The 144,179-nt window shown below is 42.2% G+C and overlaps 5 protein-coding genes and 1 long non-coding RNA gene across 7 annotated transcripts in view; 1 reads left to right on the top strand and 5 right to left on the bottom strand.

Moving 5' to 3' along the window:
- Positions 1-41,880: 41,880 nt before the first annotated feature.
- gpx7 (glutathione peroxidase 7) lies at positions 41,881-47,537 on the bottom strand. The gene is made up of 3 exons (XM_069680262.1): positions 47,395-47,537; positions 43,221-43,482; positions 41,881-42,365 (listed from the first exon to the last, which is right to left on the bottom strand). Exons 1-3 carry the CDS (start codon positions 47,524-47,526, stop codon positions 42,202-42,204), a joined length of 558 nt encoding a protein of 185 aa, XP_069536363.1. The 5' UTR covers positions 47,527-47,537; the 3' UTR covers positions 41,881-42,201.
- Positions 47,538-49,338: 1,801 nt separating this feature from the next.
- Positions 49,339-68,625, top strand: tut4 (terminal uridylyl transferase 4). 2 transcript variants are annotated; one of them, XM_069679748.1, is made up of 31 exons: positions 49,339-49,452; positions 49,566-49,713; positions 52,594-53,156; positions 53,236-53,387; positions 55,037-55,153; positions 55,273-55,450; positions 55,585-55,673; positions 55,770-55,821; positions 56,182-56,251; positions 56,701-56,827; positions 57,062-57,181; positions 59,219-59,413; positions 59,556-59,730; positions 59,825-60,381; positions 60,644-60,794; positions 61,063-61,149; positions 61,679-61,782; positions 61,878-61,935; positions 62,033-62,136; positions 62,232-62,321; positions 62,505-62,618; positions 62,729-62,806; positions 62,922-63,099; positions 63,187-63,234; positions 63,489-63,571; positions 63,688-63,803; positions 65,471-65,625; positions 65,723-65,820; positions 66,125-66,692; positions 67,310-67,480; positions 67,572-68,625. In XM_069679748.1, exons 3-31 carry the CDS (start codon positions 52,673-52,675, stop codon positions 67,658-67,660), a joined length of 4,608 nt encoding a protein of 1,535 aa, XP_069535849.1. In that variant the 5' UTR covers positions 49,339-49,452; positions 49,566-49,713; positions 52,594-52,672; the 3' UTR covers positions 67,661-68,625. The 2 variants fall into 2 exon arrangements, with proteins under 2 accessions (XP_069535849.1, XP_069535848.1); XM_069679747.1 differs by having other exon boundaries at positions 49,339-49,713.
- A 15,028-nt stretch (positions 68,626-83,653) lies between these two features.
- On the bottom strand, positions 83,654-92,807 carry LOC138607849 (galactose-specific lectin nattectin-like). The gene is made up of 7 exons (XM_069680506.1): positions 92,780-92,807; positions 91,981-92,046; positions 91,556-91,574; positions 86,294-86,385; positions 86,027-86,161; positions 84,570-84,681; positions 83,654-83,877 (listed from the first exon to the last, which is right to left on the bottom strand). Exons 2-7 carry the CDS (start codon positions 92,044-92,046, stop codon positions 83,798-83,800), a joined length of 504 nt encoding a protein of 167 aa, XP_069536607.1. The 5' UTR covers positions 92,780-92,807; the 3' UTR covers positions 83,654-83,797.
- A 12,421-nt stretch (positions 92,808-105,228) lies between these two features.
- Positions 105,229-106,939, bottom strand: LOC138606852 (uncharacterized). Its single transcript, XR_011309377.1, has 3 exons — positions 106,816-106,939; positions 105,488-105,599; positions 105,229-105,297 (listed from the first exon to the last, which is right to left on the bottom strand). It is a non-coding gene; the product is annotated as an uncharacterized lncRNA (long non-coding RNA).
- A 19,206-nt stretch (positions 106,940-126,145) lies between these two features.
- LOC138606914 (galactose-specific lectin nattectin-like) lies at positions 126,146-128,160 on the bottom strand. Its single transcript, XM_069679389.1, has 4 exons — positions 128,083-128,160; positions 127,782-127,919; positions 126,502-126,613; positions 126,146-126,286 (listed from the first exon to the last, which is right to left on the bottom strand). Exons 1-4 carry the CDS (start codon positions 128,119-128,121, stop codon positions 126,207-126,209), a joined length of 369 nt encoding a protein of 122 aa, XP_069535490.1. The 5' UTR covers positions 128,122-128,160; the 3' UTR covers positions 126,146-126,206.
- A 7,125-nt stretch (positions 128,161-135,285) lies between these two features.
- LOC138608025 (macrophage mannose receptor 1-like) overlaps positions 135,286-144,179 on the bottom strand; it is a 12,843-nt gene continuing 3,949 nt past the window's right edge. Inside the window, exons 6-10 of the mRNA XM_069680680.1 lie at positions 143,169-143,280; positions 137,223-137,314; positions 136,922-137,059; positions 135,642-135,753; positions 135,286-135,426 (exon numbers count right to left, since the gene is read on the bottom strand). Of these exons, the coding sequence (XP_069536781.1) occupies positions 135,347-135,426; positions 135,642-135,753; positions 136,922-137,059; positions 137,223-137,314; positions 143,169-143,280 (534 nt within the window). The 3' untranslated portion in view covers positions 135,286-135,346. The remainder of the gene's footprint in view (positions 135,427-135,641; positions 135,754-136,921; positions 137,060-137,222; positions 137,315-143,168; positions 143,281-144,179) is intronic.

Here is a 144,179-nt window from a genome sequence, read left to right as displayed (position 1 = left end):
GCCCAAACAACAACAGGTGCTGCCCCAACAACAACAGCTGCTGCCCAAATTACAACAACAGTTTCCCTGGCAACAAGACCTGCTGCCCCTACAACAACTAAAACTGCTCATACAACAAGCACTGTTACCACAACAACAACAGGTGCTGCCCCAACAACTACTGCAGCCAAAGCAACAACAACGACTGGCCCTAAAACCACCACTGCTGTCCCAACAACAACAGCTGCAGCTCAAACAACATCAACGGCTTCCATGACAACAAGCTCTGACCATACTACAAGCTCTGCTACCCCAACAACAACAGGTGCTGCCTCAACAACAACAGCTGCTGCCCAAACTACAACAACAGTTTCCCTGGCAACAAGCACTGCTGCCCCTACAACAACTAAAACTGCCCATACAACGAGCACTACTGCCCCAACAACAAGCACTGCTGCCCCAACAACAACAGCTGCTCGAACAACAAATGCTGCAGCCCAAGCAACCACAGCTGCCCCCACAACAAGCACTGCTGGCACAGCAACAACAGCTGCTCCAACAACGACTATTACAGCCCAAGCAACAACAACGACTGGCCCTACAACCACCACTGCTGTCCCAACAACAACAGCTGTAGCCCAAAAAACAACAACTACTGCTGCCCTTACGACAAGCACTGCTGCCCCAACAACAACAGGTGCTGCACAAACCACAACAACAGTTTCTCTGGCAACAAGCACTGCTGCCCCAACAACAACTAAAACTGCCCATACAACAAGCACTGCTGCCCCAACAACAACAGCTGCTCCAACAACAACTGCTGCAGCCCAAGCAACCACAGCGGCCCCGACAACAAGCACTGCTGGCATAACAACAACAGCTGCTCCAACAACGACTATTACTGTCCCAACAACAACAGCTGCAGCCCAAAAAACATCAACAACTGCTGCCCTTACTACAAGCACTGCTGCACCTACAACAACAGGTGCAGCCCCAACAACAACAGCTGCTGCCCAAACTACAACAACAGTTTCCCTGGCAACGAGCTCTGCCCATACAACAAGCACTGCTGCCCCAAAAACAACAGCTGCTGGCCAAACTACAACAACAGTTTCCCTGGCAACAAGCACTGCTGCCCCTACAACAACTAAAACTGCCCATACAACGAGCACTGCTGCCCCAACAACAACAGCTGCCCCAACAACAAGCACTGCTGCCCCAACAACAACAGCTGCTCCAACAACAACTGCTGCAGCCCAAGCAACCACAGCTGCCCTGACAACAAGCACTGCTGGCACAACAACAACAGCTGCTCCAACAACTACTATTACAGCCCAAGCAACAACAACACCTGGCCCTACAACCACCACTACTGTCCCAACAACAACAGGTGCAGCCCCAACAACAACAGGTGCTACCCCACCAACAACAGGTGCTGCCCCAACAACAACAGGTGTTGCCCCAACAACTACTGCAACCCAAGAAACAACAACGACTGCCCCTACAACAAGCACTGCTGCCCAAACAACAACAGGTGCTGCCCCAACAACAACAGCTGCTTCCCCAACAACAACTTCTGCTGCCCTCACTACAAGCACTGCTGACCCAACAACAACAGGTGCAGCCCCAACAACAACAGCTGCTGCCCAAACTACAACAACAGCTTCCCTGGCAACAAGCACTGCTGCCCAAACAACAACAGGTGCTGCACAAACAACAACAGCTGCTTCCCCAACAACAACTTCTGCTGCCCTCACTACAAGCACTGCTGCCCAAACAACAACAGGTGCTGCCCCAACAACAACAACAGCTGCTTCCCCAACAACAACTTCTGCTGCCCATACAACAAGCACTGCTGCCCCAACAACAACAGGTGCAGCCCCAACAACAACAGCTGCTGCCCAAACTACAACAACAGCTTCCCTGGCAACAAGCACTGCTGCCCCTACAACAACTAAAACTGCCCATTCAACAAGCACTGCTGCCCCAACAACAACAGGCGCTGCCCCACCAACTACTGCAGCCCAAGCAACAACAACGGCTGCCCCTACAACAACTTCTGCTGCCCCAACAACTAATTTTGCAAACCAACCAACAACAACAACAACAACCCCTACAACAAGCACTGCTGGCCCAACAACAACAGCTGCTCCAACAACGACTATTACAGCCCAAGCAACAACAACGACTGGCCCTACAACCGCCACTGCTGTCCCAACAACAACAGCTACAGCCCAAACAACGTCAACGGCTTCCCTGACAAAAAGCTCTGCCCATACAACAAGCACTGCTGCCCAAACTACAACAACAGTTTCCCTGGAAACAAGCACTGCTGCCCCTACAACAACTAAAACTGCCCATACAAAAAGCACTACTGCCCCAACAACAACAGGCGTTGCCCCAACAACTACTGCAGCCCAAGCAACAACAACGGCTGCCCCTACAACAACTTCTGCTGCCCCAACAACTGATTTTGCAAACCAACCAACAACAACAACAACCCCTACAACAAGCAATGCTGGCCCAACAACAACAACAGGTGCAGCCCCAACAACAACAGCTGCTGCCCAAGCTACAACAACAGTTTCCCTGGCAACAAGCACTGCTGCCCCTACAACAACTAAAAGTGCCCATACAACAAGCACTGCTGCCCCTACAACAACTAAAACTGCCCATACAACAAGCACTGCTGCCCCAACAACAACAGCTGCTGCCCCAACAACAACAACTGCTGCCCTTACTACAAGCACTGCTGCCCCAAAAACAACAGGTGCAGCCCAAACAACAACAGCTGCTGCCCTTACTACAACAACAGTTTCCCTTGCAACAAGCACTGCTGCCCCTACAACAACTAAAACTGGCCATACAACAAGCACTGCTGCCCCAACAACAACTACTTCTGCCCCTACTACAAGCACTGCTGCCCCAACAACAACAGCTGCTGCCCAAACTACAACAACAGTTTCCCTGGCAACAAGCACTGCTGCCCCTACAACAACTAAAAGTGCCCATACAACAAACACTGCTGCCCCAACAACCACAGGTGCTGCCCCAACAACTACGGCAGCCCAAGCAACAACAACGGCTGCCCCTACAACAACCACTGCTGCCCCAACAACTAATTTTGCAAACAAACTAACAACAACAACTACCCCTACAATAAGCACTGCTGGCCAAACAACAACAGCTGCTCCAACAACGACTATTACAGCCCAAGCAACAACAACGACTGGCCCTACAACCGCCACTGCTGTCCCAACAACAACAGCTGCAGACCAAACAACATCAACGGCTTCTCTGACAACAAGCTCTGCCCATACAACAAGCACTGCTGCCCCAACAACAACTAAAACTGCCCATACAACGAGCACTGCTGCCCCAACAACAACAGCTGCCCCAACAACAAGCACTGCTGCCCCAACAACAACAGCTGCTCCAACAACGACTATTACAGCCCAAGCAACAACAACACCTGGCCCTACAACCACCACTACTGTCCCAACAACAACAGCTGCAGCCCAAAAAACAACAACAACTGCTGCCCTTACTACAAGAACTTCTGCCCCAACAACAACAGGTGCGGCCCCAACAACAACAGCTGTTGCCCAAACTACGACAACAGTTTCCCTGGCAACAAGCACTGCAGCCCCTACAACAACTAAAACTGCCCATACAACAAGCACTGATGCCCCAAAAACAACTACTGCTGCCCTTACGACAAGCACTGCTGCCCCAACAACAACAGGTGCAGCCCCAACAACAACAGCTGCTGCCCTGACAACAAGCTCTGCCCATACAACAAGCACTGCTGCCCCAACATCAACTACTGCTGCCCTTACTACAAGCACTGCTGCCCCAACAACAACAGGTGCAGCCCCAACAACAACAGCTGCTGCCCTGACAACAAGCTCTGCCCATACAACAAGCACTGTTGCCCCAACAACAACAGGTGCTGCCCCAACAACAAAAGGTTCTGCCCAAACAACAACTACTGCTGCCCTTACTACAAGCACTGCTACCCCAACAACAACAGCTGCTAACCAAACTACAACAACAGTTTCCCTGGCAACAAGCAATGCAGCCCCTACAACAACTAAAACTGCCCATACAACAAGCACTGCTTCCCCAACAACAACTACTGCTGCCCTTACTACAAGCATTGCTGCCCCAACAACAACAGGTGCAGCCCCAACAACAACAGCTGCTGCCCTGAGAACAAGCTCTGCCCATACAACAAGCACTGTTGCCCCAACAACAACAGGTGCTGCCCCAACAACAACAGGTTCTGCCCAAACAACAACTACTGCTGCCCTTACTACAAGCATTGCTACCCCAACAACAACTAAAACTGCCCTTACAATGAGCACTGCTGCCCATACAATGAGCACTGCGGCCCCAAAAGCAACAGCTGCCCCAACAACAACAGGTGCTCGAACAACAACTGCTGCAGCCCAAGCAACCACAGCTGCCCCGACAACAAGCACTGCTGGCACAACAACAACAGCTGCTCCAACAACGACTATTACAGCCCAAGCAACAACAACGACTGGCCCTACAGCCGCCACTGCTGTCCCAACAACAACAGCTGCTGCCCAGACAACATCAATGGCTTCCCTGACAACAAGCTCTGCCCATACAACAAGCACTGCTGCCCCAACAACAACAGCTGCTGCCCAAACTACAACAACAGTTTCCCTGGCAACAAGCACTGCTGCCCCTACAACAACAACAGCTGCCCCAACAACAAGCACTGCTGCCCCAACAACAACTGCTGCAGCCCAAGCAACCACAGCTGCCCCGACAACAAGCACTGCTGTCCCAACAACAACAGCTGCAGCCCAAACAACATCAACGGCTTCCCTGGCAACAAGCTCTGCCCATACAACAAGCACTGCTGCCCAAAAAACAACAGCTGCTGCCCAAACTACAACAACAGTTTCCCTGGCAACAAGCACTGCTGCCCCTACAGCAACAACAGCTGCCCCAACAACAAGCACTGCTGCCCCAACAACAACTGCTGCAGCCCAAGCAACCACAGCTGCCCCGACAACAAGCACTGCTGGCACAACAACAACAGCTGCTCCAACAACGACTATTACAGCACAAGCAACAACAACACCTGGCCCTACAACCACCACTACTGTCCCAACAACAACAGATGCAGCCCAAAAAACAACAACAACTGCTGCCCTTACTACAAGCACTGCTGCCCCAACAACAACAGGTGCATCCCCAACAACAGCTGCTGCCCAAACTACAACAACAGTTTCCCTGGCAACAAGCACTGCTGCCCCTACAACAACTAAAAATGCCCATACAAAAAGCACTGCTGGCCCAACAACAACAGGTGCTGCCCCAACAACAACAGCTGCTTCCCCAACAACAACTAAAACTGCCCATACAACAAGCACTGCTGCCCCAACAACAACAGGCGCTGCCCCACCAACTACTGCAGCCCAAGCAACAACAACGGCTGCCCCTACAACAACTTCTGCTGCCCCAACAACTAATTTTGCAAACCAACCAACAACAACAACAACCCCTACAACAAGCACTGCTGGCCCAACAACAACAGCTGCTCCAACAACGACTATTACAGCCCAAGCAACAACAACGACTGGCCCTACAACCGCCACTGCTGTCCCAACAACAACAGCTACAGCCCAAACAACGTCAACGGCTTCCCTGACAAAAAGCTCTGCCCATACAACAAGCACTGCTGCCCAAACTACAACAACAGTTTCCCTGGAAACAAGCACTGCTGCCCCTACAACAACTAAAACTGCCCATACAAAAAGCACTACTGCCCCAACAACAACAGGCGTTGCCCCAACAACTACTGCAGCCCAAGCAACAACAACGGCTGCCCCTACAACAACTTCTGCTGCCCCAACAACTGATTTTGCAAACCAACCAACAACAACAACAACCCCTACAACAAGCAATGCTGGCCCAACAACAACAACAGGTGCAGCCCCAACAACAACAGCTGCTGCCCAAGCTACAACAACAGTTTCCCTGGCAACAAGCACTGCTGCCCCTACAACAACTAAAAGTGCCCATACAACAAGCACTGCTGCCCCTACAACAACTAAAACTGCCCAAACAAAAAGCACTGCTGCCCCAACAACAACAGGTGCTGCCCCAACAACAACAGCTGCTTCCCCAACAACAACTACTGCTGCCCTTACTACAAGCACTGCTGCCCCAACAACAATAGGTGCAGCCCCAACAACAACTGCTGCAGCCCAAGCAACCACAGCTGCCCCGACAACAAGCACTGCTGTCCCAACAACAACAGCTGCAGCCCAAACAACATCAACGGCTTCCCTGGCAACAAGCTCTGCCCATACAACAAGCACTGCTGCCCAAAAAACAACAGCTGCTGCCCAAACTACAACAACAGTTTCCCTGGCAACAAGCACTGCTGCCCCTACAGCAACAACAGCTGCCCCAACAACAAGCACTGCTGCCCCAACAACAACTGCTGCAGCCCAAGCAACCACAGCTGCCCCGACAACAAGCACTGCTGGCACAACAACAACAGCTGCTCCAACAACGACTATTACAGCACAAGCAACAACAACACCTGGCCCTACAACCACCACTACTGTCCCAACAACAACAGATGCAGCCCAAAAAACAACAACAACTGCTGCCCTTACTACAAGCACTGCTGCCCCAACAACAACAGGTGCATCCCCAACAACAACAGCTGCTGCCCAAACTACAACAACAGTTTCCCTGGCACCAAGCACTGCTGCCCCTACAACAACTAAAAATGCCCATACAAAAAGCACTGCTGGCCCAACAACAACAGGTGCTGCCCCAACAACAACAGCTGCTTCCCCAACAACAACTACTGCTGCCCTTACTACAAGCACCGCTGCCCCAACAACAACAGGTGCAGCCCCAACAACAACAGCTGCTGCTGCCCAAACTACAACAACAGCTTCCCTGGCAACAAGCACTGCTGCCCCTACAACAACTAAAACTGCCCATACAACAAGCACTGCTGCCCCAACAACAACAGGCGCTGCCCCACCAACTCATGCAGCCCAAGCAACAACAACGGCTGCCCCTACAACAACTTCTGCTGCCCCAACAACTAATTTTGCAAACCAACCAACAACAACAACAACCCCTACAACAAGCACTGCTGGCCCAACAACAACAGCTGCTCCAACAACGACTATTACAGCCCAAGCAACAACAACGACTGGCCCTACAACCGCCACTGCTGTCCCAACAACAACAGCTACAGCCCAAACAACGTCAACGGCTTCCCTGACAAAAAGCTCTGCCCATACAACAAGCACTGCTGCCCAAACTACAACAACAGTTTCCCTGGAAACAAGCACTGCTGCCCCTACAACAACTAAAACTGCCCATACAAAAAGCACTACTGCCCCAACAACAACAGGCACTGCCCCAACAACTACTGCAGCCCAAGCAACAACAACGGCTGCCCCTACAACAACTTCTGCTGCCCCAACAACTGATTTTGCAAACCAACCAACAACAACAACAACCCCTACAACAAGCAATGCTGGCCCAACAACAACAACAGGTGCAGCCCCAACAACAACAGCTGCTGCCCAAGCTACAACAACAGTTTCCCTGGCAACAAGCACTGCTGCCCCTACAACAACTAAAAGTGCCCATACAACAAGCACTGCTGCCCATACAACAACTAAAACTGCCCAAACAAAAAGCACTGCTGCCCCAACAACAACAGGTGCTGCCCCAACAACAACAGCTGCTTCCCCAACAACAACTACTGCTGCCCTTACTACAAGCACTGCTGCCCCAACAACAATAGGTGCAGCCCCAACAACAACAGCTGCTGCCCAAACTACAACAACAGCTTCCCTGGCAACAAGCACTGCTGCCCCTACAACAACTAAATCTGCCCATACAACAAGCACTGCTGCCCCAACAACAACAGCTGCTGCCCCAACAACAACAACTGCTGCCCTTACTACAAGCACTGCTGCCCAAAAAACAACAGGTGCAGCCCAAACAACAACAGCTGCTGCCCTTACTACAACAACAGTTTCCCTTGCAACAAGCACTGCTGCCCCTACAACAACTAAAACTGGCCATACAACAAGCACTGCTGCCCCAACAACAACTACTTCTGCCCTTACTACAAGCACTGCTGCCCCAACAACAACAGCTGCTGCCCAAACTACAACAACAGTTTCCCTGGCAACAAGCACTGCTGCCCCTACAACAACTAAAAGTGCCCATACAACAAACACTGCTGCCCCAACAACCACAGGTGCTGCCCCAACAACTACGGCAGCCCAAGCAACAACAACGGCTGCCCCTACAACAACCACTGCTGCCCCAACAACTAATTTTGCAAACAAACTAACAACAACAACTACCCCTACAATAAGCACTGCTGGCCAAACAACAACATCTGCTCCAACAACGACTATTACAGCCCAAGCAACAACAACGACTGGCCCCACAACCGCCACTGCTGTCCCAACAACAACAGCTGCAGACCAAACAACATCAACGGCTTCTCTGACAACAAGCTCTGCCCATACAACAAGCACTGCTGCCCCAACAACAACTACTGCTGCCCTTACTACAAGCACTGCTACCCCAACAACAACAGCTGCTGCCCAAACTACAACAACAGTTTCCCTGGCAACAAGCAATGCTGCCCCTACAACAACTAAAACGGCCCATACAATGAGCACTGCTGCCCATACAATGAGCACAGCGGCCCCAACAACAACAGCTGCCACAACAACAACAGCTGCTCGAACAACAACTGCTGCAGCCCAAACAACCACAGCTGCCCCGACAACAAGCACTGCTGCCCCAACAACAACAGGTGCTGCCCCAACAACTACTGCAGCCCAAGCAACAACAACGACTGGCCCTACAACCACCACTGCTGTCCCAACAACAACAGATGCAGCCCAAACAACATCAACGGCTTCACTGACAACAAGCTCTGCCCATACAACAAGCACTGCTGCCCCAACAACAAGAGGTGCTGCCCCTACAACTACTGCAGTCCAAGCAACAACAAAGACTGGCCCTACAACCACCACTGCTGTCCCAACAACAACAGCTGCAGCCCAAACAACATCAACGGCTTCACTGACAACAAGCTCTGCCCATAGAACAAGCACTGCTGCCCCAACAACAACAGCTGCTGCCCCAACAACTACTGCAGCCCAAGCAACAACAACGACTGGCCCTACAACCACCACTGCTGTCCCAACAACAACAGCTGCAGCCCAAACAACATCAACGGCTTCCCTGACAACAAGCTCTGCCACTTCAACAAGCACTGCTGGCCCAACAACAACAGCTGCCCCAACAACGACTATTACAGCCCAAGCAACAACAACGACTGGCCCTACAACCGCCACTGCTGTCCCAACCACAACAGCTGCAGCCCAAACAACATCAACGGCTTCCCTGACAACAAGCTCTGCCCATAAAACAAGCACTGCTGCCCCAACAACAACAGCTGCTGCCCCAACAACTACTGCAGCCCAAGCAACAACAACGACTGGCCCTACAACCACCACTGCTGTCCCAACAACAACAGCTGCAGCCCAAACAACATCAACGGCTTCACTGACAACAAGCTCTGCCCCTACAACAAGCACTGCTGGCCCAACAACAACAGCTGCCCCAACAACGACTATTACAGCCCAAGCAACAACAACGACTGGCCCTACAACCGCCACTGCTGTCCCAACAACAACAGCTGCAGCCCAAACAACATCAACGGCTTCCCTGACAACAAGCTCTGCCCATACAACAAGCACTGCTGCCCCAACAACAGCTGCTGCCCAAACTACAACAACAGTTTCCCTGGCAACAAGCACTGCAGCCCCTACAACAACTAAAACTGCCCATACAACAAGCACTGATGCACCAAAAACAACTACTGCTGCCCTTACGACAAGCACTGCTGCCCCAACAACAACAGGTGAAGCCCCAACAACAACAGCTGCTGCCCTGACAACAAGCTCTGCCCATACAACAAGCACTGCTGCCCCAACAACAACTACTGCTGCCCTTACTACAAGCACTGCTGCCCCAACAACAACAGGTGCAGCCCCAACAACAACAGCTGCTGCCCTGACAACAACCTCTGCCCATACAACAAGCACTGTTGCCCCAACAACAACAGGTGCTGCCCCAACAACAACAGGTTCTGCCCAAACAACAACTACTGCTGCCCTTACTACAAGCACTGCTACCCCAACAACAACAGCTGCTGCCCAAACTACAACATCAGTTTCCCTGGCAACAAGCACTGCTGCCCCTACAACAACTAAAACTGCCCATACAATGAGCACTGCTGCCCATACAATGAGCACTGCGGCCCCAACAACAACAGCTGCCCCAACAACAACAGCTGCTCGAACAACAACTGTTGCAGCCCAAACAACCACAGCTGCCCCGACAACAAGCACTGCTGCCCCTACAACCACCACTGCTGTCCCAACAACAACAGCTGCAGCCCAAGCAACAACAACGACTGGCCCTACAATCACCACTGCTGTCCCAACAACAACAGCTGCAGCCCAAACAACATCAACGGCTTCCCTGACAACAAGCTCTGCCACTACATCAAGCACTGCTGGCCCAACAACAACAGCTGCCCCAACAACGACTATTACAGCCCAAGCAACAACAACGACTGGCCCTACAACCGCCACTGCTGTCCCAACAACAACAGCTGCAGCCCAAACAACATCAACGGCTTCCCTGACAACAAGCTCTGCCCATACAACAAGCACTGCTGCCCAAACAACAACAGCTGCTGCCCCAACAACTACTGCAGCCCAAGCAACAACAACGACTGGCCCTACAACCACCACTGCTGTCCCAACAACAACAGCTGCAGCCCAAACAACATCAACGGCTTCCCTGAACACAAGCTCTGCCACTACAACAAGCACTGCTGGCCCAACAACAACAGCTGCCCCAACAACGACTATTACAGCCCAAGCAACAACAACGACTGGCCCTACAACCGCCACTGCTGTCCCAACAACAACAGCTGCAGCCCAAACAACATCAACGGCTTCCCTGACAACAAGCTCTGCCCATACAACAAGCACTGCTGCCCCAACAACAGCTGCTGCCCAAACTACAACAACAGTTTCCCTGGCAACAAGCACTGCAGCCCCTACAACAACTAAAACTGCCCATACAACAAGCACTGCTGCCCCAACAACAACAGCTGCCCCAACAACAAGCACTGCTGCCCCAACAACAACAGCTGCTCCAACAACAAATGCTGCAACCCAAGCAACCACAGCTGCCCGGACAACAAGCACTGCTGGCACAACAACAACAGCTGCTCCAAAAACGACTATTACAGCCCAAGCAACAACAACACCTGGCCCTACAACCACCACTACTGTCCCAACAACAACAGCTGCAGCCCAAAAAACAACAACAACTGCTGCCCTTACTACAAGCACTGCTGCCCCAACAACAACAGGTGCGGCCCCAACAACAACAGCTGCTGCCCAAACTACGACAACAGTTTCCCTGGCAACAAGCACTGCAGCCCCTACAACAACTAAAACTGCCCATACAACAAGCACTGCTTCCCCAACAACAACTACTGCTGCCCTTACTACAAGCAATGCTGCCCCAACAACAACAGGTGCAGCCCCAACAACAACAGCTGCTGCCCTGACAACAAGCTCTGCCCGGACAACAAGCACTGTTGCCCCAACAACAACAGGTGCTGTCCCAACAACAACAGGTTCTGCCCAAACAACAACTACTGTTGCCCTTACTACAAGCACTGCGACCCCAACAACAACTAAAACTGCCCATACAATGAGCACTGCTGCCCATACAATGAGCACTGGGGCCCCAACAACAACAGCTGCTCCAACAACGACTATTACAGCCCAAGCAACAACAACGACTGGCCCTACAACCGCCACTGCTGTCCCAACAACAACAGCTGCAGACCAAACAACATCAACGGCTTCCCTGACAACAAGCTCTGCCCATACAACAAGCACTGCTGCCCCAACAACAACTAAAACTGCCCATACAACGAGCACTGCTGCCCCAACAACAACAGCTGCCCCAAAAACAAGCACTGCTGCCCCAACAACAACAGCTGCCCCAACAACAAGCACTGCTGCCCCAACAACAACAGCTGCTCCAACAACGACTATTACAGCCCAAGCAACAACAACTGGCCCTACAACCACCACTACTGTCCCAACAACAACAGCTGCAGCCCAAAAAACAACAACAACTGCTATTCTTACTACAGGCACTGCTGCCCCAACAACAACAGCTGTTGCCCAAACTACGAAAACAGTTTCCCTGGCAACAAGCACTGCAGCCCCTACAACAACTAAAACTGCCCATACAACAAGCACTGATGCCCCAAAAACAACTACTGCTGCCCCAACAACTACTGCAGCCCAAGCAACAACTACGAATGGCCCTACAACCACCACTGCTGTCCCAACAACAACAGCTGCAGCCCCAACAACAACAGCTGCTGACCTGACAACAAGCTCTGCCCATACAACCACCACTGCTGCCCCAACAACAACAGGTGCAGCCCCAACAACAACAGCTGCTGCCCAAACAGTTTCCCTGGCAACAAGCACTGCTGCCCCTACAACAACTAAAACTGCCCATACAACGAGCACTGCTGCCCCAACAACAACAGCTGCCCCAACAACAAGCACTGATGCCTCAACAACAACAGCTGCTCCAACAACAACTGCTGCAGCCCAAGCAACCACAGCTGCCCCGACAACAAGCACTGCTGGCACAACAACAACAGCTGCTCCAACAACGACTAAAACAGCCCAATCAACAACAACGACTGGCCCTACAACCACCACTGCTGTCTCAACAACAACAGCTGCAGCCCAAACAACATCAACGGCTTCCCTGACAACAAGCTCTGCCCAAACAACAAGCACTGCAGTCCCAACAACAACAGCTGGTGCCCACACCACAACAACAGTTTCCCTGGCAAAAAGCACTGCTGCCCCTACAACAACTAAATCTGCCCATACAACAAGCACTGCTGCCCCAACAACAACTACTGCCCCAACAACAAGCACTGCTGCCCCAACAACAACAGCTGCTCCAACAACAACTGCTGCAGCCCAAGCAACCACAGCTGCCCTGACAACAAGCACTGCTGGCACAACAACACCAGCTGCTCCAACAACGACTAAAACAGCGCAATCAACAACAACGACTGGCCCTACAACCACAACTGCTGTCCCAACAACAACAGCTGCTGCCCCAACAACAACTACTGCTGCCCTTACTACAAGCACTGCTGCCCCAACAACAACAAGTGCAGCCCCAAGAACAACAGCTGCTGCCCAAACTACAACAACAGTTTCCCTGGCAACAAGCACTGCTGCCCCTAAAACAACTAAAACTGCCCATACAACAAGCACTGCTGCCCCAACAACAACAGGTGCTGCCCCAACAACAACTACTGCTGCCCTGGCAACAAGCACTGCTGCCCCAACAACAACAGCTGCTGCCCAAACTACAACAACAGCTTCCCTGGCAACAAGCACTGCTGCCCATACAACAACTAAAACTGCCCATACAACAAGCACTGCTGCCCCAACAACAACAGATGCTGCCCCAACAACAACAGCTGCTGTCCCAACAACTACTTCAGCCCAAGCAACAACAACGACTGCCCCTCCAACAAGCACAGCTGCCCCACCAACAACAGCTGCAGCCCTTACTTCAAGTACTGCTGCCCCAACAACAACAACAACTGCAGCCCTTACTACAAGCACTGCTGCCCCAACAACAATTGCTCATACAACAACTATTACAGCCCAAGCAACAACAACAACAAGCCCTGCAACAAGCACTGCTGGCCCGACAACAAGCACTGCTGGCACAACAACAACTGAAACTGCCCATACAACAAGCACTGCTGCCCCAACAACAACAGGTGCTGCCCCAACAACAACTACTGCTGCCCTGGCAACAAGCACTGCTGCCCCAACAACAACAGCTGCTGCCCAAACTACAACAACAGCTTCCCTGGCAACAAGCACTGCTGCCCATACAACAACTAAAACTGCCCATACAACAAGCACTGCTGCCCCAACAACAACAGATGCTGCCCCAACAACGACAGCTGCTGTCCCAACAACTACTGAAGCCCAAGCAACAACAACGACTGCCCCTACAACAAGCACTGCTGCCCCAACAACAATTGCTCATACAACAACTATTACAGCCCAAGCAACAACAACAATAAGCCCTGCAACAAGCACTGCTGGCCCGACAACAAGCATTGCTGGCACAACAACAACTAAAACTGCCCATACAACAAGCACTGCTGCCCCAACAACAACAGCTGCTGTCCCAACAACAACTACTGCTGCCCTTACTACAAGCACTGCTGCCCCAACAACAACAGGTGCAGCCCCAACAACAACAGCTGCTGCCCAAACTACAACAACAGTTTCCCTGGCAACAAGCACTGCTGCCCCTACAAGAAGTGAAACTGCCCATACAACAAGCACTGCTGCCCCAACAACAACTACTGCTGCCCTTACTACAAGCACTGCTACCCCAACAACAACAGCTGCTGCCCCAACAACAAATACTGCTGCCCTTACTACAAGCACTGCTGCCCCAACAACAACAGCTGCTGCCCAAACTACAACAACAGCTTCCCTGGCAACAAGCACTGCTGCCCATACAACAACTAAAACTGCCCATACAACAAGCACTGCGGCCCCAACAACAACAGCTGCTGTCCCAACAACAACAGCTGCTGTCCCAACAACTACTGCAGCCCAAGCAACAACAACGACTGCCCCTACAACAAGCACAGCTGCCCCAACAACAACAGCTGATGCCCCAACAACAACAGCTGCTGTCCCAACAACTACTGCAGCCCAAGCAACAACAACGACTGCCCCTACAACAAGCACAGCTGCCCCACCAACAACAGGTGCAGCCCTTACTTCAAGTACTGCTGCCCCAACAACAATAACAGCTGCAGCCCTTACTACAAGCACTGCTGCCCCAACAACAGTTGCTCATACAACAACTATTACAGGCCAAGCAACAACAACGACTGGCCATACAACCACCACTGCTGTCCCAACAACAACAGCTGCAGCCCAAAAAACAACAACTACTGCTGCCCTTGCAACAAGCACTGCTGCCCCTACAACAACTAAAACTGCCCATACAACAAGCACTGCTGCCCCAACAACAACAACTACTGCTGCCCTTATTACAAGCACTGCTGCCCCAACAACAACAGGTGCAGCCCCAACAACAACAGCTGCTGCCCAAACTACAACAACAGCTTCCCTGGCAACAAGCACTGCTGCCCCTACAACAACTAAAACTGTCCATACAACAAGCACTGCTGCCCCAACAACTACAGGTGCTGCCCCAAAAACAACAGCTGCTGTCCCAACAACTACTGCAGCCCAAGCAACAACAACGACTGCCCCTACAACAAGCACAGCTGCCCCAACAACAACAGCTGCAGCCCTTACTTCAAGTACTGCTGCCCCAACAACAACAACAGCTGCAGCCCTTACTACAAGCACTGCTGCCCCAACAACAGTTGCTCATACAACAGCTATTACAGCCCAAGCAACAACAACAACAAGCCCTACAACCACAACGACTGGCCCTACAACCACCACTGCTGTCCCAACAACAACAGCTGCAGCCCAAAAAACAACAACTACTGCTGCCCTTGCAACAAGCACTGCTTCCCCTACAACAACTAAAACTGCCCATACAACAAGCACTGCGGCCCCAACAACAACAGCTGCTGTCCCAACAACAACAGCTGCTGTCCCAACAACTACTGCAGCCCAAGCAACAACAACGACTGCCCCTACAACAAGCACAGCTGCCCCAACAACAACAGCTGATGCCCCAACAACAACAGCTGCTGTCCCAACAACTACTGCAGCCCAAGCAACAACAACGACTGCCCCTACAACAAGCACAGCTGCCCCACCAACAACAGGTGCTGCCCTTACTTCAAGTACTGCTGCCCCAACAACAACAACAGCTGCAGCCCTTACTACAAGCACTGCTGCCCCAACAACAGTTGCTCATACAACAACTATTACAGCCCAAGCAACAACAACGACTGGCCATACAACCACCACTGCTGTCCCAACAACAACAGCTGCAGCCCAAAAAACAACAACTACTGCTGCCCTTGCAACAAGCACTGCTGCCCCTACAACAACTAAAACTGCCCATACAACAAGCACTGCTGCCCCAACAACAACAACTACTGCTGCCCTTACTACAAGCACTGCTGCCCCAACAACAACAGGTGCAGCCCCAACAACAACAGCTGCTGCCCAAACTACAACAACAGCTTCCCTGGCAACAAGCACTGCTGCCCCTACAACAACTAAAACTGTCCATACAACAAGCACTGCTGCCCCAACAACTACAGGTGCTGCCCCAACAACAACAGCTGCTGTCCCAACAACTACTGCAGCCCAAGCAACAACAACGACTGCCCCTACAACAAGCACAGCTGCCCCAACAACAACAGCTGCAGCCCTTACTTCAAGTACTGCTGCCCCAACAACAACAACAGCTGCAGCCCTTACTACAAGCACTGCTGCCCCAACAACAGTTGCTCATACAACAACTATTACAGCCCAAGCAACAACAACAACAAGCCCTACAACAAGCACTGCTGGCCCGACAACAAGCACTGCTGGCACAACAACAACAGCTGCTCCAACAACGACTATTACAGCCCAAGCAACAACAACGACTGGCCCTACAACCACCACTGCTGTCCCAACAACAACAGCTGCAGCCCAAAAAACAACAACTACTGCTGCCCTTGCAACAAGCACTGCTTCCCCTACAACAACTAAAACTGCCCATACAACAAGCACTGCTGCCCCAACAACAACAGCTGCTGCCCCAACAACAACTACTGCTGCCCTTACTACAAGCACTGCTGCCCCAACAACAACAGGTGCAGCCCCAACAACAACAGCTGCTGCCCAAACTACAACAACAGCTTCCCTGGCAACAAGCACTGCTGCCCCTACATCAACTAAAACTGCCCATACAACAAGCACTGCTGCCCCAACAACAACAGGTGCTGCCCCAACAACGAGCACTGCTGCCCCAACAACAACAGCTGCTCCAACAACAACAGCTGCAGCCCAAGCAACCACAGCTGCCCTGACAACAAGCACTGCTGGCACAACAACAACAGCATCTCCAACAAATACTATTACAGCCCAAGCAACAACAACACCTGGACCTACAACCACAACAACTGTCCCAACAACAACAGGTGCAGCCCCAACAACAACAGGTGCAGCCCCTACAACAACTACTGCTACCCCAACAACAACAGGTGCTGCCCCAACAACAACAGGTGCTGCCCCAACAACTACTGCAGCCCAAGCAACAACAACGACTGCCCCTACAACAAGCACTGCTGCCCCAACAACAAGAGGTGCTGCCCCAACAACAACAGCTGCTTCCCCAAAAACAACTTCTGCTGCCCTCACTACAAGCACTGCTGCCCCAACAACAACAGGTGCAGCCCCAACAACAACAGCTGCTGCCCAAACTACAACAACAGCTTCCCTGGCAACAAGCACTGCTGCCCCTACAACAACAAAAACTGCCCATACAACAAGCACTGCTGCCCCAACAACAACAGGTGCTGCCCCAACAACTACTGCAGCCCAAGCAACAACAACGGCTGCCCCTACAACAACCACTGCTGCCCCAACAACTAATTTTGGAAACCAACCAACAACAACAACTACCCCTACAATAAGCACCGCTGGCCCAACAACAACAGCTGCTCCAACAATGACTATTACAGCCCAATCAACAACAACGACTGGCCTTACAACCACCACTGCTGTCCCAACAACAACAGCTGCAGCCCAAACAACATCAACGGCTTCCCTGACAACAAGCTCTGCCCATACAACAAGCACTGCTGCCACAACAACAACAGCTGCTGCCCAAACTACAACAACAGTTTCCCTGGCAACAAGCACTGCTACCCCTACAACAACTAAAACTGCCCATACAATGAGCACTGCTGCCCCAACAACAACAGGCCTCGCCCCAACAACTAATGCAGCCCAAGCAACAACAACGGCTGCCCCTACAACAACCACTGTTGTCCCAACAACAACAGCTGCAGCCCAAACAACATCAATGGCTTCCCTGACAACAAGCTCTGCCCATACAACAAGCACTGCTCCCCCAACAACAACAGGTGCTTCCCCAACAACAACAGCTGCTTCCCCAACAACAACTTCTGCTGCCCTCACTACAAGAACTGCTGACCCAACAACAACAGGTGCAGCCCCAACAACAACAGCTGCTGCCCAAACTACAACAACAGCTTCCCTGGCAACAAGCACTGCTGCCCAAACAACAACAGGTGCTGCACAAACAACAACAGCTGCTTCCCCAACAACAACTTCTGCTGCCCTCACTACAAGCACTGCTGCCCAAAAAACAACAGGTGCTGCCCCAACAACAACAGCTGCTTCCCCAACAACAACTTCTGCTGCCCATACAACAAGCACTGCTGCCCCAACAACAACAGGTGCAGCCCCAACAACAACAGCTGCTGCCCAAACTACAACAACAGCTTCCCTGTCAACAAGCACTGCTGCCCCTACAACAACTAAAACTGCCCATACAACAAGCACTGCTGCACCAACAACAACAGGTGCTGCCCCAACAACTACTGCAGCCCAAACAACAACGGCTGCCCCTACAACAACCACTGCTGTCCCAACAACAACAGCTGCAGCCCAAACAACATCAACGGCTTCCCTGACAACAAGCTCTGCCCATACAACAAGCACTGCTGCCTCAACAACAACAGCTGCTGCCCAAACTACAACAACAGTTTCCCTGGCAACAAGCACTGCTGCCCCTACAACAACTAAAACTGCCCATACAACGAGCACTGCTGCCCCAACAACAACAGGCGCTGCCCCAACAACTAATGCAGCCCAAGCAACAACAACGGCTGCCCCTACAAACACCACTGCTGTCCCAACAACAACAGCTGCAGCCCAAACAACATCAAAGGCTTCCATTACAACAAGCTCTGCACATACAACAAGCACTGCTGCCCCAACAACAACAGGTGCTGCCCCAACAACAACAGCTGCTGCCCAAACTACGACAGCAGTTTCCCTGGCAACAAGCACTGCTGCCCCTACAACAACAGCTGGTGCCCCAACAACAACTACTGCTGCCGTTTCTACAAGCACTGCTGCCCCAACAACAACAGGTGAAGCCCCAAGAACAACAGCTGCTGCCCAAACTACAACAACAGTTTCCCTGGCAACAAGCACTGCTGCCCCTACAACAACTAAAACTGCTCATACAACAAGCACTGCTACCCCAACAACAACAGGTGCTGCCCCAACAACTACTGAAGCCAAAGCAACAACAACGACTGGCCCTAAAACCACCACTGCTGTTCCAACAACAACAGCTGCAGCTCAAACAACATCAACGGCTTCCATGACAACAAGCTCTGACCAAACTACAAGCGCTGCTACCCCAACAACAACAGGTGCTGCCTCAACAACAACAGCTGCTGCCCAAACTACAACAACAGTTTCCCTGGCAACAAGCACTGCTACCCCTACAACAACTAAAACTGCCCATACAATGAGCACTGCTGCCCCAACAACAACAGGCCTCGCCCCAACAACTAATGCAGCCCAAGCAACAAAAACGGCTGCCCCTACAACAACCACTGTTGTCCCAACAACAACAGCTGCAGCCCAAACAACATCAACGGCTTCCCTGACAACAAGCTCTGCCCATACAACAAGCACTGCTCCCCCAACAACAACAGGTGCTTCCCCAACAACAACAGCTGCTGCCCAAACTACGACAGCAGTTTCCCTGGCAACAAGCACTGCTGCCCCTACAACAACAGCTGCTGCCCAAAAAACAACTACTGCTGCCCTTTCTACAAGCACTTCTGCCCCAACAACAACAGGTGCAGCCCCAAGAACAACAGCTGCTGCCCAAACTACAACAACAGTTTCCCTGGCAACAAGCACTGCTGCCCCTACAACAACTAAAACTGCTCATACAACAAGCACTGTTACCACAACATCAACAGGTGCTGCCCCAACAACTACTGCAGCCAAAGCAACAACAACGACTGGCCCTAAAACCACCACTGCTGTCCCAACAACAACAGCTGCAGCTCAAACAACATCAACGGCTTCCATGACAACAAGCTCTGACCATACTACAAGCTCTGCTACCTCAACAACAACAGGTGCTGCCTCAACAACAACAGCTGCTGCCCAAACTACAACAACAGTTTCCCTGGCAACAAGCACTGCTGCCCCTACAACAACTAAAACTGCCCATACAACGAGCACTGCTGCCCCAACAACAAGCACTGCTGCCACAACAACAACAGCTGCTCGAACAACAAATGCTGCAGCCCAAGCAACCACAGCTGCCCCCACAACAAGCACTGCTGGCACAGCAACAACAGCTGCTCCAACAACAACTATTACAGCCCAAGCAACAACAACGACAGGCCCTACAACCACCACTGCTGTCCCAACAGCAACAGCTGTAGCCCAAAAAACAACAACTACTGCTGCCCTTACGACAAGCACTGCTGCCCCAACAACAACAGGTGCTGCACAAACCACAACAACAGTTTCTCTGGCAACAAGCACTGCTGCCCCAACAACAACAGGTGCTGCACAAACCACAAGCACTGCTGCCCCAACAACAACTAAAACTGCCCATACAACAAGCACTGCTGACCCAACAACAACAGCTGCTCCAACAACAACTGCTGCAGCCCCAGCAACCACAGCAGCCCCGACAACAAGCACTGCTGGCATAACAACAACAGCTGCTCCAACAACGACTATTACTGTCCCAACAACAACAGCTGCAGCCCAAAAAACAACAACAACTGCTGCCCTTACTACAAGCACTGCTGCCCCTACAACAACAGGTGCAGCCCCAACAACAACAGCTGCTGCCCAAACTACAACAACAGTTTCCCTGGCAACGAGCTCTGCCCATACAACAAGCACTGCTGCCCCAAAAACAACAGCTGCTGGCCAAACTACAACAACAGTTTCCCTGGCAACAAGCACTGCTGCCCCTACAACAACTAAAACTGCCCATACAACGAGCACTGCTGCCCCAACAACAACAGCTGCTCCAACAACAACTGCTGCAGCCCAAGCAACCACAGCTGCCCTGACAACAAGCACTGCTGGCACAACAACAACAGCTGCTCCAACAACTACTATTACAGCCCAAGCAACAACAACACCTGGCCCTACAACCACCACTACTGTCCCAACAACAACAGGTGCAGCCCCAACAACAACAGGTGCTACCCCACCAACAACAGGTGCTGCCCCAACAACAACAGGTGTTGCCCCAACAACTACTGCAGCCCAAGAAACAACAACGACTGCCCCTACAACAAGCACTGCTGCCCAAACAACAACAGTTGCTGCCCCAACAACAACAGCTGCTGCCCAAATTACAACAACAGTTTCCCTGGCAACAAGACCTGCTGCCCCTACAACAACTAAAACTGCTCATACAACAAGCACTGTTACCACAACAACAACAGGTGCTGCCCCAACAACTACTGCAGCCAAAGCAACAACAACGACTGGCCCTAAAACCACCACTGCTGTCCCAACAACAACAGCTGCAGCTCAAACAACATCAACGGCTTCCATGACAACAAGCTCTGACCATACTACAAGCTCTGCTACCCCAACAACAACAGGTGCTTCCTCAACAACAACAGCTGCTCGAACAACAAATGCTGCAGCCCAAGCAACCACAGCTGCCCCCACAACAAGCACTGCTGGCACAGCAACAACAGCTGCTCCAACAACGACTATTACAGCCAAAGCAACAACAACGACTGGCCCTACAACCACCACTGCTGTCCCAACAACAACAGCTGTAGCCCAAAAAACAACAACTACTGCTGCCCTTACGACAAGTACTGCTGCCCCAACAACAACAGGTGCTGCACAAACCACAACAACAGTTTCTCTGGCAACAAGCACTGCTGCCCCAACAACAACTAAAACTGCCCATACAACAAGCACTGCTGCCCCAACAACAACAGCTGCTCCAACAACAACTGCTGCAGCCCAAGCAACCACAGCGGCCCCGACAACAAGCACTGCTGGCATAACAACAACAGCTGCTCCAACAACGACTATTACTGTCCCAACAACAACAGCTGCAGCCCAAAAAACAACAACAACTGCTGCCCTTACTACAAGCACTGCTGCACCTACAACAACAGGTGCAGCCCCAACAACAACAGCTGCTGCCCAAACTACAACAACATTTTCCCTGGCAACGAGCTCTGCCCATACAACAAGCACTGCTGCCCCAAAAACAACAGCTGCTGGCCAAACTACAACAACAGTTTCCCTGGCAACAAGCACTGCTGCCCCTACAACAACTAAAACTGCCCATACAACGAGCACTGCTGCCCCAACAACAACAGCTGCCCCAACAACGAGCACTGCTGCCCCAACAACAACAGCTGCTCCAACAACAACTGCTGCAGCCCAAGCAACCACAGCTGCCCTGACAACAAGCACTGCTGGCACAACAACAACAGCTGCTCCAACAACTACTATTACAGCCCAAGCAACAACAACACCTGGCCCTACAACCACCACTACTGTCCCAACAACAACAGGTGCAGCCCCAACAACAACAGGTGCTACCCCACCAACAACAGGTGCTGCCCCAACAACAACAGGTGTTGCCCCAACAACTACTGCAGCCCAAGAAACAACAACGACTGCCCCTACAACAAGCACTGCTGCCCAAACAACAACAGGTGCTGCCCCAACAACAACAGCTGCTTCCCCAACAACAACTTCTGCTGCCCTCACTACAAACACTGCTGACCCAACAACAACAGGTGCAGCCCCAACAACAACAGCTGCTGCCCAAACTACAACAACAGCTTCCCTGGCAACAAGCACTGCTGCCCAAACAACAACAGGTGCTGCACAAACAACAACAGCTGCTTCCCCAACAACAACTTCTGCTGCCCTCACTACAAGCACTGCTGCCCAAACAACAACAGGTGATGCCCCAACAACAACAGCTGCTTCCCCAACAACAACTTCTGCTGCCCATACAACAAGCACTGCTGCCCCAACAACAACAGGTGCAGCCCCAACAACAACAGCTGCTGCCCAAACTACAACAACAGCTTCCCTGGCAACAAGCACTGCTGCCCCTACAACAACTAAAACTGCCCATACAACAAGCACTGCTGCACCAACAACAACAGGTGCTGCCCCAACAACTACTGCAGCCCAAGCAACAACGGCTGCCCCTACAACAACCACTGCTGCCCCAACAACTAATTTTGCAAACCAACCAACAACAACAACTACCCTTACAACAACCACTGCTGTCCCAACAACAACAGCTGCAGCCCAAACAACATCAACGGCTTCCCTGACAACAAGCTCTGCCCATACAACAAGCACTGCTGCCTCAACAACAACAGCTGCTGCCCAAACTACAACAACAGTTTCCCTGGCAACAAGCACTGCTGCCCCTAAAACAACTAAAACCGCCCATACAACGAGCACTGCTGCCCCAACAACAACAGGCGCTGCCCCAACAACTAATGCAGCCCAAGCAACAACAACGGCTGCCCCTACAACAACCACTGCTGTCCCAACAACAACAGCTGCAGACAAAACAACATCAACGGCTTCCATGACAACAAGCTCTGCACATACAACAAGCACTGCTGCCCCAACAACAACAGGTGCTGCCCCAACAACAACAGCTGCTGCCCAAACTACGACAGCAGTTTCCCTGGCAACAAGCACTGCTGCCCCTACAACAACAGCTGCTGCCCCAACAACAACTACTGCTGCCGTTTCTACAAGCACTGCTGCCCCAACAACAACAGGTGAAGCCCCAAGAACAACAGCTGCTGCCCAAACTACAACAACAGTTTCCCTGGCAACAAGCACTGCTGCCCCTACAACAACTAAAACTGCTCATACAACAAGCACTGCTACCCCAACAACAACAGGTGCTGCCCCAACAACTACTGCAGCCAAAGCAACAACAACGACTGGCCCTAAAACCACCACTGCTGTTCCAACAACAACAGCTGCAGCTCAAACAACATCAACGGCTTCCATGATAACAAGCTCTGACCAAACTACAAGCGCTGCTACCCCAACAACAACAGGTGCTGCCTCAACAACAACAGCTGCTGCCCAAACTACAACAACAGTTTCCCTGGCAACAAGCACTGCAGCCTCAACAACAACTAAAACTGCCCATACAACAAGCACTGCTGCCCCAACAACAACAGCTGCTCGAACAACAACTGCTGCAGCCCAAGCAACCACAGCAGCCCCGACAACAAGCACTGCTGGCATAACAACAACAGCTGCTCCAACAACGACTATTACTGTCCCAACAACAACAGCTGCAGCCCAAAAAACAACAACAACTGCTGCCCTTACTACAAGCACTGCTGCCCCAACAACAACAACAGGTGCAGCCCCAACAACAACAGCTGCTGCCCAAACTACAACAACAGTTTCCCTGGCAACGAGCTCTGCCCATACAACAAGCACTGCTGCCCCAAAAACGACAGCTGCTGCCCAAACTACAACAACAGTTTCCCTGGCAACAAGCACTGCTGCCCCTACAACAACTAAAACTGCCCATACAACAAGCACTGCTGCCCCAACAACAACAGCTGCCCCAACAACAAGAGCTGCTCCAACAACAACTGCTGCAGCACAAGCAACCACAACTGCCCCGACAACAAGCACTGCTGGCACAACAACAACAGCTGCTCCAACAACAAGCACTGCTGCCCCAACAACAACACCTGCCCCAACAACAAGCACTGCTGCCCCAACAACAACAGCTGCTCCAACAACAACTGCTGCAGCCCAAGCAACCACAACTGCCCCGACAACAAGCACTGCTGGCACAACAACAACAGCTGCTCCAACAACGACTATTACAGCCCAAAAAACAACAACACCTGGCCCTACAACCACCACTACTGTCCCAACAACAACAGCTGCAGCCCAAAAAACAACAACTACTGCTGCCCTTACGACAAGCACTGATGCCCCAACAAAAACAGGTGCTGCCCCAACAACAACAGCTGCTTCCCCAACAACAACTACTGCTGCCCTTACTACAAGCACTGCTGCCCCAACAACAACAGGTGCAGCCCCAAAAACAACAGCTGCTGCCCAAACAACAACAACAGCTTCCCTGGCAACAAGCACTGCTGCCCCTACAACAACTAAAACTGCCCATACAACAAGCACTGCTGCCCCAACAACAACAGGCACTGCCCCAACAACTACTGCAGCCCAAGCAACATCAACGGCTGCCCCTACAATAACCACTGCTGCCCCAACAACTAATTTTGCAAACCAACCAACAACTACCCCTACAATAAGCACTGCTGGCCCAACAACAACAGCTGCTCCAACAACGACTATTACAGCCCAATCAACAACAACGACTGGCCTTACAACCACCACTGCTGTCCCAACAACAACAACTGCAGCCCAAAAAACAACAACAGTTTCTCTGGCAACAAGCACTGCTGCCCCAACAACAAAAGGTGCTGCAAAAACCACAAGAACTGCTGCCCCAACAACAACTAAAACTGCCCATACAACAAGCACTGCTGCCCCAACAACAACAGCTGCTCCAACAACAACCGCTGAAGCCCAAGCAACCACAGCAGCCCCGACAACAAGCACTGCTGGCATAACAACAACAGCTGCTCCAACAACGACTATTACTGTCCCAACAACAACAGCTGCAGCCCAAAAAACAACAACAACTGCTGCCCTTACTACAAGCACTGCTGCCCCAACAACAACTGGTGCAGCCCCAACAACAACAGCTGCTGCCCAAACTACAACAACAGTTTCCCTGGCAACGAGCTCTGCCCATACAACAAGCACTGCTGCCTCAAAAACAACAGCTGCTGCCCAAACTACAACAACAGTTTCCCTGGAAACAAGCACTGCTGCCACTACAACAACCAAAACTGCCCATACAACAAGCACTGCTGCCCCAACATCAACAGCTGCTCTAACAACAACTGCTGCAGCCCAAGCAACCACAACTGCCCCGACAACAAGCACTGCTGGCACAACAACAACAGCTGCTCCAACAACGACTATTACAGCCCAAGCAACAACAACACCTGGCCCTACAACCACCACTACTGTCCCAACAACAACAGCTGCAGCCCAAAAAACAACAACAACTGCTGCCCTTACTACAAGCACTGCTGCCCCAACAACAACAGGTGCTGCCCCAGCAACAACAGCTGCTGCCCAAACTACAACAACAGTTTCCCTGGCAACAAGCACTGCTGCCCCTACAACAACAAAAACTGCCCATACAACGAGCACTGCTGCCCCAACAACAACAGCTACCCCAATAACAAGCACTGCTGCCCCAACAACAACAGCTGCTCTAATAACAAATGCTGCAGCCCAAGCAACCACAACTGCCCCGACAACAAGCACTGCTGGCACAACAACAACAGCTGCTCAAACAACTACTATTACAGCCCAAGCAACAACAACACCTGGCCCTACAACCACCACTACTGTCCCAACAACAACAGCTGCAGCCCAAAAAACAACAACAACTGCTGCCCTTACTACAAGCACTGCTGCCCCAACAACAACAGGTGCAGCCCCAACGACAACAGCTGCTGCCCAAACTACAACAACAGTTTCCCTGGCAACAAGCACTGCTGCCACTACAACAACTAAAACTGCCCATACAAAAAGCACTGCTGCCCCAACAACAACAGCTGCTTCCCCAACAACAACTACTGCTGCCCTCACTACAAGCACTGCTGCCCCAACAACAAGAGGTGCAGCCCCAAAAACAACAGCTGCTGCCGAAAATACAACAACAGTTTCCCTGGCAACAAGCACTGCTGCCCCTACAACAACTAAAACTGCCCATACAACGAGCACTGCTGCCCCAACAACAACAGCTGCCCCAACAACAAAAGCTGCTCCAACAACAACTGCTGCAGCCCAAGCAACCACAACTGCCCCGACAACAAGCACTGCTGGCACAACAACAACAGCTGCTCCAACAACGACTATTACAGCCCAAGCAACAACAACACCTGGCCCTAAAACCACCACTACTGTCCCAACAACAACAGCTGCAGCCCAAAAAACAACAACAACTGCTGCCCTTACTACAAGCACTGCTGCCCCAACAACAACAGGTGCTGCCCCAGCAACAACAGCTGCTGCCCAAACTACAACAACAGTGTCCCTGGCAACAAGCACTGCTGCCCCTACAACAACTAAAACTGCCCATACAACGAGCACTGCTGCCCCAACAACAACAGCTACCCCAACAACAAGCACTGCTGCCCCAACAACAACAGCTGCTCTAATAACAAATGCTGCAGCCCAAGCAACCACAGCTGCCCCGACAACAAGCACTGCTGGCACAACAACAACAGCTGCAGCCCAAACAACATCAACGGCTTCCCTGACAACAAGCTCTGCCCATACAACAAGCACTGCTGCCCCGACAACAACAGGTGCTGCCACAACAACAACAGCTGCTTCCGTAACTACGACAGCAGTTTCCCTGGCAACAAGCACTGCTGCCCCAACTACAACTACTGCTGCCCTTACTACAAGCACTGCTGCCCCAACAACAACAGCTGCTCGAACAACAAATGTTGCAGCCCAAGCAACCACAGCTGTCACCACAACAAGCACTGCTGGAACAACAATAACAGCTGCTCCAACAACGACTATTACAGCCCAAGCAACAACAACGACTGGCCCTACAACCACCACTGCTGTCCCAAGAACAACAGCTGCAGCCCAAAAAACAACTACTGCTGCCCTTACGACAAGCACTGCTGCCCCAACAACAATAGCTGCTGCCCAAACTACAACAACAGTTTCACTGGCAACAAGCACTGCTGCCCCTACAACAAGTGAAACTGCCCATACAACAAGCACTGCTGCCCCAACAACAACTACTGCTGCCCTTACTACAAGCACTGCTACCCCAACAACAAGCACTGCTGCCCCAACAACAACTACTGCTGCCCTTACTACAAGCACTGCTGTCCCAACAACAACAGCTGCTGCCCAAACTACAACAACAGCTTCCCTGGCAACAAGCACTGCTGCCCATACAACAACTAAAACTGCCCATACAACAAGCACTGCTGCCCCAACAACAACAGCTGCTGTCCCAACAAATACTGCAGCCCAAGCAACAACAACGACTGCCCCTACAACGAGCACAGCTGCCCCAACAACAACAGCTGCAGCCCTTACTTCAAGTACTGCTGCCCCAACAACATCAACAGCTGCAGCCCTTACTACAAGCACTGCTGCCCCAACAACAGTTGCTCATACAACAACTACAACAGCCCAAGCAACAACAACAACAAGCCCTACAACAACTACTGCTGCCCTTACGACAAGCACTGCTGCCCCAACAACAACAGCTGCATTACCAAAAACAACAACTACTGCTGCCCTTACGACAAGCACTGCTGCCACAACAACAACAGGTGCAGCCCCAACAACAACAGCTGCTGCCCAAACCACAACAACAGTTTCCCTGGCAACAAGCACTGCTGTCCCTACAACAACAAAAACTGCCCATACAACAAGCACTGCTGCCCCAACAACAACAGGTGCAGCCCCAACAACAACAGCTGCTGCCCAAACTACAACAACAGTTTCCCTGGCAACAAGCACTGCTGCCCCTACAACAACAAAAACTGCTGCCCTTACTACAAGCACTGCTGCCCCAACAACAACAGGTGCAGCCCCAACAACAAGAGCTGCTGCCCAAACTACAACAACAGTTTCCCTGGCAACAAGCAGTGCTGCCCCTACAATAACTAAAACTGCCCATACAACAAGCACTGCTGCCCCAACAACAAAAGCTGCAGCCCAAAAAACAACAACTACTGCTGCCCTTACTACAAGCACTGCTGCCCCAACAACAACAGCTGCTGCCCAAACTACAACAACAGCTTCCCTGGCAACAAGCACTGCTGCCCCTACAACAAGTGAAACTGCCCATACAACAAGCACTGCTGCCCCAACAACAACTACTGCTTCCCTTACTACAAGCACTGCTACCCCAACAACAACAGCTGCTGCCCCAACAACAACTACTGCTGCCCTTACTACAAGCACTGCTACCCCAACAACAACAGCTGCTGCCCCAACAACAACTACTGCTGCCCTTACTACAAGCACTGCTGCCCCAACAACAACAGGTGGAGCCCCAACAACAACACCTGCTGCCCAAACTACAACAACAGCTTCCTTGGCAACAAGCACTGCTGCCCCTACAACAACTAAAACTGCCCATACAACAGGCAATGATGCCCCAACAACAACAGGTGCTGCCCCAACAACAACAGCTGCTGCCCCAAAAACTACTGCAGCCCAAGCAACAACAACGACTTCCCCTACAACAAGCACTGCTGCCCCAACAACAACAGCTGCTTCCCCAACAACAACTACTGCTGCCCTTACTACAAGCACTGCTGCCCCAACAACAACAGGTGGAGCCCCAACAACAACAGCTGCTGCCCAAACTACAACAACAGTTTCCCTGGCAACAAGCAGTGCTGCCCCTACAATAACTAAAACTGCCCATACAACAAGCACTGCTGCCCCAACAACAACAGGTGCTGCCCCAACAACAACTGCTGCTGCCCCAACAACAAGCACTGCTGCCCCTACAACAACTAAAACTGCCCATTCAACAAACACTGCTGTCCCAACAACAACAGGTGCTCATACAACAACTATTACAGCCCAAGCAACAACAACAACAAGCCCTACAACAAGCACTGCTGTCCCAACAACAAGCACTGCTGGCATAACAACAACAGCTGCTCCAACAACGACTATTACAGCCCAAGCAACAACAACGACTGGCCCTTCAACCACCACTGCTGTCCCAACAACAACAGCTGCAGCCCAAAAAACAACAACAACTGCTGCCCTCACGACAAGTACTGCTGCCACAACAACAACAGCTGCATTCCAAAAAAGAACAACTACTGCTGCCCTTACGACAAGCACTGCTGCCCCAACAACAACAGGTGCAGCCCCAACAACAACAGCTGCTGCCCAATCCACAACAACAGTTTCCCTGGCAACAAGCACTGCTGCCCCTACAACAAGTAAAAATTCCCATACAACAAGCACTGCTGCCCCAACAACAAGCACTGCTGCCCCAACAACAACAGGTGCAGCCCCAACAACAACAGCTGCTGCCCAAACTACAACAACAGTTTCCCTGGCAACAAGCACTGCTGCCCCAACAACAACTAAAACTACCCTTACTACAAGCACTGCTGCCCCAACAACAACAGGTGCAGCCCCAACAACAACAGCTGCTGGCCAAACTACAACAGTTTCCCTGGCAAAAAGCACTGCTGCCCCTACAACAACTAAAACTGCCCATACAACAAGCACTGCTGCCACAACAACAAGCACTGCTGCCCCAACAACAACAGCTGCTCGAACAACAAATGCTGCAGCCCAAGCAACCACAGCTGCCCTCACAACAAGCACTGCTGGCACAACAACAACAGCTGCTCCAACAACGACTATTACAGCCCAAGAAACAACAACGACTGGCCATACAACCACCACTGCTGTCCCAACAACAACAGCTGCAGCCCAAAAAACAACAACTACTGCTGCCCTTACGACAAGCACTGCTGCCCCAACAAAAACAGGTGCTGCACAAACCACAACAACAGTTTCCCTGGCAACAAGCACTGCTGCCCCTACAACAACTAAAACTGCCCATACAACAAGCACTGCTGCCCCAACAACAAAAGCTGCAGCCCAAAAAACAACAACTACTGCTGCCCTTACTACAAGCACTGCTGCCCCAACAACAACTACTGCTTCCCTTACTACAAGCACTGCTACCCCAACAACAACAGCTGCTGCCCCAACAACAACTACTGCTGCCCTTACTACAAGCACTGCTACCCCAACAACAACAGCTGCTGCCCCAACAACAACTACTGCTGCCCTTACTACAAGCACTGCTGCCCCAACAACAACAGGTGGAGCCCCAACAACAACACCTGCTGCCCAAACTACAACAACAGCTTCCTTGGCAACAAGCACTGCTGCCCCTACAACAACTAAAACTGCCCATACAACAAGCAATGATGCCCCAACAACAACAGGTGCTGCCCCAACAACAACAGCTGCTGCCCCAAAAACTACTGCAGCCCAAGCAACAACAACGACTTCCCCTACAACAAGCACTGCTGCCCCAACAACAACAGCTGCTTCCCCAACAACAACTACTGCTGCCCTTACTACAAGCACTGCTGCCCCAACAACAACAGGTGGAGCCCCAACAACAACACCTGCTGCCCAAACTACAACAACAGCTTCCTTGGCAACAAGCACTGCTGCCCCTACAACAACTAAAACTGCCCATACAACAAGCACTGCTGCCCCAACAACAACAGGTGCTGCCCCAACAACTACTGCAGCCCAAGCAACAACAACGGCTGCCCCTACAACAACCACTTCTACCCCAAAAACTAATTTTGCGAACCAATCAACAACAACAACTACCCCTACAACAAGCACTGCTGGCCCAAAAACATCAACTGCTCCAACAACGACTATTACAGCCCAAGCAACAACAACGACTGGCCCTTCAACCACCACTGCTGTCCCAGCAACAACAGCTGCAGCCCAAAAAACAACAACTACTGCTGCCCTTACGACAAGCACTGCTGTCCCAACAACAACAGCTGCATTCCAAAAAAGAACAACTACTGCTGCCCTTACGACAAGCACTGCTGCCCCAACAACAACAGGTGCTGCCCCAACAACAACAGCTGCTTCCCCAACAACAACTTCTGCTGCCCATACAACAAGCACTGCTGCCCCAACAACAACAGGTGCAGCCCCAACAACAACAGCTGCTGCCCAAACTACAACAACAGCTTCCCTGGCAACAAGCACTGCTGCCCCTACAACAAGTGAAACTGCCCATACAACAAGCACTGCTGCCCCAACAACAACTACTGCTTCCCTTACTACAAGCACTGCTACCCCAACAACAACAGCTGCTGCCCCAACAACAACTACTGCTGCCCTTACTACAAGCACTGCTACCCCAACAACAACAGCTGCTGCCCCAACAACAACTACTGCTGCCCTTACTACAAGCACTGCTGCCCCAACAACAACAGGTGGAGCCCCAACAACAACACCTGCTGCCCAAACTACAACAACAGCTTCCTTGGCAACAAGCACTGCTGCCCCTACAACAACTAAAACTGCCCATACAACAGGCAATGATGCCCCAACAACAACAGGTGCTGCCCCAACAACAACAGCTGCTGCCCCAAAAACTACTGCAGCCCAAGCAACAACAACGACTTCCCCTACAACAAGCACTGCTGCCCCAACAACAACAGGTGCTGCCCCAACAACAAGCACTGCTGCCCCAACAACAACAGCTGCTCGAATAACAAATTCTGCAGCCCAAGCAACCACAGCTGCCCCGACAACAAGCACTGCTGGCACAACAACAACAGCTGCTCAAACAACGACTATTACAGCCCAAGCAACAACAACGACTGGCCCTACAACCTCCACTGCTGTCCCAAGAACAACAGCTGCAGCCCAAAAAACAACAACTACTGCTGCCCTTACGACAAGCACTGCTGCCCCAACAACAACAGGTGCAGCCCCAACAACAACAGCTGCTGCCCAAACTACAACAACAGTTTCACTGGCAATAAGCACTGCTGCCCCTACAACAAGTGAAACTGCCCATACGACAAGCACTGCTGCCCCAACAACAACTACTGCTGCCCTTACTACAAGCACTGCTACCCCAACAACAACAGCTGCTGCCCCAACAACAACTACTGCTGCCCTTACTACAAGCACTGCTGCCCCAACAACAACAGGTGCAGCCCCAACAACAACAGCTGCTGCCCAAACTACAACAACAGTTTCCCTGGCAACAAGCACTGCTGCCCCTAAAACAACTAAAACTGCTCCAACAACAAGAACTGCGGCCCCAACAACAACAGGTGCTTCCCCAGTAGCTACTGCAGCCCAAGCAACAACAACGACTGCCTCTACAACAACCACTGCTGTCCCAACAACAACAGCTGCTCCAACAACGACTATTACAGCCCAAGCAACAACAACGACTGGCCCTACAACCACCACTGCTGTCCCAACAACAACAGCTGCTGCCCCAACAACAACAGTTGCTCCAACCACGACTATTGCAGCCCAAGCAACAACAACAACTGGCCCTACAACAACCACTGCTGCCCCAACAACAAGAGCTGCAGCCCCAACAACAACAACAGCTTCCCTGACAACAAGCACTGCTGCCCCAACAACAACTAAAACTGCCCATACAAAAAGCACTGCTGCCCCAACAACTACTGCAGCCCAAGCAACAACAACGACTGCCCCTACAATAAGCACAGCTGCCCCAACAACAATGGCTGCAGCCCTTACTACAAGTACTGCTGCCCAAACTACTACAACAGCTTCCCTGGCAACAAGCACTGCTGCCCCTACAACAACTAAAACTGCCCATACAACAAGCACTGCTGCCCCAACAACAACAGCTCCTGCCCCAACAACTACTGCAGCCCAAGCAACAACAACGACTGCCCCTACAACAAGCAAAGCTGCCCCAACAACAACAGCTGCAGCCCTTACTACAAGCACTGCTGCCCCAACAACAGTTGCTCCAACAGCAACGATTACAGCCCAAGCAACAACAACAACAAGCCCTACAACAAGCACTGATGCACAAAAAATAACAGCTGCTAGAACAACAACGACTATTGCAGCCCAAGCGACAACAACGACTGCCACTACAACAATCACTGCTGGCCCAACAACAACAACTACCCCAACAACAAAAGCTGCTCGAACAACTACTGCTGCTCGAACAACAACAGCTGCCGCCCAAACTACTACAACAGCTTCCCTGGCAACAAGCACTGCTGCCCTAACAACAACAGGTGCTGCCCCAACAACTACTGCAGCCCAAGCAACAAGAACGACTGCCCCTACAACAAGCACTGCTCCCCAAACAACAACAGCTGCAGCCCTTACAACTACTATTGCAAACCAACCAACAACAACAACTACCCCTACAACAAGCACTGCTGCCCCAACAACAACAGCTGCTGCCCCAACAACTACTATTGCAAACCAACCAACAACAACAACTACCCCTACAACAAGCACTGCTGCCCCAACAACAAGAGCTGCTGCAACAACGACTATTACAGCCCAAGCAACAACAACGACTGCTCCTAAAACCACCACTGCTGCCCCGACAACAACAGCTGCAGCCCAAGCAACCATAGCTGCCCCGACAACAAGCACTGCTGGCCCAACAAAAACAGCTGCTCCAACAACGACTATTACAGCCCAAGTAACAACAACAACTGGCCCTACAACAAGCACTGCTGCCCCAACAACAAGAGCTGCAGCCCAAACAACAACAACGGCTTCCCTGACAACAAGCACTGCTGCCCCAACAACAACTAAAATTGCCCATACAAAAAGCACTGCTGCCCCAACAACTACTGCAGCCCAAGCAACAACAACGACTGCCCCTACAGCAAGCACAGCTGCCCCAACAACAATGGCTGCAGCCCTTACTACAAGTACTGCTGCCCAATCTACTACAACAGCTTCCCTGGCAACAAGCACTGCTGCCCCTACAACAACTAAAACTGCCCATACAACAAGCACTGCTGCCCCAACAACTACTGCAGCCCAAGCAACAACAACGACTGCCCCTACAACAAGCACTGCTGCCCAAACAACAACAGCTGCAGCCCTTGCTTCAAGCGCTGCTGCCCCAACAACAGTTCCTCCATCAACAACTATTACAGCCCAAGCAACAACAACAACTACCCCTACAACAAGCACTGCTGCCCCAACAACAAGAGCTGCTGCAACAACGACTATTACAGCCCAAGCAACAACAACGACTGCTCCTAAAACCACCACTGCTGCCCCGACAACAACAGCTGCAGCCCAAACAACCACAGCTGCCCCGACAACAAGCACTGCTGGCCCAACAAAAACAGCTGCTCCAACAATGACTATTACAGCCCAAGCAACAACAACAACTGGCCCTACAACAAGCACTGCTGCCCCAACAACAACTAAAACTGCCCATACAAAAAGCACTGCTGCCCCAACAACTACTGCAGCCCAAGCAACAACAACGACTGCCCCTAAACCAAGCACGGCTGCCCCAACAACAATGGCTGCATCCCTTTCTACAAGTACTGCTGCCCCAACAACAACAACAGCTGCAGCCCTTACTACAAGCACTGCTGCCCCAACAACAACTATTACAGCCCAAGCAACAACAACAACAAGCCCTACAACAAGCACTGATGCACAAAAAACAACAGCTGCTAGAACAACAACGACTATTGCAGCCCAAGTATCAACAACAACTGCCCCTACAACAAGCACTGCTGGCCCAACAACAACAGCTGCCCCAACAACAACAGCTGCTCGAACAACTACTGCTGCTCGAACGACAACAGCTGCAGCCCAAACTACTACAACAGCTTCCCTGGCAACAAGCACTGCTGCCCCTTCAACAACTAAAACTGCCCATACAACAAGCACTGCTGCCCCAACAACTACTGCAGCACAAGCAACAACAACGACTGCCCCTACAACAAGCACAGCTGCCCCAACAACAACAGCTGCAGCCTTTACTACAAGTACTGCTGCCCCAACAACAACAACAGCTGCAGCCCTTACTACAAGCACTGGTGCCCCAACAGCAGTTGCTCGAACAACTATTACAGCCCAAGCAACAACAACGACTGCTCCTAAAACCACCACTGCTGCCCCAACAACAACAGCTGCAGCCCAAACAACCACAACTTCCCCGACAACAAGCACTGCTGGCCCAACAACAACAGCTGCTCCAACAACGACTATTACAGCCCAAGCAACAACAACGACTGCTTCTAAAACCACCACTGCTGCCCCCACAACAACAGCTGTAGCCCAAACAACCACAACAGCTTCCCTGGCAACAAGCACTGCTGCCCCTACAACAACTAAAACTGCCCATACAACAAGCACTGCTGCCCCAACAACAACAGGTGCTGCCCCAACAACTACTGCAGCCCAAGCAACAACAACGACTGCCCCTACAAAAAGCACAGCTGCCCAAACAACAACAGCTGCAGCCCTTACTACAAGTACTGCTGCCCCAATAACAACAACAGCCGCAGCCCTTACTACAAGCACTGCTGCCCCAACAACAGTTGCTCCAACAACAACTATTACAGCCCAAGCAACAACAACAACAAGCCCTACAACAAGCACTGATGCACAAAAAACAACAGCTGCTAGAACAACAACGACTATTGCAGCCCAAGCAACAACAACAACTTCCCCGACAACCAGCACTGCTGCCCCAACAACAACAACTGCAGCCCAAACAACAACAACGGCTTTCCTGATAACAAGCACTGCTGCCCCTACAACACCTAAAGCTGCCCATAGAACAAGCACTGATGCTCCTGCTACTACTGCTTCCCCAACTGCAAATGCTGCCGAAACAACAACGACTGCCCCTACAACAAGCACTGCTGCCCCAACAACAACAGCTGCAGCCCAAACAACAACAACAGCTTCCCAAACAAAGAGCACTGCTGCCCCAACAACAACAGTTGCATCCCAAACAGCAACAACAACATCCCCTACATCAACCGATGCACCTACAACAACTAGTGTATCCCCAACAGCAACCACTGCTTTATCAACAACAAAAGCTGCAACTGCAACAACAACTACTATAGTACCAAAGACAACAACTTCTGATCCAACAACAGCTACTGCAGACCAAACAACTACTCCTGCCAACGTGAAAACAAAACCTATCCTGAGAACAAAATGCACTGCCTTAAAGTCTATGACCCTGAAGACAACAACTACTGCTATGGCAACCACAACGAATTTTGCTCCAACAACAACTTCACCAGCTACAGCCATTACCCCAACAACAACCACATCCCCAGTGACAACAACTACATCTCCAGCAACAACCATATTCCAAAAATCTATTACCACAAGTCAAGATACAACAACCATGACAGATTTTGTCCTGGAAACAAATACTGCTGCCCAAACAAAAACTATTGCTTCCCTAATGACAAAAACTGTTGTTCCCCAAACAACATCTGGCCTGAGAACAAAATGCACTGCCTTAAAGTCTATGGCCCTGAAGAACACAACTACTGCTATGGCAACAACAACAACTTTCCCAACTACAACAGCCACTGCCCAAACAACAACAACCACATCCCCAACAGCAACCACTGCTTTATCAACAAAAAAAGCTGCTACTGCAACAACAACTACCATAGCCCCAAAGACAACAACTTCTGATCCAACAACAGCTACTGCAGACCAAACAACTACTCCTGCCAACGTGAAAACAAGACCTATCCTGAGAGCAAAATGCACTGCCTTAAAGTCTATGACCCTGCCTACAACAACTAGTGCTATGGCAACAAAAACTACTTCTTCTCCAACAACAACAACTTCCCGAACTTCAACAACCAAAACAACTGCTCCCCAAACGTTGACAACCACTTCCTTGGACACTACTGCTTTCACCCCAACAACAACAATTATGGCCCCAATAACAAATGCTGAAGCAATGACAACAACTTCAGCAATAACAACAGCTTCACAAAAAACATTGACATCCATCCTAAAGACAACAACAACTGGTCCAACAACTGCAGCCAACACAACTGCTGTCCATATGAAAATTACTGCTTCCCCGGTGACAACAACCACTTCCTCCAAACAAATTTCTATCCTGAGAACAAAATGCCCTGCCTCAAAGAGCACAACCCTGACAACAACCACTGCACCAATGATGTCTGTCTTGGCATCAACAACAGCAGCCCCAACAACTGCTTCCCCAACAATAACTGCTGTCGTAATAACAACTACTGCTCTGGAAAAAACAGCTGGTTTCTTGGACACATCAATCACATCCCACACGACAATCACTTCCCTTACAACCGCTGAACCAATAACATCTACTGCCAAAATGTCAACAACCACTTCTGCGATGACAACTGCTACCCTAACTACAAAAACTACTGCTGATGATAAGACAACCAAAGCTGCCACTAAGAATCATGCTACCGTGGCAGCCAGAACCACTGCCCAAATGACAATGGCTGGTCTGTCAACAACTACATCTGCTCACCCAACATCGACAACCGCTTCATTGGACACTGCTGCTGTCACCTCAACAACTATGGCCCCAACAACTGCTGCAGCAATAACAACTTCTACAACAACAGCTTCACAAAAAACATTGACAGCCAACGTGAAGACGACAACAACAACTGGCCCAACAACTTCAGCCAAAACAAGAACTGCTGTCCATATGAAAAGTACTGCTTCCCCAGATATAAAAACTAGCACCCCTGAAACAATTTCAATTTCTGGAGTTCCAGTGGCAACAACCACTGCACCAATGACGGATTTTGTCCTGGAATCAACAACAGATGCCCCAATGACAACAACTGTATCGCCAACAATGACTGCTGTCTTGATAACAACTACTGCTCCCACGCAAACCACTGGTGTCTTGGACACACCAACCACATCCCATACCATGAGAACTACTTCCCTGACAACTGCTGAACCAATAACAACTGTCGCTACCAAAACATTTTCTTCTGCAATGACAACAACCATTATCCCAACTACATCAACCATTGCTGCCCCAAAGACAACCACAGCTGCCGGAAACAAAAATGCTACTATGGCAGCAAGAACCACTGCCCTAACAACATCTGCTGTACTGGAAACAACAACCACTCTCCATACAACATCAACAGCTACCCTAAAAACAGCTGCAGCAGAAAAGAGAAAATCTCCTGCCCCAATGACAACAACTGCTGCTGACATGACAACTGTTGCCCTGGCAAAAACAATCAATGCTCAATTTACCTCACCTGCTGATCTGACAACTGCTCTCTCAATGACTGCTGCCCTAACAACGAAACTTGCTTCCCCAACAACTACTGGTACCCCAATAACAACAGCTACAGCCCCGATGACAAGTGCAGATGCCACAACAACTTCTTTCTCGACATCTACTTCAATACCAACAAAAAGGGATAAAAGTAGTAGTGGTTTGGGAACATCAACTGCTTCCCGAAGGACAACTGCTGCAATGGCATTAAACATTGCCACGACAAAAGATATTGTTAAAAGTGAAACAAGAACCAAAACCCCACATAAAAACTGGTCCCTGGCAGGAATAATCACTCCCCCAAGAAAAACAATAGTTTCCCAAACAGCAAAAAACTCTTCCCCGCCAAAAAATGCATCAGCAATAACAACTGCAACCCCAACATCAATTCCCTCTGCCCCCACGACAACTATTCAAACAGCAACAACGACCCTTGCCCCAACAACTGCTGCCATAACACCTATAACAACTGCTTCAATAACTGCTGATCCAACAACAATAGCAGCCCTAAAAACAACGACCATTACCCCACCTACAACAGCCAGCACAATAAATCCTTTCGAAAAGATAAGAACTGACGCTGCAACAACTACAACGATTTCTACCCCAACTACAAATACAATCACCTCGAACCAAGAAACTGTAGCTGCTACAACTGCCAGTGATGCCTGCTTTGTCAGGCAGGGTATGATTACTCTGCTGCTTGGACTCCTCATATTTACCCTTATTTAGTACACAGAAAAATCAGGGACGATGCGCCGATAAAGCCACCAGAAGGGCTCTAAAAGGGTTTTTAGGGCCTGGATTTGTGTAAACTGTACACTCCCATCTTTAGTTGGGCAGTTACAAGGGTAAATAAAACATCATATAATAATGAAAAAAAAAATAAAAATCTTGAAGATGTACTCTGAATTAAGCTGAAGTGGGACACATAAGGGCTGCAATGTAATAGACAAGACACAAGGGAGCACTTTTTTCTTTCAAAATGTACAATAAAAACTTACCTTTTGATTATTTAATAATGAGGATGAGGTTCATTTGAGCGGTGCAGTTACATGAAAATACAGCACCCTCCTCTTGCCTATTAGGATATAATATTGCAATGGTGTACTAAATCACATAAAGTGGAAAAAATGCTTAATTTAACTTCTAATTTAATTGCAATTTATTTTTCTGTTGTCACATATTGATCATCCACATCTAATTGTACTTATCTATATCTATATTTTCTATTAATATAATTATTTACATTGTTTTTGTGTTGTATTCTTTGCTTTATCACATTAATGATAGTAGTGTAATTCCATTACGTGAACTGCATATGTAATTGCCTGTTAAATAAAGCTTTCCCTATGCTTGACATGGCATCACTTATACGCTCATCTGCTTTTTTCCCCCAAAAGGCCAAAATGACCAAACAGTTTGACAGTTTTGTAGAAATGTGTTTTTCGCAGTGGTGAAACCTGTAATTGTGGTACAGACAGTGGCAAAGCACACAGTGACACAGCACATGATTAAACTGTGCGAGCACAGAATTTATAACTTAAGTTTATCCTATCTTAAGTGGTTTATGGTGAACAGAAATGTAGTATTTATAATGCATATAAATTAGCCACAGTCAATGTGTTTAACATATTTCATTTCATATCACAGAACCTAAGAAACTTTCAACCTTGACAGTAACATAGATTTAGATTCACTGTTTTCTCTCATAAAGACTGCCCTTAACTAAATCCTGCCTAAATCATTATAAAAAATAGTAAGTATTGCTTTTCAAGCAGCTAAAAATGTCTAAATCTTTAATTAACCTGCAAACCTTGCAAACCTTAAGTTTGAAAGAAGACCTTACACCACGTTCAAACTCCACCTGTTTGGCTGAGTTTACAGATTGTCCATGGATCACAAAGAGATTACGTAATGCCTGCAAAAAGAAAAATACACTTTACAGAGATTTCATAAAACAGAGAACCAAAGAAACAGAAAATAAATATAAAGATAATACTAATAACAAAAACAATATTAAAGGAATATGGAGCATACTAAGCAGTATTATAAGAAATGGTTCAAGACAAATAAGTTACCCTAAGAATTTTATTGATAGCCATAATGAAAATTATAATATGAATGATGTGGTCAACAGCTTCAATACATTCTTTGTAAGTGTTGGACCTAACCTAACAGGAACCATCCCTGATCCAGTGACATCTGAAGAAAGGACTGATATTATGATAGATAGAAATCCCAGCTCAATGTTTCTTACAGCAGTGAACGAGAAAGACATTTTAGATATTGTTAAAAAATGTAAAAACGTCTACTAATTGCGATGACACTGATATTACATTAGTGAAAAATTATTTTTCACTTCAACGGATTTTGAAGAAGAGAGCGTACAGAGTTGTTTGCGGTGTCAGCGTCCATCATTGTCATTTCAATCACTCATAGACTGATCAGACTTCAACCACCGAGACTAACTGAATTTACCCGAAGGCTATTATTTTCTACGGCGCTGATTGGCCAAATTCACATTGATATGTGTCCAGTATGCAACGTAGCACTGTGACAGACAGTGGTGGAGAGCATGACAAGATGCATGAACGCTGTTAAAACCAGTACTGAAGTACTGAATTGTGAACTCTCCCTGAGTTAAAACATAAGTATTCTGTACATTTAAAAATGAACGTGAACATATTTTCTTTACAGTAAAGGTTTATTCCACAGACCAGAACGGATAAAAAACATGAAACAACACCACATGACTAAAACATAGGGAAAGAGGAGCTCTTTGGCTTAAGGTTGCAGTTTATAATGTCTTACACCTGATTTAACACTGGATGTTAAATTTTAAAACATAGTGGTGTCTTGTCAGTGCTTCCAAAAAGCAAGTACAATTTGCTTTCATTCTGTGAGTTAATTAAATGTGTTTGGTTCATCCTTTTGGTTTAATGTACTAATGAATTGTCATACTGCAGAACACTGTACACTGTGTAGTAAAGGCTTTTTCACAGGATGTTAAAGCTCCTCTTTCTTCTTTAAGATTATCTGCCGCACCATTTCAGCTACTTTTGGTCGGAGTTCTTTGACAGAAACTTTAGGTCCCCATGCATCCACCACTTTGCCGTTTACATCAATGAGATACTTCCAGAAGTTCCAGTCAGGTTCCTTTCCAGAGGACTCTGCAGAAAAAGACACAAGAAAAGCTTCCACGATTTAAAATCTCTCTCACACAACAGTGTCCATTAGAGTGTTTTCCATTCTGGTTTCCACCCATAACACCACCTTTCTCTCTTCAGTTCTTCCAAATGTCTTTTTGTTTTAAGGATTGTACAAAGCTGTTTCTAAACATCCTATTGGACCCTATTTTTTGGGCATATTTTTGGGCATATTTTATTTAAATAGCGACTAGGTACAAAAACATTTGGATTGCTCCAGTAGATTGCTTCAGTGGTAGACAAGCAACTCCTGTGTTCAGCAAGGTAAACTAACTGCCTCCGTTGGCTCTGAAGAGAGCAATGTGACGGCTCTTTCTGGATTTAAGAAAAAAGCATTTTACTTTTTCATAAATGTGATCCTTTCTGCAATGTTGTCATACGATAAAATAAAAAATTTAAGCCTGTCAGTGGCATAAGTAAGCACTTTTAGTGGACGTACTTTGATTCAGCCACATTTGGCCACAGGGATGACTTTGCTGCCATTAAAACCTGTTTCTCGGTGCCTGGCTTACACAATCTCCTGGAGAACCTCCAAAACTTTTTGCACTTGTCATTTAGGAAAAATGTGCGGAAAAAAATTAAGAAACGGAATTACCCTTTAACACTGTAAATGATTTCAGTATGAAATGTACTGATTATAGTCGATGTTCTGTTTGATGTAATTTTTGAATTTTTAACATTTTTCATACACTGATGGGACAGGTTGCACTGTGTAGAAACCTGTTCATCAAAAGGAAAGGAGAAAAGGAAAGAAAACATCTACGTCTGATACAGGAAGAAACTCACACCTGTGAACCTACAACATTGCAGATCATTTACCTACGAGGTACTTGTACACATTGTTGGTTCCAGTTCCGACGACAGCGATTTTACTGAACAGAGGGAAGGAGACTCCGTAGACTCTGCGCACGAAGCTGTCGATCTCCTTGTCACTGCCCGGCTCCTGCTGCCCAAATTGGTTACAGGGGAAGGCCAGCACATTGAAGTGATATGGCCCAAAGTCCCGCTGGAGCTGCTGCAGGTCTTTGTAGTGCTCCTCGGTGAAGCCACATTCACTGGCTACGTTCACCACCAGGGACACCTAAAGGCAGAGTAGCACATGGTAAAACAGTTGAAATCCTGACAGTCAAATCAGGAGTCCAACTGTCCACATCCCTAAATGATAAAAGAGATACAGAACAAGCTCTGTTCAAAGAATTTGCTAGCTTTGTTAGGTCGTGTTTGTCTCAGATATGAATGTAGATAAAATGGAGCACAGGAGATATTTTGTATTCCGATAGCAGGGCCCATCTAAGCCTTTTGTGCCTAAAATCGCATCCGTTATTATCCCTTAAATTAATTAAATACCGAGAGATCAGTGAGTTAGACAGGTGATTTCCTCCTGGTGACATTTTGCAAGGCTGTTTCACGTCCAGGTGTGGTAAGAAGTATGCTGTGTCACAATCATACCCTGCAGCGATGACATCGTGTACTGATACACCCTGGCACATTCTTGGCACTATTACAGCTGCGTGAGAAGTTAAACACAATGACTGACAATACCTGGAAAAATGTACTCAAGTACTCAAGTAAAATTATTTGGTAGTATATATTATTCTATAAAGGAGAATATAAATAGCTTAAAAAATACAACACAAGTTAATGATTAAACCAGCGTTTTCGCACCTAATGGGTCTGTATTTAACAAAAAACAGGGATACTGGCACTCTGGCACACGCTTACAAACCACTGCAGCTGTGTGATAAGTTAACCACAGTGACAGACAATACCTCTCTTAAAAAAGGGCATGTGGTCCTGCTTAAGATCCCCTCTAAACCTCTCACATAATTTCATGTAATTTACTTCTGAGGGCCCAAAAAGTTTCATATTGGCCAATAATTCACACACGGCAAAATTCTCAGTCAAAATTCCAGATTTGTATTTTATTCTCTCTGCTTCATTTACCATCTTAAGACCCCTCTGATATAACATGTGATTCTTTGGAGGGGCCTAACCCCAAGGTTGGGAACCACTGGGCTAACCTGACTGTACATTGAGTGTGTTATAGTAGGTTACATCATGAATTCTAACTTTGCACAGATTTATCACTATTAACAATCTAGTAATGTGAGCCATAATAAAATATCAGTCATGCAAGTACTTGATACTTTAAAAACAGTTTGCTGCTCACACTTCTGCACTTTTACATAAGTGCCTTTTTTCCTGGAGGGATTTAACATTTTGACAACAGTATTTTTATATTCCTGTATGTCTGCTTTTACCAAAGTACATGTACACTTCTTCAACCACTAGTTAAACAACCATGGATTAGCTAAACCAAGATTCTTCTGCTGCTATTAAGTTTAGCATTTTCACTTTTAAAACAGGTACAAAAAGGTGCAGAGGTTAATATAATTCTGTGTAAAGGAAGTGGACGTTATAACTGTTAAGTCACCCATTTGTTTGCGAACCCACTTCCTGAAGCTAATCTAAGTCAGCATTTTAGCTGTCGCCAAAAGTGACAGTATCTGGACAACAGTGTGGATGTGCATTAGGCCTACGTCTATATACTGCCTGTCACTGTGGTAGCAACTCTTCAATGACTCGTCTTATCCTGCTTTATCCTTAATGCATAAGCAGTATTGTGGGCATTGTACCGGCCCGTCGTGGTGAAGAAGGAGCTGACCCATAAGGCGATGCTCTCATTTTACCAGTTGATCTAGGTTCCAACCCTCACCTGTGGTCATGAGCTTTTTTGTGGTGACCGGAAGAATAGGGACTTAACAATCTCAAACTATTTCATTTAAATAAATATATTTTTAGCCACTATCTATCACCGAATGAGGTAACACAATGGTGACTGAGCCTTCAGTCAGATTAAGTCAGACTACAAACAAAGGCGAGGAAGATCAAGAGTAAGAACCATGACAAATTACTGATTATCGCCTGTGGGTGGCGAAATTGAAAGAGCATGAAATTGAAATCTTCGAGATTGTATCTGTATTATTGTATAAAGGGACGGCTACGGTATTTAAAAAAAAAAAAAGTTCCACTTCCTGTCGTTGTAGCCCAGCTGTCAACTACAAGAGAAAGACTGGTTTGCTGTAGTCAGTACGCCACAGTGTAAGCAGGTAATATACATTTTTCATCATATTTGACACTGTCATTTTGTTTATATTCAATTCTACCTTTAGTAGTTGTATGGATTATTGGTATATTTGTTAAAGATACCTGCTAATTTGACCGTTTTTCCTGTTTGTTATAGGCATGTCATCCATTGCCAGCAGATCGTGGATACATGCGGCCGAAATGAGTTTACTTTGCAGGGTGCCTGGACTCAGCCTTAGAGATAAGGTGACGAGCTCAGACATCCGGAGGGAGCTCAGAGTAGAGTGGCTACTCCTTCACATCAAATGCAGCCAGTTGAAGTGGTTCAGGCATCTGATTAGGATGCCTCCTGGGTGCCTCCCTGTGGAGGTTTTCCGCACACGTCCAACTGGGAGGACAACCTCAGGTAGACCTAGAGCTCGCTGGAGGGATTATCGCCCACGAGGAGCTAGAACGTCTTGGCTAACTTGCTTAGCCCATTGCCACCGCGACCCCACCCCAGCTAAGCGGAGGAAAATGGGATGATGGATGGAACTTTTAGCTTTTCCACTGATTACCATTCATTTCATCATGTCACTAAAAAATCTAAACGGTGATTCAGACAAAAGAAAAGTTAAGCTTTCTTTGAAAATCAGAGGATGTATGTCTGATTAGATCGTTGCTCATTGGTCAGGGACATACGTGTGCGGGTTCATTGCATGAAAATAGTGGAGTATGTTAGTAAGGATGGGAGAGCAGCTGAACAAGTAAGCACATGCATTCTTTGATTTCATTTCCCGTCAGCCAGGCCACAGCCTGACACTATGATGAGCCCATGATCTTATGCTGACATCTAGTGTCCTGATGCAGAAGTGTCAAGTTTTTGAAAACCTTATGGATTAAAATATAAACCAGTATAATCATAAATACTTTAAATTGGTGCAGTGCTTGTGAGAATCTGAAGCCCTCTGTGAAATAGATCTTAAATGCTTTGAACATTTATTAAAAGTTGTTTAGGAGCATCCTTTTACTTTTAACAAGGAATAAAGAAATGAAGAATAGAGATGAATAAAGAAAATTTCAGGTATGAAATGTAGGTTTTAAAAGTTAGATTAAATTGCTCCTCCACAGTCATACGAATACTGAGCTGCACACAATTTAATACAGTTGTTTTTCTCGATTTTGCTTTGCTTTATTAAATTATTTTAATAAATGTATTTTAATAACTACTTGAATCATTTATCTATCACCAAACTGTAACTATTACTCTTATATTAAATAACGGTCGTATTGTATTTTAGCTTCTGTTTTAGCTGTTTATATTTTATCTTCACTTTGCTTTTTAATGTGTTTCTTTGTCATTTGTCATGATGCTTTTGATGTATTATGTAAAGCACTTTTAATGGTCCTGCTGAAATGTCCTAAATAAATAAACTTGGCTTGCCTTTGCTGCCATGTGTTACCTTTCATAGAAAAACTGTGCAGGTAATGTAAGTTATTTGCAAAAGACCTTTTATATGTTCAGTCTCATTCCCTACCTAAAACGAGGTAAACAAAGTATGCAATCGTAACAGGTAGTACATCAGCTATTGTTTCCAGATTAAAGCTAGTTCTGTGATCCGTACCTTGTTTGAATGAAAAGGGTGCTCTGCAGGCCTCTTGCCACGTAGGCTAGCAGGGCTACATGATGGGACATCCCCAGCAGGCTACAGTGAGTCTGATCCGCAGCAGAACTGTTTGTGTTAGTTAGGTTATATCTACAAACAAAATGTTAAGAGGGAAAAGTAAAAATAAAAACATTCCCATGCACCATTCATTCATGCAGCGGGTTGACATGCAGAGTCTTGGTGCAGTAAATAGACTAACATCCAAGTTATAATGTTAAACTTTAACGTGAAGTATTGTGCAGCTTTTCGGTCCCACTTACCGAACCTCGGTATTTTTCCAGGGACACTAACTTTCCTCTGCTGTTTACTACTTTAAAAGTATAAAAGTCTTTTTGTTTACTCTCAGAGAGAGTGAATAAAGTCAGGAACACGGCAAACGCTCCAGGAAGCATCTTTCACACACTCAGACTGCCAACGCAACAGCGACGGAACTTCTCCAAACTCCTCCGGATCTCCTCCTCCTCCTCATCAGTCCCGGTAGTCAAGTTACAGACCGGAAGAAAAAGACTTCCTGAATCAGCCGGAACTTACAAAATAAAAGCCTTATTTAAGAATTTCTGGTGCAAACAGAGGTCAAAATTCAATAGAATGATTTAATTGGCATATAAGATAGTATATATGTAATGTATTGCTCTAAAATAAAAAGGTCAGAATTGTGAAATAGTTACTAGAAAAAAATTGAGACTACCCTTCTTGTACATATGGAAATAATACAACTATGTATTTTATCCCTTGTTTTTTGTTATATTTTGTAGGCCCTACACTTTAAGTTAGTATGTCAGTATATTATACTTGAAAGTCTTAATTTTAACTTAGTATCTCATAATTAGGACACTTAGTATGAGTATCTTTATCATTAAAACCTTTCATCAGTCTCACTCGTTTTACTTTCTTGTCAAATTGCTTTACTATTACAGGTTACTTGACATAAATAGTCATTGATTAACAGTTAAACAGTATATTAACTTCAGTCCAGCTTCGGCTTTATATTTTGACAAAGACTTAAATGGCATTTCAACTTAAATGTACGCCTAAAATAAAAGTATAATACAGTTTAGTGGCTCAGAGATTTTTAAGAATTGAAAAGGCTTTGAAAATCCTTTTTAAGTCACAATTATTGACCAACAGCCTCAAGCTTTTATTTTGAATAAACATAAAGAAGGACGAGGTGTACAACAAAGTTTCCACCTCTTAGTCTGAGCTCATTAGGCAAATGAAGGAATGCACACCATGGCCTACTTCTTTTCTGGAGGAAAACAAATCAACACAAGCCAAAAATACAGAACAAAACCTTCACTCACAAACTGGGTCTCATTTGTGTGAGAATTTAGGACAGACTTCAGATATTTTAACACAGTAAAATGGTGGCTACTGTCTTTACTGAGACAGACAGACAAAGTAAAGGGTGAAAGGTCCAAAATATGATATGTGTATATAAAAAATAAGTTGGCTACGTTCCAAATATTCAAGCAATATCAGATCTTCAAATTTGGTTGCGATGTAATGGGTGTATAAGGAGAAAAGAGATGACAGCTCTGGATTCACCTCAGTAAGATATTCGGAGAAGAATTTGGCATGCATCTAATAACTGTTTGAAGTAGCCCTTTACACTACACAGTTCTGAAAAAAAATCCAAAAGAAATGTTATATTATATTATACTCACATACAGAAGAAAAAAAAAAAACCTTATCGCTGGCCAATACAGATTCCTTATAGAATATAACCAAGCAAATACGCATTCAAAATGTCTCTATGTTTGAATAGAAAAGGTCTCTAATTCTCATGTGCTTCCAAATGACAAGTGAATCATTCAAGCTTTTAAATAATTTTATTAGTCATTTTTGTTTACCTGTACTTTTTACTTTTCATCTGCAATAAAAAAAGAAAAAAAACCCCAAATACTATATAATATATAAAAATGTAATAAAACATCCTTTAAGACCTTCAAGCAAGACATTTAATTTCTTCAACAAATGTGTGTGTGTGTGTGTGTGGGGGGGGGGGGGGTCCTTATCAAGTAGCATAAATAGACTACGTCTGATAAATAAACGTTTCAGAGCAGTCCCACGAAAAAGAAACCCAAAACAACAAATGCTACTGTAGTACAGTATGGAGTCTCCGTACGGTATTTGAACGCAACACTTAACACGCCCCTCTTCATCATCACTGGCACTCCCACAATGCAGCGGGGCAATGTATTAACATGGCGTCAATGGCTGCTGTTTTGACCAGGGCCGTGGGATTTGAAAAACATTATTTAGAACAGAACCATGGAGACAGCTAAACAATAATTTGTAATCAACTTTAGAGCTAGAAAGTAAGTTAAATCGCGCTGTTATGTGTTGTAATGGTCAAAGTCGTATTTTTCTGTTTTTCTATGACTCGCTGCTGTGTGGCAACTGAGTGCCAGTATTATTTATTTCCCGTTAGCTAGCACAGCCGGACGACCGCCGGGCACAGCGGCTAACGTTTGTTAGCCTACGAGGGGCAGCTAACAGCAAAGTCGGCTAAGCAAAGAGTCTCCAGGAAGTCAACGTGAATCATTCCCATAACACTGGAAACAGCTTATGGTTTAATGGTGAGCATAAATATTGGTCTATAATACCTGCGTGATGCCCCCTTCCATTTCGTCTCTGTTTTGGAAGTTGAGCTAACGTTAACTCTGGTGTTGTGGCGAACTCTCCTGCAGTTTCGTTTTTCTCAAACCCGAAACAAACGTTAGCCAGGGTATAAGCCCAAACAGACATGTTTGCGACGCCTAACAATCACCTAACAAAACCCAAACTAAGTTCCTAACAACGACAGTTGAGGGCAGCGGTACTGAAAACACAGTTAAGAGGGTTAGACAGACTTGTACAGAACATCTGTAACATCACTGCTCTGGTTCTGTTTTTGTAAGATCTAAATGTGTTAAGAGGTTCAGTAAACGCCACTTTCGTGTTGACAACTGCAATTCAATCAATCAACTTTTGTTTATATAACTGTATCAAGTTATACATATAAATCACATCAAAAGGTCTAGACCATCAACTTTGTAATATTATTTACAGAGACCCAACTTGACCCCCCGCAGAGCAAGCACTTGGCAACAGTGGCAATGGAAAACTTTTAACAGATAGATAGATGGACACTTAGGGATGCACAATATTATCAGCACGTTATCCGTATCTGCCGATTATGGCTTAAAAAACATCAACATTGGCAGATATCTGCCGATATTTTCCGCTGTTAAAGCAACGCTTGAATTATGCCGAAATGCTTGATGATTCCCTAAAAAAGCTTGATGAATATTACAGTTTTATTTTAAAGAAAATGTTACATACAAATAAATATGGCATTTTGCACATAACCTCAGTTTGAGTATTTTTCTTACATTGCTCGGTAAATGTGTACATTTTAAAAAGCACTGTATTGTGTTATTTCTGCATCTGCCAGATGGCCACTATAATAAGAGTAGACATGATATCAATTTCACTACATGGGAGACTTGATGTTCACTGCAATGAGGTGGGGAAAAAACATGTGCCTAAGATATCGGTATCGAAATCAGCAATCAGCCAAAAGGGTTGGAAAATGCTGGCATATCGGATATTGGCAAAAAATCGTGCATTCCTAAAATAAAATTGTTATTGAATTCATTCACTGTACAATAATTGTTTAGCTTTTCATTCATTGTGCAATAATTGTTAATCTATTTATTCACTGTGTGATAGCTATGAACTTTAATTAACTTTAGTTTATTAACTCGGGCTGCGAGGCTGGACTGCTTCATTTCAGCTATAACGCTCTACTGTTTTCAAGTAATTCATCTGTTTGTTCAAATGTAGCACAAAGTGTTTACTTGTCCAACTAACTGTCCACAGCTGTGGGGAAAAAGCTGTTTGTCAATCTGTTTGCAGGTGTGAAAGACAAACAGACAGACTGCAACATAAATAACAACTTATTAAGGACTTATTACAGCAATGTCTAGAATAATATTTGACTAGATTATCAGTAACAACTATAAAAATGATTGATGAGAGAGAGAGAGGAGGAGACAGGAGCTTGGTGTAACAGTCTTCTGACAGTCTAAGCCTTTGGCAACATAACTAGGGGCTGGTCGAAAGCAAGACTGCGCCAGCCCGTACTATAAGCTTTATCTAAAAAAAGGTTTAAGCCCACTCTTTAAAACAATTGATGATGCCTCCCCTATCCAAACTGGTAGATGACTCCACAGGAGAGGGGCATGATAATTTAAGCCTCTACCTTCCCTACAACGTTTGGAGACTTTAGGGAACCACAAGCAGTCCTGCTTCCTGCGAGCAAAAATATCTAGAGGGGAATAGGGCACTATGAACTCTTTGAAAGTGGAAGCATTTTGAATTGTATTTTTGATTTTATAGGAGGAGGCTAGTGCAGAGAAGCTAGGATAGGATGAATAAGTTAATTTCTTTAGTTATCAGTACACATGCTGCTGCATTTTGGAGCAGCTGGAGAGTCTTAAGAGACTTATTGGAGCAGCTTGATAATGGGGAGTTGCAATAATCCAATCCAGAAGTAACGAATGCATGGACTAGTTTTACTGCATTGTTTTAAAATAGAAATTGATTTTTGCAATGTCCTTGAATTTTTTTATTTTTGGGGGGAGAACAAGCACACAGTGATGCACATTGGCATAAACCTTTTTAAATTTCAACTATTTTCATAAGCAAAAAATGTTTTGGACGGACGACAAAAAAAAAAAATTGATATCGCTTGGACGATATTTATGCTGACATTTTAACACAATTTTAACATTATTAACTGAACGGTTGATTATTTTTATAATAAGATAGGCTTATTTTTTCAACTGATTTTGACTGATGCTAATGCAGATACCAAGATATGCACAATACTCTTTTCACCCAATTACAGAGACCATAAAGTCTCTCATATAGTGTAACTAACAAACACTTTTTTCTACTCCTGTTGTGATGGGCAGATTCAGACATAAAATAAAATGCTTTTGCAAAATCTACACAGTCACTGAGCAATATTAGAAAATGTATACAGCTTAGGTTACATGAAAAACCTGATATATTTTTATTTGTTTAAGGGAGCATACCCCCACCTAGTGTATCAGAGTGTGTAGTGAATGGCAGTTGACCATTTAACTAGTCAATAGCTTTTTATTTTAAAGTGTTGTCGATACTTTCGTGCATCCCGACCTATAAGTTACTGAAAAGTTAAAAAGGCTTTACTATTGTGGCTTTATGATTAAAGATAACACTAACAGCTATGTCACCTTTTCCATGTTTTATTAAAAGAAATTACACAGTCTAAGTTAAAAGGATATAATTTGTAAGTCACTTATTTATGTTGCACTTTATTTTCAGTAAATAATAAATTCAGAAGTTGCAACAGTACTGTGTTTAATATTAACCGTCAAACAGCAATCAGAACTTAAAACATATTACACTTTCTCATTTTTTTTGCCTAGACTTTAGGTGGCCAGCCTCCCTGGTCATCCTCAGCGTGGTGTTGACTCCATCTGAGACACGAGCAGCAGGACAGGAGGGATGGAAGAGTCCAAAAGTCCATTGAAAGCAGGCAAACTGTCTCAGCCCAGAGGAGCCAAAGCTTCTTCCAGCGAGAAGTCGAATAAAGAGGCTCCTGCACAGAGAGAGGGCATCAGGTCGGCACCCCGCAGACAAGAAAACCTCACTGCTGCAAAGGATGATCACAATATAGGCAGCCAAGGAAGCCGCGGGCAAGGCAAGACTTTCACAGATACACCCCAGGACAAGAGGAGAGGTCGGCCCTCCAGGCTGACTAGACTGACAGGAAGGACAAGTTCTGGGGAGAGAGGGAAGGTTAAGGTGGCAAGCTCACAGCAGCAACTGTTGGCACAGGCGGTGGACTCCAGGGCATCTCTGTCTGCAGACAGCAGTCCCTCAGCAAACAGAGAGACTATCTCTCCTGCAGTGCTGGGTACGCCTGAGAAAGGTCTCACAGAGCAGGCCAGGAGCTCCACTGCAGCTCCAGTGAAGGAAAAGTCCCAGGGTGGGTTTGCAGGATGCTTTTCCTGAGATGTCCTCTTCAATTTATCTCAAGTAAACTGCTTAATCTTTGTTGTTTGTAGGGGTGAAAGCTGCTGCACTGATGCATCAGTCTGTTAAAGACGGTACAGAGAGGAGGCCAAGTGTGGAGGAGGGGCCCCTGACGGAGCAACAGCTGGGCCTCCGGCAAGCAGAGGAGCGCCTCTACAGAGACTACATCCACCGACTGTTAAAAGTAAGGAAACAGTCCCACAACTCAGTACAAGGATGGATCAGCTCATCTTAGCCTTCTGCATTATGGGTCCAGCCAATAAACATCTAAATTAGATGGATAATTTCTTAGAGGAAGATAATTAAAATTAAATTGATGTATTTATCTGTGAGAATATCTGATCAGACACATTTTCAAACATAACAAAATAAAACAAATGATGAAAGTCAAACTAAACCACATAGTTCATAGTTTCTGGGTATATAAATGAGAGAAAAAAAGTAGGTGCAGTTTTGGAGAATTTTAAACAAGGAAATTCCGCTCGTTTGTGAAAGTAAAACCAGTTTTCAAAATTAAATTTCATCATCTAAATGAAATGAGATCATCAAGTTTTTATTTTGAGCTCTGTTTTTACATGTCAGAAAAAATGTCTCGAGAGGATTGTTTAAACTCTAGCAATGGAGGAGCAACAGTATGGTCTTATTTTCCAGTTGGGGTCCAGGTTTAACATACTTTGTTTGCTTAACTCAGCTTGTTATTGATATTGTTGTTGCATTATACTTACAGAGATCAATTGTTTAAGACCCTCTAGTACTGAAAGAGTCAGGTTCTCAAAATTCAAACACCTTTCTTTTTTTGAAAATTGATTTAAAGTAATAAACAAGGTTTTCGTTTAGGTAAATGTCTGTTAAGTCACTATCTATCGCCGAATGAGGTAACACAGTGGTGACTGAGCCTATTGCCCACTGATGAAAGCCTATGCATTAGCAGTATATAGTATTATTATGGACTGGGTGTCTGTGGTGACATTCGCAGAAAAGATCACAAGTGGCGCCCAGTTAGTGAAGCGTTTTCCATCACCCAGCAGTGGTTGGAAAAGCGGCTGCTTTTCCGGTCTGTGCAAGTGTTGTGAGTAAACCGTAATCTGCTATGGCTGAACAAACAAAGAAAAGTTCGATGACTACAGATACAACTTCAAAAATAAGTGAAAATCCAAAGAAAAAGAAACAAACTTGACGCTCAGATGAAGCAAACAGTCTGAAAAGGAAAGAGACCGTCAGCCAGGAACAAAGGGAGCCAACCGTAGATGTCTGGTTAAATTGGGAAGCGACCTCCCCTAATTACCGTATATCGTCATTAGTTTAAGGGAATTCACAGATGTTATGAGAGACAGATCTTCTAATGCTGTTGTGATATTTGTAGCTTTAATTTACACATTCACATAGTCTGATATTTTACCAGCTGTCCTTATTGCATTTGGCAGCTGTGTTGGTTTTAGCTCTGAAAGTTCTTCACATTTATCTAATATTATGTTTTGCTCTTCATTCGTGAAATATGTCTCCTGGTATACTTAATATGCTGTTCATATGCTGCAAACACCACCTCCTCTTTGGGTACATGCTTATGACTAGACCTGCAAACCCTAGGTTAACTCCAAATTAATATCCAGGGCCAGGCAACCACTAAGTGCGATCGCTTTTGTTAAGGTTATGAAAGCCAGATAACCAACATATATCCTGGGTATGTTGAACTCGCTTTGTAGTACCGACTTCTGCTTGGGTAAATGGTTGTAGTTAGGATGAAGTGTAGGACAAAACAGCAAATCTCTCCAACAAAAAATGTACAAAACATGCATAAACTGATTGCTTTTTCCTCTTTCTTTGTTTTCACAGCAGTCTCCAGAGTACCCTAATTATCAATACTTATGCAAGCTCTGTTCCGTGCACATTGAGAACATTCAAGGAGCACACAAACACATCAAGGAGAAGAGGCACAAGAAGAACATCATGGTATGGGAATCTTAAGTTTGTGCTTCCCAGGACTTGTGCTCTATTAACGCGTATCTGAATGGGCTCGGTCCAAGGCTTTAGAATTGAATTTTTTGTATATTCTGTTTCTGGTATATCAGGAGAAACAGGAGGAGAATGAGCTGCGTGCCCTGCCACCCGCCTCCCCTGCCCAACTGAGGGCTGTGGACGCGTCCGTCCTAGAAACAGCCAGGGAGCATGGGATCTCAGAGGAGGACTTTGAGGTTCGGAAGGCCGTGGTCTCCAGGATGGAGGAGATCATAAAGAGGCACCTCTCAGGTTGTAATCTTGTGATGTCTCTCAGTCCTTCTGGAAGTAGTTTCTTCTTTTTTTTATTAACAGCAATCCATCTGAATGTGAAATATATTGCATTTACTGTATATATTTACCAGAACCTTTTCTGGGTTGTTCAGCTTGTTCTCTCCGCCTCTACGGTTCATGTCTTACTCGATTTGCCTTCAAGACGAGTGATATCAACATTGATGTCACCCACCCTTCCTCAGTAAGTCTTGTTCTGCTATTTCACAGAATAATGATGCATTTTCCCTCGAAACAGAAACATTGGTTTAACTATCTCTCATTACTTTGGTCTGTTCAGATGACACAGCCTGAGGTCTTGATTCAAGTGCTGGAAATCCTTAAAAACAGCCGTAAGTTTGACAGATTTTTCTTGAGTTGAGAAATGAGTCATTCTTTTAAGCTTGCATTAACCTATTTTTGTTTTTTTGCAATTATTGGCTGTGTCGTGTCGGTTCATTTGTCCCATAGCATTTGCAAATCAAACATAGTAGAACATATTCAAGAAGAACATTGCTTGACATTATTTATCTACTTTGGTTTTAAATATTGATAAGATAACATTCCTCCTTAAAGGACCTCACCCAAGTGGTTTGGATGGATAGTGCCACTTTGTGTAGTTCCTCTTTTTCTGTCAAAGCCCTGAAATGAATTTGTGTTTGTCCAACTTCACTCTCGATCATTTACTGAATTTTTATCTCTTTCTTCTTCAGCTGAATTTTCTGAGGTCGAGTCAGATTTTCACGCCAAAGTTCCTGCTGTGTTCTGTCGGGATGTAAGCAGGTTAGTGTTTTTATATCTCTATGTTTATATTTTTGGTCAATTTTTGCCCTGTATGTCTAGAAAGTGACTTTTACTCAAGTGATCAATTATATTGTGTCATATATTTTAATATTATTGTGACAAATATTCTCAGAAAGCACAGAGTCGGGTGTGTAAGAAGATTTTAGTGTACTCTAGTAACTGCACATTGTTACAGCATGTATCCTCCTACTGCCACGACCTTTGAGGCCTGTATTTGCTTCACTTATTTAAAGTCTGGCACAAGCTTTGGTCACGCCAAAAAAATCCATTCAATACATAACATGCAAAGCCTTCAGTGTAAAATAAGTTTGTTTTTTCTATGTTTTAGCACTGAAAGCATTACAGTATGTATCCCTAAATGAGCACTTGCATCAATTCAATACATTTGATCCAACCATTCATGGCTCCCGTCCTTTGTTTCTGTGCAGCGGCCTGATGTGTAAAGTGAGTGCAGGCAATGATGTTGCTTGTCTCACCACCAATCACCTGGCAGCCCTGGCTAAACTGGAGCCCAGATTGGTTCCCTTGGTGCTGGCTTTCCGCTACTGGGCAAGGGTAAGCCTGACACTGACAGTGACTCATCAACATGAAACGTCAAAAGACGGAAGATCATTTTATTGGCTTTGTTGGCTTTACAGCACCTCCATCTTTGCACAAACAAATAGATAGATTCTTTATGTCCATTTGCTGAAAATAGAAGTCAAATATGCTTTTTTGTTGATACAGTGAGAGAGGTGTTTAAATCTAAACAGTTCCAATAAAACCTTTTTGTCCGTTTTATCCTTGCAGCTGTGTCACATTGACTGCCAGGCTGAAGGGGGCATCCCCTCCTACTCCTTCGCCCTCATGGTCATCTTCTTCCTGCAGCAGAGGAAAGAGCCCATCCTTCCAGTCTACTTGGGTCGCTGGGTAGGTGAAGTGTTTTCCAGCCACCCTTGAAAAGTGTCACCCCTAGCCAATCCTCCACAGCAGATGATTTAAAAGCTTGCAAAGCTACTTTTTTTTTTTAAAGAAAAGTGTATGACTCTAAGAGAGAGATGGGGATTAACATGTAAAAAAAAAGGTGCCAGCTGGATGCAAAACCAAGGCACTGTTTGTGGTATAAGAAGAATTGAGACTTTTTTTGATCTCATATTATGTTGGTAACACTCTTATCATTGAGATGACCACAAATAAAACCTTATACAGATTCTAAATGAGGAATTATGACTCATACATGCTCATGTATCATTGTGAATTTTAATTAGTTATTGTGGTAAATTAAATTAAATTTTAACTTATCTGTTAGTGCCAACCTGCATGCTCTACATTATTTGTGGAGCATTTTCCAGACTTTGATGAAAGAAAACTTTTTAAATACTAGGCAAAGTCAAATTAACAACATGTCTCTCACATAAATTATTCAACAGAATTAATGGTTTGAGTTTTGCACTATGCACTTTAACACTGTGCATTACATTCTCTGTCTTCTTTTTGTGTCATATTTTGTGACCGATTCATTCATGGTTCTTCTGTGAGGGAAATGCAGGACGAACCAGAGATGTTGATGTAAAAGTCTTTCTGTCATGTCGAGAGCAGGCCCGTTAGATTTTAAAAGCAGGGGTGAAAAATTCTTCATCCTTCTGCTGTGTAGATGATCTCATTGTTTTGTGTTTTAGCAATACGCTGCATACATTTGCACAATACAAAAAAAACATTTTGATGTTACTACAGATAAATAATTTCTTTGCGAGGCAAAATAAATGTTCATGGTTACATGAAAATACACAATGTCCCGTTTAACAAGGATTGCATTATAGCAGACATCATTCACCACCTGAAAGAAATATTTTTTTGAGATAAACATTCCTATTTTCAGACCTGCAGTGCCCGAGCTCATAGAAAGATGATCACGAGGTGAAGAAAAGGAGAGATTAAATTATTATTAACAAAGGTTACATAAAGTTGCACATTACAGAGAAAATGCTGGGTGTGGTTTGGTATGGTCTGAAATGTGCTCTGTTGCACCTGTAACCACATCTATCAGTGATCGTCTATTGTCGCCCCTCCTGGAGTACTCCTGTCCAACACTATGGCAAATTGAGAAGTCGAACTTACGAGACATCTGATCTAAGCCTGCTCAACAAAGACAAGATAGTTTGAAAAGTAACTTTAAAACTCGTAAAAAATGTTTTACCTGTGCAAAGTAAAAAAAAAAACTTTCCCAGGGTTACCAGACAGCACAGTGAGTGTAGCATGTGCAACAGAATGTGGATGAGCGACTACCTGGTGAGGGATAGAGTATGACACACCTTGACCTTTTTTTTTTTTTTTTGACATTGCCTATCTCGATTAAAAGACTTAACCTAAATTTGTAGGACACAAGTGGTTTGTGATTTGCTGCACTTTGCACTAGTAATTTGTGGATGGGGCAACAAGGCTACCTGCATCCATGTGTATTATCCAGCGATATCATCAAACTAGGCTGCATTTACCACTTTTTCCATTCAGTACATCACATGAGCTGGATTTATTCCAGACTTGCTACAAGAGCTAAATGAAACTTATTTTAGCTTGAATAGGTTCATCTCAAAGAATAACAGGGAAATAGAGGCCGAATAGAGATACGTTACTTACAAGTAAGCTACACACATGTACTGTAAATCCCATTCTTAAAACTGAATGAACTACTAGTATTTGCTCTTAGTCGGCTGTTTAAATGCAATTTCTTGTGATGAATGTTAATTTAAGCTGATGTGGAGTGCCAGGGGCTACATTAGTCTGATGAAAGTGAGTGTAGAAGGTCTCATAAGGTGAAGGAGCTCTTCCTATCTTGTGCTTTGATTCATAGAAGGCAGAAGGCAAACAATGAACAAATGATCAAATCTATACTTTAGTAGTCATTTGAATTTGAAGTTATTTTGCTTATATTCCTTGGTGATGTTAAACTTCATCGTCTTAATTCAGATCGAAGGCTTTGATGTGAAACGTGTGGACGAGTATCATCTAACTGGAATCACGCTGGACACGTTCGTCCGATGGGAGCGCAGACCTCCGAGCTCATCTGATGGCCGAGGGGAGAACCGAAACGATGCTAGAGGAGAAGGAAGACCAAAACCGGAGCAGAAGAAACCTGATGATGCTCATTACTCAGAAGGCTTGGTGAGTCTCACTACAACACACAAAACAATTGAGATGGCCTTTAATTCAGATTTAAAGACATACAATGTTGAACAATGTAGCGGTGTTATTATTTCTTTGTCAGCCTGCTTTTTTACAGTCCCTGTGTTACTTTCCCTTTAAGACTCGGCTAACCTTGAACCTTGGAAAAAGTGTGTCGCTGGGCCAGCTGTGGTTGGAGCTGTTACGCTTCTACACGCTGGAGTTTGCTCTCGAAGAATACATCATCAGCATCCGCTTGAAGGAGCTCCTCTCCAGGGAGGTGAAGAACTGGCCTCGTCGCAGGCTCGCTATTGAAGGTAAAAAAAAATAGGCAGCTCTGTTAGAAAACTCTTTACAGGTCTGCAGACGTAATAGAAACTGACTCCATGTGTCATTTTCTTCTTTGTTTAGATCCTTTTGCCTTGAAGAGGAATGTTGCACGCAGCTTGAACAGCCAAATGGTGTTTGAGTACATCCAGGAGCGCTTCCGTACCGCTTACAAATACTTTGCCTGCCCTCAGAGACGGGGCTCTGGTGGGCGCCAGAGAAGCAAGAGGGCAGCAAAGCAAGGTGCAATGTCTGAAGGGGTTGAGAAGACGGACACTGCTTTAGTGAACAAGGACGAAGACGATGGGAAAGGTGGAAAAAGTCAGAGCGCTCAGAGGATGCACCAGGGGTTGAAGGAGGACGAGGAGGCTGACAGCGGCGATGAAGATGGTTCAGATCCGTCCAGAAAGAAGGATGAGAAAACTTTGGATGCTAGTCTCATGGACATGGTTCTCAATGAGGGGGACAATCCTTCCCTCTCCCCCAATGGCCTGCTGGACAGTGACAAGGAGGGGGAGGAGGAGGAGGAGGAAGAGGAGGAAGAGGAGGAAGAAGAAAGCAGTGTTTCAGATAAAGAGGGACCTGTTGCGTCAGAGGATCTGCACTATGTGTTTGATAAGATGATTTTCACTGGTGGGAAGGTAATTTAAAAAAAAAACATAATGCAACCCTTTGTATTTGAAATCATGTTTATAATGGAAATGATTAGAAATAATACATATATTTACTTTAGACTTTTATAGTAAAATATCAAAGCTGTTGTTGATGGGGTCAGTGCAGTAATGATCTGTAACTACTGCAGGAACGGTGTAGAATTTATATCCATGCCATTGTCTTGCTCTGCTAAAGGCTGTCATGTGTAACTGGTTGTGTAACGTCTGGTCTCTGAACTTTTTCTTTCAGCCTCCAACTGTTGTGTGCAGCATCTGCAAACGGGACGGTCACCTGAAGGACGAGTGCCCTGAAGACTTTAAGAAGATTGAGCTGAAGCCTCTGCCCCCCATGAACGACCGCTTCAGAGATATCCTCGACGGCCTCTGCAAACTCTGCTACTGTATGATGACTGATATTTAGATTATTGCATTCAAATCATCTGTAATTGCTTTTACAAATAGTGAAAGACACAGAAGCATGCTATTTAGTTTTTGCTTTAAAGCCGTTCAAAAGTAAACTGCATTACATTCACTCCTCACTATAATATAATATAATATCATAGATTTACTCTTACACAAATCTATTGAACCTGCTCTGCTCTAATTTTGATTTAATCAGTTGACTCATCATGGCATAGTATAACTGAATTTCTGTTCTTCTGTTTGTAGATGAATTGTCACCTACACATGCGGAGCAGCAGAAGAGGGAGCAAATCCTGGCCAGCCTGGAGAGGTTTATAAGGAAGGAGTACAATGGTGAGGGTTAAAGATCAACTACTGCTCCTATAAACCTCCATTACTAAACACAAAACAAATCAAAACATTGACCAGGCATTTTATGTATATTCCTCCAATCAGTACAGAACAAGGTATGTTTGTTTATTTAGGTCACATGTTTTAGGCAGTCAGTTCTTAGTTCGAATCCCCGAGTTTGCATGTTCTCCCGTGCATGCATGCGTTTCTGTTTGTTGTCTGCCTCTATGTGTCAGACTTGCGATCAGTCCAGGGTGTAACCCCGTCTCTCGCCCAGTGACAGCTGGGATAGGCTCCAACCTCCCCGCGATCCTGACCGGGATAAGCGGTATAGATAATGGATGGATTTCAGGCCGTCATCCTTCCTATTTTCTTCCTGTAGCTGTGTTAGTCTGCTGTTTCTGCTGTTTACATGTCAAGTTTAAAATGCTCCAGCAGTTCAGCAGAACATACTGAGAACATTGAGAAGCTTTTATGTAAGACATTCTCACAATGACACATAACATGCTCATCTCTGTTTGTGTATTCACAGATAAAGCTCAGCTCTGTTTGTTTGGCTCCTCCAAGAATGGCTTCGGCTTCCGTGACAGTGACCTTGACATCTGCATGACTCTGGAGGGTCATGAGACTGCAGAGGTGGGCCGACCAAACACGCATTATCATTTGATGCAGCTAGGTGGATTTAGAGATGAGAATTCTTTCACTAAAATATAAACATTTTGTCCAAACAGAGGCTGAACTGTAAAGAGATCATTGAAGGCCTTGCGAAAGTGCTCAAGAAGCATACAGGTGAATAAACATTTTACTGATTCACTCTTTACAACTTTGTGTTCTGTCAAGGAGTGAGTCTGACTTTCTTTGACCTCCTATTTTTCTTAAATCACAGGTTTGAGGAACATCTTGCCTATCACAACAGCTAAAGTGCCTATTGTGAAGTTTGAGCACAGACAGAGCGGTTTGGAGGGAGATATTAGCCTTTACAACACGCTGGTGAGTGAACCTGCCTTCACTGCTATGTAAGGTGCTTATACGTGCCTTTTAATGAAAGTGCTGCATGAATTCATTCGGACGGCTCGTCTCTGCAGGCTCAACACAACACCAGAATGCTGGCTACGTACGCAGCTCTAGATCCACGTGTGCAATTCCTGGGATACACAATGAAGGTCTTTGCAAAGGTATGTGAATGAAATCAAAACTGATACAGTAACCACAAATTGATTGACTATGGATAGTACAGTTTGCTTTTTCTGTTCAGAATGTTTCTTCAAGTGTAAGTTCCTGATGATGATGTTTCAGAGGAGCATTAAAAGGCACTTGTCCTCTCTTGCTGTGTATTTAACAACTGTCTGTGTTCACAGCGCTGCGACATTGGAGATGCCTCCAGGGGAAGTCTTTCATCTTATGCATACATCCTGATGGTGCTTTATTTCCTGCAGCAGAGGCAGCCGCCGGTCATTCCCGTCCTGCAAGAGGTACCGGTCACTGATGAACCCTAATCTCAGAACAAATTAGCTAAACCTAAAGGCTAAAAGTGGGCACTTACCTTTAAACATTTAAACACCTCTGCATGATGTCTTTTTAGATCTTTGATGGGAAGACAGTTCCCCAGCGGATGGTAGACGGCTGGAATGCTTTCTTTTTCGATGACCTTGAGGATCTGGTGAGTCTCACGAAGATTGCTTTACAAAAACTCAGACTTACACTCTCCTGGGGCTCCTTTTATTAGGGTGGTCTTGCATTATTAGACATACTCTAAATATAGATTGTACGCACAGCGTCGGCTCCTCTCAGATCTGCAGCCGAACACCGAGTCAGTGGGGGAGCTGTGGTTGGGACTGCTGCGCTTTTACACTGAAGAATTTGACTTCAAAGAGCACGTCATCAGCATCCGCCAAAGGAAACGCCTCACCACCTTTGAGAAACAATGGACCAGTAAATGCATCGCTATTGAAGGTGCTCATCTGCTTATTGCTCTATCACTACCTGGTTGTCAGTGTTACAGGTCTTCTTTTCTACTCACTTGTCTATTCTTTTCCTCAGACCCCTTTGATTTGAATCATAATCTTGGTGCTGGAGTTTCTCGCAAAAGTAAGTCCAACATACTTAAATAAAAGTTAAAATAACCTGTTACAGAATTGTATACCAAAAACTGACTCAGCGGTGTTTTCTTCTTTTACCAAAGATTGTTTCTGAGCTCTCTTCAGCCTGTTAAACAGCATTAAATATAAGCATCTGTTCATGTCACTATGTTTTAAAAGATGGGATTCTGTGCACTGTAGTACTTTAGTGTGATCTAGGCCACCTCTACACTTGTGAAAAATGTCCTTCTTCGCCTCCTCTAGTGACAAACTTCATTATGAAGGCTTTTATAAACGGAAGGAAGCTGTTTGGCACTCCGTTCTACCCCGTCCCAGGCACTGAAGTGGTACGTCACACATGACTCAACTAAATCACATTCATGGTTCAGAATTAAAATACTGTCTTCCCAGTGTCATGTTGTTGGTGTGAAATATCTGTACGCTCTGTCCTATTCTGCCGCAGGACTACTTCTTTGACTCGAAGGTGTTGACAGACGGGGAGCTGGCGCCAAACGACAGGTGCTGCAGGATCTGTGGGAAGATTGGACATTACATGAAGGACTGTCCAAAGAGACGCAGGTTGTCCCCTCTTCATTCAAGGAAATATCTCTCTCACTTCAGTAGATTTCAACAAAGAAGTAAAAGATATTACTAAGAAGTAATAAATATGTTATAAATTCTCATAGCTTCTACGTTGTGTTTTCTCACATAAGAAATTATATTTAGAGCTGCTACAGCAACATCATTACTGTTTTGTTAATTGCGAAATAGCAACTTTCCCTTTATTTATATATATTTTGAGTGTACTGAACCTTTATGGTTTTCCAGTTCATGTCTAAATCCCTATTCCCACTGGACAAGTACCACCAGAGAACCTTATGTGATGTAGAAATTACAGCCCCATGTCTGGGCTTTTGTGACGCATTCAAACAAATTTACTGACATTTTTCCTAAATATGACGTCAAGGCTCTGGGTTACATTCGTTGTCTTACATGACTGTTAAAAGGCCTCCACTTCATACCTGTTGAGCCTGTTGAAAAACTTTTCTTACAGCATGCTGCTGCGAATGTTCCCATTTCTCTCCCCTGATCAATTTGAGCTTCTGTTTTTTGTGAATCTGTCCCCATGCTGTTGCATCATGAGCCTCCTGCGTTTTCTCCCAAAATGGTCAAAACTTGCATCTATATTTGCCAATTCAGCCTCTTTAATTGTAGACCTGGAAAGCGGCAGAAAAAAGGCACCAAGAACACAAAAAACCTTGTGAAAACCCCAAAAAACATTCCCTATCAACTCACTGTGTTTACTCAAATAGTAGGAAAATTTGACTTAGAATTTTTACTTTAAATTTTAAGGCCATGACAGATTTGCATTAGATTAAGATCACAGCCGAACCGTAGCTATTATTTCAAATTATAAGAGGTCTCAAGGCAATATGAGTCACACACGCAAGTGGTGCGTAAGAGTTGTAGGTAAACTTGTTGTCAGCACCCTCATACAGATGGGATGAAGTAAAAAAGTGTAATGCAGTTTACTTTTGAATGGCTTTAAAGCAAAAACGAAATAGCATGCGTCTGTATCTTTCACTATTTGTAAAAGCAATAACAGATTATTTGAAAGCAATAATCTAAATATCAGTGTATTAAATAACAGATTTTCCTTTTTCCTTTCTTCTTTTTAATTTACACTTAGGCATAACAGAGAATTGATTGTTAGATAAAGTTCATACATTTCTCACCATCCATCCGTCAGCGTAATTCAACCCATGTGCAAAAGAACTCAAAGATAGAGAAACTTAGAAAATCAACGACATCGAAAGAAAGATACAGAAACTTTTATTTCCTCTCAACTATCCCAACTATCAGAGTAGGAACAAAGAACAGATGCCAGTGGAGGCTTAAACAGAGAGACAAAGGTGCGATTGAGAAGAGAGACTTCAGATAGGAGCAGACGAGCAACAGCAGGAGACGTACATATTCCTGGAACTGCAGCTCAGTAACGTAACAATTAAGCTGTTCAAATAAAGGTACACTTGTTTGTTTTTCAACTGTCAGTCAGACTTTTCTTGTTGCAATAATTTTTTATAGGTTATTGTCCATATTTTCTAAGTGAGAGAGTCAGAAGTTTTGCTGGATAATTAGGAGAGCCTCTACTATTGTCATTTTTCATGTCTTTGCACACTCTTTAAAACATTTTTAAGTTTTATTCAACCCCTTCTTTTTGTGCCTTGAACTTTTTTGTCTGCCAGGATTAAGAAGAAGGAAAACGACAAAGATGAGGACATGAAGGAGGAGGAGCGGGAGCCGAAGGACAGGCGTTGTTTCCAGTGTGGGGACATGGGCCACGTACGGAGAGACTGTCCTGAGTACCGCCACCTCAAACAGAGGACCGCTGGAGCACCAGGTACAAGCAAAACCCACCTCATACAGGCTAAGCAACAGGACAACAACACAAAATATTTCTTCATGACATACTTAAATGCATTCTTCTTTGTCTCCAGCTCCTCATATGGTACGAACTATTGTGAGCTCCCAGTCGATCCCCATTCCACAGGCAACTGCAGACGTTCCTGGAAGGACCAGGCAGCCCTCTGAATGTGTGAGTACAGTAGTTCCACATTACACTTAAATATTATACTATCTTAAATATGAGCAAATCAAAGCAAAACTAATTTGGGTGATTTGGATATTGTAATATTTCCCAAGTTTCTAGGGTTATATTTAAATACATAAATTATAGCCTGACTGATTTGGGATATTTCTAGACCTATTCCGATCTAACCAAGGACCATATCACCTATAAGTAATTTCGACCATGTGGTTTGCCATTGACCTTTATCTGAATTGATAGTATGACGTATTGTGATTGTTGATTTCTGATTTTCTTTCTTTCTTCTCATTAGTCCGATAGTCGGCAGACTCCACCTTACTCCCCGCAGCCTACAGCTGTCCCACAAAGTTCCTCCCAGGCCTCCAGCTCCCCTCAGCCCTCCCACAGTAAGACCAGCTCTGCCGGCCCCCCGAAGCAGCCCGCTCACCCCCAGGTCCCCCTGTCTCTCTTCAGCTTCCCAACCTCTCATCCAGGCCAGTACCATCCGGGGACGCTCACCGCACTGGGGCTTCTTCCCTCCCACCAGCACCAGTCGCACCACTCCCAGGGGCAGCCTCATCACCCAGTCCACATCCCCTCCACCTCCTGGCCCATCCACGGACCAGTTCTCACCACGTCCTCCCCAACCGCCCCCTCCCCACCCGGCCTGAAATTCGCCCTACGTTCAGCTTCGGGGAATGGGAGTCCCACAGGCTCAGGGGGCAACCCCAGCCCCATGAACCTAAACGATCCGAGCATCATCTTCGCCCAGCCAGCGGGGAGACAAATGGGCATTGGCGGGCCGGGCCGGGATGGACACTGGCACAACCACTTGGCACAACCGGGGTCTCTCATGGGCAATGGCACTGTGGTCAAGTCAGGTATTCACTGGGTGAACTTTGGTGGCACTGTCTGTGTGTGATTCGTTCTTTTTTTCTTCCTGATTCTTCATCTTTACAAATACAGTTAGAGGTATAGCTTATTATTACAACTAGTTTTTTTTTTGCTTTTTTTTTTTAAGACAAAATGCAATTCAAATTAACATAAATATCTGATGTTGCCTTTAACTGCACAGATTCCCCTCTGATTGTTGAGGACAGACTGCAAAACTGAACCTCTTTCAGACAAATGGGGAGCCTTCTTTGGGAAAGAAGTCCTCACTTGTATTAGTGCGAGCACATAACCTACTCGATTTTAGACAAAGCCCTAAAAAAATTCAAATATAACGCCTAACTGGATATCGTCCAGCGATTTGTGAATGGTCATGCTTCCAAGCGAAAGCGTGTGTTCAGTCGATCTTTAAAATTCTTAAAATATTAAATTTTCTTTTTCTAATATTTTTATAAGCAGTAGTTCGGGTCATAGTACATGTGGGTAATGGTTCATTACAGCACTGGTGAAGGTCGGCAGTTTGGTTTACTGAACTTTATGTTTTAAGATTTGATTGAAATTTGTCTTTTTGTGAGTTATTAAGTGAGTTTTGATCTGGTCTCTACAGAATCAGGCCACCCAGCCCAGTTTGTAAGTGTGAGCCAAGGCTCTCGACTATGGGAGCACAATAAAGCACCACAGTACGCCCTCTCTCCATCATGGCCCTACCGGATGCCCCAGAACTTTATCCAGCAGGGCAATGGAGGATTCCAGCCCGGCAAACCCTTCGTGACCCAGGGTAAGTCCCGATACACTCTTTATAATGCTGCAGAGATTACAGTAAGTTACAATTTCTTTATATTCGTTTTGTTTTGTTTCTCTTTGATTAGGTTCTGTGGTGCATCCAAATCCCAACTTCCCAATGGTCCCCCACGTCCGACATCAAGTAAATCTGAATTTCATCCAACAGAAGAAGTGAACTCACGTCTCCTTTTAATTAGATTTATGGTCAGTAACATAACAAAACAAACTTATTTACTCTTTGCATCATTTGATCACAAGAATTTTTAAAATGAATTTTATCATTTTTGTACAGTTTTTATGTTTGGTCTCATTACATTGATTTGTGATACAAATGTCAAATATTTTAATACCCCCATTTTTGAGGGGGTCCAAAAAAGTGTTTTTATTTTATGTGTAAAGTAAGGAGGAAAAATGTAAACCTTTATTTTTATTAGCTGTATTCATACTTTGCTTGCCACAAGATGAAGGCTTTGAATAGACGTTTGTTTTAAAAACAATCTAACATGTCACCCTAAGTATGTAGTGCCAAAAGCAGGGATAGCAAGAAAAAAGGGAAAAAATATTAAATATAAAAAAGCTACAAAAAAAAATAAAGAAAAAAGCAAACAACCTCTCTGTGTGGTGTGGGTTAATCTCTGCAGCAGGTTTGTATGCACGGCTGATGATGATCCTGGGTACTGTGAGGGGTTCATAACTCAACGATGAAGAAGAAAGTTTCAGTATGTTAGCCAGTGTCATTTTTTTTTTTTGATCAAAGTCTTTTTATTGAAGAATTTCACAATATACAAAATACAAACAGTATACTGTATCTAATCTAGTCCCCCACCCCCCAGACCCATACCGCTAAATTAAAATTGGTCATTTTACACATTAGACAAGGAGGAGAAACACGCAAATAAACAAAGAAAACAAAGAAAACAAAAAACAAACATACAGACACACACACAGCGACAGAACAAGTTTTGTTTTATTTTGACCAAATCAACAGCGAGTGACATTTCTGTCCCGTGTCAATCTTTAGTGCCGTAGTTGTTGCTAGATGCACGGCCTGCTCCCCTTGTCCCAGTGGTCAATCGCAGTACCAATACAAAAAAAACTGTTTCCTTGTAGACCTTCAGTTTGAAAGAGACGTTAAAAAAACATTTGAGAATAACTTTAGCTTGACCTTTGCAGTTGTGAATCCGCTTCACCCAAATTTAGTGACATGGTTTTTAAGGTGACTGCACACTGCCCAGACAGTGCCCAAGTCAAATCAACATTCTAAAGTTGGCAGCTGCTGGTTGCAGTCTTTAGAATGTTCTGAAAACCAACTGCCAGCTCCACACTGCCCAGACATCAGCTGACAGGACAGAATTTTGTGGCCTACTTTTTCTTAGTAAAGTTTTTGTTTTATTTTACATGACGAAGTGGAGGGCTTGTTAACTATGGCCAAAGTAGTCATGGTCTACCTTTAAAGATGTTAGGTGTGTGTGTGTGAACAGGAGAGATGGCAATCAAGACGAGCCGGGAGGAGACTGTGGTCCGACTTTCCACGACTCCACCAAACCCGATTGGCCATGTCAAACTTGAACGACTTCATCTGACAAACACAGACTGTCGGCGTACACTGACCCGACATGTTGTGTTGGTTGTAGTTGGTCGCGTTTGTCTGGGCAGTGTGCAGCCACCTTTAGAAGTTGAAGTTTGACAGAAAGCTTGCGGAGATGACATCCCCGTTCTTGATCTAGCAAAGCTCTGACTGGTCAGATAATTAGCACACAAATTTTAATGACTGTACAGATTGTTTAGATTAGCATCATAGCCTCTGCTGTGTTTGACGTATCTGGTTTGTTTTATGAATGATTTAAGCAATATGTGAGAGTAAGTGATGTTCTGAACATCATCACGCCTGTGATGCGGTCTCAGTACAACATCACAACTTCAAGTGTGACACTGCTTTTATACAAATTAGAAGCAGCAAATAGTAGTTAACGGTAACAATAAACTGATTATTTTTTGCTCCACACACTCAACTAGTTCCACAACTTAACTGAAACTGGGCTGTTGTTGCTAAGCAACCCAAACATTCTCCTGCACTCTGTGTCTACAGGTTTCCACAGATCAGCAGTTTTTTTTATCATGTACGTTTATCTGTTTGTTATAATTTATCATCAACCAGTAAAATAAGAGTCTGCTGTGTGATTCAGAGGTGCCAACTTGATTAACGTAGATACACGGTCTGCTGTAACGTTAATTATCAGTATCTAGAACACCTGGCTGAGGCAGAGTGATGGAATGCCTCTTATCCAATCACATTACTTGGCTGGACCTAACTGTTGTATAATGCCTGTCAGATGTTGGAAATGTGGCGGGATTTTGTTGCAGATGATATTTTAATCAAACCAACAGGCATACTTCATTTTCGTACAAGTTATGACATGGAACTTAAAACAAGGGTGGGAGATTTATTTTTGAAGCCTTTTTGTTTTATTTGTTGAAATCTCCCTGACATTCTGACAGCAATCAATAAATCCAATGCTTTTACAATAAAAGGTAAAGATCGGGTATCTCTGGCTGTCGCGGGCATTTAATAAGCCAAACCAATCATTTCATTCTGAATGGCCCCTTCTGTCTATGTACCTACCTGACTATTACTCTGCTTCATTGCGCATGCAGTTTTCCTCTAGCTCAAGCTAGCGAGCTAGTTGTATGAGAATGTCAGAAAAGTAGTTTGGTTTGGTTAGTTTTGGGTAGTTTGATGCTGTTCATGACGACAAAGATTTTGCTGCGATCCTTTCCCCAATCCTCTCTCACAGTGACAATTCTTGTGTTCAGGGCCACTGCAGACGTGCTCAAAACTGCATTCTTTCTACTGGCCAGCAGGAGGCGGCAAAGTTAAATTAAATGAAACGAGGCAGGAAAATGATCTCTCTTCTCACTTAATTTATTACCTCAGTTAACATTTACCTAATGAGTTAATGGTCTAAATCTCTCACTGCAAGTCTTCTTCAATATATCATGATGCTCCTTTTGTAAATGATGCTCCCGTTAAGATTAAAATCAAGGCAAAGGCTTGAAAAGGGGGGTTTACAAACAAAAGGGTGAAGATACAGTGGCTTCAGATTGGATGCGCTCAAGTTTTGCTTGTTTCTCCAAAGCTGCCGACCCCTGCTTTAAAGCCTGTAAAGTTAAAGGTTATATCCCTAAATCATTTCATGTACCAAAGTGTCCTTGAGTAAGAAACTAAAAACCAGATCGATCCTTATAATCAAGCCAGGGCTTTAGATAACATGTGTTCCAAGTGACTGTAGTGTAATGATCCTATAGGTTGAGAAATCCTCTCACTCATACATAATCATGTCTATGACAATAACATTATAATGAATTATTGTCCTCTGAGCTGAGGCCAGATGAGTTTGGCTCTGGTTCCTTCCCCGTCTTATTGATTCTCAGATTCATGATGTTGTAAGCTTTGTCCTTGTTCAGCTCCACTGGAGCTGCATAGAAACAAGAGAACATTTCCACTTAAGGCCAATGAGCGGATACAGATCTGATGTGTTGCACCTGTAAACTCTGGATTTACCTCACCTGTCATTGAGCTGCTCGGGGAACACACAACTTCTTATGAATTTGAGGAGGTTTTTGTAATCAACCTGTAACAACACGAGTCAACACAAAGTGAAGATCTATTATGTGAATTCACAACTGTTTACTTATTTTGTTATTTTATTTCAAATCCTCTGCAAAGATCAAGGTTAAAGAAAAGATTTCAAACTCCTGAAATAGTTCTGAAGTAAGAAAGTATAAGTAGTAGTAGTAAATATGATCCTAACATGTTGGTTTTTATCGTAAAAAAGTGTACAATTTTACTTTGTTGCGGATGAAAATGTATATTTTTAATTAGGATTTTTACACAGCTGTGTTAAATACTTGATTCTGATTGGTTAATTACGCCTTTCCGAGGTCTGTTATTTCCCGATAACAGACCATTGCTATGAAGAACAGACCGTTTCTAGGGATTCGGGGTTCATTATACATTATCCCTCACTTAAATACTTAAGCAATTGTGTTGACATGCTAGATTAATATGTAGAACTATGTAGACTAGAAAAGCAATATATAAGTACAGTCCATTTACCATTTACAGATTGCATGGTAACATCAGTGAAAGAAATCTGCACGAAAATAAGCTAAGATTTTACATGCGATTAATATCCCATATTACACCAAGGTTTTTATAGAAAATATATCTTTCTGTTAAATATTTGTTACCTCACAGAAGCTTTAAAGTTATTTTAATTTTCTTTTTGCCTTATAATTCGCAAAGATGTCCTATTATCCTGTGGGGTCCTTTATCAAACATTACACTCGTCAGCCATCAAGAAATGTTGACAGTCCTGCCGTAAAATGGTCAAAAAAATGACTTCCTGTCTTTTATGAACCCTTTTTCCTTGATTTTGAGGAAAAAAATATTATTAGTTTAAGGAAACATGTGAAGAACATTCGTGAAAAATTAGAAAAAGAGACATTGGTGCTCAGATAGTCCGACTAGACTTACACTAGGCCATGTGAATAATCAAAGGAAGATGTTATTGACGTGGGACTGCCATGATTAAACAGCAATGTTCCAATGATTGACTAACAATGAATGTTTTATCCTCTTTGCGTGTTTAATGCTGAAAAAAACACTTAATTACCAAAGTTTGAATTAACATAAAATGAATTATGTTTTATTTAATTTGTATGTATTTAATAAGTGTGAAAGTTATAGTTTAATTTATGCTTTTTATTTGCTTTCAATGTTGCTATTGCAAGGATTTGTGGGACATGGGCTATCTATTCTCCTCTCTTAAAGGATGACCAGTCTCACCTGTGTTAAAGGAGGCACAAAAGGAAGGATTGAAGCTCCTGCCTCAGCATTTAGAGAATATGACCAGCTCTAACTATGGCTGCCACTTAGATGCTTTTAGGTCACTTCACTCCGCTGGGAACCTTCCTGGTTAACTTATTGTGATCGGCATAGTGAGTCAAGTAGCTGGTCTGTTTTGGTAGGGCTAGGCTCAGTACTATATTCCAAATAAATGTCATTTTCCCCGTAATGTCTTAGCTCAATACTAAAGGAAAATAACTTTAGTTTGCATCTAGATCAACTGTTATTGCTGCCTTACCTGGACTGGATCATTTTTGTGGGAAAACATTTGAAGAAGCAGAGAAAAGGTCGGTAACTTCAGTGGGACATCATGTTTCAGAAACAGATGAGTGATCTCGGATCGATTCAGCGTCCCTCTGACAGTGAGATCAAGAGCTGCCACCTCGTCCTCCGCTGATCTCAGAGCGAAGAGCTGCCACTCAGACAGCTCCTCTCTGACAGCCGAGGAGAGCTCAGCCTTATCAGTGTCCTCAAACACACCTTTCTGCTGGAAAAATGGGAGTTTATCTTCAGCTACGGTCCAGTTTGGATCCCAGATCATAAAACCAGACGATAATTTACCGAAGAAACATAAAGGTATGAGGTCCATTTCACTTTGTATTCATTAAGAAACAGACACTGTACTTTGTACCTTAAAAGCTTTTTCTCATAAATATGTTTTGTGCGAAGAATTTAACAGACAAAAGTGATGTTGTATTGTTGACTTGTCCTCAATCTGCTTTTACTTTAGAGTTAAACAACTTGACTAACAAGAAGTTTTGCCTTGAAAAAACAAAAGGAAGATAATTCTTACATGACATTAGTCAATCATGACAATTTAACTTTGAATTTTAAGTAAATGTTTGACATGAGAACCTGCTCTGTTGTCTCCAGGTCTGCAGCTGCTGCTTCAGAGTTGTGGGGAGTCTTTGGATGAATGTAGGACCTGGAGCGATCACCAGAGGGCGCCGTCACACACAGCCTGTCAGGAACCTACAGCGAGACACCATCAGTGATCATCAGTTACACTCTGTTTAAAAGGTGCTGTGTAAGGAATGTTTATTAATATTTACATGCGTGCTTACAGCCGTGATTTCAGAATACCTTCGTCTCCTTCTTCCTACAATATTTATTTAGATATTGCACTTGCACCCTTTATTTTTGCAATTAAACTTCCCCTTTCTTTCTTTCTGTCTGTCTTGTTTCCTTCTTCTTCGTTACTTCTAGAAAAATGACCAGTGCACATGAAAACTATTATCTCTTGCTAAGTTTCACATTTCAGATTAAGTGGCTCCAAAAACCAAAGTTAGGCATTTGAAACATTTCATAGCTTGTTTTTGTTTTTAAAAAAAATTGCCTTCTCCTGTCAATAAGCTCTTTTTACTCTGAACAGAACTTAACGATCACTACCACCTGGTTGATCGCAGCCCACAGAGCAGAGTCCGCTCTGTGCTGTGTCTCTCTGTCAGACATGGACGCCCTCCGGTCCTGGTATTCTGGAGGCTTTTTGCAATTGTGATCACACACAGCTTCAACTGTTGGGTTCTGTTCTTCGTTTGACAAGTCTCCACTATATCTGCTTGGAAAGAAACAGGAGAAGGTAATGTCATCACTTTGTATAATTCCTAATTATTGTTAATGCATCGAAAGGCCAATAAAAGATAAAGATAACAAATAATAGCGATTGTGAGACAACCTAGACTATAAAAGTGGATGCAGCCTTGTCCAAAAGTGAAGCCAATGCAGAAGTGTCTTAAACCTGCATTATTTCTAATAGCCAGCAGGGGGCGACTTCCTTTGTGACGTTTCTTATCTGTAAACATATTTTTCAATCAGTTAATATAAACACTTTACGTTTCTCACTTGTATCGTTTCTAGACAAGAAAACGGTTTATTAGATCCTGAATGTAACGTTAACGTTGAGATGTTAACATCAGGTTATTATTTCATGTTTATCTTAATTACAGTTTTGTTTTTTATACAGGTAATAACACGGAACTTCTCTCGTCTCATGACGAACATAACACAGTGTTGCACCTGGTCAGTAAGTCAGCATCGTTGCAGACTCGCTGGTGGAGGGTTTAACAACCCACTCCCACTCCACACTGAGAGGTTTGGGACAGCACTCAATGTGGCAGAGCCTCCACGCGAGTGTGCAAACAGAGTGTGTAGGGGCCCTATGAGAAAATGAGCCTACTCCTCTCTTGATTTATTATATCAGTAAATATTTTAGTAATGACTAAAGGGTCTCAAATGCTAATTTAAAGTCTAATTCAATACAGCAAGATGTTAATTTAGTAAATGATGGTCCCATGTAGGGAAAAAATAGAGGATAAAGCAGGTTATACTTTGGGCGGGGCTTACTGTTATTCACCTGCCAATCAGGAACAGAGATGTCACAAAGCATATCTGTTCTCATCTTTCAAATATTGTCACTTTTAGCTTAAAAAACAGGCAACAGCCAAAAGAGCCAAACTCAAGGCTTCAAACAGCCCAATTCTTATATACAGACCATGGTGAAAACAAGGAAATACTCCCATGTTAACCTCAGCTGAGTTTGTTTTTTTTAATCCATCAGTTTTTAATAAGGGACTGTTTTGAAATACAGAAACAGAATTAAAAGCAGTAATTGGTGGTGAATAAATTTATACTTTTAGGGTTAATATAGATTTTGATTATATTACAAGCATCCTTTCTGTTCCTTAGATGAGCAGCCATAAGATGGCAAAAGCATTAAATATCTTGATTATTAATTATAACAAAATAAGGAAAGAGAAACTTGTTTATTGCTTTTAAAACAGCGCTTCAAATGTGCCTCAGAGACTGGAAATCAAGTCAAGGAATAATGACATAAGATCAAATAAAATGCAAGGAAACAATGAGTAAAAAATTAAAACCAACAATGTTAGTTAACAAGCATTACATCGGGTAATCTTTGATCTGTAGGTTATGACATTTTGAGAGTAACTTCATCCATCCACTACATAAACACAGCAGGTATTGTACTCACTGTCCTGGCTCCTCGATAAACTGCTTGACCTGTTTGCTGCCAATGATCTTGACAGCAAGTCTGGGGATTGTTTTTGCTGCAGTTGTGTTCTTCTGAGCCATGATGCAGGCGATGTGATCGGGATTCCCAGGAGAAGAAGACAGAGAGGAGAGGCATCAATCAGGCTACTGACTGAGGGCTGCAAGGGACAGACCTTTGTTAAAGTGAGGTTCTTTCTTTTTTATACCCATGAAACCATGACACCAAAGCAAATAGTTTCTCGCTCAAGAATTTCTGTCTGTGTGATGATCCACTTACATGCACAATCATTCCATTTTGATTCTCACTTTTCCAGGAGCAGTTGGATCTTGCTGCACTGTGCTTCCTGAGGTGTCGGGCTTCCTGTTTGCTCTTTCTGCACCATGGTTACCTCTCTGTTCACCTCCCCTGAGCTGCAACGCTCGACACCCTCCAGCACCCTGCAGAGGACTGGGAGTCACTACTGCATACATACACTTGTGATTTATGAGTCTGCTGGCATTATTGAAAATGCCTGAAAAGGTAAGGGGAGAAGAAGTGACCGGCAGGTCAAGGTCACACCAAATACTTTTTCATTCTGTCTCTACTGCGTGCACATCTGATGAAGCAGGCTCAGCCTTAGGTTTTTATCTTTTTGGCCATCGCAATGTTGTATGACAATATTCTGGACCAAGCTGCAAACTCCGCTGTTAAAAAATTAAGCCCATGGGAAGTGCTAAAAACTGCAGTTCCTCGAGTATCCACTTGAGGCTCCAGAAGCCAAGACAAACCCATTAGGGCACATGTTAAAATGCCCTTTTTTTAACGTAGAAATAAACATGTTAGCAGACAACATAACTGCTCGGTCGTGTTTGTGTTGCTGGAGCCTTTTTCATGCAAATATCGGACTAGGAGATTTATGGGACTATCTGGACGTCCATGTCTGTGCTGAAGCTTCACTTTTATGCACTTAGTAGCAGCTATACTGTACTTGCAACACCTGGCTTGTTAGCTCATACGTGTGTTTATTCGTCGTCCAGTGCATAGGAGTCAGGATTGTTGTTGGCTTTTCTGAGAGAGTACAAAGGACTGTAACTAATGAGGAGACTGTTTTTCTTGTTGTTACCCGCTCCATGACATTTACCCGCCGCTGACTCACCGGGGGAACTTTTAATAAAATACATTTTGATTAGATCCCTTAACAGAACAAATTTGTACGTTTATAATATATAGTGATATTGATTTCTGCAGTTTTAAGCACAGTATCTTAGAAATGTTCAGTTCCTCTGTCCAGCTGTCCAACTCTTCTCTTTCATGCTTCTGGACACAAAATAACAAGGGAACCATCTGGTTAAAGTTCACTTTAATTTTGCACAATCATTAATTGGAAAGATTTAAGTAATTAAATTTCTAAAAGCGATAAGGACAGAGCTTTGATAAGAGGCCTGAGTGGAGATAGAGGGCCTAATTACATTAATTACTCTATACCTGGAGGAGAAATCTGAGTCAGTAAGTCCTGCAGCCCTGTAATCTGTTCATAAAATAAAGGAGGAGGTTGACCACTGTACAGCTTTAGCCTGAGTCTGGCACACTGCCCGGTGCAGCCACTGGAGCTCAGCCTCTTCCCATTTGATATGCATGAAGTAAGTTATTAAACGGTCTTAATAACTGTGGAAATAGCGGCTCATTCTTCATGGCATTGTCAGTCCGTACACGTCACAGACCTCTTTAAATGTCCTGCTTCGGCTGGAGTGTGAAAGTCAAATACGAAGTCCAGATCATTATGATCAAATGAGCAGCAACAAAACAGCTGTAGGAGGTTCAGTGCTGTGAGGAGGGAGGCGTCGACGGCAAACTGAGAGCCGTTTACTGACAGAAGAATCCTCAAAGGCCCATCTGGTGCTTCTGCGAAATGATGTCCGCTCAGTCATATTAACAACAGCCCAGGGAAGCATGCGCACAGAGAATTATAATGAAATGCTTTTACATACCAATTCCTTATCTTATTAATATTTAAAAAGCACTATAAATCAAATCAGTTATTTCTACATACAACTATGCTAAAAGAAATACACTCTGAGGACATATTTTGCAGACAGAATTAAATGTCCTATTAACATAATGCAGAAATGTTGTTAACATACTTGGCAAGTTAAAAATGTACACACAGGACAAATAAGAATTACGTTTACTGATGACATATTTAATTTGTTTTCCGATAAAACAGGCAATCATGCAATGCACTATCCACTCCTGGTGGCTGCAGCATTATTCAATGTTTTTATTGTGACGTTTAATACACCCACAGCGCTGGAGCCACATGCGGCTCCTTTGCCCCTCTCCGCTGTGGCTTTTTTTTATATTTTCATTTTCATTTGTTATTGTTGTAGCAATTTTTTTTACATTCTCTAACATAATGTGCAGCCTATACACCAAATTATTATTATTATAATTATAATTATTAGTATATTGTCAACGTAAATGTGTCTACCCAGTATCCACGGCACCTTTCCAGCCTTACTGGTGGCTAGTTATGAGTCTTACTGGCTTGGCGAGTCATGGATGTCAAATTAAAAAAAAGAAAAGTCTCATGTGAAAAATGAGAATTTAAAGGTGCATGGACGGATTCGTTTCCTTTTATCACCAGCGCTGCTGGCTTACCGGTATGCTTGATCTGATTAGCAAACTACATGTTATTCATTTATCTTTTGCACAAAAGAGAACTCAAAGTAAGCCTGCAGATCTGGAGGACTTTCCCCCCCACAAATGTTCAGTTTTGTGTTAATAAAATAACAAATACGTAAACAGTTTTCTTTATTGTAGTTCTAATTCCATAAAGGCAACAAAATATGGTATTTTTGTAATGGAAATGCCAGGTTAAAGTTACAATTATAAAATTGGCCACTGGAGAGTCGTCATGTGTAAAGTGGTAAAACATATCAATGAATGTTCATTGAGACCTATTAGTAATGTTAACAGGCTAAGACTTACAAGGCTGCGTTACCTTTATTGTAAAGTATTGTAAAGTAGACAGATTTTAAAAGGTAAAAAGGCTCCTTTAGTAGAAAAGGTTCCTGACCCCTGACCTAACCTCTGGAAAGTAGTTGTGGCATCTTAACAAGAGAGAAGGCTAAACCTCTTATTAACCTCAGTATTTAGACCAAGTGATGTTAAGATCATAAACTTGATGACGAATACCTTCCTGGATCTTTAAGGAAGCAAAGTCAAACAGCAGCAGCCACTCAATACAGAGCTGATTCAGTGAATGTTTATTAATCGTTCTAAACATACATTTGCATGCTAGCGCACATAATCCAGTCTTACAGGTTGCATCTCAACTCCAACTTCATTTTGCTTGTCAGGTTGCTAGTCAGACTGTAAACAATGCAGTACGGAAAAGGAAGTCTAGGACAGAAGTTTTATCGCTAACCGCTAGCGGAAGCCCCAAAACATTTGCCGTCGCTCTAGGAGGCTATATCATCCTCAGACAATAGCTGATGGGCTCCGAGGTTGGTCTATCACAAGTTATGAAGAGCAGGAAAGTATGAAACACTGAGGTAAAGTGTGTTCTGTTAAGTGACTCTCTGTGCCTCACAGCTCTGACTGTCAGCCTCTTTATGCACTCAGCTGATGCAATCTTTTTGCACACAGGCCTTAATTGATTAGCAGTACAATTAAAGAGCAGCATTGGGAGCTAAGAGTGGTAGAGAAGGGGACAGAATCACAGCTCTCCTCTCCTCCTGAATAATTCTTTTACTGAGATCTTAAATCGGGTTTGCCACAGACTGATAATGGATGTCGGGGCTATCTAAACATGCATGCAAAAGACAGCTCAGTCCCTCAGCCCAGATAAAGCAGACAAATTACACAAGTTGGAAATTACAAGGAGCAAAAAGAGTGAAAAACTCCTGAAGGGTTTTATCTGTAGTTATTGAATGTTTGTATTTGAAGATGTGCTTGTTACGTAGCTTCACTGTGTTTGTCTGTGTTTAAGTGTGTGATTTTTGCAAGAGAAAAGCACAGAGTCAGAGATAAACTTCAGAATGATACATCTATCATTTGATGGGTTATCTTTGTCTCGTTAACCTTCGCCTGCCTGTAAATGATATGTTAGATTAAACAATGGGGTGTGAACATGGCAGGCACTACATCTCCTGCCTGGCTGTGTGCAGAGACACATTGATCATAGCGTCATGTCCAGGATCTCTAGCACTCCTGCTGCTCTCAGCAATTCATCAGCAGTCCCTCCTCTGGCCCAGCTGGCAGTGTCATTTAACATTTTTATAAATGTTTCCTGCTCAACATACTTTAGCAGCAGATATGTGACATTACAATGTCCTTCAAGAGTTAGATGGCCACATATTTGGGATGCCAAAGGACATTAAACACTTTATTAGAGGATTGTGCAGCTTTAGCGGCCGCTTAACCTGCACAAAAAAGTAAGAAACACAGGTCTAACTTTTCAAAGCAGAAGCAACGCGCGAAATGCATCTCTAAATGTACTGCAGAGAAAATAGTGTCTCAGTGCTCCAGTGCAGTATGCATGTATTTAAATCAGCCGTTGTGCATTAATTTGGGGCTAAATTGGCTCCTTTCTATGCAAATAAACTACATTCCAAAAAAAAGAAAAGGTCCATTTGACAAACACCGGCAGTAATAACGACACGCAGTTAGTGTAAAAATATTTGCATCCTCCCAATCTCACTCCAATCAAGAGCAGACTGCAGTCAGCTGCAAAACCTTCTGAGCATTTGTGCTAGAAAATCAGTAGTGCAACTTCCTTAGTGAGCTGAACTTTGAGACAGGGCAGGTAGCGATAGCAAATTATGCTTATGGTGCTACCAGCGGCTGCAATCCATTCTTTGCAAATTGGCCCCCATACTTGCAAACTTGGCTATAATGTAGTGTAATGTAGTCTTTTGTGGATTTTGGCATCCCCTGTGGACAAAGCTGTACCTCTTTTATCTGCTTGTGTCCTGTCCCAGATATCCAGACAGTGCTGCATGTGTGACGTCCACGGTTGGCTCCGGTTGTAACTCTTGATTTTCCTGGCTGACGGTCGCTTTCCTTTTTAGACTGTTTGCTTCATCTGAGCGTCGAGTTTGTTTCTTCTTTGGATTTTCACTTCTTGTTGAAGTTGTATCTGTAGTCATCCATCTTTTCTTTGTTTGTTCAGCCATAGTAGATTACTGTTTACTCGCAACACTTGCAGAGTGCGGAAAAGCAGCCGCTTAGCTCCGCCTACCCTCTCAGGCAGACCAACCACTGCTGGCTGGTGGAAAACACGTCACTTACTGGGCGCGGCTTGTGATCTTTTCTGCAGAAGTCACCACCGATAGCCAGTCCGTAATTCTGCAAATGCAAAGGCTTTCATCATTGTGTTACCTCATTCGGCGATAGATAGTGACTTAAAAGACATTTATTTAAATGAATATCTTTAAGTTATTACTTTAACCCAACCAAACTGCAGCCGTTTTACAACGTGAACCACAGGCTTGGTTCGGTAAAGGCACCGAAACTACTTAAGTTAAGAAAACAAACTTATGGTTAAAATCTTCACCTGGTTTCATACAGTACAAGTACAGCGGTCTCTGTCTGACCTATTTCCTTGGTAGCCAATCACAGCCCAGTGGTACTGTTTACTCTTTACAGGTTATACAGTATGTACTTAGCTAGAGGTGATAGACTAAGCCTTTATGAGACATGGAGCAGACAGTGCTTACACTATTTCATCTGTACTCATGCTGCTTCCCGTACGTTGTCAGCTTTTACCATGTTGGCGAGTTCCATTCATCTGAAGCTTTACTTTAGATTGTATAAACGTATATGCATTGTTGTTTTGTGGAAGGTAGCATATAAGTACTATATGTGTCAATTTCAATAACCATAACAGCACGAATAATTGACATAAAAATCTGTAAATTAAACTACAATGTTTACCCCAAAATAACCTGGGTGATAGATGAGCTAAGGAAACGTATCAATAAAAGTTTTAAATGAATCATTCAACATAATTAATCATTCAATGTCTCATTTAAATTTCAGAATCTGAATCCGGTTTATTGCCAAGTAGGTTCACACATACAAGGAATTTGTTTTGCAATTAACACAGAACTAGAATAAAAATAAATAAAAGACTTCAATAGAATAAGAAAAAAATTGGAAAAGCAATACAAAAATATGTACAACAGGTGTGATTAAAAACTGTACAGATGAGCAGGATATTAGTGACTGCAACAAGCTTACAGCATAAAATTAAAAATAATGCCGTGTTCAGACAGTATAAAAGTCCCGTGTGCGTTAATGTAATGCATGGAGTCTGAATTAGAGTCTTCACGTTGGTGAAATGTTGAGTGACTGAGGGGCTGGATGAGAGTCCATGTCAAGTGGGGGGGTCGGGGCCTTGTTGATGAGGCTGGCAGCAGAAGGGAAGAAACTGTTCTTGTGTCGAAAGAAAGAACAATTATGCCTCTGAACATTGTCATTGAAAACTAATTACATTTAGACAATGCACACTTTAATTGATCTCACAGGTTGTATGTTTTCAGACATTGATGTGGCTCTCCTCTGTTTGCCTGTCCTTTGAAGGTGGCTCGTGGTCAAAGTGGCATTGCATCCCTCAACTATTCATAAAGTGATATGTGAGCTTAAATTTTAGGAGCTGGGCTTCATGTTGAGGCAAAGAAGCAGAGAAATAAACAAAAATGAAAGACATTATACGTCCTGTTTTAAGTTAACAGTGGCGTTAAACTACATGGATTCTGCTCTGCCCTTCTGGGAGCTCAAGACGCAGTGACACTCCACTCACACTGTTCCCCGTGTCTAAATGCAAATAGCTTTTTCCTGACCCCTCTGCAGAGGAAGTGGAAGGCCGCAGCTTCAACGTGACCTGCTTTTGCTTCAAAAGGATGCTGTTATCATGCAGCTACTATGATGCAGCAGGCCCTGACAGCTTCATAGATAACATTTTCATGGAAACAGAGCAGCTTGCAAACCCCAAAAAAACACCGTAATATGCTCCGTCACAGCGTCTCTTTAACTCTGTGCAGTCACTTGTTATTTTCTGTACATTCTCATGGAAACAGAGTTCTTTTATTTACACCCTTTGAGCTGTGAATACATGGGATGGAAATTATAATCAGTCAGCCATTTCAAGCCATAAAGTAATCGATATTTTTAATTACACTGAAACATATTGTTCAATTATTACTTTGAAACAAGTGAAACTCATACTAATATGACCATTATGTTATATTTTGAGGGAATTTAATATATGGCTTTTCATTGCAGTGGACACTATGCATCAACTAAACCAGCAACCTACTAAATATACACTGTAAGCATAAAATCTGGCTGGTAAAGATGTTTTATTAGAAATAAAAATATATACCGTAAAATTCAGTGTATAAGACACACTTTTCATACATTATAAACCAGCATAAAATGCAGAGAGGTCTTTTATTGAGTTATGGTATTTTACCAGACGATGAAGCTATAATCTAGCTAAAGCTTTGTCAAGGACATGCGCCGCCATGATCGCCAGTTCAGCCGCCATCCTCACGGCAATCAATGTTACCGTACGCTGCGGCACAGGTAGCTAGAAGAATTTAAGTAAACATGGTGAAAACAGATGGTAGGCTGTAATTTGTGTGTTTTGAAAGTGTTCAAATGAAAATAAATTAAAATATTGTTGAAATGACACGTTCATTAATAGCTATTTTCCCCTCTGGGATACCCCTAAAAACAGACTGCATCTCATATTCCAGGGCGGCTTAAATTGCAGACTTTACGGTATAATATCTCAATAGAACTATTTGTGATGTTTAAAAAACATCTCAAAACCAAAAAAATCCTTTTTCATAATAAAATCAAACAGAATTCGAAAACGTATTCGTTCTGCTACCTGGTGGTTGGGACGTGGAGGTAAACATTCAAAGGTTCAAAATGGCTTCCAAATATCGTTCAACATTCCTGGACAACATGCATTAAAGATTTTCTTGATTTCAATCTTCCTCTTTTCATATTCATGATAAGAGCTGTTTAACATACAATTCTCCAATTGGACCTTCCAACTTCTTATACACAGAAATAATTGATTCACTTAATCATGCTATATTTTATTCAGGTGTGTTTAACTGCTCTGGTTTGTATCTACTGTTTAACTGGTGTAGTGTGTCCTGTTTTTACAAACCCTAATTATTTGCTTAGATTTTTAAAATGTCGACATTTTGATCAGTGATATGGAACAGACGTTAAACAGAAGATTCAGAATGAATGCTGTGAAAATTATTTTATTGATATTATACATTTCAGTTGATCAGAAATGTAAAAAGAAAATTGTCAAGCAATGATGTGGTTGAGGCTTTGCAGTGACAGCGCAGTGACCTCTCAGAAGGATCACTGGAGATGGGACATTATTAATCCTTATTTTGCATGTCCCTTCCACAAATGTAAGATCTTTTCCATTCACATTTCCAGTCATTGAGATGGTCTTTCTCTGTGGGCAGACACAAACAACACAACGGCTTCAGACACTACACTCTGCTTGACTTTTTTTGAGTCGTCTTACAGCTCGTTCACACTGGAAGCATAAGCAGAGCGTGGCGGCTGCATGGCGTGACGCCTCTGGCGTTTACACTGGGTGCATGTTGTCTGTGGCTTCAGCTGGGCTGATCCTGCCAGCCCTGTCTTTCTACATGAGTTGTACCTTAATAAAGGCCATAAACAATTTGAATATGTTGGCTTTATAAATTATGTTTATATTTATTATATACAGGAAAGAATGAAGAGGCGTCTGCTAAACTGTAATAGTAATTAACAGACGTCAATAAAATATATATATAGGCCTACATTAATCACTCTTCACTTTACCTGGCTGTTTGCCATATCCAGAGGTAGTGTTGGGTCTTTGTTTACAGGTTTCTGGTGTTGGTCTTATCAGAAAACGATCTTATTTACATTAGAAACGGAATCTTTATTAACATATAGCGAACATATACGCGTCCAGTGTGAAGCAGCAGTTATAGCTAACAAAACACAACACAAGGGTACACCGTGCTACTAGTAACAGGGTCGAAATGAACGGTTTATTTTTGGAATATGCTTTACTTTTGAAAAGATTTGTATATTCAATTTGAAATAAACCTAAATAAATAAATAACAAAAAAACTACACAGAGTGCATTTTTACCATTGTAGTTGAATTCCATGCAATGTTCGATCTTCTTGAAGTTGTTTGGCTCGTCTTTGCCCCAGTTCATGTAGTCAAATGGTGTGCCATCACTCCACTTCCATTCACCCTCCTACAAGAAAAAGCTTACACATTCAGTGAATAATAATATCCAATACTAAATAATGAATAGCATAACATGAGAAAAGATAATGCTAAATTTACATCTTCATTATAATGAACACTGTATAGACAGAAAATTGCTATTATGTTACTTTAAGTCAAATGTTTTTTGTCTCCAACAAAATAGTAGCACATAAGCTAGACGCCATTAGCTAGATGGATATATCTAAACTTTATATATGCACAAAAACAAAAATGTCTTGCAGCTTTGATACATAAGAATTTATATAAGAACCACAAAGCTGTGCAGGGCCGCAGAATTGAGAAACATTGTCAGCTGGTTTGTAACAAACAATTTGATCCACTGTATATAAATTACCAAATGGCAATTATGTAATGGCTAATGTGGATTTATGTCTCAATCATTTTCACATTCACTTGTAATATACTGCTTTGTCCTCTCATTTAAAGTTATAATCTCAAAGATCCTTCTCTTTGGCGGTTTAAATGGTAATTGCGGGAGCACACTTCCCAGATATTGAGACAACATGTGTGACGTCCACGGTCGGCTCCGGTTGTAACTCTTGATTTTCCTGGCTGACGGTCGCTTTCCTTTTCAGACTGTTTGCTTCATCTGAGCGTCGAGTTTGTTTCTTCTTCTTTGGATTTTCACTTCTTGTTGAAGTTGTATCTGTAGTCATCCATCTTTTCTTTGTTTGTCCAGCCATAGTAGATTACTGTTTACTCGCAACACTTGCAGAGAGCGGAAAAGCAGCCGCTTAGCTCCGCCTACCCTCTCTGGCAGACCAACCACTGCTGGCTGATGGAAAACGCGTCACTAACTGGGCGCCGCTTGTGATTATTTCTGCCAAAGTCGCCACAGACACCCAGTCTGTGATACTGCAAATGTAAAGGCTTTCATCAGTGGGCAATAGGCTCAATCACCATTGTGTTACCTCATTTTGCAATAGTGACTTAATAGACATTTATTTACATGAAAAATTATCACTTTTAGTCTGTCCCCTGTCATGATTGGTTTCACCTGCGCCTGCATGTGTGTATATGTCTTCCTAACCTATGTTCTCCGTGTCAAGCCTAACAGCATTTTTTTATTGGATTTTTCCTTTTTTTATAATCTGTCTGTTTTACTTTTGCCTACTCCTTTCCTGTTTTGTTTGTTGCCGGGCTGTTGAGTTGCGAACCAGTTTTTCTGTCAGACCTTTTTCTTGCTTTCCAAGATCTGCATTTTCCCCTGTGATTTCCAGTCATTAGGGTTTGGAAGACCATCACAGACTATAAACAACCAAATTATATATAAATCATAATTATATATATATAAATGAGAAATCACTCACTTTGACTGCATCATACCCGCCAATCCAAGTTTGTTTGTCTTTGCCTGTCGCCATTTTCACCATATTTCTGAGTAATTTGTAATCCTTTTCATCATGCAATGAAGCCAGGTTCCCTTGGATGTCAACGCAGGATTTCTAATGTGGAAGGACAAAGTAAGGAAATGAAAAAATATACTGTACTAGTGTGGGGCTTCTCCCAATGATTGTTGTTGCAAGAATATTCCATAGATAGTGTTGAATTAATTTTATCATTGTGTAATATCGTACCTCAGCATCAGACCAGTCCTTTTCCTCGTAGACGAACATAAAACAACGAGAGTTGAGCGTAGTCCAACCGGGGGGGCAGACCTTGCAGCAATCTACAAAATGAATGTCATCATAGAAACACCGTCAACAAAAATGTGAATCAGCCTAAGATTATTAAATCACTATTGTTGCATTATCTATCCTTCTGTTTATTTAGAATAAAGATCAAGACATATCTTACACATCGGTCTAACTGTGACTCGCTTGCAGTCTCTTAGTGTCTATCTGTATTGCTGTAAATATTCCTCTATCTCCTTTATTTAGTTTCTCTCTGCACTGCAATAAACCGGAGATATTTACTGTGTTTAAGGGGCTAAAGTTCAGTTTTCAGTTCATTTGTTTTGATAGATTAAGTTAATAATTGTAACACATCTACTAATTGAAGCTCAGGGTTCCAGCAGGATGACCAAGCCTTATCTATTTACATCTCTCTCTCTCTCTCTCTCTCTCTCTCTCTCTCCCTCATTACCACTGGTACATTGCCTTCTGCATCAGGCCGGCCCGAGGCGGGACTAGGCGAGAACCCCCAACCACCCCCCACCCCAGCACACACACATGCACACACACACACACTCAGTTAGGGCTGCACGATATTTGAAAAAACTGACAGTGCGGCATCTTTTCTTTCTACAATATTTATTGCGATATGTAAATATTAGTGCTGTCAGGCGATTAAAAAAATAATCTAATTAATTACAGGAATTAATTAATTGCAATTAATCACAATGATTTTTGTGACAAGCACCACATTACATGTAGCTTACTTAGTCTAGGTGACCCTGTTTCCTGATGTTATCTCTTACTTCCACGCTTTAATTGTACTCTTTCCTTCACCTTATTGAGTATTAATTCACAAACTACTTTAATCTGATGACTTAGCTTCACTTCAGTCCCCCCAACACACCTGCACCTCTGATCTCTCACACAGCTGCTGAGTTGACTATCTTCATCAGCTGTCTATTTTACGAAGTCACAAAAGTTAAATATTTTCTCTCACCTTCAGTTTTCAGCACGCGAGACGCGTGTGCACGAGGGATATTATTAATGACGTAGCGTCTTAAAACGATGGATCATTATCAAACGACATCTGCACCCTTTACAAGCTTTAAAACAGCGACAGATTCATGTTTATTTTAAAAGGAAAAGACCGCTCCTCAATCAATGACTTTACAGTAGGGACGTACGTCTCTGTGTGTGTTTCTCTCCAGAGCGTGTGTGTTCACCCTGGGGGAGAGAGTGAGGGCGGATTGTCCACCTATATATTGAACGATCTCAGGTGGATAAATTAATAAAAAATGATAAGCCAGGTATCGCTGTGTTATGACTTTCCATCATGTTTCCAAGCTGCCATATATGGTTGTATGCTCAGTGACATATAGGATCGGGGCATATAACAGAGTGCGAAAAATTAGCAAAATTAACACATCATTTGACAGCCCTAGTAAATAAACAGGTGCAGTGTGTGATTTTTGTTCAATACAATTAAAAATGAACAATTATACTTTTTATTATTTGGGACGTTAAGTCTATTTCTTCCTAGAAAACAAACCCCCCTCCTACTTTGACCACACGTTGTTCAGCCCTGGGCCAGCGACCCAGACAACCATGTGGTTGGGCAGCAGGTGGAGAGAGTTCAGGTGGAGGGACGCGTTTCTTAATAAACTTTACAAATACACTTCTGGGTCACAATTGTGTTACTTTTATGTCATCTACTATTTCTAACAGTGTTCAAATGTGTGTTTAATCTGAGTGACCAGTGCCATGACGGTATTTTTTAAATGAGAGCTCACAGTCTCCCACTACCTGTCTACTCAACCAACCTCATGGTGTACATGCGCTGCAGGTGTAGCCCCTTAAAGATACCACTCTGCAGCACATCCGCTCCGTGAACGTTTTCTTGCTCATGGAAAACGAGAAACTTGCGAGTTATTGTTATTGCACCAAAAAAGTAGCAACATTTTGTTTTGGATGATTTGCATTACACGTCCTACAAGTGACTGATGCACAGACACACAATTGTTTGACAATATATCGTGCAGCCCAACCACCAGTACTGCCTCATCACCAGATAAGTTACGACATAACTAAATGTTACAAAATTAAAGGTGCAAAGTGTAAGATTTTACATGTATTAATCCTTTAATCATCATTGCCAATGTGCGAAGGGATAGTAGAGGAACTGAAAAATTGAGACCTTCCCCAACTTCCTCCATTGCCTCTAACAGCCTGTGGGCTGATTCCTATGTAAAGCATTCAGACCGGATTGCCCGAGACAAGAAGAGGATGTGACGTATACGCGTGTTCCGAGTACCTTGCCTCGCTGCCTAGAGCTCATTCTCCACCCCTACAGTCAACAGTGAGCAACACGGGACAACGCAAGCTGTGAAATGGAGACGGATAATGCCAACAAACAACCGGCACCCACAACAACACCAACACAAAGTACACACAAGAATAAAAAACAAATAAAAGTTTTATCCAGTGAAGCCTGTCTGACCAAACAGGAATGTGGCTGACGTCAGGTGGAAAACTAGAGTCAATATCGGCAGGGCACGCGAATCATGGAGAGACCTTCGATTGCTTTTGGGGATCAAATCAAACCCAATTCAACTACTGATTGTTTTCCGTTAGCCAATATCGTTGCATTATCTGCCGAGGCTAAGGTTAGCCAGCTAGCTGTAAGCCGGCAAAGAGCTACCGTTAGCAAATAAGCAAACGTTAGCTTGTTTGCTATCGCAGATGATTTGCCAGTTAGCCAACATAGCAAAATACCGTTGAGTGGATAACATCAGCACATGCAAGAAGGTTGACTGCATTTCACTCAACGGCCAACGGTGTCAATGAGGATTTTTGAAATTTGCACAATGCACCTTTAAAATATCGGTAAAATAGCAGTTTTCAGTTAACAGATTAATATCACTGGCATGTAATTTGGCAATAAATCAACGTATGAGGGACCTAATGTGATATTTCAATACAGATAAAGTGTTACTATTTGGATTTTAAGGGAGTGAGGGTGGCTTTCTGGGGGGGACTAGCCTTAATCTCCATAAGTGTGCTCTATTTTGATGCTATGTTACATACTCTGTGCACCTTTGCATTTAGTTTGATCTTAATAATTTAAAAATTTAAAAATGTTGCTCAAATTAGCTGTACAACTGCTATAAGTGAACATTTATTGACCAGAGTAGGAGAAAGTTAAATGCATTTATGTTGCCATGAGGGTTTTCTTTTTCTGGACACATATACACATTTTCATTTACAGTTCATTCAGTGTGATGCCTGCAAGTTTACCTCTCAAATGCTCACGCTTCGCCTTCTCCACCTGCATCCTTTTTTCTGTATCACATAAAAGCATGCTGTGGGATCAGACGGGGCAACCCGCTAATTAAACAACAGCACCTACTATCATGTCATGGAGAAATGTCTTCCGAAATTGTTGAGAAGCTACTACAGACGCTAACGTCTTAGCCTTCCTTATCTTTGGAACAATCAGAAAAGATTTAGTTTTGGTTTTTCCACCTGGACCTGAACACATTCCTCCTTCTCTCCTCTCACTGTAACTTGTGTCAGGCAGTGCGTAGTTAGTGAGTGGTTGAACGAGTGACAGTGAATGCGAGCGGAGCAGAGAGAAAGGTGAGCAGTGGAGTTGTAAATCTGGCGGTTGGGTTATCGTTAACATCACATTCGTCCGGCACCCCTCAGAACGTGGTGCCCCAGGCAATCGCCTACATCGCCTATGCCTTGAGCCGGCCCCGCTTCTGCATATGTTCATATTAATCATGTTCTGATTTTGTTCCTATTCTTTGTATGTATAAACCTTCTTGGCAATAAACCTGTTTTGATTAAAATCTTTGGCATGCAAATTCATTCACTCAATCCATTTCACAGTTGATAGTTCAACGTAACCTCATGCTGCATATACCTCCTGCTTTACCAAGGTTGTCATGACCTCATGTGTCACCCATGGTCAAAGTTACCTCATTCACAGTAGCAACACAATAATTTAAGTATTGACAGAATAATTTCCTTGTCATCTCTGCATTTCTGTGTCTAAATCTCTTTAGAAACCCGCTGTAGCTTGATAAGGTAAAGATCGAGTCTTAATGCATGCTTGTCTTGTTCCTACCATGTTGTATGGGGGAATCCTTTTCTACTCTCAGCGTCACTAACCCCCTTAAATCGACTTTCTTTTGGTTTTGCAAAAGACATTTTTAGTATGTCAAATAATTATCTATTCAATAATTTTGATGTTTCCTGATTAAAATGTGCAATCTATTAAGGTTTAAGTCCCAAAATGCTCGTCTAAAATGTATAATAGTAAGGTCATATTAGTTCTCTGTTGCTGCAGCATGTGAATACTAACTATGTTCTCATACCTTGATGACAGAATAGGCTGATGACTCCCAAAACAACACACATGGCAGTCTGAGAATATCAGCTACAGACATACCGGACAAACGTGGAACGTGGTTGATGTTGTGAAACCGTTCGGTTAGGTTTAGACACAAAAAATGCCTAGGTTATAAAAGAAGTATGTGGTTTACATTTTATTGTACATGAGTCTTCATGAATTCCAACATGATTTTATGCAGGAAAAACGAAAAAGCATGAATTAATTCAAATAGGACCTCATGAGCAATCAGGATTGTACAAGAATTTCTACCATCTTATTCATGAGGCAATGCAAGACCCATGTTTTTTCAATCACAATGTTTTCTACATTAATAATGATGTTTATGTCTTCTTCCTAGGTAAATCTTCAGTTAGGGTGACAGGGTAAAAAACTGATTCATTCTGTTGAGTTACTAACTGTATGCGAGTCACAGTTAGTTTAAAAATGGTTAAAACACAAGGCACAATCACCAGTCTCCTTAGTGAAAGACTGGTGTTAACCCATCCATCCACCCCAAACTCTTCCTACACAGACCTTTAACTCTTTATACTTCATATATTGACCTCCTCTTATGCTCCCATCATAATTACTACAGCTGCTAGCTACCTAATAATTAACATGAATACAGTCACCATAAGCTCCTTGTTAAAGGAGCTATACAGCTGTATGTTGGAGAGGATGGTCCTGGAAAAATATTGAAAAACAACTGAAGTCTATACAAAAGTTTTCCAGTTGAAGGAAATCTTAACTTTGGGTACAGACAAGAAGTTAACTACTGCCTTTTGAGCATTTACCTTACCATTGTTCAAGAAGAAAGAAGTACCAACCTTTCTTTGGACATTTTGCCTGTGAATGTAAAGACAACATTATCGTTAGCTGTGAACTCAAATAGGAAGGACGGTTTGATAAGTACTCATGACACCAAAGCTGGATTTACACTTGAAGCTCAGGATAGTTATCTTGTGCAGGCAAGTTATTATCTTGTGTGCAAAATAATCTAATTTGTTCATTTGTTATTTCATATTTTAGAATGAAATAATAATCGACCAAGAAAGGACCCCTGCAGAAGCCTGCTGAGTAGCTGGGCTTTGTTGGAATAGTTCAAAGCTCATGAAACATCAAAGTCCTACCAGTCATTCTTTACCAGTTAACGCTGAGGTTACTGTGTCAATCATTAAAAAAGCAGCAAAATGAGAATTCTGTTGTATATATCATTTCTAATACTAACAATCTAAACTTATATAATGCTTACATTTGCTCCCATCCACAGCCCACTGCTCAAGCCAAGGAGCACGACAAGGTGAAAAGCCGACGCCATCTGTGTAAAGATCAAATGTCATTTATAGCTATGCTGTTATGTAAAAGTGCTCGATTATCTTTAGTAAATTGTCAGTCCCTTTACTGTATTCATTTGTTTGGAGAAAATTGCATTGAGGAATTGTTTTTACTTACTTTTGAATAAATGTATCATTGATGTGATATTTACAAGGGACTGAAGTGGTTACATCTTAAAGATAAAGACTGGGACTTGAAAACAGGTCACTATCAAACTTGTTTACCTGTTCCCGGAGCCACCCCTGACAGCCATGCACCTTTTCCTCTTTTCTCTTTAACCCCATGAGCACTCGCAACTGAAGTATATTCTTAAAATACTTCAAATAATCTCTCTCATAACTACTTTTACTAGAACACTCAGACAATTGTTATAAAAGAATTCTACTTTTACTTGGGGAACAATTTTTGTCATAAATACTTTAAACGGGTACACGTAACATTAACAAGTATGTGTAGTTGCGAACAAGTACTTTTGCTTGTTAGACAGTGTGGGTGCTAGGTGTGAAAATGACTACTATGGGCAGAAACTAGACACCTGTTCTAACTTCAGATGGTGGACACAACTGAATATAGTTTTGAACTTAATTCTCTGTAGTATTTTTATCTTGAAATGTTTAATGTTAGGACTCGGTCGCTCTTGTTTTACTTTATCAGTGTACAATAAACATATTTAACGAAGCTGATGCTATGGTGAAAAGCAAGAGCTTTTCCCTTACCTTGTTGTGATGTTCACAGGAAGTTGGATTTGCAGAAAGCAGCCGGCAACATTGTCTTGAAGAGAACCGCTCTATATATACCTCCTACTGATTGTTTGATTCAGTAATTTGCATATCAGAAGGTGTTCCTAGTAAAATATTGATATTGCAGTCAGTGATGAATAATATAACGCCACAGCCTTGAGTAAAGGTTAGCCAGTTCCTTAAAAATATTTGCACGGAATTGTACACGAATATAAATGATGTGCTGCAGCATGTGAATTTATTAAAACAAAGATGTCATCTGTGAAGCTGCTGCGTATTACGGAACAACTTAGCGGTTTGTTCTAAAGGTTCGACAGCCATGTTTAATCAGCGGCAGTAGGCACATGTCCCTACAAATATCCAGTTACTGCAGAATTGTCCCTACCAATCATTTTGTCAAAAAATCCACCTATGCGCTTTAATCCTGTGGATGAGTCTTTCATGAGACAACTGCCACTTCGTAAGTCAACAGAGACTCCACATTGAGGATAGTTCTTGTACTTTAGTTATGGACCTGAGACCTATACAGAGTTATATCAGGCGACAGCATTATGTAAGCAGTATTTGTTCGCTAATGTGTATATTGCATGCGTGTATAATACAAATATCAGTGTCCTGAATTCTTGCTTACGGTGGAATTTCAGAACGCAGATACTGTCAATACCCCTAATGCTGGAGTCAGGATCCCTGTGTTCGTGGAAGCCGCTTAACAACACAAAAAGTGTTTCCAGGTCTGGAAAAAGTCACATATGTCCACAGTGGACGAGAATAAAATGTTTTTTTCCGAAGAGCTGTTGCTTTTTTGCAAACAAAAAAACATACAGTGAATTTCCCTGTTGTGGTTTAACCCTTACGCTTCAGTAACAAAAAGTTCCTCTAGTGGACAAAAAGTCTGCGTCAAAAAACTGCCATAAAATGAATAACATTCATTTTTTTTCCCACTTTCAGTCCTGTTCATAAATACCAAATATTCATTCATTTTAAAACTTTAAAGTCGAGCTGAAACGGCATTTCCAGAGTATCTAGCTTCCGTATCGTGACGTATTTCCGAGTGAAACAGGACGTGCAGGCGGGACATATCATTAGAGGGATTTGATTTGATCGTCGAGAAGTGGGCGTAGACAGACGTTCTCCACAGCGCAGTAGCTAGCTGACTGAGCGAGTGTTCTTGGTGCTCTGCGGCTAAATGTTGCAGATTGATTGGTTGAAATTGTTTGGTGCTAACTTACGTAAGCACGCGGGAAATTTAGTTTTACCGGAAGAAAAAAATATTTTTTTTGGCCTATATTGTCAAATAGGTGCACAATATTACCAGGGATGTGATCGAAAAGGTTTAAAATGACATTTTTCATTTCACCTCGACTTTAACCCTTTAAATTCCAGGTTTTTATTATGATACCTCAAATGTTTAAAAAACATGCAAAATAGAAAAATATAGTTAATATACTAAAGACAAAGTTGTTTTTCTGTTATGACAATATTTATTGTGTGAATGATTAGCAACAACATTTGAATGGTTTAATAAAGAATCTTGTCTATTAACTTATTCTCCATTTAAAATGAGCTATTGAATATAAGCCTTCCATTTTACATTCTAATATGTATTACTGTTAAGAACATTGAACATGTCAAAACGTTATACTACTTAGAATGTATGCATGTGTGTGCGTGCGTGTGTGTGCGTGTGTGTGTCTGTCTGCATGTGTGTGTGTGTGTGTGTTGCTATTTGCTGTATGCATGTTTGAGTGAGATTGAATTCGGTTTAGTTAATTGGCAACAGGAGCTGCAGAATGAAGTTGTGTGTTTGTGTGCGCACACAACATAAGAATGAATTATCTAAGTGCTCTGGACTTGATAAATGTCACGTTCACCTTTCATCTATGTAGATCGAACATGCACTGTGATGCTATATCACACACACCCACACACACACACACACACACACACACACAGAGAAACACGCACTTGCATCTTCACTGGTCTATATCTGAAACTCACATATAGCAATCTAGGAGGTAGAGGTCTTCACGGGTCCACTGGAATCCGAGGAGCCGATCGGGTCTGTTTCGCCAGGCCGGGGTCGGGTCAGACATTTCTCGGTTCTACATGGGTCCAGGTCCCAGCTGTCAAATAATAGACGGGTCTGGTTCTGTTGCGGGTCGTACATTTCCGGGTCTCTTTAGGTTCAGACACAACATTTTGGACCCGAGAAGACTTCTACTAGGAAGTCTAGTGTAATATATATTTTATTTAGTTTGAAGGCCTGTGCGTACACAAACGTAAGTGGCTGGCTGGGTTTAACTGTGTGTTCGTGTGTGTAAGAGTGATAGACAGGGACAGAGACAAGGACAGGAAAATTCTGACCTGCAGAAGTCTATAATGAAATGTCTATTATAGAGACAGATAATCTACTCACACCTGGAATCAACATCTCTGAATTACAATGAGCACATCAGAAATCTTGGCAATATTCTGGAATCGGACCTGAGCTTCGAGAAACACATTACAAATATTAACAGAACAGCATTTACCACTTAAAAAAACATATCAATACTCAGATCATTCATATCCCAACCTGATGCTGAGAAATTAGTCCATGCATTCATTTCATGTAGGTTAGATTACTGCAATGCTCTATATACAGGTGTGTGTGTACATGTGATCACCTGTGACGATGGTTGTATGTGCCGCTTTGTTTATCTGTGTTTTCATTGTATTCTATTTCTGCCTTTTGTGTGTGTGTGTGTGTGTGTGTGTGTGTGTGTGTGTGTGTGTGTATTTGATTGCTATGTGGTGTGTCTAATGAACATTAGATGTACGTTTAACTGCTTAGATTTTTATGTTGCTCATGATTGTTTTTTTTGTATTCCTGTTTTATCCTCAATGTAAAGCACATGGAGCTTACCTGTAATGAAATGTGCTTTAGAAATAAAATTGCTATTGCTATTGCTATTACTCAAGCTGAAAAAAAAACACAGGTGCATGCTCATGCACATAAATCAGTTTCACCCTACACACACATACCACCCTTTGACATTCACATCAACACATAGAGACCATTTGAGTTGCTTAAATCTGGTAGACTGGCCCTCAGTAGCCTGAACAACAGCTATAATGGTAACTAGGAAAATAGTGCTCATAGGAAGAAAAAAAAATGGCGGAATCTGGTAGAAAATAGAAAAACTTACATATTTGGAGCCTTGGCTCTAGATTGGAAGCCTATATTACCAGAGTGCATGATTTTATGCTGTAGTGGCGATAGGATCAAAAATTGATGTAAAATAAATGGGGACTTTTTTGTCCTTAAGGCGTTGAGTCACTTTTTAGATTACACAGAGTACTATAGGCATATAATAATAATAATAAGAAGAAGAAGAAGAATTATAACAATAAGAATACTTTATTTGTATTGCACTTTTCAAGACAGGAGCACAAAGTGCTTTCCAGAAATTAAAACACGAACAGAACACAAAAATACAAAGATGCAGTTAAACAACTGTTTAAAAGCCAAATACAATAAGGTTAAAATATGGTGATAAAATCAGAGCTCGAATAAATTAGCTGTCCGCTAATATGATGGATGGATGGACGGATGGATACTTTACTGTCTCTGAGGGAAATTCAGAAAGACACGGTTCAAATTCCAAAATTTGGAAAAGGGATTTGCCATAGGGATAAACATGGCATAAAAATGGAATAAAAATTAAAAGTGACAGAAAAGTCCCTAGTGAGGCATAAGGGTCCCATTACAAGCGTCCCATTACAAGCGTCCTACAGCTCTTTTGGAGGGTTTGTGAGTAAGGTCTAAAACTATGCAGATGCTCAGCTCAGCCTCTGGAACTGATGAAACAAAAGTCCTGTCTTTGCGGTTATTTGTTGTGGGAAATTCACAAATCCCTTAGACACACACTGCGATAGGTCAGCAGTCCTCATCTGATCCTGCTGGTGACATAATTGTCTGCGTGAGGTTATTTGGCAACATTCAATGCAATGCTCCTATGTTAATATTAACAATAAAGCTTTGCCAAAACTGGAGCCTGCTACCGCCCCTTAATTACTGTGTTTGGTGATACTACATGGCTAAATGTCAGGGAACACCCCTACTTACTCAACCATGTGTTTCAGCCACACCCATTGCTCTGAATACACCCAAGTCTGAATAGCGACATGTAGAATTTAGAAGATAAGATGAGATAATTCTTTATTCGTCCCACAACAAGGAAATTTACAAAATGGGTTGTTATTGGCTAAATGACTTTACAGGTCTGTCACATGATGCAACGTTGCCTCTAGAAGTCCTGCTTGATCTACCCTTGGTCAACTGCAAGTGCTATTACTTACAAAGCAGGGTCAATAACTTATTTTCTCCGGCCCCCTTTATTATTCTACTTATTGTCTCTGACATACTCCTGACGCTGCTGTTGTGAATGTATGTATGGTCTGGGTGGACTGCAAAAACTGAATTGCCCTTAGGGATAAATAAAGTTGTCTGAATCTGAATAAAAGTTTCCTTAAAATCCGGATGGTAGGGAGGGATATTAATTGGGGTTGAAAGAGGCCAACAGCGCTAGATGAAACATTAAAAACAAAACACAGTGAAGTCAATTGATTGGAGGGACATACAAATTCAAGAAAGACTTTAAATGGCTGCAAAAATGAGTATAGTACCCCAAGGGCATTTTTCATTGTTAGACCAGATACTGGCATATATGGGACAGTCAGCCCCTTTCACACAATTTCAGGAACATCTGACCCCATCTGGACATCTGAGGCTGTTCCAAATAAGAGAATGTCAGTATGAACTGAGAGGGGGGTGTATGTTCACAAACACAAAAATCTGAACAAATGTAAAACAAAGATGTGTTTCAGTATATGGAGTCAATTTGTGGAATGGCTTGGAAATGGAAATGAAAGTGTGTATTACACATGAAAGATTTACCTATAACGCCAAGCGTATTATATTTGATACATGAGTTTCTGAGACCTCTACTTCATCAGTGTGATATTTTTTTTCCGTAAAAACCCTGATGTATACAATTGGATACATGCAGTGCACGGATAATCCACCAGGGGTCACTAACTCATTCACAAGAAGGCCTTCACTTGAAACATCCAAAATGGCAGCTGTCGATCAACGACCCACAAGTTTATTTCAGGAATATTTTGGCTAATTTTGAAAAAGTTAAGGTCAGAAAAACTTTCAAATTGTTACTGAAACTTCAATAGGAATATTTACGGGATTGATGCAAAGTAGAACTAATTAATATTTCATAACTACATTTATAGTAAAATCTTGTTGAAAATGTGTGTATCAAAAAAGATACAGCAGATATTTAAAGTAATTTAATTGCAAATCTGTCAGTCGTAATTTTATTGTATTTCATACATTATGCATTCAATAAAGCAAAATGCAGTCTTTTTATTATTTAACTAAACTAATTAAAGATTTAAATGACATAAGTTACATTTAGAGTAAAAATTGAGATATTTATATCCTTATATTGAAACTCAAAGTTTAATGGGTTAAAAATTTTGTTTTTATATGTTCTTTGTTTAAAAAATGAAAAAACTGTGAGCAATAAATTGCACAAAAATGCCTGATGTATCAAATATGATACAAATTAGAACTCATATATGCAAATTGCTATTTAATTTCTTTTTTTTTTTATTTGTCAGAAGGTCCAATAAACACTCCATTTTCAAAGATTTTGAATTTTCTGGCAATTATTTGATGGTTCAGGCTTTACAGGGTTATTGAACATGAACATTGAACATGAAATGTGTTTGGGATCTCGGGTAGACAATAGGATTACAAAACTTAGCTATATATTTAGCTTGTTACTTTTTGTGCTTTGTATAATTTAATGGGAGCTGACAAAAAATAATGAATGTTAAAAAGGTAGGTAATAAGTTAAGGCTTCAACCTACACCTTTTCGGTCCTGTGTTTTTTGTTTATCGTATGTTGTCAACGCTAGGAGCATCAACTCATTCAGTTTTTGTTTTGTCTATTTATTATTTATCTACCAGTGCATTGTACTATTATAAGTCAGATAATGACCGAAATAAACTAAACTAAACTAAACTAAACCTGCTGCTGTGAAAACGAGATCGCGGGTGAGAAATACGAAACGTGAGTTGTATTTTTTGGGCTGGCTGGAAAAATGTGCAGCTCATGATGTGGACAGAGCAGACCGACAGGGAGAGAGAAGCAGAAAGAGCTGCTGTGTGCAGGTACGGCAGGTGAAGGCGTGTGGGGAGAAACAACTGAAGAGAAGCAAGGTGAGCAGATTAAAGTAGTTTTGTGAACAAACACTAACATATGGTGGAGAAGAATGAAGCACAGTTATAAAAAAAAAAGCCTACCCGGGTAATGTCAGGAAATGTTCAGGAGTGCAGTGCATGTGTGAGAGGGGCTACTGCAAAACACGTTATAAAAAACACATCAGATTCTTTTTTCTCAATTTTTATTTTGTTTTCAAAAGTACATTTTACGCCTATAGTTGAAATACTTAACTATATCGTAAATATTTATTTTTATTACATTTTTCAGGTATTAATAGAGAGAGAGAAAAATCCACTCCATTATATATACGTACAAATACAGATGCCATATTTACTCTGGGAAAAATTATGCGTTATGTGTGTAAGGAAAATGGAAAACAAAACATTAAGCAAAAATAAATTGTATTAAAGCCCTGGCAGGGCTCCATCATTTAGTACAAAAGTAATTTCTAGAGCCTTAATGACTTTGTCTCATAGGCGTGACAGCTCCTTAAAAGTGAAGCCAAAACATTTTGGGCGCCCCCTGCTGACTGGCTGCAGTATAGGTCATAAAGCCTGCATCCTCCATGTTAACAGGTGGGACATGAGTCAAACTATAAAATCAAAATACACGCCCGATACATTTTTATCAAACATGGTTTCTATCATTATAGCTAGTTATTATCATGGTGGTTCAAATCCAAGTGTTAATTTTTCTGATAAGTTTATTTTTAATTAGTTATTTAATGCTGTCAAAATGATGATTGACAGCTCTGTTGAAAAATTCGGCTCCTGCAGCCAATCAGTTCCGGGTGAGCAGAGCGGAGGACGATCTGCGAGTGGAAACGTAACTAAAACAATCACTACAGTCATTGAAGTTTCCTTACCTGTGAACGTTAACCTCAGACCAACACAGAGAAGCTGTTCTGCTGATAAACACGCCGGCGTGCGGGATCCTTGCTGTTTGTTTGGTAAGTTAAATGTGTGTTTGGGTAAGAGGAAGTGGCTACGGCCGCTTCACTCACCGATCTCTACTGCGCAGTCTCTGGCTCCATATGACGGCACCATCACATGATGGCAGCGCCTATCACAGGGGCTGTTTTGGCATCAATTTCGTACAGTGGGAGCAGATGGAGACGCGTTGTCCATCTATATATACAGTCATTGCTTTGTGATTTGATCCCTTGGATAAAGGTTCTATACTTGTTGGATCCAAGTATTGTATGATGGAAGGTCTGGTTAAAGCCATCAAATGGTTACGCACTTTAATGCTGTGGTAGGTAATATAAATAAAAGGTATTTCTCGGCCCTCCCACCCCCTCTCTGGGTATCACACCCAGTATTGCCATTTGTGTGATGACCTTTTGGTAAACCTCTTTCAGAATACATGAACGTAGTACATAACCAGAATGAACTGGAATGTTGTGGGCCCATCATAGACATTACTTGGTGTTGTTGTAAAATATAGAGAGACCATCATAGTCATTGTTCTACCATTCTAATAATTTGAGATAAGTTGTGATAACCTAAAGGCCGATTTTCCAGATTTTAAGGGTGATGTTACTCCAGTCTGCCAATTTTTTTATAGGAAAATCAAAAAGGTAGATTTGATCGTCCTCATTTATAAAGGATTTAATGGGCAAGAACCAAACTGCATTGCTAACTCCCTTGTTAACCATTAGCCTTTAATGACACTGCAATCAGGACACTGATATCAGGGAAGCCAGCTCCACTTTAAAATGGAAGCTTCCCTTTACGTGAGCCTTTAAGTAACTATGACTTTCCTGAAACAGGCAATATGTATGCATATGTATATTTACACATTCTAAGTACTCTGTTTTTTACATGTATTATTAATTGGTAATGGGTTTTATTTCTCCTTATGTTATAAATACTATGTATTTATAGCTTATATTAACAAGAGGGTTTGATTTTCAATCTTAGCTAATGCATTAAATTTCACATTTGTTTTTTTTATCTTAGTCCAACTGTTCTTGGGTTTTATTGGTGTGCTTACTAACCTTTAAAAAAAGGTTTGAATAATAATATTAATAATCTTTAAATAAATACATAATGTTATCATTTGATTACTACAGATTCTGACCTGTTCAGTGAACCCTAACCCTAATTATTTTCTGTTAAAATCTGAAACATTTTGACCATTGGTGTTGGACAGTTGTTAAAAAGAGGTCAGATTTAATGCTGAGTAAATTAGTTTTATTGATGTAGATTTCAATCAAACAGAAATGTCAATAAATCTAGAAACACTGCTGTATCAGGGCGTGAGAATGATGGTGGGGTGACATCCCATCAGGATCACTGAAGATGTTACATTATCACATCTTTATTTCAAGGTCCTTGGAACACATGAAAGATTTCTTGAGATTACATGGAGCGTCTTTACAAACACCACCTGTAGGCGGACAAACACAACACAAAAACTTTGTGTGACTTTCTTGATTTATCTATTAGTAAACATAAACAATATCCGTTGCTAGCAATAATGTCTGAAGGAACACATTATTTTTCTAAACATAGTTTTGATTAGTTTGTTACATTCATATAATCAAAAGAAATCTTTACAAAATCATCAGATTTATACCGATCATTTCCATGCAGTTTGCTGACTTATTTATGGTTGGCTTCCAGACATGGTCAAACTTTGAACCATCACTCCACTTCCATGAAGCCTCCTAAAAGAAAAAGCTCATTCAGTATGAAAATAATATTAAATAATATAAAATAATACAATAAGATCAGAGGTTCCGAATGCCTGTAGGGACAACGTGGTCGGAAGACTTCTGGGTTCTCTTTGTACTTTAAAATAGGATTGACCAATCAGGTTTGATCTTGCTCTTGTAGAATGCAGGTTAACAGTCCGTTTGAAATCGCAAAAAAATGGAACGGAATCCATCTTTTCATTAACTCCATGTGTTGCTTGTAGTCTAGCAGTCTATATCTCTTTTGTGTTACTAATTATACATAGATCACTTACCTTGACTGCGTCATTGCCTCCAAGCCAGACTTCTACTTTACCGCCTGCTGCCCTTTCCACAATTTTTCTGAGTGCATCGTGATCTTTAGCATTATGGTGTGAAGCCAGATTCCCTCCTTCTTTAATGCATTCGGACTAATGTGGGCAAACAAAGGAAGAGGGAATGAAAATATACTGTAGGAGTAGGGTTTATAAAAAAAGAGATAGCGGGGCTTCTCTGAATAAGTCTTGTAGCAAGAAAATGACATTGATACAGTGTTGAAGGTTTTATATTATCTTTCTATACAGTACCTCAGCTGCACACCAGTCCATTTTTTTGAAGCGGAACAAGTAACAGCGACCACTCATCTCAGTCCAACCATCGGGGCAAACCATACAGCAGTCCTCTACAAATCAGATGTCATACAGACTTGTGAAAGTTGTGGCTACTGTATTGTGAGCATTTGCCTCCATAATTAAAAGTACCAACCTTTTTTTGGACACTTTGCCTGTGAATTTAAACAACACTATTAGCCGTTTGAAAAAAGCTCAAGAGACTAAAGCAGGAGTTTTAATATCTTGTGCATGGAAGACAAAAAAAACATCACCTTTCAGGACTTTCGGGGCTCGGTAGAAAGGATATCATTACTATAGATATAATGGATCCCTGCCATAGCCAACTGAGTAAGTTTGGCTTTGTTGGAAAATCAACCATTAACACAAATAAGAAATCTTTTTTAAGACTGTTTGTGTTCCCATAAAACGTTTCAATAATACACAATACTTGACTGATTGAAAATCTTTTAAATGATCTAGGAAAAGAACTACAAGCAAATATATTACTACCCAAAACAGATGTAACTTTGTAAATGAAGTGAATGTGAATCAAAGCCATAAATGTTTGCGGTTTTTCATGAATCATACTCATGTCAGTAAAGAATAAAAGTAGGATCCAGATTAAAAGGAATTCTATTGTATTCATGTTTTTTCTATCATTAACAATCTCAGCCACCATCAGACACGTGGAGCAACATTTCTGAGGAGCTACAGCATAGCCCACATTATAGCTTCTGAAATGAATAACACTTACATTTGCTCCCATCCATAGTCCACTGCTCAAGCCAAGGAGCACAATGAGGTGAAGAGTGAACGCCATCTGTGTAAAGATCAGGTGTGCTTAAATAAGTGAAATTCACTCTGTAACAGATATTTGAGTAACTTAAGTAAATTGGTCTGTGAGTAGTTTTCAAACAAAATTTTTTTACCATGTTGGGATGATGAGTTTGGACTTGCAGAAAGTAGACAACGTCTTGGGAAAAAACCATCTCCTTATATACCTTCCACATATGGCTAGGTTCAGATATTTGATCTAAGGACAATATTGATTTTGCAATCAATATTGAATAACACACTGCCGCAGCCTTGAGTAAAGGTTAGACTGTTGCCTGGAATTCTATACAATGATGTGAAGCAGCATTTGATTAAATATAAACGAGGATATAACCTTACATGAACACCGAACACTCACACCATTCATTTAAATGTATTAACCACCGGAATGCACAATCTCATATTGTGTGAAAAGATTAACCTATCCAGTGCACATTTTGAATGGAATTTCCTTTATTTCACAGTATATCATTATTTTTATCTCAGTCCAGTCAGACAACTCACGTTGTTAGTTTGAAATGTTTATTGCAGCAGCAGAACACAGCTTGTTTTGCGTCAAGGCTCCGACCTCATCACTCCTTGCTGATTTATTTTACATGCAGAAATTGAGGAGTGATGAGATAATATCTTGAACCCCCCTATTTGGAGCCTGCAGGTGTAGCCGGGGTGATGGGGGGGCTGAAAGTAAGAGCAGAGGGAGAGACAGGAAATCTTGCTGCTTAAATAGAGTGCGTTTGTCAGGTGATGTGAAAGTGACGTATATCAATTATTAAATCAGAGCGGCTCGAGTTTTCTGCCTGAACTTGTTTGCGTGTTCTCTACATTTTCCTTTTCTAAATCATTGTTTCTCGTTTTCCATCTACATTTTCTGAGATAGTGGTCATTATAAAGGCAAAATGCAATTGTGTATTCAGCACACACACAAATATCAGTTGCCACCTGATCCTGGTGGGTCATAATGATGTCTGTGTCTTGATTCAGTAAGTGTAGAATTAGCTCCCTAATACAAATAATAATAAGGCCTTGCTCATTATTACACTATGTGGCAAAATAATGTGGCTATCAATTACTAAATCAGATGTCTTTGCAATGAGAAATTTGAATGAGTCCTTAAGGGCTCAGTGGCTCAAGTTTTTTTCATCTAATAATAAATGGGTTTCCCATCATATGCTATGTATCTAATTTCATCTTTATTTTATGTTATTCTTATTGTTAATCTTAAATTAATTTTAATTTCCATCTCATCTTCTTATCGCTCATCTTATCACTATCTTTGTGTTTATGTTTATTAGAACTAATTTCATGTCAAGCACTCGGTTCATGCATGTTTCTTATCGAAAAGCACTTTGAGAGGAATTTCTTGTAAAAAGTAAATTATGATTATTTTTACTATTATTATTCTTATTGCTGTATTTCATTCATGTGTGCCAGCTTCACTGCTACTATTGGTTCACTGGTGTGCTTACTAGTGCCTTTAAAAGGCACAGTCATCATCAAGTTCTAAACTCCACCTGTGTTTGCAACATGGCTCTTGCCATTCTGTTGATGCACCACTTCGGTCCGTGCTGAGATAGTTCATTAACAGTCAGATGGTTTGTCATGACATTTTTTTACAGGCATTAATGATTCCTAGAAGTTGAAACCTGTTGACTTGTGTTGACCTCTGACTTTTCCTCCAATGCCACAGTAAATCTGAGCTGCTGCTCACAAAGTTCTCTGATTTATCTTTGGAGAAATACGTAATGGTATTAATTGATTACTACACATTCTGACCTGTTCAGTGAACCCTAACCCTAATTATTTTGTCCTTTAAAATCTGAAACCTTTTGACCATTGGTGTTGGACAGTTGTTAAAAAAGAGGTCAGATTTAATGCTGGGTAAATTAGTTTTATTGATGTAGATTTCAATCAAACAGAAATGTCAATAAATCTAGAAACACTGCTGTATCAGGGCGTGAGAATGATGGTGAGGTGGCATCCCATCAGGATCACTGAAGATGTTACATTATCACATCTTTATTTCAAGGTCCTTGGCACACATGAAAGAAAGCTTGCGCGAACAATTCAGGTCATTGACTCTTTTGTTCCCTGTAAACAGACACACAGAACACAAAGACTTCAGAGGCTGTACTTTGTGACTGAAACAATATCTAGTGCTAGTAAGAACTACTAAGGCAACACATTATTTTCTGATATGGTTTTAAATAGTTCTATGTATTTAATATCACCAAAAGATTTCTTAAAAATCACAAGAGGACAACACCCAGTAGATCCGTACCGGTTCCGCTCAATGCCATGCAGTGTTCGTTGCCCCTTAGGTTGTTTGGCTCCTTTGGGGCCCACTTCTTGAAGTCAAACTTTGAACCATCACTCCACTTCCAGAATGTCTCCTGAAAGAAAAAGCTCATTCAGTCTGTAAATAATATTATAAAATACTAAATAATACAATCTGAATCTGTAGACGAGGGACAACATGTTTTGTGTTGGAAGAGTTCTGTTTTTTTTGTAGTTGAAATAGTGTTGACCAATCAGGTTTGACCTGGCTTAAACTGTATGCAGGTAAACAATCCGTTTGAAAAGCAACAGAGATGGAACACAACTCTTGAAATTAAATCCTGAAACCCCTCAGCTATCATTGGAGGACAACTTAGCTTTGTAAGTAACTTTATAAACAGATATATTTTCATGAGTGCAGATAACAGTCCAATCAGAGACATTGACTTGATGTTGTCAGAACATTAGAAACATTTTTCACAGCTTTTTGAAAATTTTAACACTAAATAATTAATCTTAAAATGATCAGCAGATAAATCGATAAAGAAATTACTCTTTAGTTACAGTCTTAGTATTATCCCTCTGTAGTCACTTTTTTGACAGACATCTGCACATTGAGAAAATCCTGCAGTCTGCCATTCTACTGTGTCCTCCTAATAGGCACAGGAACCATATTCTATTGGCTTAAGCATTGTGTTATTTATTCATTATTTTTGTCTGTATTTATTGATTTACTCATTTTAACAACTTTGCATGTAATGATGCTGCCTTTTGAACAGTAAATATTGTTTTGGGGGGCTAAAAATGGAAAATCAACATGATGTAAATCATAATAAACATGATGGTCATGAATTATCAGCTTATCAGAAATTATGGAAAAACAATAGGACAATAGGATGCTTCTCTCCAGCATCCTTGCTGATGGAATCTGAGGGTCCCTCACTGTTACTTGATTCTCAGAGCTTTGTGTAGGCCTGTGAAGTGGCAGATCTGGAGCAACATTCAGTTTAAGTAGGCTCCAAGGAGCGAGGGAGTAATAAATAATACAACTGAGACGACCTGGTTTTGTTCTCCTGTTGTCTGAAACTTCGCCTGTGTACTTCACCTGTTTTTGGCGAGCAAGGACAGTTTGATTGCATCAAGTACTGCTCTTCAATGTCTGTCTTTTGTCCTGTGTTTCTCTGTGAGTTCCAGTATGTACAGTTTGGTGGAACAGCCCTAATTTATTACATTTCTTTAAAATCTTATTTTGCAAACACTGACTCCAAGTATCGCTTTTAGTCTCGCAGTCCGTTTCTCTTTTGTGTTATCAATCATACATAAATCACTTACCTTGACTGCATCACTGCCGCCGAGCCAAACTCCTTCTCTCTTTCCACCTGTTAACTTAACCACGTAATCTATAAGTACATCGTCATCATTAGGTTGACGGAGTGAAGCCAGATTCCCTCCTTCTCCAGTGCAATGGCTCTAATGTGGACAAACAAAGGAAGAGGCATGAAGATATACTATAGAAGTATGATGAATTTGCAAGTGTGAAGAAAAATAAAATCTACATAAAAATGAGTCTTGTAGCGAGAATATACCAAAAATATAGCGTTGGAAGTTATTGTATTAGTTTTCTATACAGTAGCTCGGCGTCACACCAGTCCTTTTCATCGAAGTGGAACATGTAACAGCGACCATTCATCTCAGTCCAACCTTCGGAGCAAACCTTACAGCAATCTACAAAACAAATGCCATGTTAGATGGACTTTAAATATTAACAATCATTCAATCATAAATACATACTTGGAGGCCAACTGAAGTTTGGCTGCAGACAGAAAGTTGTGGCTACTGTATTTTGAGCATTTGGCTCCATAATTGAAGAGAGTGAAGAACCAACCTTTCATGTAACACTTTTTCTTTGCCTGTGAACAAAGAACACATTATCAGCTATTTGAAAAATGCTCGAGAGACTAAAGCGGGAGTTTTACTATGTGCATGGAAAACATCACCTTTCAAGACTTTTCGGTAGAAACGGTATCGTTACTATAGATATAGAAAAAAGAATGGGTCCAATAATGGATCCCTGCCATAGCCAAGTGAGTAGGTTTGGCTTTGTTGAAACAGCAACCATTAACACAAATAAACCATCTTTGTTAAAGGGATCGTTCGGATTTTTGGACACCAAGTTGTGTGAAATATTTGTTGAAACCGGCCTGCCGCAGGCGTAGTGATATTGGATTTGTCAAGAGAAAAAATAGTGCCAAAAGAATGGTGCAGTATATGAAATCCTAGGATGATGATTTTGTGTTGAAAATGGATCACCATTGCCTGCGTGCTGTTTTTTTAGGGTAAAACTTTTTGGTTTCATGACCCTGGCATCTGGCCGGAACTACTTATTCTACGTTTGGAACCATCCAGAACTCTGACCACAGGACTCGGTGAGTAAGCTTTGCATCCACTACACCACTAGCAAGTATTTCATACAACGTAGTGTCCAAAAATCCGAACTATCAATTTAACACCGTTTGTGTTCCAATATAACCTGTCCAAATAAATATGATTATTGACTGACTCAAAATCTTTTGAAAGGTCTACAAAAGGTACTACAAGTAAATATATCAGAAACAATCTCAGCCACCATCAGACACGTGGAGCAACATTTCTGAGGAGCTACAGCATAGCCCACATTATAGCTTCTGAAATGAATAACACTTACATTTGCTCCCATCCATAGTCCACTGCTCAAGCCAAGGAGCACAATGAGGTGAAGAGTGAAAGCCATCTGTGTAAAGATCATGTGTGCTTAAATAAGTGAAATTAACTCTAACAGATATTTGAGTATCAAAAACACAGCCATATCAATCAATCAATTGAATTGTATTTGTATAGCGCCAAATCAAATTATATTGCAGTAACTTAAGTAAATTGCAGGTCTGTGAATAGTTTTCATACAACACATTTTTATTGACTGTTTTGGATAATACTTTCATTAAAGTGATCTTTCTAATGACTACTTTTACACCCTGACCATTGTTATTATGAAGCAATAATGTTTTTGAACTGGTAAATCTAATATTTAGATATACACATAGTTATGATTTTTAATTGCATTGAAGTGATATGTATCCCTACAACAGTATAGTATAGTAGTAGTAGTAGTAGTAGGGTATTAGGGCTACAAGAAAGAAAAAAAAATCTGAGATGAGAATAAAGATTTTTTTTCTCGTAATATGACAGCTTTTAGAAAAAAGTCTTGATTTTAGGCTACGGTTAGCCTAAATGTTATTTGCACGTTATTAACTATTCTTCATGTCATTTATACAGAGATCCAACATGAATCCACCATGAGCAGTACTTGGCCAATATTCAATGTTTTCAAGTCAATATAACGACTTTTTTCTCTGACAACTTTGGTGTCATAGAATAAAAACTTTACTCTCGTAATCTCAGATTTTTTTTAATGTGGCCCTAATACTCCGTCGTATAATACATAACGTATAATCCTGACAAATACATGGTCCATATTTCAGAGAAATACTGCACAGTGAAGAGCTAAACAATATGAGGTTTAGAGTTTCCCTGAGAGTGAACTCAACTGAAAATAGCTTTGAACTTGAAAATATTTCTTGTTTTACATGTATTGTTATAAATTGAACCTGCCATACTAAGAACAGTGAAGAGCAAATCATTAATATATAATACAAGGCAAATGCTATGAAAAAGAGAATGAAGCCCTTACCTTGTTGTGATGATCAGATGAGGCTGAACTTAAAAAAAGCAGGCAAAGTCTTGGAGGAAAACCACTCTTTATATACTTTCTACAGATGGTTAGGTTCATAAAATTTGCATATTAATAGGGGATCTTAGGACAATATTGATCAACAATCAATTTTAATAAAACATTGACCCAGCCTTAAGTAAAGGTTAAGCTTTTTCTTAAAAAAACATTTGTGGAGAATTCTATGATGTGCTGAACATGTGATTAAATAAACACGCGGATGTAAACATAACAGCTTCCTTACATAAACGCCAAACTCAACAATTTTTAAATAACTTTCCAATTTTGCATCCACACATTTCTGTGATAGTGGGTGTGGGACAAGCACACACTCAAATAAGTCATCAGTCGTCACCCCACCATAACGATGTCTGTGTCTTTATTTAGTAACAAGTAAATGAATTCTCTAATGCAAATGATAAAATAAGGCCTTGCCAAAATTAAGTTATAACACTATATGACTAAATGTCAGTGGGTACTCGTATTAACTACAACATCCGGTGTCTTTGCCTTGTGGATTGCTCAAAGGCGAATTAAATTAAACACAGCCATAAATCAGCATCAACATTGAGTATTTAGATTGTGTCGTAAAGGGCTCAGTGACTTTATTCACATAGAGTAAGTATTAAAAATGCCGGTACCAGTTGGACTGTGCCATAACCCAAATGATATGCTCCGCCTCCTCAGCACAACGGCAAGGTCAAAGGAGAGAGACCAGCGGACAGTTTTGAGTTTCATTTTCATGTTTTGAAATCCAAAAAACGTGTGCTACTGTTTGTTTCTGCTGTTGTGTGCGTCCAGTGAACTGTAAGTACTTTGGAGTGTGTTATAAACATTGTACCACACACATAGAGTTAATTCCTGTTCCCTTTGATGTTTAGTTTGGCCTAATCAAGAGCTACCGCCTGTTTGCAGAGAATGTTTTACATGTGCAGAGCCTCTGCTTAATGTCATAGTGTTTAATGTGCCTTTAACTAAATGTTTTTTGTAAGCATCTTACTTCTGAGTTTTGAGTGACAAAGGCAGTGAGTTTGTTCATAAGGCTTGATCATGTGATTTGCTGTCATTATGTTCATAGTGTCATTGAATCCTTTGTAGATTATAGAAATAATGTTTATTACTTTTTATTGGTGCATACTTCTAAAATGTGTATTTGCCCTACTTAAAGTCAGTTTAAAGGTATTCATTAAGGTTGATGGGTGCGCCACTGTTATAGTTTTGTTTCATTCAATGAAATGTATTTGTATAGCGACAAATCATAACCAAAGTTATCACGAGACACTTTACAAAAAGAGCAGGTCAACACAGTATTCTTTTTTTCATAGTATGTAGAGAGACCCAACATGAATCCACCATGAGCAGTACTAAGCAACATTTGGCAGCAGTCGCAAAAAAAACATCCTTTCATCAGGCAGAAACCTGGAGCAGAACCAGGCTCATGTTGAATAACCATCTGCCTCAACTAGATGGGCTGAAAAATGGGATAGAAGGAGATGTAGGATAGAGACAGGCAAAGAGAGCAACGACAACAACAACAAAAACAGACTTACGATTACAATGTCAATAATAATAGTAAAAATGTGTAATATTCGCAATAACAGCATAGTAATGATAAAAGAAAACACTATAGATAATAGTAATTGTAACACTTGTCAACAGGTCTATTATCGCCATTAGCAACAATAATGGTGATAATGGGGGAGACTGATAATTAAAGCAGTTGGAGTCAAGCAGTGAACCTGGGATCTGTCTTGTCCGGGGCAATAGCCCCTGGTAGGGCCTCCCAAGGCAAATTGGTCCCAGGGGAGGGACCAGACTAAGAGCGGTTCAAAAACCCCTACGAAGAGGCAACATCGTGAAAAAGCTACCTCGCCCGGATCAGGGAGACTGGGGCTACCTCCTGGAGCCAGACCTGGGGGGATGCTCGTGGCGAGCGTCAGGTGGCCGGGCTTTTGTCCATGGGGCCCGGCCAGGCTCAGCCGGAATGAGCAACGTGGAGCCGCTGCCTTGTGGGCCCACCACCTGCAAGGATAGGCATAGGGGTCGGGTGCATTGCAAACCGGGCAGCAGACAAAGGCGGGGGCCTTGGCAGCATAGACTGGTTGTTGGCACGTGAATTGTCACCTCTCTGGTGGGGAAGGAGCCGGAGCTGGTGCGGGAGGTGGAGTGTTACCAACTAGAGATAGTTGGGCTCACCTCCACGCACAGCTCTGGCTCTGGAACCAATATCCTGGAGAGGGGCTGGAATCTCGCATTTTCCGGAGTTGCCCATGGTGAGAGGCGTCGGGCGGGTGTGGGGATACTCACAAGCCCCCGGCTGAGCGCTGCTGTGTTGGCGTTTTCCCCGGTGAACAAGAGGGTCGCCTCTCTGCGACTGCAAGTTGCGGAGAGGAAGGCTCTGACTGTTGTTTGTGCCTATGCACCGAACAGCAGTTCGGAGTACGCAGCCTTCTTGGAGTCACTGGGTGGGGTCCTGGAAGGGATCCCATCTGGGGACTCCATAGTTCTACTGGGGGACTTTAGCGCTCATGTGAGCAATGATGGAGAAAAATGGAGGGGGGTGATTGGGAGGAACGGCCACTGGCCTGGTGTCTTGTTATTGGACTTCTGTGCTCGTCATGGATTGGCCATAACAAACACCATGTTCGAACATAGGGTTGCTCATAAGTGTACCTGGTACCAGAGCACCCTAGGCCGTAGATCAATGATCGACTTTGTGGTCGTTTCATCAGACCTGCGGCCGCATGTTTTGGGCACTTGGGTGAAGAGAGGAGCAGAGCTGTCAACTGATCGCCACCTGGTGGTGAGTTGGATCAGATGGCGGGGGAGGCTGCAGGACAGACCTGGTAAACCTAAACGTGTAATGAGGGTGAACTGGGAACGTCTGGCAGAGGCCCCTGTCCATGAGGTCTTCAACTCCCACTTCCGGAAGAATTTCTCTTGCATCCTGGGGTAGGCTGGGGACATGGAATCCGAATGGGCCGTGTTCAAAGCCTCCATTGTGGAAGCGCCTACAAGGAGTTGTGGCCAGAAGGCTGTCGGTGCCTGTTGTGGCGGCAACCTGAGAACCCGTTGGTGGACACCGACGGTGAGGGAAGCCATCAGGCTGAAGAAGGAGGCCTTTCGGACTTGGTTAGCCCAGGGGTCTCCAGAGGCAGCAAGCGGGTACCGAGTGGCCAGAAGGGCTGCAGCTTCTGTGGTTGCGGAAGCAAAAACTCGGGTGTGGGAGGAGTTCGGGGAGGCTATGGAGAAGGACTTGCGGTTGACCTCAGAGAAGTTCTGGCAAACCGTTAGACAACTCAGGAAGGGAAAGCAGGGATTGGCTCAAGCTGTTTTTAGCAGGGGTGGAGAACTGCTGACCCGGACTAAAGGATTTTGTCGAGCAGTGGAAGGAACGCTTTGAGGAACTCCTGAACACAGCCAAAACGCAAGGCGCCCGGTGTAGATGAGTTTCTCCCCAAGATGCAAAAGGCTCTGGACATTGTTGGGCTGTTGTGGCTGGCCTGCCTCTTCAATGTCGCTTGGAGGTCTGGGACAGTACCTGTGGAATGGCAGACCGGGGTGGTGGTTACCATTTTTAAAAAGGGGGACCGGAGGGTGTGTCCCAACTATCGGGGTATAACACTACTCAGCCTCCCGGGTAAAGTTTATTCCAGAGTGCTTGAAAGGAGGCTCCGGCCGATTGTCGAACCTCGGATACAGGAGGAACAATGCAGAGATGAGTTTACTCATCCAGTCTACATGTGCTTTGTGGACTTGGAGAAGGCTTATGATCGTGTCCCCCGGGCGGTCCTGTGGGGGGTACTGCGGGAGTATGGGGTACTGGGGCCATTGATACGAGCCATCTGATCGCTATATAACCAAAGTGAGAGCTGTGACCGCATCCTCAGCACAAAGTCAAACACGTTCCCAGTGCGTGTTGGCCTCTGCCAGGGCTGTCCCTTGTCACCAATGCTGTTTGTGATTTTCATGGACAGGATCTCAAGGTGCAGCCGGGGGGAGGAGGGTTTCCAGTTTGGGGACCTCAGGATTTCATCTCTGCTTTTTGCAGATGATGTTGTCCTGTTGGCTTCATCAGGCTGGGACCTCCAGCAGGCATTGGGGCGGTTTGCAGCCGAGCGTGACACGGTTGGGATGAGAGTCAGCACCTCCAAGTCTGAGGCTATGGTTCTCTGCCGGAAACCGGTGGATTGCCCCCATTGGTGGGGAGTGAGTCTTTGCCTCAAGCTAGGGAGTTCAAGTATCTCAGGGTCTTGTTCAGGAGTGAGGGTAAAATAGATCGTGAGATTGACAGGCGGATCGGTGCAGCATCAGCAGTAATGCAGGCGTTGTACCGGACTGTGGTGGTGAAGAGGCAGCTGAGCCTGAAGGCAAAGCTTTCGATTTACCAGTTGATCTGGTAGTGACCGAAAGAATGAGATCGCGGATACAACCGGCCGAAATGAGTTTCCTTCGGAGGGTGTCTGGGCTCAGCCTTAGACATAGGGTCAGGAGCTCAGAGATCCGGGGGGAGCTCGGAGTAGAGCCGTTTCTCCTTCGTGTCGAAAGGAGCCAGTTGAGGTGGTTCGGGCATCTGGTTAGGATGCCTCCAGGGCGCCTCCCTTTGGAGGTATTCCGGGCACGTCCAACTGGGAGGAGACCCCGGGGCAGACCCAGAGCTCGCTGGAACGATAATATATATCCCGTCTGGCCTGGGAATGCCTCGGAATCCCCCAGGAGGAACTGGAAAATGTTGCTGGGGAGAGGGACGCTTGGGTCACCTTACTGAGTAGGCTGCCACCGTGACCCAGCCCCGGATAAGCAGAAGATAATGGATGGATCGATGGATGGATGGAGTCAAGCAGCTTTAAGATTAACTGGACTTCAGTTCTTAACTAACTAGTGGACGAAGCCTCTGTAGGTCATTAATATGCTAATAGATGTATAATCAAGGGTGAGTCGTTAACCTGAGCTTTTGACCTAGTATCACTGAGAGTCATTAGTACCCTCTGGTGTTGATGGGTCGTTAAGCTCACATGATACTGAGTGTGAACTCAGCTGTTTGGGCAGAATATTCAACACTGCATTGTAAGATAAGACAAGATAATCCTTTATTGAGTGGGTGATAGGGTGGGTGATAGGTGTTGTCTCAGGTCACCACGTAGGTTAAGGGATGGTTTCTCCAGCTTAACATAGATGGTTGGCTTGGGGTAGCTCCTGTGAAGGGAGTTTGAGCTTTCCTTTCCTTTTGAGAGTGGTTCTGTTAGGTTGGGTTCTGTCCTGTAGCAGATGCTTCTTGATTGTCTTGACTGCCTCCATGGTAGGAATGCATTTTTAAACAAACAGGATTTCTAACAAACCATCGAACACACTCAGATGGAAACTTGTATGACCAGAATGGGCCCTTAAATAAACATATTGGACCATAGACTCTAAAACCAGGGTTTTGTTGGTCTATGGCACAGTCGCTTTCTGCACTCTCACAATAGCAATGCACCAAACCATTTGACCACACCTCATTTTAAGACCAACACGCCCATGGGCGCTAACGTGGGTGAAAAAGCATTTGCTATTTACACAACGTGGGTGCTAGATGTGGAGGAACCCAACAAGCCTGCACAGAACCCTGACCTCAACCCCATTTAACAAATTTGGGAGGAATTTAAACACCAATTAGAGCAAGGCCTCATCATCAATGCCTAAACTCACCCGTGATTTTTTAGCTACATGCCATGTGGTTTAAACAAACAATGCAAACAACAATCAAATCATTTTAGCAGCATGAATATGGAATCGGACAGAGGTCTCAAACACAAGGCCTGCCGGCGAGATAATATCATATGTTTATCATAACTGGCCCATCGGTATACAGCAAGCACACCGTTGATACTACAAATCCCAGAATGCCCTGCAACAGCGCGTGCGCGTGCCAATCAAGACCTGTGAGCACCAGCTGTGTGAGATGGCATTTGTCTGAGATGTAACACAGTGTCTTACTCTGCTAAACCTCAAGCTTCTGGTACGGCACTGTGTGATCACGGACATGTATGATGCAGTGAGAGCTTTCCAAGCCAAGCTGTGCCTGTGGGAGAGTCAGATGCAGCAAGGAAACCTGGGTCATTTATCATGTTGCCAAACAACGACACACACCACATGTCCACCGTTGTGTTCCCCACTGTGCACTTTGCTGATAAACTGAGCAGACCTGGCAGACTTCACAAGGCTATTTGCCGACTTTGGAGCTCAGCAATTTAAATTCGAACTGCTCAATAATCGTTTGTAGGTGACGCAGAAAGAGCACCTGTAAACATCCAAATGGAGCTGATGGAACTCCGAAACGATGCCCCAACTCCGCCTGGAAGCTGCTCAAATGCTCTTGGAAGCACATACCTGTGTAAACAACTGATGCACACCTTCACTCCATCCTGAGAGTGTCCATAGCCCAGAACCTAACCCTAAACATTCATGAACCTGCAGCCAAGAAAAGATGCCAAGCATCTGGCTGGGGCAAATGGGCATTAGAGCAGAGAGCACTTAAATATATTTTATCTTGTTGTACTTTTCCCTGTAATCACAAGGTAGATTGCTTATGGTTGAAATACATTTTCATTATATTGATCACGTTTGAAATATTCTTAATTTGCTTGATGGTGTTGTGATAAAAAACAATATCATCAAATCAAATCAAATTTTATTTGTATAGCGCCAAATCATAACCAGAGTTATCTCGAGACACTTTACAATATTGAAGAAGGCTTTTTTTGATTACCTGTGTTAAAGCTTTTTGGAAATGACTTTGGAAAAACTGCTGATAGAGAGGGGACATAAACACATTAATAATGCTGATGGGTCTTTTATTTTAAATTTGATCTAATTTCTTCTATTTGATACCCTTGGTTTGTTCTGAATTCTAAGGTGTCTTGGGAGCAGTTAAGTTTATATTTCTGTATGACTAATTTGTCATAATACCTCTTATAAAAACATGGTTTATTTAAGCCTGTTCTAAAAATGTTGACCCCGTCCTGCCCTCGTATGAGACCCAGTTTTTAATTCCAGCCCCCTCTCTGACTGAGTTTGAGACACCTGGAATAGGATCTAACATGAATTCTGATGAGTAGAATTGTAAACAGCTTTATATAAACAAAGGATTATGTTTTCAAGAAAGACACCCAAAGAACCTATGAAGCAATAAGTCTGTGAAGGTTCTCAGAAGTAGCTCTAAACTTGCGTCTTTTTCAAGAATTTGCTAATTGCAAAAATAATTCTAAGATCTCTTTATTTTACTCCTGCGATCTCTGTCAACACTAATACTGTTCATATTTCTGTCTTTCCAATTTAGGTTGTGAAACCAGCAGATAAAAGGAACGCTAGCGTTACTTAATAAAACGATGAAAATAAACAAGAGGATCACCAGACTGACATAAAATAACTTGGAGAAGGTGGATTCTCTGCTGCCTCCAAGTTGCTATAGGCTCTTTGTTAATATCAGACTTAAGGTAAACTTAGAATATTTTGTTTAAAAAACACAAGTATGATGTAACAATTTTCACTCTTTAACTATGTGTGAAGCATTGCTTGGCTGCATCAATTATTTCTAAAGTCAGAAATCTGTTTTTAAGATAAATTTAAGTCTAAGAAAATGTTATCACAAAATAAAATCATCAAGAGGTTTCTGTTGATGTATCACTTTTGTATGAGCTGATATAGTTCGTTAACAGTCTGAGGGTTTGTTGAAACCTGCCGACTTGTGTTCCTCTGACTTTTCCTCCAATGCCACAGTAAATCTGAGTAAAGTTTTGCTGCTCACAAAGTTCTATGATTTATCTTTGGAGAAACACATAATGGTATTATTTCATTACTACACATTCTGACCTGTTCAGTGAACCCTAACCCTAATTATTTTGTTCTTTTAAAATCTGAAACCTTTTGACCATTGGTGTTGGACAGTTGTTAAAAAAGAGGTCAGATTTAATGCTGAGTAAACTAGTTTTATTGATGTAGATTTCAACTGCACAGAAATGTCAATAAATCTTGAAACACTGCTGTATCAGGGCGTGAGAATGATGATGAAGTGGCATCCCATCAGGATCACTGAAGATGTTAAATCACATATTCATTTCAGGGTCCTTGGCACACATGAAAGAAAGCTTGCGCGAACAATTCAGGTCATTGACTCTTTTGTTCCCTGTAAAAAGACACACAGAACACAAAGACTTCAGAGGCTATACTTTGTGACTGAAACAATATCTAGTGCTAGTAAGAACTACTAAGGCAACACATTATTTTCTGATATGGTACCGTTTCCGCTCATTGCCATGCAGTGTTCGTTTCCTCTTAAGTTGTTTGGCTCGCCTTGGGCCCACTGGTTGAAGTAATAGTTAAAACCATCACTCCACTTCCAGCAATCGTCCTGAAAGAAAAAGCTCAATCAGTCTATAAATAATATTATAAAATACTAAATAATACAAAAAGATCCAAGGTTCCTTAAACTGACCTCTGCATAAAAATGCAGAATCTGTAGACGAGGGACAACATGTTTTGTGTTGGAAGAGTTCTGTTTTTTTTGTAGTTGAAATAGTGTTGACCAATCAGGTTTGACCTGGCTTAAATTGTTTGCAGGTAAACAATCCGTTTGAAAAGCAACAGAGATGGAACACAACTCTTGAAATTAAAGCCTTAAACCCTTCAGCTATCATTGGAGGACAACTTAGCTTTGTAAGTAACTTTATAAACAGATATATTTTCATGAGTGCAGATAACAGTCCAATCAGAGACATTGACTTTCAACTTTATTTCCATTCTCCTAGCTAAAGTTGGTAGTGGGACTGTAAACAACAAGCAGCAGACTCAGCTGGCTACACAGGAAGCACTGAACAATTGACATCCAACCCACAAGACTAAATTGTCATCAGTGGTCCTAAGACTCTGCACTAGGTTTAGGCTGTCATTTTTGCCTAAAATCAAGATTAAACGAATTCAACGTGATATGGAATTTCTTCGAACATTATCGAACAGTACAGTCAACAACCCCACCCAAGAAATTACTCTTTAGTTACAGTCTTAGTATTATCCCTCTGTAGTCACTTTTTTGACAGACATCTGCACATTGAGAAAATCCTGCAGTCTGCCATTCTACTGTGTCCTCCTAATAGGCACAGGAACCATATTCTGGAGCAACATTCAGTTTAAGTAGGCTACAAGGAGCGAGGGAGTAATAAATAATACAACTGAGACGACCTGGTTTTGTTATCCTGTTGTCTGAAACTTCGCCTGTGTACTTCACCTGTTTTTGGCGAGCAAGGACAGTTTGATTGCATCAAGTACTGCCCTTCAATGTCTGTCTTTTGTCCTGTGTTTGTCTGTGAGTTCCAGTATGTACAGTTTGGTGGAACAGCCCTAATTTATTACATTTCTTTAAAATCTTATTTTGCAAACACTGACTCCAAGTATCGCTTTTAGTCTCGCAGTCCGTTTCTCTTTTGTGTTATCAATCATACATAAATCACTTACCTTGACTGCATCACTGCCGCCGAGCCAAACTCCTTCTCTCTTTCCACCTGTTAACTTAATCACAAATTGTCTAAGTACGTCGGCATCATTAGGTTGACGGAGTGAAGCCAGATTCCCTCCTTCTTCAGTGCAATGGCTCTAATGTGGACAAACAAAGGAAGAGGCATGAAGATATACTATAGAAGTATGATGAATTTGCAAGTGTGAAGAAAAATGAAATCTACATAAAAATGAGTCTTGTAGCGAGAATATACCAAAAATATAGCGTTGGAAGTTATTGTATTAGTTTTCTATACAGTACCTCGGCGTCACACCAGTCCTTTTCATCGAAGTGGAACATGTAACAGCGTCCATCCAACTTAGTCCAACCTTCGGGGCAAACCTTACAGCAACCTACAAAACAAATGCCATGTTAGATGGACTTTAAATATTAACAATCATTCAATCATAAATACATACTTGGAGGCCAACTGAAGTTTGGCTGCAGACAGAAAGTTGTGGCTACTGTATTTTGAGCATTTGGCTCCATAATTGAAGAGAGTGAAGAACCAACCTTTGATGTTGCACTTATTCCACGCCTGTGAACAAAGAACACATTATCAGCTATTTGAAAAATGCTCGAGACTAAAAAGGGAGTTTTAATATCTTGTGCATGGAAGACAAAAAAACATCATCTTTCATGACTTTTGGGGCTCGGTAGAAAGGATATCATTACTATAGATATAGAAAAAAGAATGGGTCCAAGAATGGATCCTTACCATAGCCAAGTGAGTAAGTTTGGCTTTGTTGGAATAGCAACCATTAACACAAATAAACCATCTTTCTTAAGACTGTTTGTGTTCCAATATAACCTCTCCAAATAAATATGATTATTGACTGATTCAAAATCTTTTGAACGGTCTACAAAAGGTACTACAAGTAAATATATCAGAAACAATCTCAGCCACCATCAGACACGTGGAGCAACATTTCTGAGGAGCTACAGCATAGCCCACATTATAGCTTCTGAAATGAATAACACTTACATTTGCTCCCATCCATAGTCCACTGCTCAAGCCAAGGAGCACAATGAGGTGAAGAGTGAAAGCCATCTGTGTAAAGATCAGATTTGGTTAAATAAGCTAAATTAACTCTGTAACAGATATTTGAGTATCAAAAACACATCCATATCAATCAATCAATTGAATTGTATTTGTATAGCGCCAAATCAAAACCAAAGTTATCTCAAGACTCTTTGACATAAACACAGAGTACAGTCTAGACCTGTTCTGTATGTAGTTAGATAGAAACCCAACATGAATCCACCATGAACAGTACTGAGCAAATGTTCAAGTTTCCGAGTCAATATTACGACTTTTTTCTCCGACAACTTTAGTGTCATAGAATAAAAACTTCAATCTCGTAATATTACAACTTTACTCTCGTAATCTCAGATTTTTTTGAATGTGGCCCTAATTCTCCGTCGTATAATACATAACGTATAATCCTGACAAATACATGGTCCATATTTCAGAGAAATGCTGCACAGTGAAGAGCTAAACAATATGAGGTTTAGAGTTTCCCTGAGAGTGAACTCAACTGAAAATTGCTTTGAACTTGAAAATATTTCTTGTTTTACATGTATTGTTATAAATTGAATCTGCCATACTAAGAACAGTGAAGAGCAAATCATTAATATATAATACAAGGCAAATGCTATGAAAAAGAGAATGAAGCCCTTACCTTGTTGTGATGATCAGATGAGTCTGAACTTGAAGAAAGCAGGTAACGTTTTGGAGGAAAACCACTCTTTATATACCCTCTACAGATTGTTAGGTTCAGAAATTTGCATATTAATAGGGGATCTTAGGACAACATTGATAAATAATCAATTTTTAATAACACATTGACCCAGCCTTAAGTAAAGGTTAAGCTTTTTCTTAAAAAAACATTTGTGGAGAATTCTATGATGTGCTGAACATGTGATTCAATAAAAACAAGGATGTAAACATAACAGCTTCCTTACATAAACGCCAAACACAACAATTTTTAATTAATTATTTCTAATTTTGCATGCACACATTTCTGTGATAGTGGGCGTGGGAAATCTCTTAATATTGCGCCATAGACTCTAAAACCAGGTTTTTGTTGGTCTATGGCGCAGTAGCTTTCTGCGCTCTCAAGATAGCAACACACCAAACCATTAGCCTGACCACCCCTCATTTTAATACTAACATGCCCACGGGCGCTAACGTAGACAAAAAAACACTATTTACACAACGTGGCGCTAGATGTGGAGGAACCCAACTGGCCTGCACAGAACCCTGACCTCAACTTCATTTAACAACTTTGGGAGGAATTGATAGACCAATTAGAGCAAGGCCTCATCACCAATGGCTCACCTCACCAGTGATCTTTTTGCTACATGCCATATAGTGAATTTAAACAAACAATGCAAACAACAAACAAATCTGTTCAGGAGCTTGAATATGGAACAGGATCTAAAATGAATTCTGAGGAGTAGAATTGTAAACAACTTGATAACAACACGAAAAGGATTCGGCTGTTAAGACAGACATCAAAAGAACCTATGGCGTATCAAGTGGTCTGATTCTAGCGAGGATGAATGATTTTAGGGGATCTCGGGACCACATTGATCTACAATCAATTTCGAATAACACATTAGGTTATTACGTGTGCTGCACACGTGATTAAATAAAAACAAGGATGTAAACGTAACAGCTTCCTCATATGAACGTCAAACACACCAACTTTTAAATAATTATTTCTAACTTTGCATCCACACATTTCTGTGATAGTGGGCGTGGGACAAGCACACACTCAAATAAGTCATCAGTCGTCACCCCACCATAACGAGGTCTGTGTCATTATTCACTAATAGGTAAATTAATTATCTAATGCAAATGATAAAATAAGGCCTTGCCAAAATTAAATTATTACACTATACGACTAAATGTCAGTGGGTACTTCTATTAACTACAACATCAGGTGACTTTGCCTTGTGGATTGCTAAAAGGTGTATTAAATTGAACACATAGCCATAAATCAGCATCAACACAGAGTATTTAGATTGGGTTAATTCACACAGAGTAAGTGTTAAAAAGGCTGGTACCACTTGGACTCTTCCAAAACCCAAGAGTGGTATGCTCCGCCTCTTTAGCGCACTGGCAAGATCAAAGGAGAGATACAAGCGGACAGTTTTGAGTTTCATGTTCAAGTCTGAAGAATGGGCGCTACTGTTTGTTGCTGCTGCTGTGTGCGTCCAGTGAACTGTAAGTACTTTGGAGTGTGTTATAAACATTGTACCACACATATATCAGTCATGTATAGAGTTAATTGCTGTTCCATTTGATGTTTAGTTTGGCCAAATTAAGAGCAACTGCATGTTTTACATGTGCAGAGCCTCTGCTTCATGTCATAGTGTTTAATGTTGTTTTTACTCAACGTTTGTTGTAAGCATTTAACTTTAAGTCTGAGTTTTGAGGGACAAAAGTAGTGAGTATGTTCTTAAGCCTAGATCATGTGTGATTTGCTGTAATTATGTTCAGTGTCATTAAATCCTTTGTAGATTATAGAAATAGTTTATTACTTTAAATTTGGTGGACACTTGTAAAATGTGTAGTTGCTCTGCTTAAAGTAAGTTTAAAGGTATTCATTAATGTTGGTGGGAGCACCACTGTGGTAGCTTTGTTTATAGGGGGAACGTCAGTTCTGTTTAATCACTGGGTTTAATGCTATGTATTCTGTTTTTTCTGTCTGATTATTTCCCCTTTTAGAAACCACACAAATACAGATATTAGCCCCCAGAGCGCAACAATTGTGATAATGGCTGTAAACCCTGTGAAGCAACCAATCCTGCAATAAAGTTTCTTACTTCTGAACTTCTTGAACATCCTTGATTTAATGAGTCACTTCAGTGGCGGTTGGTGATTTCTGCCACCAAAGTTTTTCAGAGAAGCCTCAGTCAGCTATCATTTCTTTTAAAAGATCCAATGCCCAATGTCAAGTGTCTAGATATTGTTTACTGATATGATTCTATCATCAAGACGACTGTATTTTTCTAACGTTTTACGGTAAAGACACACAGTTATTTCTTGTAAGAACTTCAAAAGTAATTTATCAGTCCACATATGTATAAATAGCAGTTATAAAGCTATATATAATTATATTAAAGAATTGAAGCCCCAAGTCTATAGAGATGTGCAACAAATGCGCAACTTGAGGCGCATTTGTGTGTTGTGGGCGCAACATGAATCAAATTGTAACCTCTCATCCCTTTTAAGGCAGGCGTGTTGCTATCTACACCGCTCCATTTCTTGACTTTTACAGTGCGCAATTAACATCCATGCTTCCGCATACCCTGCTTTTGTCTCTGACCAGCAGCTCGGAGGAGGAGAGGACCACCATGGTGAAATTTATGTTTAAATCTAGTAACCAGCGAAGCTGTCTGTCTCATTACTTCATGTATTGCTATGCTACATGATATGGTAAACTGCAAGAGAAATAAAGAAGAGGAAAACAATTCCGTGGTAGCAATTGTCCCCTAATGATTTTGACCTAGACAGATGTGAACACTGCAGCACTTCCCACTGTAAAAGCAACAGACTAGGGATGACCGATTATCGGCCAGGCCGATTATCGGCGCCGATATTCGGCATTTTGATGCATATCGGCATCTGCCTTTTTTTTTCTTCTTATTTATTCATTTATTTTTATTATTATTATTATTATTTTTAATCTGACGGCCGATAAGAGTTCATTTCTTTGCAAATTTTATTTAACTTTGTTTTATTTACTTTATAAAACTTCAGGAAGTTATTTATTTATTTCAATTTTCAGTTAACTTTATAAGAGATGCTGCTGACCCTGGGAACTACCTGCGCTTTTTGTTTGTTTGTTTAATAAACATATGCTTAAAGGCATTTAAACAAAGTTAAGTGTTGGAGTTTGTATTATTCAAAATTTTGACGCCAATATTTTAACTTTTACTGCAAATGAATATTGGCTCCAAATATCGGTTATCCGCCTCCTTGACTACTAATAATCGGTATCGGCCCTGAAAAAACCATATCGGTCTATCTCTACAACAGACATACAATTTGTAAAAATTACTATTTGTATTGCATCTCTAGAGATTGCTCGCTGTAAACACACACTGTAGGTTATTCATTGATGGTTCATTCACTGAGCCCATAAACCTCTGCGTGGCGTGTTGGAAAAACACTCCCACCGGTGTTTTCCAGTGCTTTCACGGCACGTAATGACGGTGACCTCTCTTTGAGCAGTTAGATGCAATTCTTCTTCTTCTCTTTAATTATGTTGCTTATGTCTATGAAACACTGAAGACTCCTCTCCGTCAAATGCACTCCCGGTGCTCGGCAGGATGCAGCTGATGGCGTGGCCTGCACTCAACAGCACTTTCGATTTGGGGTGGCCAATGAGATTTCACTCCATAAATTCGCCATTGCTTTTAAAAAGCAGTTAAAGACATTTTTTCAAGTTGGCTTTTGACCATGTAACATAAGTTTGTACAATTGTGTTTTCCATTGGTTTCTTTTGGGTTAATTTTTTGATCATTATTGTTGTTGTTATTGCACTGTGATTTTTTGTGAAGCACTTTGTGACATAGCTCTGTGAAATATGCTATATCAAATAAACTTTACCTTACCTTTACCTTACATAGTGGATTTCTCTGTACACGCAGAACACACACAGGTCACTGTACGATACATGCCGCTGCACAGATTGATGTTAAAACCACTGAAGCAATCCCCTGTTAAAAATTAAGAGAGATGCTGTGTACATTTACACATGAAGCACTGCAGCGCAACTTCATTCATTAAATCTCAGACAGGATCTCATGTTTATTAAAGTTGTGTGTGCTGACCATCAAAGAATTATCGGCTGTAAATGTTTATTTATTTATTGTTGTTGCTTGATCACATGGCTGCATTCTCAAGTGCATGCGTAACAGACAATGAACAGTATGTAAATATCTGTGGGAACAATGTTCAGCAGCACAGGTAGTTGTTTGAGGATTTTAATAAATGGACCTCTTAGTTGTGTTTGTGTGTGTGTGTGTGTGTGTGTCGATTTCTGTGTGTATGAGAGAGAGCGCGCATCAGCATGAGCATGCATGATCGAGAGCTTGGGGTCGGTCTTGAGTCTTTGCCCTGTGTGGGTCTCGGGCAAGAATCTTCCTGATGTGAAGCAGGCGTGTGCGGAGACAGCGGTGAGCTTGTCCATGTCTTCCAGCATCACAAGATCCGCACCGAACCGAAAGCAGTATCCTGATTTAAGGAGACGAGGGAAACAAAAGCTTGCGGTCTCACAGTCCTCTGTCCCATAAACGTGATTTCACTGTATCTGCAAATACAGTTTTTTTCCATAGAGTAGAGGCGCTGCTGTGCATCCCCATGTCTGTAACAGGCACAGACTTGTGTGTTATGAACTCGCTGAGCATTAAGTGGTGTGATTCTAGAGAGGATGAATGATTTTTAACAGTGGTTAGTTTTACAAGCAGGTAAATCATAGCCACAGCCTGAAAATACACTTAGAAGAAGCTGTCCAGAAGTAGCTCTATATTTGCGTCTTTTTGAAGGATTTGCTAATTGCAAAAATAATTCTAAGATCTCTTTATTTTACTCCTGTGATCTCTGTGAACACTAATACTGTTCATATTTCTGTCTTTCCTAGTTAGGTTGTGAAACCAGCAGATAAAAGGAAAGCTAGAGCTACTCAATAAAACAATGATGAAAAAAAACGAGGATCACCAGATTGACATAAAATAACTTGGAGAAGGTGGATTCTCTGCTGCCCCCAAGTTGCTATAGCCTCGGTGTTAATATCAGACTTAAGGTAAACATAGAACATTTTGTTTAAAAAAAATATTAGTATGATGTTACAGTTTACACACTTTAACTATGTGTGAAGCATTGCTTGGCTGCATCAACTATTTCTAAAGTCAGAAATCTGTTTTTAAGATAAATCTAAGTCTAAGAAAATGTTATCACAAAATAAAATCAAGAGGTTTCTGTTGATGTATCACTTTTGTATGAGCTGATATAGTTCGTTAACAGTCTGAGGGCTTGTTGAAACCTGCCGACTTGTGTTCCTCTGACTTTTCCTCCAATGCCACAGTAAATCTGAGTAATGTTTTGCTGCTCACAAAGTTCTCTGATTTATCTTTGGAGAATACATAATGGTATTATTTCATTACTACACATTCTGACCTGTTCAGTGAACCCTAACCCTAATTATTTTGTTCTTTAAAAATCTGAAACCTTTTGACCATTGGTGTTGGACAGTTGTTAAAAAAGAGGTCAGATTTAATGCTGAGTAAACTAGTTTTATTGATGTAGATTTCAATCAAACAGAAATGTCAATAAATCTTGAAACACTGCTGTATCAGGGCGTGAGAATGATGGTGACGTGGCATCCCATCAGGATCACTCAAGATGTTACATTATCACATCTTTATTTCAAGGTCCTTGGCACACATGAAAGAAAGCTTGCGCGAACATTTCAGGTCATTGACTCTTTTGTTCCCTGTAAACAGACACACAGAACACAAAGACTTCAGAGGCTGTACTTTGTGACTTTCTTGATTTTTCTTCTAGTTAACTGAAACAATATCTAGTGCTAGTAAGAACTACTAAGGCAACACATTATTTTCTGATATGGTTTTAAATAGTTCTATGTATTTAATATCACCAAAAGATTTCTTAAAAATCACAAGAGGACAACACCCAGTAGATCCGTACCGGTTCCGCTCAATGCCATGCAGTGTTCGTTGCCCCTTAGGTTGTTTGGCTCCTTTGGGGCCCACTTCTTGAAGTCAAACTTTGAACCATCACTCCACTTCCAGAATGTCTCCTGAAAGAAAAAGCTCATTCAGTCTGTAAATAATATTATAAAATACTAAATAATACAATCTGAATCTGTAGACGAGGGACAACATGTTTTGTGTTGGAAGAGTTCTGTTTTTTTTGTAGTTGAATTAGTGTTGACCAATCAGGTTTGACCTGGCTTAAATTGTATGCAGGTAAACAATCCGTGAGTGCAGATAACAGTCCAATCAGAGACATTGACTTTCAACTTTATTTCCATTCTCCTAGCTAAAGTTGGTAGTGGGACTGTAAACAACAAGCAGCAGACTCAGCTGGCTACACAGGAAGCACTGAACAATTGACATCCAACCCACAAGACTAAATTGTCATCAGTGGTCCTAAGACACTAGGGCTGTCACTTTTGCCTAAAATCAAGTTCAAACGAATTCAACGTGATATGGAATTTCTTCAAACATTATCGAACAGTACAGTCAACAACCCCACCCAAGAAATTACTCTTTAGTTACAGTCTTAGTATTATCCCTCTGTAGTCACTTTTTTCACAGACATCTGCACATTGAGAAAATCCTGCAGTCTGCCATTCTACTGTGTCCTCCTAATAGGCACAGGAACCATATTCTATTGGCTTAAGCATTGTGTTATTTATTCATTATTTTTGTCTGTATTTATTGATTTACTCATTTTAACAACTTTGCATGTAATGATGCTGCCTTTTGAACAGTAAATATTGTTTTGGGGGGCTAAAAAGGGAAAATCAACATGATGTAAATCATAATAAACATGATGGTCATGAATTATCAGCTCATCAGAAATTATGGAAAAACAATAGGACAATAGGATGCTTCTCTCCAGCATCCCTGTTGATGGAATCTGAGGGTCCCTCACTGTTACTTGATTCTCAGAGCTTTGTGTAGGCCTGTGAAGTGGCAGATCTGGAGCAACATTCAGTTTAAGTAGGCTCCAAGGAGCGAGGGAGTAATAAATAATACAACTGAGACGACCTGGTTTTGTTCTCCTGTTGTCTGAAACTTCGCCTGTGTACTTCACCTGTTTTTGGTGAGCAAGGACAGTTTTCAAATTTTTGTTTCTAAATTTCTTTAAAATCTTATTTTGCAAACACTGACTCCAAGTATCGCTTTTAGTCTCGCAGTCCGTTTCTCTTTTGTGTTATCAATCATACATAAATCACTTACCTTGACTGCATCACTGCCGCCGAGCCAAACTCCTTCTCTCTTTCCACCTGTTAACTTAACCACGTAATTTATAAGTATATCGTCATCATTAGGTTGACGGAGTGAAGCCAGATTCCCTCCTTCTCCAGTGCAATGGCTCTAATGTGGACAAACAAAGGAAGAGGCATGAAGATATACTATAGAAGTATGATGAATGTGCAAGTGTGAAGAAAAATGAAATCTACATAAAAATGAGTCTTGTAGCGAGAATATACCAAAAATATAGCGTTGGAAGTTATTGTATTAGTTTTCTATACAGTACCTCGGCGTCACACCAGTCCTTTTCATCGAAGTGGAACATGTAACAGCGACCATCCAACTTAGTCCAACCTTCGGGGCAAACCTTACAGCAACCTACAAAACAAATGCCATGTTAGATGGACTTTAAATATTAACAATCATTCAATCATAAATACATACTTGGAGGCCAACTGAAGTTTGGCTGCAGACAGAAAGTTGTGGCTACTGTATTTTGAGCATTTGGCTCCATAATTGAAGAGAGTGAAGAACCAACCTTTGATGTTGCACTTATTCCACGCCTGTGAACAAAGAACACATTATCAGCTATTTGAAAAATGCTCGAGACTAAAAAGGGAGTTTTAATATCTTGTGCATGGAAGACAAAAAAACATCATCTTTCATGACTTTTGGGGCTCGGTAGAAAGGATATCATTACTATAGATATAGAAAAAAGAATGGGTCCAAGAATGGATCCTTGCCATAGCCAAGTGAGTAAGTTTGGCTTTGTTGGAATAGCAACCATTAACACAAATAAACCATCTTTCTTAAGACTGTTTGTGTTCCAATATAACCTCTCCAAATAAATATGATTATTGACTGATTCAAAATCTTTTGAACAGTCTACAAAAGGTACTACAAGTAAATATATCAGAAATCATACTCATGTCAGTAAAGAATAAAAGTAGGATCCAGATTAAAAGGAATTCTATTGTATTCATGTTTTTTCTATCATTAACAATCTCAGCCACCATCAGACACGTGGAGCAACATTTCTGAGGAGCTACAGCATAGCCCACATTATAGCTTCTGAAATGAATAACACTTACATTTGCTCCCATCCATAGTCCACTGCTCAAGCCAAGGAGCACAATGAGGTGAAGAGTGAACGCCATCTGTGTAAGGATCAGATTTGGTTAAATAAGCTAAATTAACTCTGTAACAGATATTTGAGTATCAAAAACACATCCATATCAATCAATCAATTGAATTGTATTTGTATAGCGCCAAATCAAAACCAAAGTTATCTCAAGACTCTTTGACATAAACACAGAGTACAGTCTAGACCTGTTCTGTATGTAGTTAGATAGAAACCCAACATGAATCCACCATGAACAGTACTGAGCAAATTATCAAGTTTCCGAGTCAATATTACAACTTTTTTCTCCGACAACTTTAGTGTCATAGAATAAAAACTTCAATCTCGTAATATTACAACTTTACTCTCGTAATCTCAGATTTTTTTGAATGTGGCCCTAATACTCCGTCGTATAATACATAACGTATAATCCTGACAAATACATGGTCCATATTTCAGAGAAATGCTGCACAGTGAAGAGCTAAACAATATGAGGTTTAGAGTTTCCCTGAGAGTGAACTCAACTGAAAATTGCTTTGAACTTGAAAATATTTCTTGTTTTACATGTATTGTTATAAATTGAATCTGCCATACTAAGAACAGTGAAGAGCAAATCATTAATATATAATACAAGGCAAATGCTATGAAAAAGAGAATGAAGCCCTTACCTTGTTGTGATGATCAGATGAGTCTGAACTTGAAGAAAGCAGGTAACGTTTTGGAGGAAAACCACTCTTTATATACCCTCTACAGATTGTTAGGTTCAGAAATTTGCATATTAATAGGGGATCTTAGGACAACATTGATAAATAATCAATTTTTAATAACACATTGACCCAGCCTTAAGTAAAGGTTAAGCTTTTTCTTAAAAAAACATTTGTGGAGAATTCTATGATGTGCTGAACATGTGATTCAATAAAAACAAGGATGTAAACATAACAGCTTCCTTACATAAACGCCAAACACAACAATTTTTAATTAATTATTTCTAATTTTGCATGCACACATTTCTGTGATAGTGGGCGTGGGAAATCTCTTAATATTGCGCCATAGACTCTAAAACCAGGTTTTTGTTGGTCTATGGCGCAGTAGCTTTCTGCGCTCTCAAGATAGCAACACACCAAACCATTAGCCTGACCACCCCTCATTTTAATACTAACATGCCCACGGGCGCTAACGTAGACAAAAAAACACTATTTACACAACGTGGCGCTAGATGTGGAGGAACCCAACTGGCCTGCACAGAACCCTGACCTCAACTTCATTTAACAACTTTGGGAGGAATTGATAGACCAATTAGAGCAAGGCCTCATCACCAATGGCTCACCTCACCAGTGATCTTTTTGCTACATGCCATATAGTGAATTTAAACAAACAATGCAAACAACAAACAAATCTGTTCAGGAGCTTGAATATGGAACAGGATCTAAAATGAATTCTGAGGAGTAGAATTGTAAACAACTTGATAACAACACGAAAAGGATTCGGCTGTTAAGACAGACATCAAAAGAACCTATGGCGTATCAAGTGGTCTGATTCTAGCGAGGATGAATGATTTTAGGGGATCTCGGGACCACATTGATCTACAATCAATTTCGAATAACACATTAGGTTATTACGTGTGCTGCACACGTGATTAAATAAAAACAAGGATGTAAACGTAACAGCTTCCTCACATGAACGTCAAACACACCAACTTTTAAATAATTATTTCTAACTTTGCATCCACACATTTCTGTGATAGTGGGCGTGGGACAAGCACACACTCAAATAAGTCATCAGTCGTCACCCCACCATAACGAGGTCTGTGTCATTATTCACTAATAGGTAAATTAATTATCTAATGCAAATGATAAAATAAGGCCTTGCCAAAATTAAATTATTACACTATACGACTAAATGTCAGTGGGTACTTCTATTAACTACAACATCAGGTGACTTTGCCTTGTGGATTGCTAAAAGGTGTATTAAATTGAACACATAGCCATAAATCAGCATCAACACAGAGTATTTAGATTGGGTTAATTCACACAGAGTAAGTGTTAAAAAGGCTGGTACCACTTGGACTCTTCCAAAACCCAAGAGTGGTATGCTCCGCCTCTTTAGCGCACTGGCAAGATCAAAGGAGAGATACAAGCGGACAGTTTTGAGTTTCATGTTCAAGTCTGAAGAATGGGCGCTACTGTTTGTTGCTGCTGCTGTGTGCGTCCAGTGAACTGTAAGTACTTTGGAGTGTGTTATAAACATTGTACCACACATATATCAGTCATGTATAGAGTTAATTGCTGTTCCATTTGATGTTTAGTTTGGCCAAATTAAGAGCAACTGCATGTTTTACATGTGCAGAGCCTCTGCTTCATGTCATAGTGTTTAATGTTGTTTTTACTCAACGTTTGTTGTAAGCATTTAACTTTAAGTCTGAGTTTTGAGGGACAAAAGTAGTGAGTATGTTCTTAAGCCTAGATCATGTGGGATTTACTGTAATTATGTTGTGTCATTAAATCCTTTGTAGATTATAGAAATAGTTTATTACTTTAAATTTGGTGGACACTTGTAAAATGTGTAGTTGCTCTGCTTAAAGTAAGTTTAAAGGTATTCATTAATGTTGGTGGGAGCACCACTGTGGTAGCTTTGTTTATAGGGGGAACGTCAGTTCTGTTTAATCACTGGGTTTAATGCTATGTATTCTGTTTTTTCTGTCTGATTATTTCCCCTTTTAGAAACCACACAAATACAGATATTAGCCCCCAGAGTGCAACAATTGTGATAATGGCTGTAAACCCTGTGAAGCAACCAATCCTGCAATAAAGTTTCTTACTTCTGAACTTCTTGAACATCCTTGATTTAATGAGTCACTTCAGTGGCGGTTGGTGATTTCTGCCACCAAAGTTTTTCAGAGAAGCCTCAGTCAGCTATCATTTCTTTTAAAAGATCCAATGCCCAATGTCAAGTGTCTAGATATTGTTTACTGATATGATTCTATCATCAAGACGACTGTATTTTTCTAACGTTTTACGGTAAAGACACACAGTTATTTCTTGTAAGAACTTCAAAAGTAATTAATCAGTCCACATATGTATAAATAGCAGTTATAAAGCTATATATAATTATATTAAAGAATTGAAGCCCCAAGTCTATAGAGATGTGCAACAAATGCGCAACTTGAGGCGCATTTGTGTGTTGTGGGCGCAACATGAATCAAATTGTAACCTCTCATCCCTTTTAAGGCAGGCGTGTTGCTATCTACACCGCTCCATTTCTTGACTTTTACAGTGCGCAATTAACATCCATGCTTCCGCATACCCTGCTTTTGTCTCTGACCAGCAGCTCGGAGGAGGAGAGGACCACCATGGTGAAATTTATGTTTAAATCTAGTAACCAGCGAAGCTGTCTGTCTCATTACTTCATGTATTGCTATGCTACATGATATGGTAAACTGCAAGAGAAATAAAGAAGAGGAAAACAATTCCGTGGTAGCAATCGTCCCCTAATGATTTTGACCTAGACAGATGTGAACACTGCAGCACTTCCCACTGTAAAAGCAACAGACTAGGGATAGACCGATTATCGGCGCCGATATTCGGCATTTTGATGCATATCGGCATCTGCCTTTTTTTTTCTTCTTATTTATTCATTTATTTTTATTATTATTATTATTTTTAATCTGACGGCCGATAAGAGTTCATTTCTTTGCAAATTTTATTTAACTTTGTTTTATTTACTTTATAAAACGTCAGGAAGTTATTTATTTATTTCAATTTTCAGTTAACTTTATAAGAGATGCTGCTGACCCTGGGAACTACCTGCGCTTTTTGTTTGTTTAATAAACATATGCTTAAAGGCATTTAAACAAAGTTAAGTGTTGGAGTTTGTATTATTCAAAATTTTGACGCCAATATTTTAACTTTTACTGCAAATGAATATTGGCTCCAAATATCGGTTATCCGCCTCCTTGACTACTAATAATCGGTATCGGCCCTGAAAAAACCATATCGGTCTATCTCTACAACAGACATACAATTTGTAAAAATTACTATTTGTATTGCATCTCTAGAGATTGCTCGCTGTAAACACACACTGTAGGTTATTCATTGATGGTTCATTCACTGAGCCCATAAACCTCTGCGTGGCGTGTTGGAAAAACACTCCCACCGGTGTTTTCCAGTGCTTTCACGGCACGTAATGACGGTGACCTCTCTTTGAGCAGTTAGATGCAATTCTTCTTCTTCTCTTTAATTATGTTGCTTATGTCTATAAAACACTGAAGTCTCCTCTCCGTCAAATGCACTCCCGGTGCTCGGCAGGATGCAGCTGATGGCGTGGCCTGCACTCAACAGCACTTTCGATTTGGGGTGGCCAATGAGATTTCACTCCATAAATTCGCCATTGCTTTTAAAAAGCAGTTAAAGACATTTTTTCAAGTTGGCTTTTGACCATGTAACATAAGTTTGTACAATTGTGTTTTCCATTGGTTTCTTTTGGGTTAATTTTTTGATCATTATTGTTGTTGTTATTGCACTGTGATTTTTTGTGAAGCACTTTGTGACATAGCTCTGTGAAATATGCTATATCAAATAAACTTTACCTTACCTTTACCTTACATAGTGGATTTCTCTGTACACGCAGAACACACACAGGTCACTGTACGATACATGCCGCTGCACAGATTGATGTTAAAACCACTGAAGCAATCCCCTGTTAAAAATTAAGAGAGATGCTGTGTACATTTACACATGAAGCACTGCAGCGCAACTTCATTCATTAAATCTCAGACAGGATCTCATGTTTATTAAAGTTGTGTGTGCTGACCATCAAAGAATTATCGGCTGTAAATGTTTATTTACTTATTGTTGTTGCTTGATCACATGGCTGCATTCTCAAGTGCATGCGTAACAGACAATGAACAGTATGTAAATATCTGTGGGAACAATGTTCAGCAGCACAGGTAGTTGTTTGAGGATTATAATAAATGTACCTCTTAGTTGTGTTTGTGTGTGTGTGTGTGTGTGTGTGTGTGTGTGTGTGTGTGTGTGCGTGTGTGTGTGTGTGTCGATTTCTGTGTGTATGAGAGAGAGCGCGCATCAGCATGAGCATGCATGATCGAGAGCTTGGGGTCGGTCTTGAGTCTTTGCCCTGTGTGGGTCTCGGGCAAGAATCTTCCTGATGTGAAGCAGGCGTGTGCGGAGACAGCGGTGAGCTTGTCCATGTCTTCCAGCATCACAAGATCCGCACCGAACCGAAAGCAGTATCCTGATTTAAGGAGACGAGGGAAACAAAAGCTTGCGGTCTCACAGTCCTCTGTCCCATAAACGTGATTTCACTGTATCTGCAAATACACAGTTTTTTTCCATAGAGTAGAGGCGCTGCTGTGCATCCCCATGTCTGTAACAGGCACAGACTTGTGTGTTATGAACTCGCTGAGCATTAAGTGGTGTGATTCTAGAGAGGATGAATGATTTTTAACAGTGGTTAGTTTTACAAGCAGGTAAATCATAGCCACAGCCTGAAAATACACTTAGAAGAAGCTGTCCAGAAGTAGCTCTATATTTGCGTCTTTTTGAAGGATTTGCTAATTGCAAAAATAATTCTAAGATCTCTTTATTTTACTCCTGTGATCTCTGTGAACACTAATACTGTTCATATTTCTGTCTTTCCTAGTTAGGTTGTGAAACCAGCAGATAAAAGGAAAGCTAGAGCTACTCAATAAAACAATGATGAAAAAAAACGAGGATCACCAGACTGACATAAAATAACTTGGAGAAGGTGGATTCTCTGCTGCCCCCAAGTTGCTATAGCCTCGGTGTTAATATCAGACTTAAGGTAAACATAGAACATTTTGTTTAAAAAAAATATTAGTATGATGTTACAGTTTACACACTTTAACTATGTGTGAAGCATTGCTTGGCTGCATCAACTATTTCTAAAGTCAGAAATCTGTTTTTAAGATAAATCTAAGTCTAAGAAAATGTTATCACAAAATAAAATCAAGAGGTTTCTGTTGATGTATCACTTTTGTATGAGCTGATATAGTTCGTTAACAGTCTGAGGGCTTGTTGAAACCTGCCGACTTGTGTTCCTCTGACTTTTCCTCCAATGCCACAGTAAATCTGAGTAATGTTTTGCTGCTCACAAAGTTCTCTGATTTATCTTTGGAGAATACATAATGGTATTATTTCATTACTACACATTCTGACCTGTTCAGTGAACCCTAACCCTAATTATTTTGTTCTTTAAAAATCTGAAACCTTTTGACCATTGGTGTTGGACAGTTGTTAAAAAAGAGGTCAGATTTAATGCTGAGTAAACTAGTTTTATTGATGTAGATTTCAATCAAACAGAAATGTCAATAAATCTTGAAACACTGCTGTATCAGGGCGTGAGAATGATGGTGACGTGGCATCCCATCAGGATCACTCAAGATGTTACATTATCACATCTTTATTTCAAGGTCCTTGGCACACATGAAAGAAAGCTTGCGCGAACATTTCAGGTCATTGACTCTTTTGTTCCCTGTAAACAGACACACAGAACACAAAGACTTCAGAGGCTGTACTTTGTGACTTTCTTGATTTTTCTTCTAGTTAACTGAAACAATATCTAGTGCTAGTAAGAACTACTAAGGCAACACATTATTTTCTGATATGGTTTTAAATAGTTCTATGTATTTAATATCACCAAAAGATTTCTTAAAAATCACAAGAGGACAACACCCAGTAGATCCGTACCGGTTCCGCTCAATGCCATGCAGTGTTCGTTGCCCCTTAGGTTGTTTGGCTCCTTTGGGGCCCACTTCTTGAAGTCAAACTTTGAACCATCACTCCACTTCCAGAATGTCTCCTGAAAGAAAAAGCTCATTCAGTCTGTAAATAATATTATAAAATACTAAATAATACAATCTGAATCTGTAGACGAGGGACAACATGTTTTGTGTTGGAAGAGTTCTGTTTTTTTTGTAGTTGAATTAGTGTTGACCAATCAGGTTTGACCTGGCTTAAATTGTATGCAGGTAAACAATCCGTGAGTGCAGATAACAGTCCAATCAGAGACATTGACTTTCAACTTTATTTCCATTCTCCTAGCTAAAGTTGGTAGTGGGACTGTAAACAACAAGCAGCAGACTCAGCTGGCTACACAGGAAGCACTGAACAATTGACATCCAACCCACAAGACTAAATTGTCATCAGTGGTCCTAAGACACTAGGGCTGTCACTTTTGCCTAAAATCAAGTTCAAACGAATTCAACGTGATATGGAATTTCTTCAAACATTATCGAACAGTACAGTCAACAACCCCACCCAAGAAATTACTCTTTAGTTACAGTCTTAGTATTATCCCTCTGTAGTCACTTTTTTCACAGACATCTGCACATTGAGAAAATCCTGCAGTCTGCCATTCTACTGTGTCCTCCTAATAGGCACAGGAACCATATTCTATTGGCTTAAGCATTGTGTTATTTATTCATTATTTTTGTCTGTATTTATTGATTTACTCATTTTAACAACTTTGCATGTAATGATGCTGCCTTTTGAACAGTAAATATTGTTTTGGGGGGCTAAAAAGGGAAAATCAACATGATGTAAATCATAATAAACATGATGGTCATGAATTATCAGCTCATCAGAAATTATGGAAAAACAATAGGACAATAGGATGCTTCTCTCCAGCATCCCTGTTGATGGAATCTGAGGGTCCCTCACTGTTACTTGATTCTCAGAGCTTTGTGTAGGCCTGTGAAGTGGCAGATCTGGAGCAACATTCAGTTTAAGTAGGCTCCAAGGAGCGAGGGAGTAATAAATAATACAACTGAGACGACCTGGTTTTGTTCTCCTGTTGTCTGAAACTTCGCCTGTGTACTTCACCTGTTTTTGGTGAGCAAGGACAGTTTTCAAATTTTTGTTTCTAAATTTCTTTAAAATCTTATTTTGCAAACACTGACTCCAAGTATCGCTTTTAGTCTCGCAGTCCGTTTCTCTTTTGTGTTATCAATCATACATAAATCACTTACCTTGACTGCATCACTGCCGCCGAGCCAAACTCCTTCTCTCTTTCCACCTGTTAACTTAACCACGTAATTTATAAGTATATCGTCATCATTAGGTTGACGGAGTGAAGCCAGATTCCCTCCTTCTCCAGTGCAATGGCTCTAATGTGGACAAACAAAGGAAGAGGCATGAAGATATACTATAGAAGTATGATGAATGTGCAAGTGTGAAGAAAAATGAAATCTACATAAAAATGAGTCTTGTAGCGAGAATATACCAAAAATATAGCGTTGGAAGTTATTGTATTAGTTTTCTATACAGTACCTCGGCGTCACACCAGTCCTTTTCATCGAAGTGGAACATGTAACAGCGACCATCCAACTTAGTCCAACCTTCGGGGCAAACCTTACAGCAACCTACAAAACAAATGCCATGTTAGATGGACTTTAAATATTAACAATCATTCAATCATAAATACATACTTGGAGGCCAACTGAAGTTTGGCTGCAGACAGAAAGTTGTGGCTACTGTATTTTGAGCATTTGGCTCCATAATTGAAGAGAGTGAAGAACCAACCTTTGATGTTGCACTTATTCCACGCCTGTGAACAAAGAACACATTATCAGCTATTTGAAAAATGCTCGAGACTAAAAAGGGAGTTTTAATATCTTGTGCATGGAAGACAAAAAAACATCATCTTTCATGACTTTTGGGGCTCGGTAGAAAGGATATCATTACTATAGATATAGAAAAAAGAATGGGTCCAAGAATGGATCCTTGCCATAGCCAAGTGAGTAAGTTTGGCTTTGTTGGAATAGCAACCATTAACACAAATAAACCATCTTTCTTAAGACTGTTTGTGTTCCAATATAACCTCTCCAAATAAATATGATTATTGACTGATTCAAAATCTTTTGAACAGTCTACAAAAGGTACTACAAGTAAATATATCAGAAATCATACTCATGTCAGTAAAGAATAAAAGTAGGATCCAGATTAAAAGGAATTCTATTGTATTCATGTTTTTTCTATCATTAACAATCTCAGCCACCATCAGACACGTGGAGCAACATTTCTGAGGAGCTACAGCATAGCCCACATTATAGCTTCTGAAATGAATAACACTTACATTTGCTCCCATCCATAGTCCACTGCTCAAGCCAAGGAGCACAATGAGGTGAAGAGTGAACGCCATCTGTGTAAAGATCAGATTTGGTTAAATAAGCTAAATTAACTCTGTAACAGATATTTGAGTATCAAAAACACATCCATATCAATCAATCAATTGAATTGTATTTGTATAGCGCCAAATCAAAACCAAAGTTATCTCAAGACTCTTTGACATAAACACAGAGTACAGTCTAGACCTGTTCTGTATGTAGTTAGATAGAAACCCAACATGAATCCACCATGAACAGTACTGAGTAAATGTTCAAGTTTCCGAGTCAATATTACAACTTTTTTCTCCGACAACTTTAGTGTCATAGAATAAAAACTTCAATCTCGTAATATTACAACTTTACTCTCGTAATCTCAGATTTTTTTGAATGTGGCCCTAATACTCCGTCGTATAATACATAACGTATAATCCTGACAAATACATGGTCCATATTTCAGAGAAATGCTGCACAGTGAAGAGCTAAACAATATGAGGTTTAGAGTTTCCCTGAGAGTGAACTCAACTGAAAATTGCTTTGAACTTGAAAATATTTCTTGTTTTACATGTATTGTTATAAATTGAATCTGCCATACTAAGAACAGTGAAGAGCAAATCATTAATATATAATACAAGGCAAATGCTATGAAAAAGAGAATGAAGCCCTTACCTTGTTGTGATGATCAGATGAGTCTGAACTTGAAGAAAGCAGGTAACGTCTTGGAGGAAAACCACTCTTTATATACCCTCTACAGATTGTTAGGTTCACAAATTTGCATATTAATAGGGGATCTTAGGACAACATTGATAAATAATCAATTTTTAATAACACATTGACCCAGCCTTAAGTAAAGGTTAAGCTTTTTCTTAAAAAAACATTTGTGGAGAATTCTATGATGTGCTGAACATGTGATTCAATAAAAACAAGGATGTAAACATAACAGCTTCCTTACATAAACGCCAAACACAACAATTTTTAAATAATTATTTCTAATTTTGCATGCACACATTTCTGTGATAGTGGGCGTGGGAAATCTCTTAATATTGCGCCATGGACTCTAAAACCAGGTTTTTGTTGGTCTATGGCGCAGTAGCTTTCTGCGCTCTCAAGATAGCAACACACCAAACCATTAGCCTGACCACCCCTCATTTTAATACTAACATGCCCACGGGCGCTAACGTAGACAAAAAAACACTATTTACACAACGTGGCGCTAGATGTGGAGGAACCCAACTGGCCTGCACAGAACCCTGACCTCAACTTCATTTAACAACTTTGGGAGGAATTGATAGACCAATTAGAGCAAGGCCTCATCACCAATGGCTCACCTCACCAGTGATCTTTTTGCTACATGCCATATAGTGAATTTAAACAAACAATGCAAACAACAAACAAATCTGTTCAGGAGCTTGAATATGGAACAGGATCTAAAATGAATTCTGAGGAGTAGAATTGTAAACAACTTGATAACAACACGAAAAGGATTCGGCTGTTAAGACAGACATCAAAAGAACCTATGGCGTATCAAGTGGTCTGATTCTAGCGAGGATGAATGATTTTAGGGGATCTCGGGACCACATTGATCTACAATCAATTTCGAATAACACATTAGGTTATTACGTGTGCTGCACACGTGATTAAATAAAAACAAGGATGTAAACGTAACAGCTTCCTCACATGAACGTCAAACACACCAACTTTTAAATAATTATTTCTAACTTTGCATCCACACATTTCTGTGATAGTGGGCGTGGGACAAGCACACACTCAAATAAGTCATCAGTCGTCACCCCACCATAACGAGGTCTGTGTCATTATTCACTAATAGGCAAATTAATTATCTAATGCAAATGATAAAATAAGGCCTTGCCAAAATTAAATTATTACACTATACGACTAAATGTCAGTGGGTACTTCTATTAACTACAACATCAGGTGACTTTGCCTTGTGGATTGCTAAAAGGTGTATTAAATTGAACACATAGCCATAAATCAGCATCAACACAGAGTATTTAGATTGGGTTAATTCACACAGAGTAAGTGTTAAAAAGGCTGGTACCACTTGGACTCTTCCAAAACCCAAGAGTGGTATGCTCCGCCTCTTTAGCGCACTGGCAAGATCAAAGGAGAGATACAAGCGGACAGTTTTGAGTTTCATGTTCAAGTCTGAAGAATGGGCGCTACTGTTTGTTTCTGCTGCTGTGTGCGTCCAGTGAACTGTAAGTACTTTGGAGTGTGTTATAAACATTGTACCACACATATATCAGTCATGTATAGAGTTAATTGCTGTTCCATTTGATGTTTAGTTTGGCCAAATTAAGAGCAACTGCATGTTTTACGTGTGCAGAGCCTCTGCTTCATGTCATAGTGTTTAATGTTCTTTTTACTCAACGTTTGTTGTAAGCATTTAACTTTAAGTCTGAGTTTTGAGGGACAAAAGTAGTGAGTATGTTCTTAAGCCTAGATCATGTGTGATTTGCTGTAATTATGTTCAGTGTCATTAAATCCTTTGTAGATTATAGAAATAGTTTATTACTTTAAATTTGGTGGACACTTGTAAAATGTGTAGTTGCTCTGCTTAAAGTAAGTTTAAAGGTATTCATTAATGTTGGTGGGAGCACCACTGTGGTAGCTTTGTTTATAGGGGGAACGTCAGTTCTGTTTAATCACTGGGTTTAATGCTATGTATTCTGTTTTTTCTGTCTGATTATTTCCCCTTTTAGAAACCACACAAATACAGATAATAGCCCCCAGAGCGCAACAATTGTGAGAATGGCTGTAAACCCTGTGAAGCAACCAATCCTCTAATAAAGTTTCTTACTTCTGAACTTCTTGAACATCCTTGATTTAATGAGTCACTTCAGTGGCGGTTGGTGATTTCTGCCACCAAAGTTTTTCAGAGAAGCCTCAGTCAGCTATCATTTCTTTGAGTCAGAAAGATCTGATGTCCAATGTCTAATGTCAAGTGTTGATGTGAACAACATTCATCCATCTATATTGTGCTTGTAAGAGGTGTAATTATTAATTATTGATATGATTTTATCATCAATAGGATCTAAAATGAATTCTGAATAGTTGAATTGTAAACGGGTTGATAAAAACAATCAAATGATTAGGCTGTGAAGGAAGACACCAAAAGAACCTATGGAACATTAAGTGGTCTAATTGCAGAGAGGATAAATAATTTTCAACAGTGGTTAGTTTAACAAGCAAAAGGTTGGTAAATCATAACCACAGCCTGATGGCAACAGAGACAATACACTTACGAGAAGCTGTCCAGAAGTAGCTCTATATTTGCATCTTTCAAAAGGATTTGCTAATTGCAAAAATAATTCTAAGATCTCTTTATTTTACTCCTGTGATCTCTGTGAACACTAATACTGTTCATATTTCTGTCTTTCCTAGTTAGATTGTGAAACCAGCAGATAAAAGGAAAGCTAGAGCTACTCAATAAAACAATGATTAAAAAAAAACGAGGATCACCAGACTGACATAAAATAACTTGGAGAAGGTGGATTCTCTGCTGCCCCCAAGTTGCTATAGCCTCGGTGTTAATATCAGACTTAAGGTAAACATAGAACATTTTATATTTAAAAAATCATTAGTATGATTTTGCAGTTCTCACTATATGATGCAGCCAAGGAATGCTTCAGACATAATTAGTTATTTTTAAAGTCAGAAATCTGTTTTTTGTTTTTAAGATAAATTTTAGTCTAAGACATTGAGTTAATCTATTATTGATCGAGGGGGGAAATGCAATTGTGTGTTCAGCACACACTCAATCAGTCGTCACCTGATCCTGGTGGGGACATAATGATGTCTGTGTCTTTATTCAGTAATTGTTTAAATAACTCCCTAAAGCAAATATTAATAATACCTGTATGTTATTCTTACTGTTAATCTTAAATGGATTTTATTTTCCATCTTATCTTCTTATCAATCATCTTATCTCCATCTTTGTGTTTATGTTTATTAGAACTATTTTCAAGTCAAGCAATCGGTTCATGCATGTTCCTTACTGAAAAGCACCCATGAAAGTCGGCATGCGCATCACAAGTAGGAGGAATGTATGTGTGATAGTGCTTTTGTAAATGGGCGTGGCAAAATGGCTCCCTAGCGCCCCCTAAAGTTCCGCCACTCCAGCAGGTTTCACCTATGTGCACCAAATTTGGTACACACATGTATCATTTCAGGACCTACAAAAGAGTCCATTATGGACATAGCCTAAACCCAACAGGAAGTCAGCCATTTTGTATTTTGTGGTCATTTTTGCCAGATTCACAGGGTTCATACTATTGGTTCACTGGTATGCTTACTAGCGCCTTTAAAAGGCGCTGTCATCATCAAGTCCTAAACTCTACCTGAGTTTATAGTCATGCTAGCAACATGGCTCTTGCCATTCTGTTGATGCACCACTTCGGTCCGTGCTGAGATAGTTCATTAACAGTCAGATGGTTTGTCATGACATTTTTTTACAGGCATTAATGATTCCTAGAAGTTGAAACCTGTTGACTTGTGTTGACCTCTGACTTTTCCTCCAATGCCACAGTAAATCTGAGCTGCTGCTCACAAAGTTCTCTGATTTATCTTTGGAGAAATACATAATATATAATATATATTATACATAATAATAATTATTTGATTACTACAGACTCTGACCTGTTCAGTGAACTCTAACCCTAATTATTTTGTTCTTTCAAATTTTAAACATTTTGACCATTGGTGTTGGACAGTTGTTAAAAAAAGAGGTCCGATTTAATGCTGGGTAAATTACTTTTATTGATGTAGATTTCAACTGCACAGAAATGTCAATAAATCTTGAAACACTGCTGTATCAGGGCGTGAGAATGATGGTGACGTGGCATCCCATCAGGATCACTCAAGATGTTACATTATCACATCTTTATTTCAAGGTCCTTGGCACACATGAAAGAAAGCTTGCGCGAACAATTCAGGTCGTTGACTCTTTTGTTCCCTGTAAACAGACACACAGAACACAAAGACTTCAGAGGCTGTACTTTGTGACTTTCTTGATTTTTCTTCTAGTTAACTGAAACAATATCTAGTGCTAGTAAGAACTACTAAGGCAACACATTATTTTCTGATATGGTACCGTTTCCGCTCATTGCCATGCAGTGTTCTTTTCCTCTAAAGTTGTTTGGCTCGCCTTGGGCCCACTGTTTGAAGTTATAATTAAAACCATCACTCCACTTCCAGCAATCGTCCTGAAAGAAAAAGCTCAATCAGTCTATAAATAATATTATAAAATACTAAATAATACAAAAAGATCCAAGGTTCCTTAAACTGACGTCTGCATAAAAATGCAGAATCTGTAGACGAGGGACAACATGTTTTGTGTTGGAAGAGTTCTGTTTTTTTTGTAGTTGAAATAGTGTTGACCAATCAGGTTTGACCTGGCTTAAATTGTATGCAGGTAAACAATCCGTGAGTGCAGATAACAGTCCAATCAGAGACATTGACTTTCAACTTTATTTCCATTCTCCTAGCTAAAGTTGGTAGTGGGACTGTAAACAACAAGCAGCAGACTCAGCTGGCTACACAGGAAGCACTGAACAATTGACATCCAACCCACAAGACTAAATGAACTGTACTGAACTGTACTAAACAGTACAGTCAACAACCCCACCCAAGAAATTACTCTTTAGTTACAGTCTTAGTATTATCCCTCTGTAGTCACTTTTTTCACAGACATCTGCACATTGAGAAAATCCTGCAGTCTGCCATTCTACTGTGTCCTCCTAATAGGCACAGGAACCATATTCTATTGGCTTAAGCATTGTGTTATTTATTCATTATTTTTGTCTGTATTTATTGATTTACTCATTTTAACAACTTTGCATGTAATGATGCTGCCTTTTGAACAGTAAATATTGTTTTGGGGGGCTAAAAAGGGAAAATCAACATGATGTAAATCATAATAAACATGATGGTCATGAATTATCAGCTCATCAGAAATTATGGAAAAACAATAGGACAATAGGATGCTTCTCTCCAGCATCCTTGCTGATGGAATCTGAGGGTCCCTCACTGTTACTTGATTCTCAGAGCTTTGTGTAGGCCTGTGAAGTGGCAGATCTGGAGCAACATTCAGTTTAAGTAGGCT

Source organism: Semicossyphus pulcher, unplaced genomic scaffold (assembly GCF_022749685.1).
Source record: "Semicossyphus pulcher isolate SPU_LCO1_2020_fin unplaced genomic scaffold, fSemPul1.0.p SCAF_4, whole genome shotgun sequence".
Taxonomy (NCBI): Eukaryota; Metazoa; Chordata; class Actinopteri; order Labriformes; family Labridae; genus Semicossyphus; species Semicossyphus pulcher.
Note: the sequence above shows the minus strand (reverse complement) of the source record. Positions and strands in the feature narration are given on the sequence as shown.

Excerpts from the sequence above, each read along its gene's own strand:
- tut4 (XM_069679748.1), top strand. The coding sequence starts at position 52,673 with ATGGAAGAGTCCAAAAGTCCATTGAAAGCAGGCAAACTGTCTCAGCCC. Across the intron at positions 60,795-61,062 it reads CCTCTGCAAACTCTGCTACT|ATGAATTGTCACCTACACAT; the intron begins GTATGATGACTG and ends TTCTGTTTGTAG. Across the intron at positions 63,804-65,470 it reads GACTGTCCAAAGAGACGCAG|GATTAAGAAGAAGGAAAACG; the intron begins GTTGTCCCCTCT and ends TTTGTCTGCCAG.
- LOC138606914 (XM_069679389.1), bottom strand. The coding sequence starts at position 128,121 with ATGTTCCACTTCGATGAAAAGGACTGGTGTGACGCCGAG. Across the intron at positions 126,614-127,781 it reads GCGGCAGTGATGCAGTCAAG|GAGACATTCTGGAAGTGGAG; the intron begins GTAAGTGATTTA and ends TTTTTCTTTCAG. Across the intron at positions 126,287-126,501 it reads CATGGCATTGAGCGGAACCG|GGAACAAAAGAGTCAATGAC; the intron begins GTACGGATCTAC and ends GTCTGTTTACAG.
- LOC138607849 (XM_069680506.1), bottom strand. The coding sequence starts at position 92,046 with ATGGCGTCGGCTTTTCACCTTGTCGTGCTCCTTGGCTTGAGCAGTGGG. Across the intron at positions 86,162-86,293 it reads AGGACTGGTCTGATGCTGAG|AAATCCTGCGTTGACATCCA; the intron begins GTACGATATTAC and ends CTTCCACATTAG. Across the intron at positions 83,878-84,569 it reads CATGGAATTCAACTACAATG|AGAAAGACCATCTCAATGAC; the intron begins GTAAAAATGCAC and ends GTCTGCCCACAG.
- gpx7 (XM_069680262.1), bottom strand. The coding sequence starts at position 47,526 with ATGCTTCCTGGAGCGTTTGCCGTGTTCCTGACTTTATTCACTCTCTCT. Across the intron at positions 43,483-47,394 it reads TGGAAAAATACCGAGGTTCG|GTGTCCCTGGTGGTGAACGT; the intron begins GTAAGTGGGACC and ends CTCTGCCTTTAG. Across the intron at positions 42,366-43,220 it reads TGTGTACAAGTACCTCGTAG|AGTCCTCTGGAAAGGAACCT; the intron begins GTAAATGATCTG and ends CTTTTTCTGCAG.